Raw genomic sequence first — 144,179 nt, forward strand, 5'->3', positions numbered from 1 at the left:
GGCGTCCCGTTTAGGCGGCAACGCTAGTGGAGTGTAAAGCAGGCGAGTCATGTTCAAAGCTCGTCCCTATATTTTACTCCGCTGTTCGCTGTATTCGACTCTGTGTCTGTGTCGTGGGGACCTATAATGATAGTTGAGTCTACATAACTACTCTATTAACAGCCGAAAGAAAGTGGCTTTCAAATGGGAACCGAAAACATTTGTAGACAAGGCAACGTGTCAACCGAATCCTCCACCGGAAAACACGGCGTTAGTGAAAGTAAGTGTGTAATACAACAGAAATCTCTTCATCGACGCTCCTAACTTGTACGCCTGGTGTGTGAGTGAGGTACGCCTCCTTGCCCTATTTAGGTGTTAGTATTGTAAGTAGGCTGTTTAGTTTTTTATGATGGCAACGCCATGTAGCGCTCTATATGAAAATCACTGACTGTGCTGTGTGCTGCCTGTGGCTGGTTGGCATTGTTGTAATATTTGCTATTGTAGTGTTGGGCCGTTAGAGGTTAACAGCGCGTAGCGTTGTGCAGTTGGAGGTGAGCCGCCAGCAGTGGTGGATGTGGGGAGTAAGATGGCGGAGTTTTGAGAGCGGATGATCAGGACGTGTTTCCATCAGAGAGAGTAAATTTGTAAGACTGGATGTCATGAACTTATATATATATATATATATATATATATATATATATATATATATATATATATATATATATAATGACTTTTGAACACTATTAAGGTAAGTACATTGTTTGTTCTCTATCAAAATCTTTCATTTGCTAACTATGCCTATCAGTAGCTAGTGACTTCAGTAGTTAGAATCATTTATTTAGCTGGGAATATTGGCGCTCGCTGTATTGTAGTAGTTCGAGAAACGAAGATTTTTGTGAGGTAAGTGATTCATGAAAGTCAGTCAGGGCAATTCTTTTGTAGGGATTATTAAACGTCAGATTGCGTTGCGCTAAAAATATTGTGTGTCAATTTAGTGATGATCAGAATAAGTAAAGAGCGAAATGTCTGAGTACGTTCAATTCTGCTCAGCTGTTAGAAAATCAAATAATGGAAGAGATTTACCAGCACAGTAATTCAATAATTTTTCCAAGGGGACGTTTCAGTATGAATTTTAATGCGTTCTCTCCCAAGGAAGTTATGAAAACATTGTAGTTTGTCACATGAGCTGCACCAAACGAACGCAACGGTTTCACAATCACACAGTTTTCCCTGTGCCTATCAAAGGAAATGTTTTCAACGTTTTTGAAGTTGCCTCTCGCATTGGACGTTTTACCTGTTGAATTCCTTTGTTGTAACATAGTTCCGGAATAGTCCCCCATTCGGATCTCCGGGAGTGGACTGCCAAGGGGGAGGTCATCATGAGAAAAAGATTGAATAATCAACGAAAGGATAACGTTCTACGAGTCGGGGCGTGGAATTTCAGAAGCTTGAACGTGGTAGGGAAACTAGAAAATCTGGAAAGGAAATGCAAAGACTCAATCTAGATATAGTAGGGGTCAGTGAAGTGAAGTGGAAGGAAGGCAAGGATTTCTGGTCAGATGAGTATCGGGTAATATCAACAGCAGCAGAAAATGGTATAACAGGTGTAGGATTCGTTATGAATAGGAAGGTAGGGCAGAGGGTGTGTTACCGTGAACAGTTCAGTGACCGGGTTGTTCTAATCAGAATCGACAGCAGACCAACACCGACAACGATAGTTCAGGTATACATGCCGACGTCGCAAGCTGAAGATGAACAGATGGAGAAAGTGTATGAGGATATTGAAAGGCTAATGCAGTATGTAAAGGGGGACGAAAATCTAATAGTCTTGGGCGACTGGAATGCAGTTGTAGGGGAAGGAGTAGAAGAAAAGGTTACAGGAGAATATGGGCTTGGGACTAGGAATGAAAGAGGAGAAAGACTAATTGAATTCTGTAACAAGTTTCAGCTAGTAGTAGCGAATACCCTGTTCAAGAATCACAAGAGGAGGAGGTATACTTGGAAAAGGCCGGGAGATACGGGAAGATTTCAATTAGATTACATCATGGTCAGACAGAGATTCCGAAATCAGATACTGGATTGTAAGGCGTACCCAGGAGCAGATATAGACTCAGATCACAATATAGTAGTGATGAAGAGTAGGCTGAAGTTCAAGACATTAGTCAGGAAGAATCAATACGCAAAGAAGTGGGATACTGAAGTACTAAGGAATGACGAGATATTTTCAATAAAATTCTTCTGGGTATCAGACCGCATCGTCATAATTTAAAAAGCGCCAACGTTTCGGCCAGCGTTGCAGCTAGCCTTCATCAGGGCCTTACGTTAAACGCAAGGCCCTGATGAAGGCTAGCTGCAACGCTGGCCGAAACGTTGGCGCATTTTAAATTATGACGATGCGGTCTGATACCCTGAAGAATTTTATTGAAGATGACAACGGCCGCGGAAGCCTACGCTTATAAATGACGAGATATGTTTGAAGTTCTCTAACGCTATAGATACAGCAATAAGGAATAGCGCAGTAGGCAGTACAGTTGAAGAGGAATGGACATCTCTAAAAAGGGCCATCACAGAAGTTGGGAAGGAAAACATAGGTACAAAGAAGGTAGCTGCGAAGAAACCATAGGTAACAGAATAAATACTTCAGTTGATTGATGAAAGGAGGAAGTACAAACATGTTCCGGGAAAATCAGGAATACAGAAATACAAGTCGCTGAGAAATGAAATAAATAGGAAGTGCAGGGAAGCTAAGAAAAATGGCTGCAGGAAAAATGTGAAGACATTGAAAAAGATATGACTGTTGGAAGGACAGACTCAGCATACAGGAAAGTCAAAACAACCTTTGGTGACATTAAAAGCAACGGTGGTAACATTAAGAGTGCAACGGGACTTCCACTGTTAAATGCAGAGGAGAGAGCAGGTAGGTGGAAAGAATACATTGAAAGCCTCTATGAGGGTGAAGGTTTGTCTGATGTGATAGAAGAAGAAACAGGAGTCGATTTAGAAGAGATAGGGGATCCAGTATTAGAATCGGAATTTAAAAGAGCTTCGGAGGAGTTACGGTCAAGTAAGGCAGAAGGGATAGATAACATTCCATCAGAATTTCTAAAATCATTGGGGGAAGTGGCAACAAAACGACTATTCACGTTGGCGTGTAGAATATATGAGTCTGGCGATATACCATCTGACTTTCGGAAAAGCATCATCCACACAATTCCGAAGACGGCAAGAGCTGACAAGTGCGAGAATTATCGCACAATCAGCTTAACAGCTCATGCATTGAAGCTGCTTACAAGAATAATATACAGAAGAATGGAAAAGAAAATTGAGAATGCGCTAGGTGACGATCAGTTTGGCTTTAGGAAAGTAAAGGAACGAGAGAGGCAATTCTGACTTTACGGCTAATAATGGAAGCAAGGCTAAAGAAAAATCAAGACACTTTCATAGGATTTGTCGACCTGGAAAAAGCGTTCGACAATATAAAATGGTGCAAGCTGTTCGAGATTCTGAAAAAAGTAGGGGTAAGCTATAGGGAGAGACGGGTCATATACAATATGTACAGCAACCCCCAAGAGGGAATAATAAGAGTGGACGATCAAGAACGAAGTGCTCGTATTAAGAAGGGTATAAGACAAGGCTGTAGCCTTTCGCCCCTACTCTTCAATCTGTACATCGAGGAAGCAATGATGGAAATAAAAGAAAGGTTCAGGAGTGAAATTAAAATACAAGGCGAAAGGATATCAATGATACGATTCGCTGATGACATTGCTATTCTGAGTGAAAGTAAAGAAGAATTAAATGATCTGCTGAACGGAATGAACAGTCTAATGAGTACACAGTATGGTTTGAGAGTAAATCGGAGAAAGACGAAGGTAATGAGAAGTAGTAGAAATGAGAACAGCGAGAAACTTAACATCAGGATTGATGGTCACGAAGTCAATGAAGTTAAGGAATTCTGCTACCTAGGCAGTAAAATAACCAATGACGGACGGAGCAAGGAGGACATCAAAAGCAGACTAGCAAAGGCAAAAAGGGCATTCCTCCCCAAGAGAATTCTACTAATCTCAAATTTCGGCCTTAATTTGAGGAAGACATTTCTGAGAATGTACGTCTGGAGTACAGCACTGTATGGTAGAGGAAGATGGACTGTGGGAAAACCTGAAAAGAAGAAAATCAAATCATTTGAGATGTGGTGCTACAAACAAATGTTGAAAATTAGCTGGAATGGTAAGGAATGAGGACGTTCTGCGCAGAATCGGAGAGGATAGGAATACGTGGAAAACACTGATAAGGAGAAGGGACAGGATGAGAGGACATCTGCTAAGACATGAGGGAATGACTTCCATGGTACTAGAGGGAGCTGTAGAGGGCAGAAACTGTAGAGGAAGACAGAGATTGGAATACGTCAAGCAAATAATTGAGGACGTAGGTTCCAAGTGCTACTCTGAGATGAAGGTGTTAGCACAGGAAAGGAATTCGTGGCGGGCCGCATCAAACCAGTCAGTAGACTGATGACCAAAAAAATACATCACATTTACTTGGGACGGTAATGTATTCTTACCACATGACTCTTATTCTATAGCCTATATATAGTATGACAACTGCCAAGACTACAGAAAGAGAACAAACGTTTCAATTAACGGACGGACAGTTCATATTTTTGAGAAAATAAAAGTTGTAAGTGGCGCGAAGACGTTTTGAAGGCGAGTCGTCCGCGTAGCAATCGCAAACCGTGGAGACTTCACGACGACGCCACAGCCATACCAGTGCGCAAGATGTTGTACTTATTAACCTTGGACCGTTCACTATTGCTGTTTGTATCACACTTTAGTACACCTCCTTTCTGTTTTCATGCTTGATGTGTGTTCAAGTCTATCGCTGACCCATTCACTAAGCTTCATAATAACGGAGGGCAGCAAACCCTCTGACCCAACACTGTGAGCAACCGTGCCGGCTACTTGTTACGTAATCCGTGAAGTTGTATGAAGTCTGTGTGTCGACGTGGCGTAAATGGTGAACGCACAGTTTAGTAAGCGGAAGACTTGAGTTCGAATCCCAGCTTTGGCATAAATTTCCGTTGGTCGTCAGTGCATTCCTTCACTGTCATAATGCGACAGAAATTTGAATTTCTCCTTCGTGAACATCTTACCGCTAATTTTAGAGTTTTTATCATAAATCTTTTTATTGTCATGTGTTGTGTCGCGTTGATTTTTAGGCATTTTCGCCGGAACACCATTGTTGACATGTCCCCTCTTGCAATGCACATTACGTAGACAGCGTTCGTTTATACACTTTGTGGACTGTACGTGACGCTTTCGTCCATAAGAACACAGTCCGTCACTTCCATATAACGTAGTCAAAAATACACAGTTCATATAATTGTTCTTTTACGTGACGCACACTGTAAACAATGTCCACTCTGTTCTCGCCGTTCCAACTTCTGTAACGTCATTGAAAGTCAGATATACAGCACAGCTCATTAAATTCTCCACTTTCACAGCTTAATAATAAGCGAAAGACAACAGTTCCACCACCCGAATATCAGTGCCAGCAAAACTCATTCGTATGTTCGTGTCGGTCTCAACAAAGTCTCAGTATCACTGTCCATACAATTCCAGGTGCCTTTCATAAAAACACAGTATCACTTTCCCGCGCACGCTTCACAGACGCATCCTCCACCATACCTCCTACTGCACATCCTCTGTTCGACTATCGATATCTCCCTTGTCTAAAGATGTTATATTATTACCATAAATAATATAAATGTTTATAAATGTTCCTGTCTGCTGTTTGCACAATAAATAAAAAACCAAGAAAGGAATTTACAAACTTTTCCATAGTTACAAAGCAAGATGCATATTTATCCAATGGCAAACGAGATAATCACAATTACATCTTTACACTTAAAAACCACAGTATTACGTTACATCATGATAACTACATTTGCCGGTAGGAACAAAAGAAAAAAACGAATGAAAATCATGGCAAAAAATTTTATATGCGTAATTAGCAATGCCTTCACAAACAGTCTCCTGAAAAAGCACATTTTAAAATCTTATACACTACCTGGCCAGAAGTATCCGGCCACGAATAAGTAGTGCGGAAGTGACCACAAGTACGAGAGGAAGAGGGGACCTTAGTGTTATCACTAGAGAAGCAACAACAGTGGAATTGGTCGGTCAGGGGACCGCCGGAACTGCAACATCAATCACAGTAATCACTGAACATCACTGGAGCACCGAATCTCTCAGGAAAATACCAATCCTTTTAGAAGTGCCTAGGTCGACATTGGTGATGTGACTGCGAAGTGTAAACGTAAAGGAGAAACCACAGCTAATGCGTGTTGAAAGATTTGGAGGTCAGTACATACATGCAACATCATGCTTCTCTACACCATAACACTTGGACCACCAAAACGATCATATTTGACAATTCTGGACGTAAATTCACACGCCGACAGGTGGAAACACGTAATGCACCCTCGAAAGTTGTCGAAATTGATAGTTTTTGTGGTCCAGGTGATATGGTTCGGTGAGGCATAATGTTTCAAACCATTGAACACGGTAGAATCACTGGTCAACGTCAATGTGACACGGTACTCCTACTCCATGTTCGTCTTTTCAGGGGTGCATTCGGCTCTGACTTCAAATTGTGGATGAATAAGCCTAGAACAGAGCAGGTGGAGGTAATTTGTAACGAGCGGATATTCGCGAACGGATTGGCCCTTCCCCTTTACTTAAGTACCACCGGGCACGTGTGGGGGTGGATCGCGAAGGCGTATTGCAGCACGTCTACGTGTACCAACGACCGTCTAGCAGTACCTGTCAACTGCGCTGGTGGGGGAATGAAAATCTATACCACAAGAACTGGTAACTAATCTTGTGGTTACCATAGGAGCAATTCTCAAATCATGCATTTTCGTCCGTGCTGGTGACACACCATAATGAACCATGTCCAGCCTTTTGTAATGTCCAGTGAACCATCTTGAATCACATCACTTCACTGTAACTATTGTCTTCGAATAAAAGCGTCGTTTATGTTCGTCTCGTTCCTCATTTCTTTGAGATATCTTCTGTACTGTGCTACAGCAGTTCTTTCTATGCGTGTCCAAGTTTCACTGATCTATGTAACTTGGCAGTGACACATCATGCGAAAGTTACTTTCCTCCTTAAGTTTTGCACACCAGTGTAATATTTCCCTCACAATGACTTCCTGCAGTGTAGCCATATGCGAAGTGAAACATGGACGATAAACAGTTTAGAACAAAATAGAACAGAAGGTTCAGAAATGTGGTGCTACAAAAGAATCTACATCTACATCCATACTCCGCAAGCCACCTGACGATGTGTGGCGGAGGGTACTTTGAGTATCTCTATCGGTTGTCCCTTCTATTCCAGTCTCGTATTGTTCGTGGAAAGAAAGATTGTTGGTGTGCTTCTGTGTGGGCTGTAATCTCTCTGATTTTACCGTCACGGTTTCTTCACGAGATGTACGTAGGAGGGAGCAATATACTGCTTGACTCCTCGGTGAAGGTATGTTCTCTAAACTTCAACAAAAGCCCGTACCGAGCTACTGAGCGTCTCTCCTGCAAAGTCTTCCACTGGAGTTTATCTATCATCTTCGTAACGCTTTCGCGATAACTAAATGATCCTGTAACGAAGCGCGCTTCTCTCCGTTGGATCTTCTCTATCTCTTCTATCAACCCTATCTGGTACAGATCCCACACTGGGGAGCAATATTCAAGCAGTGGGCGGATAAGTGTACTGTAACCTACTTCCTTTGTATTCGGATTGCACTTCCTTAGGATTCTTCCAATGAATCTCAGTCTGGCATCTGCTTTACCGACGATCAACTTTATATGATCAATCCATTTTAAATCACTCCTAATGCCTACTCGCAGATAATTTATGGAATTGACTGCTTCCAGTTGTTGACCTGCTATATTGCAGCTAAATGATAAACGATCTTTCTTTCTATGTACCCGCAGCACATTACACTTGTCTACATTGAGATTCAATTGCCATTTCCTTCACCATGCGTCAACTCGTTGCAGATCCTCCTGCATTTCAGTACAATCTTCCATTGTTACAACCTCTCGAAATACCACAGCATCATCCGCAAAAAGCCTCAGTGAACTTCCGATGTTATCCACAAGGTCATTTATGTATATTGTGAATGGTGAAGATTAGTTGTGTAGATCACGTAAATAATGAGGGGGGACTGAACATAACCAGGGACACAAAAGATTTGTGGCACAATTTGACTAAAACAAGGGATCGATTGCAAGGTCACATTCAGAGCAGTCAAGAGATCACCAATTTAGTACTGGAGGGAAGAGTAGGGGGGCAAAGGTCGTAGAGGGAGACCAAGAGACGAATACAGTAGGCTGGTTCAGAATGATGTAGGTTACAGTAGTTATCCAGAGATAAAGACGCTTGCACAGGATAGATTACGAAGTAGAATTGCATCAAACCAGTCTTCAGACCGAGGACGACAGCAACAATGACACTCCATGTAAGCGTAAAATCAGACAGACCTGTCAGAGACCGACCACAAGTTTCAATGCGTATTATAATTTTTGTCTGTCAACTCATGTTATGTCTATTTGGTAAAATCAACAAATCAACCTCCATTAGAAGACAAAAGCGACCATCCCTAAAAAAAGGACAACACAACTGGCAGAAAGTTGGAAGTCTATCGAACTCGGGATCTTAACTGAGCATAAACGCACACATATATTAATACTTGTTCCAGGAATCATAAATACAACATTTCGTAATGAAGTGGAACGTGTTACTCTAACGAAAATTTTCTTTAGACAAAATAATTTTTTTTACAGTTACTGCTTCATATCTAGAAGTTCATCTATTGAGCCGAAGGAGTTGTCATACATAATATTTTTAAACTGTTTTTAAATTATAGTTGGCTATCTGACAGACTTTTAATGCTATTTGGCAAATGACCAAACATTCTTTTAGGCATCATAATTCTCCCCTTTCTGTGCCAAAGTCAGATTTAACCAAGAATATTGAAGGTCATCCTTTCTTCTATTGTTGTAGCTATGCACTTTGCTGTTATTTTTGAATTGCTATGGGTTATTAATAACCAATTTCATGAGTGAATATGGGTATTGCGAAGGTACTGTGAATATCCCGCGTTCCTTACATAAACGTCTGCAAGGTGATCCTGGGTGGTGTCCAGCTATTATTGTGATTATGCTGTTTAGTGAATGAATAATTTTTTCTCTTAATGACGAATTACCACAAAATATGAGGCCATATGAAAGCAGTAAATGAAATTGGCAAGTAGGCTAATCTAGTAATATGTTTATCACAAAAATTTGCAATGACCCTAACCGCATAAGTAGCTGAACCTAATCATTTCAGCAGATTACCGCTGTGTTTCTTCCAATTAATTTTCTCTTCAGTGCACTCACCGAGAAATTTTGAACATTCTGCCTTAGCAACAGGCAGCTGTTCATATTCTGATCATACTCTACATTTTTCAATAGTGTTGTGCCGTTTACTATACAGAATTGTATATACTGGTTTTTCTGAAAATGTTGTGAATGTCCATTTGCAGATAACCACTTACTAATTCTCTGAAAAGACATTATTTACAAATTCCTCAGCTGTTTCTTGTTTGTTGGGTGTGGTAACTATATTTGGATCATCAGCAAAAAGAACTTACTTTCCATTTTCGTGAAAACACAGGGTGAGTCACTAACTATTGCCACCTAGAATAACTCCGAAAGTATGATAGTACGTAGCTGAAAAGTTTAAGGGACAAATGATGCCTGGGACAATGGGGGCCTTAATATGACGTTGATTTTTTGTTGCTAAGTGTGGTCGCGTCACAGATATGAAGATCAACTTTGTTACTATCGGGACGAATCCAGTGATGTTTAACAATAATGTCTTTGAAGGTTAAAAAGGCCAAAAACGCGGCATGAACGTCCATTTACAGAAGGTGTTCGAAGTGATGACCATTGGTATCAATGCAGTGCTGCAATCTTCTAAAAATGGGTTGAGTGGTATCACATCGGCACTTATCGAAGAACGTGTTCTGACAATTCTCTCTCGCATATGTTCAGGTGTAGTTGGAACGTCCGTATAAACAATGTCTTTAACGAATCCCCACAAGAAAATATCCAGAGGCGTCAAGTCCGGTAAACGTGCAAGCCACGACACATCTCCTCCGCGTCCAATCCAACGATTTGGGATTTGTTTCTGCAACTCATTTCTAGCCATCAGCGAAAAATGTGCCGGGCACCCATCGTGTTCATACCACATTTTGTTTCTTCTTCCTAAAGGTATTTCTTCCAGAAACATATCTAATTTTTCTTGCAGGAATGTGGTGTACTTTCTACCGTTAAGATTTCCTTCGATGAAATAGGGGCCTATAATTCTGTTCTCGATAATCGCAGACCATACATTCACCGACAACGGTTTTTGGTGTGCAACTTGCCGCAGCCAACACGGATTTTCAGTTGTCCAATAATGCATGTTATGCAAATTAAAATTTCCATGATTCGTGAATGTACCCTCGTCAGTAAACAAAATCAAATTAATAAATGTGCCATCACTCAGAATCTGAAGTTGAGCCCGTCGACAGAATTCGGTGCGACGCATACAATCTGTACCAGATAATTCTTGGTGGAGATTTATATGGTAAGGATGATATTTATGGCGATACAGAACACGAACAACACTACTCTGGTTCATGCCAGATTTCCTAGCGATTTGATGCGAACTAACACAAGGATCTCGAACCACCGTGGCAAAGGTATCTATTTCCGTTTCCTCGATAGTAACTTTCCTTTGTCGAATATGTTTCCGATGCGTTAAAGATACAGTTGTTCTCGAATTATCATACACATATTTAAATATACGACGTGTAGGGTGTACGTTGAGGATTCCTTTAAGCGTATAGGTCTCTAGCTCTCACTGAATTACGTTGGCATTCTCCGTAAATGAGAAGCATATCGACTTGTTCTTCGAGGGAATACATCATTCACATTGGCTTGATTCGACGATACTATTCTTACCGTTCCTATTAGTGTTGTATTTCGAAACCATCGAATGTTTTTTACATGCCAGTGGCACGTTAGATGGATACGCGAATATTTACTATCTGCACGATATACGAGAGAGAATTGTCAGAGCATGTGCTTCGATAAGTGCCGATGTGATAAGGAATATCACTCAATCCATAATAAGAATATTGCAGCACTGAATTGATACCAATGGTCATCACTTTGAACACCTTCTGTAAATGGACGTTCATGTCACCTTTTTGACCTGTTAGACCTTCAAACACCTTACTGTTAAACATTATTAGATTCGTCTCGATAGCCGCTATCAGAAAATAAGTACCAAACTATAGCACCCCATTTAAGAAAACAAAGTTGAACTTCATATTTACGACGCAACCCCAACTAGCAACAAGAAACCAACGTCGATTATGGCCCTCATCGTCCCATGCAACATTTGTCCCACAAACGTTTCACCTACTACCATACTTTCAGAGTTATTCTAGGTGGCAATAATTAGTGACTCACCCTGAACAGTGGCAAGTCATTAATATATATTAAGACCAATAAAGGGCCCAAGACTGAACCCTGTGGGACACCATTCTTGATACCTCCCCAGTTAGAGGGCTCTGTTGATTTTTGCAGATTATCTGTAGCATTAAATTCAACCTTCTACATTCTTCAGTTAAATATGAATTAAACCATTTGTGCACTGTCACACTCACGCCAAAATCTAGAAGGATTTCATAATTCACACAATCAAAAGCCTTTGAGAGATCACAAAATATCCCAATGGGTTTATTCAGTTATTCAGTGGATTCAATTTTTGATCAATGAAAGCATATATAGCATTTTCTGTTGAAAAGCCTTTCTGAAAACTAAACTGAAATTTTTTTAGTACTTCATTCTTACAAATATGTGATGATACTCTTCAATACATTATTTTTCAAAAATTATGGATAAATCTGTCAGAAGTGAGATAGCATGTGACATACCCCCCTTTTTATGCAATGGTTTGACAATAGTGTATTTCAGTGTATATGGATAAATGCCCTGTTTCAGTGAGGTACTACATATGTGTCTGAGAATCCTACTTATCTGTTCGAAATAAGCTTTTAGTACTCTGTTGGAAATGCCATCAATTCCATGTGAGGTTTTAATTTTAAGTGGATTTATTATTTTCCTAATTTCAGTAGGAGAGGTGGGATGAATTACAATTTTATCAAATTGCATAGGTATTGCATCTTCCATAGACTGCCTTGCATTTTTTAATGAATAGCTAGTTCCTATGTTCTCTACAACACTTAAAACGATTATAAAAACGTTTTCTGGTGCTAACTTTTTGTTAACAAACTTTTCATTGATTCTGATAGTAATACAGGCTTCTGTACTTTCGCTTGCCCTATTCCCTTTTAACAATATTCCAGATTGTTTTGATTTTATCACCAGATGTGCCAATCTCAGACATAATGCACATACTTATGGATTTTTAATAACTTTTCTTATTAAAAAGCAGTTGTTTTTATAATACTACAGTGTTTCTGGATCATTACGGCTCCTAGTTATAAGATAAATTTCCCTTTTCTGTTTACAAGATATTTTTATCCCTCTAGTAAGCCATGTCTTTTTAGGTAGTTTCTTACAATTATATTTCACTATTTTCTTAAGGAAACTGTTTTCAGATATACTCACAAAGGTATCATAAAATAGGTTTCATTTTAAATTAGCATCATGTTCCCTGTACACCTCATCCCAGTCCAACTGTTGCAAGCTTTCTCTAAAATTTTCATTTGTTAAATCATTAAATGCACACACTACTCTGGAATCTGTTTTGCATTATTGTATGAAGCTATGTCCTATACTGTCATTAGCTGTGCATCATCATCAGACAGACCATTCTTAATAAGAAAAGTTTTTATTTGGTTAAGTTTATCTTGATCTGTAAAAACATTATGTATCAGTGTGTTTCTTTCCTGTACCACCAGAGTAGGAAAATCAATAACTGACATCAAATTGAAAGAACCAAGTAATACTTCAAGGTCAAGTTTTCTATCTGACTGTTTCAGAAAATCTCCATTGAAATCCCCACAAACATAATTTGCTTCCCTTTCTCTGACAGATAGCACGACAAAGAACCTATTCTTTTCCAAAGCAGCTGAAAATTTCCCAGTGGGGTCCTACATATGGCTACAATTATAAAAATTCAATTATTTAGTTTAGGCTCACAAGCACATGCTTCCATATGTTGCTCTACACACAATATTTTAGTTTCGAAATTTTTCGCACTATGACAGATTAAAACATAAATGGCAACTGTTCCTCTCTCCATAGTGTCTCTACTTACATGTGCTGAAAGCTTATATCTACTTACATTTACCATTTCCATACCTGTGACTATAAGATATTCAGACAGCATAGTGCATCTATTCCATCCTCAGTTCCTAAATTTTTTACAAACATCTACTTTGCTTTTTAATCACCTGGTATTCTGATGCAATATACTAATACACTCCTGGAAATGGAAAAAAGAACACATTGACACCAGTGTGTCAGACCCACCATACTTGCTCCGGACACTGCGAGAGGGCTGTACAAGCAATGATCACACGGACGGCACAGCGGACACACCAGGAACCGCGGTGTTGGCCGTCGAATGGCGCTAGCTGCGCAGCATTTGTGCACCGCCGCCGTCAGTGTCAGCCAGTTTGCAGTGGCATACGGAGCTCCATCGCAGTCTTTAACACTGGTAGCATGCCGCGACAGCGTGGACGTGAACCGTATGTGCAGTTGACGGACTTTGAGCGAGGGCGTATAGTGGGCATGCGGGAGGCCGGGTGGACGTACCGCCGAATTGCTCAACACGTGGGGCGTGAGGTCTCCACAGTACATCGATGTTGTCACCAGTGGTCGGCGGAAGGTGCACGTGCCCGTCGACCTGGGACCGGACCGCAGCGACGCACGGATGCACGCCAAGACCGTAGGATCCTACGCAGTGCCGTAGGGGACCGCACCGCCACTTCCCAGCAAATTAGGGACACTGTTGCTCCTGGGGTATCGGCGAGGACCATTCGCAACCGTCTCCATGAAGCTGGGCTACGGTCCCGCACACCGTTAGGCCGTCTTCCGCTCACGCCCCAACATCGTGCAGCCCGCCTCCAGTGGTGTCGGGACAGGCGTGAATGGAGGGACGAATGGAGACGTGTCGTCTTCAGCGATGAGAGTCGCTTCTGCCTTGGTGCCAATGATGGTCGTATGCGTGTTTGGCGCCGTGCAGGTGAGCGCCACAATCAGGACTGCATACGACCGAGGCACACAGGGCCAACACCTGGCATCATGGTGTGGGGAGCGATCTCCTACACTGGCCGTACACCACTGGTGATCGTCGAGGGGACACTGAATAGTGCACGGTACATCCAAACCGTCATCGAACCCATCGTTCTACCATTCCTAGACCGGCAAGGGAACTTGCTGTTCCAACAGGACAATGCACGTCCGCATGTATCCCGTGCCACCCAACGTGCTCTAGAAGGTGTAAGTCAACTACCCTGGCCGGCAAGATCTCCGGATCTGTCCCCCATTGAGCATGTTTGGGACTGGATGAAGCGTCGTCTCACGCGGTCTGCACGTCCAGCACGAACGCTGGTCCAACTGAGGCGCCAGGTGGAAATGGCATGGCAAGCCGTTCCACAGGACTACATCCAGCATCTCTACGATCGTCTCCATTGGAGAATAGCAGCCTGCATTGCGGCGAAAGGTGGATATACACTGTACTAGTGCCGACATTGTGCATGCTCTGTTGCCTGTGTCTATGTGCCTGTGGTTCTGTCAGTGTGATCATGTGATGTATCTGACCCCAGGAATGTGTCAATAAAGTTTCCCCTTCCTGGGACAATGAATTCACGGTGTTCTTATTTCAATATCCAGGAGTGTATTATTTTCCACTGTACCTTAATGAGAATCTTGTGACATACGAACATTAGTTTTCACTATACTGTTATGAGTGTCTTGTGATATCTTAACATCCCTAGTACCTAACTGTCTGAGCTTCTCATTAAGCTTAATTTCAGTCAATGTTGGATGACTGGACACTTATCTTATTCAAAATAAGAGGCACTGCCATGAGTTTCAGTGCCTGCCTTAAAGATTTTGCTATCATCCCCACCAGTTTACTCTTCCCTTTCCGACTGAGATGCAGGTCATGTCTTGTGATGTCCCAACTACCAATACTACCAACAGGAGCCAAACGTATGCTTGACAAAGTACGTATGCCTGACAAAGTAGCTGATTTATCTCCACTTTGACCCTAGTGACAGAGCTGTTGCAGGTCACACTCAGTATTGTAGCTTGGTCCCTATCAAAACTGTTTCCCGCTCCACCCACTACCACAACATGGTCCTGCTTTGTAAAACCCATGAACAATGATCCTACATCCTCTATCACTTGGCTAAGACGTGCACTGGACTTGAAAATACTTGTGACCTGGTACCTGTCACCTAATTTTTCCTTCAAGATCTAGCCCACACCTCTTCCATGGCTACTACCTGTCAACAGAACTTTCCTCCTACTTTCTTCTTTCTTTGAAACAGTTGATTTCGTAGAGAAAGTCTATTGAGTGCTGACTACACTTACATCTACTTGAGCCTATTCGTTATTTGACTGAGGTAGCATGGCAAATCTATCGCTTGTGCCAATGATGAAACTGTCAGATACTGTTCTCTTTTTGTGGACCCTGTTCCTTGCTACCATTTCCCACCTGTCTTCACCCTTGTCCCCCATTAACCTTATCAGTTTCTCCGTAACACTATCCAGTTCACCCTTAAAGGCTCTAATCTTCCCCTCCTGTTCAGCTATTTTCCTATCCTTTGAACATATTCTGCAATACCATGGAAGAGATCTATTTACTTCTCCAATTCCCATGCCACTACATTTCCCCCAACAGCTGCGCAGAACCCCAGAACTAACTCTCCTATGGCAGCTCAAACTCTTTTGTCTCATAGTTGTTTACAATATTCTTACAAAATTTATCTAGGTAATAACAGTAGTATTCTATTAACTACAGATCAAAAGGTTCACTAATGTCACGTGGAACACTAATATACGTGTATACTATTAATATAGTACGTAATGCACTTAAACTAATATTAAAAATCAAAACTTGTGTACCCGAAAAATAGGCCTAAGATGGCTATGCGCAATATGTACTTTACACGTTTTGAAAGGGAATGAAAGTTAGAACCTAAAACCTTTAATTCCCAGAGTAGATCCGGCACTATTAAATATGTATATAATGTAAACAGCCTAAATAATTCCCTTAATACGTATGCAAAAGTCTTAAATTTGTTTGTAAATCTACGTCTAAAGTGCGCGGAAGATCACTTTCCAAGGTCTGCGTCTGAGCCGTCTGTTGGGGCCAATTCTACTGCTACTTTCTTCTTTATTTAGAGGATGTAGCCGTGACTAAAATCCAGATAATATAATTAGAACTGCAAAACACTTGTCTTTATAAGCTCGGAAATGATAGGTTACAACAGCGCCACAAGTTCAGACATTAGGTCGTAGGAGCAGAATGAAGAAGTACAGCTTGCATTAGCAGCCAAAGTTTTAACAGTATTCAGTGAATATGGTCAAGCGACGAGGAAGAAGTAAATTTTCGTTTATCTGAGGAAAAATAAAATTCTAAAAATCCCATTGCTTCTACGGATAAAAGTATTTCATATCAGTAAGTGTGTGTGTGTGTGTGTGTGTGTGTGTGTGTGTGTTTGAGGTTTACGAGCGCTAAACAGCGTGGTCATCAGCGCCCAAACGCATAAAAACAGGAACACATGCAGTGAAGGGACTAAGACGGACAGCGAACAAGGAGAACGGCTAAAAGACACAGACCTGACGCAGTTCCAAATCCTCACATACAGAGGCAAAACAAGAGGAGAAGAAACGCACTAAAGAGGAAAGGAAACACAAGGAAAGGAGAACAGAAACCGAAGGGAAACAAGGAGGTATTCGTGACTGGCGGACCTCTTACCTAAAACCTGGGTGAGCCAGTCACCCAGCAGTACATTAAAACCCTCTCCCTAAAATCCGAGGCAACAAATTGGACAGGACACAAAACCGTAAGACCTTAACCACAGTCGTTGCGTCGTCTTGCAAAATAGAGGGCAAATCCGGTGGCAAAGAAACCACCGCCCTCTGGTCAGAGAATAAAAGACAGTCAAGTAAAATGTGGCGGACAGTAATCTGGACGCCACAAGCACTGCAGATTGGGGGGTCTTACCGCCGGAGTAAAAAACCATGTAAGGGATTGTGCCCGATGCGGAGGCGAGTGAGGAGAACCTCATCCCGCCTGCATGACTGGTAGGACGTACGCCATGGCCGCATGGTGGCCTTGACCAGACGCAGCTTATTTTCACCGACTGCCAGCCACTCCTCTTCCCATGGACGCATAACACGAAAACGCGGGAGGGAGATAACAGCATGGAGGGGGACGGCACATTCAACAACGTGAGCGAGGGAACATGCATCTTTGGCAGCCACATCCGCCAGTTCGTTTCCCCTAATACCCACGTGCCCCAGCACCCAGCAGAAGGAAACCTCCTTCCCCTGACGTTGCAGGTGGAGTAGGGCATCATGGATGTTCTGGACGACCGTATCCGCTGGGTACAAGTGTTGCATGGTCTGAAGGGCACTCAGAGAGTCAGAAAAGATGAGAAACTTAAGACCGGGAACACATCTCATCTGCTCCAGTGCCCGCAAGATCGCAAACAATTCGGCATCAAAGATGGTAAACGCCGCAGGAAGTCGTAACTTGACAACTCGATCAGGGAGAACAACAGCACAACCAACAGAGTCCCCGTGTTTAGGGCCATCCGTAAATACTGGTACATGGTCGGGATACAGGTATAAAACATCGGAAAATAAGGAGGTAAAAACAAACGCAGGAGTGCAGCTCCTCCGGTACTCCGCTGGGCCTCTGGAGCAACCTGGGAGGCAGGCGGGTAAAACCTTGGCGTTGGGGGGCCACACGCTCCACACCAAGGGACTCAAGCAAATGCTTGGCACGAATCCCAAATGGTCTCGTTGCCTGGGACGACTGGAAGAGAGACGTTCCATAGGCGGCCCGGCAACGGTAGGGTACGCAGGGGAGGTAGAACAAGCAAGGAATTGACACACCCGTCGCACCATGAGGAGTTTCCGCCGGATGGCGAGCGGCGGTTCCCCTGCCTCAGCACACAGGCTGGGGATGGGACTGGTACGGAAGGCACCAGTGGCCAGCCTGATACCCTCATGGTTTACTGCGTCAAGAATCTTCAGATACGAAGGCCTTGCTGACCCATACAAGGTGCAACTATAGTCAAGACGCGATCGGACGAAAGCCCTATAAAACTGCAGCAGACGCGCCCGATCTGCTCCCCAGGACCGATGGCTCAGACACTTCAAAATATTCAGTGCCTTCAGGGCCCACACCTTGAGGTCTTTAAGGTGAGGCAACCACGACAACTTGGAATCAAAAGTGAGGCCCAGGAACCTCACATTGTCTCTAAAAGGAAGAATGGTGTCCCTCAGACGCAATTCAGGGGAGGTAAAAAGACGTCGAGAACAACTAAAATGAACACACACACATTTGTCTGCAGAAAAGGTAAAACCCGTATTCGCAGTCAATGCCTCTAATCGCTTTATCGTAAGCTGTAACTGCCGACTAGCAGTGACAAGACTGGAGGAAGAACAGAAAACAGCAAAATCGTCCACAAACAAGGAGCAGTGAGCAGGACTCCGGATAGTGGACGTGATACTGTTAATGGCGACGGCAAAGAGGGTGACATTAAAACGCTTTCCTGAGGAACACCATTCTCCTGCACGTACAAATTAGATAGCACATTACCAACCCGATATCGAAAGAGGCGGTGGGAAAGAAAGGACCGAATGAAGATGGGGAGACGGCCACGAAAGCCCCACTGATGAAGTTGATTGAGGATAAGGCGGCACCAAGTAGTGTCATACGCCTTATTAATGTCAAAGAATACACCTAGACAATGCTGGTTACGTAGGAAGGCCTGCTGAATGGCCACCTCAAGCAGGGTCAAGTTGTCTATAGTTGAACGACATCTCCGAAAGCCACACTGAGAGGGGCTAAGGAGCTGCCTGGTCTCGAGCAGCCAAACCAGGCGACGATTGACCATGCGTTCCAACGTCTTCCCGACACAGCTCGTCAAAGCAATACTTCGATAACTACTGGGATGCGTTCGGTCGTTCCCCGGTTTGAGGAGGGGAATCAAAATCGCCTCCCTCCACGAGTCAGTGAACGTGCCGGATAACCATATCATTTTAAAACAATTCAGGAGAACTACCTTGGATGGCAGCAACAAGTGCTGCAGCATGCTGTACCGGATTTGATCATGACCAGGCGCAGTATCATGATCCACATACAGCGCCGAATCCAGTTCCCACATTGTGAAGGGGCAGTTGTAGGGTTCAGAATTTGGAGACCAGAAGTCCAAGTGACCCCTCTCGATGGCAGTGGGGTAGCGGCAGAAATCTGGATCACAGTTAATAGTGGCGGTTGATTCCGCAAAATGCATGGCCAGTGTCTGGGCAATGTCTCTCGGCGCCGTGAGGAGACATCCCTGATGCCGTGACAGGTAGTTGGCTGAGTTTCCCGGAAATCCTCCTGATGGCTTCCCATACTTTCGTACAACTAGTGGAGCGGAAGATGGAGTTCAAGAACGATTGCCACGACCTTCGTTTGCTCTCTTTAATCACTCGCCGCGCCTTGGCCCTTTCCACCCGAAAGGCCGCAATATTGTCAGCTGAGGGATGGCACTTGGAGCGGCGCAGAGCTTCACGGCGGGCTCGGATGGCTGAGCGGCACTCAGTGGTCCACCAAGGGAGAGGACGCCTCTTGGGATGACCTGAGGACCGTGGGATCGACAATTCAGCAGCGTGGGAGATCACAGCTGTAACATGGTCGACCCATTCGTTGACACTGGCACGGTGTTCCAAAACAACCACCTGGGTGGCACTTTTGATGCCACAGCCTCATCCAGGGGGCGAATCCAAAGGGGGAAGTGGTCACTAGAATGGATGTCACCAGCAGCCTCCCACAGAGTAGAATCCGCGAGTGCTGGAGAGAAAAAGGAAAGGTCAATAGCTGACGACGACCCAGAAGCAGTACAGAAATGAGTGGGAGCACCAGAGTTGAGGATGCACAGTTCTTCAGACGTCATGAGACTTTCCAGTACGCGACCCCTGGGGCAAGTAGTCGTAGAGCCCCATAAGACATTATGAGCATTGAAGTCCCCCAGAAGAAGAAATGGGCGGGGGAGTTGGCTAATAAGGTCTGGGAGAGCTTCAGAGTCTATTGCATCCTGAGGTGGTAAGTAAACTGAAGAGACTGTGAGCCTCCGACCCACAAGAAGGTCAACTGCAACTGCTTGCAAGTCTGTAACGAGAGGGAGCTCAGATGAGAGGTGCATGTCACGGACAAAAACCGCAACACCACCCTTTGCCTTTTCCCCCGTCAGATCATCTTTTCGATATACGGTATAGCCCCGTAAAGAAGGAGCATCAGTGGCCCGAAAATGTGTCTCTTGGAGACATAAGCACAAACGGCACTCTCGTACAGGGAGTTGCAATTCGGCCACATGTGTCCTGAACCCATTCAGGTTCCACTGTAATATGGGAGCCAGTGATCAGGGTGGCTGAACTTTCACCCTGCCTCTGTGCTTTGGAGGAGAGCCTGTACTGGCCGGAGATTTATTCCTGGGGCGAGAAGATCGCCCACGGTCGACATCAATGTCCATCAGCTCCGATGACGAGCCAAGGGAGATGTCAGACAGTACGATGGCCTCGTCATCAGACCGGCGCTGACTAGTCTCCTGAGGTGGCAAAACCTTCACCTTCGGCGTCTTTGTCTTGGGGGGCTTAGAATGCAGAGCCTTGTCAACAGTTGGAGTTTTACTCGCCTGGGCAGAAGGCGCCATATGGGGAGAGGCAGGAAGTATCCCAGTGTCAGCAACCACGGCCTTGTCCGACGTTGCGGGGAGAGCTGCAGGTTGCAAAGCAACTGCAGCAGTACAAGTGCACTGGCAAACGCAGGTATTAGTGCTAACACTAGCAACCTCCGTTTGCGTAGCAACAGTGGCCATTTGTACCAGTTTTTTTAGAGCGGAAGCGAAAGATGTTGAAAACACAGGAGGTTGCATGATCTTAAAGAGCTTCTTGGCCTCAACATAGGGGATGCGCTTAGATGTTTTGATCTCCTGTATCTTCCGTTCTTCGAGACAGATGGGACAGACCCGGCTCCAGACAGGGTGACTCCCAGAGCAATTCACGTACTTCCCAGGCGATGAACAATCGGCTCCTTCATGGACAGGCTGACCACATTTACCACAAGTGGCTATCCCATTGCACCCCAACGTAGTATGCCCAAAGCGCTGACATTTAAAACAGCGCATTGGGTTGGGGAAATATGGCCGTACTGGCAAACGTACGAACCCCGCTTTAACATGCTCTGGGAGTCTCGGGAAACTGAGCGTGAGAATAAACGAGTCGGATTTGACGAGGTCCCCATCGACTCGTTTCATAATATGCTGCACGTCAACAATACCTTCGTCAGCCCACTCAGATTTTAACTCGTCTGTGGGGATAACCACCAAGTCCCTACATGTCACAACACCCTTACTGTAATTCAAAGTGGAGTGGAGCTCGGTCACGATAGCGTACTCTCCGAGACAGGTTGCTTTCCGAAGAGAAGCGACTTGACAGGAACTAGAAGTCTCAACTAACAGAGTTCCATTGCGCAGTCGCTTCACAGATTTCAGTGTTCCTGCAATTCCCTCAAGACCCTTGTGGATGTAAAAGGGAGAAACCCTCTCAAAGCTACCCTCCTTCCGTTTAATAATCAAAAACACATTCTGATTATCAGCATGTGCTCTGTTACGACAGTCTGATAAATCTCTAGCAACACCAGGCGCTGGAGGACTCGTAGCACGAAGTCGCTTTTTCGATGAGGTGTATTTTAGTACCAGTGGCCCACCCAATCCACTGGTAGGGGGGAATGTAGAGGTCGAAGGGTCCATTGGGGTCCCACGAGCAGCTAGGGAACTAAAGGTCCGCTCAGACAGAGCCCCGCGTGCCTGAGTAAGCCTTATACAACTGGGGTGCGTCAGGTGCCCCAGAGGTTGCCCGCTTGCGACTGTTCCACCTCAACAGCCATGCGTCTTATAGGCGAGGAGCACACCGTAAGATTGAGTGGTTTCTCTAGAGGTTGGCCTTCCTCGCAATCCAGGCGGTCAAGCCAAGATTACCATTCCCCGCAGCATACAACATTCCACCGCCGCCCCATACGGTGGTCGCTGAAGCATGTCCGGGGGTTACGGTGACAGGAGACTGGCGGCGCTGACCAGTCCGCAGCTCAGGACCCCGGGGTCGCCAAGCCCGTACTCAGCAAATGAATGCTGAGTCCCTGGGGGCTTCATATCACTAAGTGGAGTTATTAAAGAATATATGGAACATTAGAAGTAAAGGGCAGCGACACACTGATATGTATATGGAAAGGAGTAGGTGATGTGGAAATATACTGTGAAATGGCAGCTGCTGAACAATTTTACATTTACAGGACTGTGAGCATATAAGCCTATTTGTTATTCATTACTAAAGAATCCTTTTTTTAACGTAATACAGCATGAAATTTTTTGCGAATGATATGTGAAAGCACGATATTGACAGTGGATGGAAACCATCAACGTATACTGCATATTTTAATTGCTTGGATTGACTGCAGACGAACATATTTGTCAATTGCTTCATATGAGATCCAATATGTAATTAAACAAATATTGACCATTGATAGAGCTGGATGTATTTAATTAAATTCCTGCCAGGGAGAAAACAATGGGGTAAGGCTTACAGTTCCGCAGCGGAATCAGTTTTGTCTGTACGGAATACGAAGATTATTTGTGTACCTTTCCAGAACTCACTGGCATCGCAAACCGGATATTAAAACTAGTAATCTTCCGTTCTATCAATCTGGATTCCAATTTAAGATAATGAAGAGCTGCTGAGCCTTTTACATCAAAACTTATTCTGCCTTTCATTTACATTATAAAATTCTTTTTTTAGAGGATGTAGCACTTTGCGTAGTGGTAAATCAACTATCTAAACAGAGAATACCTACTTCATACAAGATTATTTCGACGATCGTCACCCGTACGAGAATGTGTGAGAATCTAGCAAGGTGAACCAAATTCACAGATATTATTTTTTTCATGTTTAGTTTTATCGTTACGTTTCTGATACGTGGGGTGATATGTAAATCAGGGCTGCGAAAGCAGGAAACGGAAATGTTCGTTCGAGATTAATTTTTTCTTTGTTAACCAGAGGAGCAGCCATCAAATGTTATTCATCTATGTCACCCAGCGGAAAGGCTGTCAAAATCTCCAGATGTGTAACAACACGATATTAGCGAAGTAATTTTCGTTAAACTTTAGAGATTTACAAGGCGCAATGCTTCCTTTTAAGAGATTACTATTCCACGCAACTGTCAAACATTTATCATTAAGTAGGAATGAATGACTATCCCGAAATTTCCCATGTGACGTCAACTGCTATCGCCTGAATCACCAGGTAGCTGTTGTCACATTCTCGTGATTATTGTTTTCAGTGATCAATGAGTCCACAAACTGGTGGAATTATGTGAAGTCAAAGGCTATTGCCTGAATCACCAGGTAGCTATTGTAACATTCTTGCCAGTAAGCAATAAGTGTAAAAATAACAAGCGCGATATGAAGATGAGGTAACTTATTTAATGTGAAATGGATTTTGAGAACTGTCGTTAATGAGACTTAGTGCCAAAATTGTATATTAAATACCAACCACATCATTAGTTTTTCTTCCCATACATGATACGACATAATAATGTAGTACATGTTCGTATCTATAAAAACCAATACATCACCAATGTTCGGCCATAGCGTGTCCCCAGCATTGAGTAAGAAGCTGCATTAAAGCTCAGTCCTCGTTAAATTAAAATGGGCAATGACAAAATAGATATAGTTCTAAATAAATTTTCTGTGGATGAATTAGAGATGTGTCGGAGGTAATCAGGCGGAAAATCAAACAAAGCACGAAGAGCAAAAACTTTTGTGTAGGAACGTACACTAGTGTGCAATACTTAAGGATGAAATTGACTTTCACGTGATGTTTCACTATCACGTAACGTAGCTCGATGAAACTTGAACCATACATAGAAAGAACTGCTACAGTATAGTAGAGAAGGTAGCTGAAAGATATACCCAATGAAACGAACAGAAAGAGACGAACAGAAATGACACTTTTGTGCAAAGACAATACACTCTGAAATTCGTGATTTAATATGGTTTCCTGGACATTACGAAAGGCGGGATATGGTTCTTAATATCGTAGATGACCACTACCAACGGCATTGTGTGCCACTAGTCGGCAAGGAGGTCTTGCGGTGCGGCGTTCCATTACTCCACCAGCGCTAGTAAAAACTACGCGAGGACACTGATGCATGTGGAACATCTTACAATACATTCCGCCAACGCATCTCACATTTACGCCATGGAATTTGGGTCAAGTGATAGGCAGGCCAGTCCATTCGCCGAATATCCGCTCGTTACAGGAGCTCATCCATCTCCTCTGTTCGATGCGATTGCGCATTGTCATCCATAAAAATGAAGTCAGCTTTAAATGCATCCCTGAAAGAACGCACATGAAGGAGTATAATAACACAGTAACGTTGACCAGTGGTTGTAACGTGTTCAGTAATTTGTGACTCCCCACACCATAAAACCTGCACCCCCCCCCCCCCCCCCCGCAAATAAAAACCATCATGTTCCACAATGTTGCATGGGTGAACTAAGTGTTCTTGCTTCTCGTAATACGACAGTATGAGGGTACGTCCAGGATAACTAGTCAGGCTGAAGCAGCTGTCATCCGAGACGAATCCGCGACCTAAGCTTTTGATACCATCGCGTCCGGTGCCCCGGTGTGTGGGAGAAACGAAACACAACATACTAGTCGTCGGACAAAGAGATCACGCCCATCCGGTCACCCTGCCACTGTGGAGCATGAGGCTGTATGCTTCGCAGTACTATTGAATGACTGCAAATGCCTGCACCAGCTGTTTGTCGTAGGTCCCTTTATGCCTGATGTACACTGTAGCGCTTAATTGCTGCTGTTGCTGGCAGTGGTCGGTTACCTCCTCTCCTACGTGCAGCTATGACTGTGGCTCTAAATGTTCCCAATACACTTTAAGCAATGATGTGAGCAACACCAAACTCCTGTGTTACTTTCGTCACACTTTGTCATTCATTCAGATTCCAGATGATTCTTCCTCGTATGAAGCCATCCAGATGTTGTCTCCGGGCCACGTTGTAGTCAAGAACTTAATACCAATGCACTGTAATGTCCCTGATTTAAATAATGTATATTTCAGGACCACTGAGTTATACATTGGCTACCACAAAAATAAAGTTCTTAATACTCCGCCGGCCAATGTGGCCGTGCGGTTCTAGGCGTTTCAGTCCGGAACCGCGCTGCTGCTTCGGTCACAGGTTCGAATCCTGTCTCGGGCATGGATGTGTGTGATGTCCGTAGGTTAGCAAGGTTTAAGTAGCTCTAACTCTAGGGGACTGATGACCTCAGATGTTAAGTCCCATAGTGCTGGGAGCCATTTCAACCATTTCTTTCTTAATACTCCCCCCCCCCCCCCCCCCACACACACACCCAACCACAAACAGGGGACCACCGACTACATAAGCTTTAATTCGAGGAAATGTGAGGTAACTGAATATTTTCTTCCACTTTTAAATGCAATGCATATGTTTCTGCGGCATTTGTAAGCAGCAGACGTTAGCCAAACAGGAACCGTTGATTGCACACAGCAGGGCGCAAGACTATTGGCAGATAGGAAGCAAGTCGAAAACATAGCGCCTATTATATATAATGCGCCCATAGTCATTCTTTCTGAACTCGTTTTGCAAATATAAAGTTCAGTCCTCAGAAAACGAAAGAGGAAAGTATTGAACAATAGCGTGATGTTTCACATACTGCGATGCTGTCATTCAGCTGTGCTATATGTAGTAAAATCTACAGGGCCTTACGAAGACGAGTCCTAATACTAATTCTAAACCACAAAAGTAGATAAAGAAGACGCTGTTCCCGATCGTGATAAATTTTAGTTTCAGAGTCCCTGAGATTTATAATTCTTCGACAGTGTTGAACCAACTACAACGGACACTCCATCCATTCTTAGTACTACCACTGTGAAGAGCAGTGGACCGTTAAAAGGAACTGCACGTTGGATATCTGCAGTCGCTGAATTCAGCTTCACTGAGAAAAACCGAAAAGCATTTCTTGGAACGAAAACCTTGTTCCGCACCTTTATAACTTCGGATTCTGTTTCTAAAGGAGCTGTAGACATTCGGATGTACGATAACAGTCTTAACCTGAGCGGCGGCTATAATATTGGCGGTGCGTGAAAACTAACTCACGTTACTGGGAAGATTCAAAGGAATTCAGCGTGTTGTTTACGTACGTACAAGAGCAGTGGCGCCACCTGTTTAGAAGCTGACATCATCTCTGGCAGCAGGACGTAATGATAACGTTTGCCAACAAATTACAGGCCTTCTATCCTTTTTGTAGAACATCAACTAAATTTAATTGACAAAAGAGAAAATGCAGAAGAGATAGAAAATGAAGCAAGCAAAAGGCAATAAAGATATCTAAAAAACAGAAATTTACACAACTTACAGGAAGTGCTGAATGGCAAAGCAAGAATGGCTAACGAAAAAATACGAGGCTCTAGACGTATGTTTATCAAATGTGACAATTGTGAGTCCCACACAGGTTACGGCAGACGTCATTCAGACCTAGCTTGCCAAAACTTTATAACGAATTTGTTGCTTTTCTTTAGCGCTCTGTGAAATAGTAGTTATCGTTGAAACCTAATTGCATGTGACGTCTGTCCCGATTAACTTGAAGCTTCATATGTCTTTACAATAGCTCTTTAATTAGCAGGAAACGAATTTGTCGTCATACAGAGTGTATTCTAAACCGAAATGTCAAAACTGTTGTGAATGGCCTCTTTTTTGGTTTACATCGGGTGCTCAATAACAGCACCCTATATACCCACGTAAGGCCATATCTAAGAATGGATAGGGTGCAGTGAGGGTTGGCTCACGTGACTGGCAGCATAGGGGAGTTACGTAGGAATTTTACGAAGGAGCATCAAGTATGGGTAGTGGGTGGAGCAGGGAACAATCTTGATAGCGACGGAGAATATGCTGTAGGTGGTGACCTGGTAAAGATAGCTACTCAGACTGGTGGCACTAATGTGTATTTCGTGTAAATGTTTCAGCGTCATGATCGCCCTCACCTTAATGCGGCTGTTAGGCACGTTAACGTGGGGCTGGGGAGTACGCTGATGGCAGAAGGCATGGGTCAAATCTCAGTGGTGCCAGTTGGGTCTATTAGCAGATCGGGTTTCACTAGGCATTGCCTGCACCTCAATAGGTATGGGAAAGAGAGGCTGGCTAAGCTTATAGGTGACAGTGTATTGGGTGGTGGTGGTGGTGGTGGTGGGTCACTCATGGAAGAATTCCTGTAGTAGCCGGTGTTAGAGCTACACCTGTTTTAGACTGAAGTTAGCTTATAGATATACCTGCTTAAAGGAAGTCCCTCTAACTAAGGGCCCACCTTCCGGGGATGTAAAATTTCCAAGTCGAGAAGGAATTAGCATATTTCATCAGAATATAAGAGGTGTTAGAGATAAAGTTAGTGAACTGCTTATAGATGTTAACTCTGAAATTACTGGTGTATCAGAGTACCACTTAAATAGTTTGACAATTCAGAGGCATCCTTTACCGGGATACAGATTAGCTGGCTGTTTCTCAAAGAGTTCTTTGCGGCGTGGGGGAGCGTTTATGTACGTAAGAAACAGTATTCCATTGGGCCATAGACGTATCACGACACAGCACTGAACAGATATTTGAATGTAGTGCAGGGACAATTGAATTTAGTGAAACTAAACTTCAAATTGTTGTTGTTTATAGGTCCCTTAACTCCGACTTCAGAGCATTTCTGCTCAAGCTAGAGAGGGTTCTTGATTCACTTTGTAGGAAGTACCAGAAATTAGTTATATGTGGTGACTTCAATATCAATTTTGTATATGATGGTTCAAGGAAAAGGATGTTTGTAGATCTCCTAAATTCATATGATCTAATGCAGACTGCGTTTTTTCGAACTTGGATGCAGGGGAACAGTAGCACAGCCATAGACAATATATTTATTCAGTCTTCATTACTAATTGGGCATTCTGTTAGTAAAAGCGTGAATGGCCTTTCAGACCATGATGCACGAAATTTTAACACTAAAAGGCTTTTGTACTCAAACCAATATTATATTTAAATACAAACAATGTTGGAAAGTTAATCCAACAGCAAGAGAAAGTTTTTTAAACCTTGTCAAGGAACAAGAGTGGCAGGATATTTATAGTGCCGATAACATCAGCAGTTCAGTATATACTGAAAACATATTACGATGTAATAAGTGTCGTACTCGTCGGATCTTGTGGGACTCTCACAGTCAAAAGGCTGCATTTTGACGACATGTACTCATGTCAGTATATATATTCTAATAGAATGTAAGTAATGTACATTTATCTCCAATTGTTATAATTGAGCTACTTTCTTAACGACATGTTTGCTGAATTATGTATTTTTGTGTTTAGGCGACTTTGCAGTGTTACTTGAAAATGGCCATAAGCCCGAATTTGCAGTAGTACAATAAATATTTTAAACAGTCAACGGCGACTATGATGTCTTTTAGAAATATTATATGACTGTGAATCCCAACCGTGAGAAGTTAATCAAATTTGTATCAATTATACTTACGGAGCTTGAATCGTTTAAAGTTTAAGGGTAGATGCTACATGTTGTACGTAACTCATTGTGTTGAGATAGATGTCCTAGCGATGGATGTCCTAGTATCATAACTTTAATTTATATCAGGTGCTCAAACGAGTGCCCAATTTTCTCAATGCACAACTCAATGTGCCCCCTAAACAAAGTATGGACGTGATGTAAAGTTGGTGGCGTAACGGAGCCATAAGCTTCCTCGATGCACAGTTTGGAGTCATGGTAGCTTAGGTGGAAGAATGTTTCCTTACACTGCCGTGTACAAGGCAGGTGAAAATGTACAGTTTAAAGAAACAAGTTTCGTTCTTCCACAGACTTTGAAGTCGATAAACTCGAAATACACATCTAACGCGTTCTTTGACATGTTGCTGCTTCTCGGCGAAATAAGAGACAATCAGAATGAAGTATGCAAGGCTGCTGGAAGAGCTCCGTTCTCCATAACGTTTTTACGTACAGTTTGAGAAGACACGGCGGTAACAGACGACCAGCAGGATGCAGGGATATGGAAGTGTTTGCCTTAGCTACCGCATACCGCGATCATCATATCAGTTGTTGCCTTCACTGGAATTAATCAAGAACAGCTGCGAAGATAAGAATCGCAGAAGTAGATGCCCTCTGTGTAGCAAAGGATTTTAAATCACTTAATAATGGCAGGGCCTCCGGTCCAGATTGTATACCAGTCAGGTTCCTTTCAGGGTATGCTGATACAATAGCTACATATTTAGCAGTTATATACAACCGCTCGCTCACAGAAAGTTCCGTAACTAAAGACTGGATAATTGCTCAAGTCACATCAATACCCAGAATTGGAAATAGGAGTAATCCACTGCATAAGAGGCATATCTCACTAACGTCGATATACAGTTAAGTTTTGGAACATATACTGTGTTCAAACATTATGAATTACCTCGAAGAAAACGATTTATTGACACATAGTCAGCACGGATTCAGAAAACATCTTTCTTGTGAAACACAACTAGCTCTTTATACTCATGAAGTAATGAGTGCTATCGACAAGGGATGTCAAATCGATTCCTTATTTTTAGATTTCCTGAAGGCTTTCGACACTGTTCCACACAAGCGTCTTCCAACCAAACTGCGTGCCTATGGAATAGCGCCTCAGTTTTGCGACTGGATTCGTGATATCCTGTGAGAAAGGTCACAGTTCGTAGTAATAGACGGAAAGTCATCGAGTAAAATAGAAGTAATATCCGGCGTCCCCAAAGGAAGTGTTATAGGCCCTCTATTCTCCCTGATCTATATTAACGATATAGGAGACAATCTGAGTAGCCCTATTAGATTGTTTGCATATGATTCTGTCACTTACCGTCTTGTAAAGTCATCAGATGACCCAAACGAATTGCAAAAGGATGTAGATAAGATATCTGATGGCACGAAAAGTGGCAGTTGTCCTGAATAAAGAAAAGTGTGAAGTTATTCAAATAAGCACCTAAAGAGATCCGCTAAATTTTGCTTACGCGATAAGTCGAACAAATCTTAAAGCTGTAAATTCAACTAAATACAAAGGGATTACAATTATAAATAACCTAAATTGGTACGACCACATAGATAAAGTTGTGGGTAGAGCAAACCAGAGACTGCTATTCTTTGGCTGAACACTTAGAATGTGCAACAGGTCTACTGAAGAGTCTACTTACACCACGCTTGTCCACTCTATTCTGGAGTATTGCTATGCATTGTGGGATCCGCATCAGGTGGGACTGATGGATGATATCGAAAATGTTTAAAGAAAGGCCCCTCGTTTTGTATTATAGTGAAATAGGGGAGATAGTGCCACAGGCATGATACGTAAATTGGAGTCGCAATCATTAAAATAAAGGCGTTTTTCGTTGCGACGGGACCTTCTCATGAAATTTCAATCACCAGTTTTCCACTCCGATTGCGAAAACATTCTTTTGGCACCCACCTACATAGGGAGGAATGATTATGACGATAAAATAAGAGAAATCAGGGCCCCCACAGAAAAATGTAAGTGCTCGTTTTTCCCGCACGCCATTCGAGAGTGGAACGGTATACACACAGCTTGAAGGAGGTTCATTGAACCCTCTGCCAGGCACTTTATTGTAAATAACAGAGTAACCACGTAGATGCAGGTGTAGGTATGCATCTATGTGGTGAGTAGCATTCTGTCGCAAGTTTCCCCCGTACCACCTACCGCGGAAACAGGAGCTGAAGGGGAACGATTTCAATCTGAAAACAAGTAGTTTCACTCGGACATCCACAAACTATGGCACAGTGAACCTTCATAATATTCAGCAATGGGCCCCAGAAAATACTAGATGGGTGCCTAATGTCGACTTTCAAAATTGATAGTCCATTACAGATTTGTGTGCAATTGTAGGAGATGAAATCGTCAGTCCGTACTACTATGCGGATACTCTCACAGGTGAATTGTACCAAGCCTTTATCGTCGACTCTTTTATTGGCCTCCTTGAAAATGTCAATCTAGACATTAGGGATCTGCCGTGGATGCAGCACTACGGTCACCCAAGCTGTTCTGCACATTATGTTGTGCAAGACTTCAACAGGTTATCTGGAAGATCGTTAGAACTCAGCGATCCTCAAGAATGGCTCCCAAGGCACCAGCACCAGTGGATTCCTTCTTGTTCGGTACTTAAGGAATCGTGTTTATACCACCGTGACCACAGTGTATAGAGTAATATGTCGCTGCGTAACACCAGCTTGTCGTGCAGATGACGCACTGAGTTGTGTACTCAGGAGAATGTGGACTCGCTCGAACACTTCGATTAAATGAGCGTTCCACCTCCATAAAATTCATGTGTGTACAGATAAATATGTAAAATATTATAACTAGTGCATGTTACTCTTCGAGAACTAATAAACGTGGTACACACCTGCCTAAATGAATAATTTTTCACTTAGAATCCTGTAAATGACAGAGAAACACATTTTCCGAAACAGCGTGCAACACATGGAAATATTATAGATGTAGAAATACACACACGAATGAAATTACCGTGTAGTCTCTGACTACAAAGAAACATAGTAGATTCCGATTACGAGTTTCGACCATTTCAGCAAGGTACATATTAGGAACTGAAGGGACTCTCTTTATTTCATTTCACTTGTAAACAACAGCACAGGAAATTTCTTACAAGCTACCTGCCTCTCTTCAATTTCATAGCAGCTCTTGCTTTTGGTTTATGCTCTCAGTTACTGCGAAGTGTTCCAGTCAAGTAGGCTTTATAAATAATTTTAACAAGGCGTCACAATTATAAAACTTGTAATAGTAAAACATATACCTTTTCTTCAAGCAGGTTTAAAACAACTCCAGATGCATGAATTTTCTTCTGGCATGCTGCAGTTGATTTTTATTTTGAGAATCGTAACTATATATTCTCAGATTTTTTAAAGATTCACAACATTTTCGAGTTTCAGCGGCTGTCTGGTAAAGAGATGTTCACACCACAATACTATAGACCTGTCAGTGCAGTGATTCCTCTCCAGGACGTATTTATAACTCGTGAAGCTATGGAAATGGTGCACAATTGGTTTAATTTTGTTGAGACTGCAATTGTATTACAATGAGATCCAGTACATGCCAATGCGGAGATTATAAAAAGTAACATTACATGTGCTACAACGGTTCCAGAAAAATTAAATTCAATAAAATCTCGAGAGAAAAGCTGATGCCCTCCTACAACGTTCATAAGTTTTTTGTCCCGAACATACATAATTTGTCCCACTATTAATGTATGGAACAAACCAAAAGAAAGCAACTAATTAACAAGTGAACTGATGACAGAATTTTACGAGACTGCTTCAAGCGCAGCTACTCGTTGAGCAGAAACAACACTGTACCTCGATTAACTTCCACGCATCAGTGTTGTTTGTAGTGCCTTCTATCTGACGACTGCAATCACTGTAGTGTGAGTCCTCCTGAAGGTCGTTCGTAGACATTATGCCATCTGAGAAGTCGTCCGTAAAATTATCCCATTGTGATTCGTTCATATTAGCTAGATATGGAAGCCCTGGATCACTCAACTTTGTCTTGTTATCAGTCATCTTAGGTGAATTGACCACAGCTAACTCAAAAACATCGCAATCCACAAAGAAGTCTTGATATATGCTGATGAAATTACATCGAAGGCGTGAACTATTTTATCGAATACGGTTAGAAATACGGAAATTTGGAAATAATAGCGATACTGACCTATTACGCGGGGCGTTCAGGACGTAATGCAGTACTTGTTTCTGAAGTCAGGTTGGTTTTATTCAGGATTTTAATACACCATATCATTCATTGTACTCTTGGCTATTTTCGAAATATAATTTACGGTCAAAGCGATAGCCTTACGCCAACTTAGTGGGAGGTTCCGTATGCCCGCAGAGTACGACTGTACTGGTCGACGTCGGAGCCAACGTTTTGCTCCATCAATAACGTCCCTTTCATCCACGTACTGCTTTCCTCGGAGTGATCCTTCATTTGGCCAAACAGAGGAAGTCGGAAGGTGCGAGATACGGTCTGTAGCATGGATAAGGGAGAAGAGTCCAATGAAGTTTTGTGAGCTCTTCTCGGATGCGTAGACTTGTGTGAGGCCTTGCGTTGTCGTGGAGAAGGTTGAATTCGTTTGCATTTTCGTGGCGCGAAACACACTGAAATCACTTCTTCAGTTTCCTGAGGGTGGCGCGATACACACCCGATTTTGGCGTTGCACCCGACAGACGACATCTAAAAGAACAACTCCTTCAGGGTCCTAGAACACTATCATCATTACATTTGTCTGCTTAGGGTGCGGGTCTGAAATTTTTATTCGGAGGAGAGGTGGTGTGGTGCCATTCCAAGGACTGTCGTTTTGTTTCCGGCTCGAAGTGATAAACTCACATATCATCACCTGTGACGTCGTTGGAAAATAATGGTGACGAATAGCCTCGTAACGCGCCAACAATTCCGCACAGATGGCCCTTCGCTACTCTTTATGGTAATCTGCTAGGTTCCGAGGAACCCAGCAGACATACACCTATGTGTATGCCAACTCATGGACGAGTATGTCAGCACTACTAACACAGACATCCAGTTGTACATGACGTGTGTGATTGTGATCCATAGATCACCTTGAATGAGAGTGTCCGCACGTTCCAGCATTGCAGGAGACACAGCGATATGCGGCCGGACGGCACGCGAAAAAATTCGGACAAGTTGGCGCGACCTTGTTGCTATGATAACAAACGCCTCTCCCTACTATTTACCGTGCTTTTGTTCACCGCCGGGTCTCCGTAGAAAATCTGCTGACGTCTATGAAGAATATTGCTCTGGTTTTCCGCCAAATGAATCTCAATGAGTGTTCTCTGCTTGGAAAGCACCTTCATTTCCGACGCCATTGGAACGTTACGTATAGCACCGCCAGCTATCGGAATTTTATAAAACTGTAGGAGGTCAAGCGGGAATACTCCACTGTATCCCACACAGAATTCAGCATGTTTTCAACCGTAACTGGCCGAGAAAAAATGTGTTCTATTACTTACTGAACGCCTCTCATACCAATGAAATAACAAATCAGATCTTATGAACTATTGAGCTGGGCTTTCGAAGGCAGCCTGCACGTCTCGGCCGCTCCAGCCAATGTGCTACGGAAACTCGTTCTCTCCCAGTTTAGTAACGGAATGACTGGAACTGGGGACCTAGTAGCGACAGACAGACTTCGTCGTCGCCATTGCCCTCAGTGGTTGACAACCCCACAACAGGCTACAGCAGTACACTCAGCCCACTGCCACCCCACACCGAACCCAGGGTTAGTGGGCGGTTCGGTCCCAGTGCCCTTCCCCCCGCCCGCCGGGAACGTCTCACACCAGCCGAGTGTAACCCCAATGTCTCCGTGGTAGAGTAATTATGGTGTACCCGTACGTGGAGAAAGTGTTTGCGCAGTAATCGCCGACATAGTGTAACTGAGGCGGAATAAGGGGAACCAGCCCGCATTCGCCGAGGCAGATGGAAAAGCGCCTTAAAAACCATCCACATGCCGGCACACCGAACCTCGACACTAAACCGCCAGGCGGATTCGTGCCGGGGATCGACACGCCTTCCCGCCCGGAATGTAGTTCCTTAGACAACACGGTAAATTGGGTAGGCTTGGAGGGACAGTAACTCCGTATTATACACTCCTGGAAATTGGATTAAGAACACCGTGAATTCATTGTCCCAGGAAGGGGAAACTTTATTGACACATTCCTGGGGTCAGATACATCACATGATCACACTGACAGAACCACAGGCACATAGACACAGGCAACAGAGCATGCACAATGTCGGCACTAGTATAGTGTATATCCACCTTTCGCAGCAATGCAGGCTGCTATTCTCCCATGGAGACGATCGTAGAGATGCTGGATGTAGTCCTGTGGAACGGCTTGCCATGCCATTTCCACCTGGCGCCTAAGTTGGACCAGCGTTCGTGCTGGACGTGCAGACCGCGTGAGACAACGCTTCATCCAGTCCCAAACATGCTCAATGGGGGACAGATCCGGAGATCTTGCTGGCCAGGGTAGTTGACTTACACCTTCTAGAGCACGTTGGGTGGCACGGGATACATGCGGACGTGCATTGTCCTGTTGGAACAGCAAGTTCCCTTGCCGGTCTAGGAATGGTAGAACGATGGGTTCGATGACGGTTTGGATGTACCGTGCACTATTCAGTGTCCCCTCGACGATCACCAGTGGTGTACGGCCAGTGTAGGAGATCGCTCCCCACACCATGATGCCGGGTGTTGGCCCTGTGTGCCTCGGTCGTATGCAGTCCTGATTGTGGCGCTCACCTGCACGGCGCCAAACACGCATACGACCATCATTGGCACCAAGGCAGAAGCGACTCTCATCGCTGAAGACGACACGTCTCCATTCGTCCCTCCATTCACGCCTGTCGCGACACCACTGGAGGCGGGCTGCACGATGTTGGGGCGTGAGCGGAAGACGGCCTAACGGTGTGCGGGACCGTAGCCCAGCTTCATGGAGACGGTTGCGAATGGTCCTCGCCGATACCCCAGGAGCAACAGTGTCCCTAATTTGCGGGGAAGTGGCGGTGCGGTCCCCTACGGCACTGCGTAGGATCCTACGGTCTTGGCGTGCATCCGTGCGTCGCTGCGGTCCGGTCCCAGGTCGACGGGCACGTGCACCTTCCGCCGACCACTGGCGACAACATCGATGTACTGTGGAGACCTCACGCCCCACGTGTTGAGCAATTCGGCGGTACGTCCACCCGGCCTCCCGCATGCCCACTATACGCCCTCGCTCAAAGTCCGTCAACTGCACATACGGTTCACGTCCACGCTGTCGCGGCATGCTACCAGTGTTAAAGACTGCGATGGAGCTCCGTATGCCACGGCAAACTGGCTGACACTGACGGCGGCGGTGCACAAATGCTGCGCAGCTAGCGCCATTCGACGGCCAACACCGCGGTTCCTGGTGTGTCCGCTGTGCCGTGCGTGTGATCATTGCTTGTACAGCCCTCTCGCAGTGTCCGGAGCAAGTATGGTGGGTCTGACACACCGGTGTCAATGTGTTCTTTTTTCCATTTCCAGGAGTGTAAATCTGCAATGACACATATCAAGTCGTCATGTTGAGACTGCCCGTAGTTAAGCTGAAACGATGACATCCGCTCGTAATATTAATCGTTCAACAAAACAAATGAGTATTACTTAATACGTAGACTACATGTGTTCCTTGTTTCTGTCTAGTAATAACTGCCCACTGACGAATCAGAAGCACGTTGTGACGTTGCTGTGTTGCAGAAGGTGGTGCGCGAGATGAACCGCCTGGGCATGATGGTGGACCTGTCGCACGCGAGCGTCGCCACCATGAAGGACGCGCTGGAAGCGAGCCAGGCGCCCGTCATCTTCTCACACTCCGCCGTCTACGCGCTCTGCAACAGCTCCAGCAACGTGCCCGACGACGTACTGAGGTCCTTGGTATGTATGTTCAAGAAGTTATTCTTCGTATGTCCAACGGAAGTCTGATGCAGAGTTAAAAATGTCAACAAGAATGTCACACAAGTCCAATGCCGCGTTCGCAGTTTGGTGTTCAGTTTCGTTAAGCTCTAAGGGGAAAAATACCGACGCACCACGAAGCAATTATCCGAGTAGGACGGAAATCGGTAGAAGAGACATACACATACACACAAACAAATAATTACTATTTCAGATAAACTGAATAATTTCTTCCAGAGAAAGAGCTCCACAAATGAAGTAAATAAATTACGCGTTGAACTGCCTCTGGCCCTTATGCAAGTAGTTATTCGGCTTGGCGTTGAGTTACAGAATTGTTGGATGTCCTCCTGAGGAATATCGTGCCTAATTTTGTCGAACTGGGGCCTTAAATGGGCAAAATCCCGTGCTGATTTGAGAGCCCTGCCCATAATGCTCCGTAGATTCTCAATTTGGAAGACATCGCGCGACATTGCTGACCAGGGTAGGATTTCGCAAGCACGAGGACAAGGAACAGAAAATCTCACTGTGTGTGTGTGGATGGGCGTTAATTTGCTGAAATGTAAGGCTAGGATGGCTTGCCTTGTAAGGCAAGAAAATAGGTTGTAGAACATCGTCAACGTACCATTGCGCTGTGAGGGTGTCGTGGAAGACGAGCAAATAGGTCTTGCGATGAAAAGGAAAGGAACCCTGGACCATCACTTCTGGCGGGTGACTGTTTGGTATACCGCCGCAGTCTTGCGTGTCTCCCAACAGGTTTTCGCCGGTCATCGGCAGTTCACTTCGTAGCCAGACTCATCATTGAAGAGAATTGTACTTCAGTCAACGGGATTGCAGGCCGAAGACATTCTGAAGACGCCCCAGACAGTGGTGAGGTACCAACCTGACTGTCATACGCCATATGACCCGACCACAATTAGCGATTGTCTTGGGGTGTCATTTCTTTCCATCTCAGGATCCCCTTGGTTGTCATACACGGCAACATAACAGCACAATGCAACGTCGAGGTTATTCTACACCCCGTTCTCTTGCCTTTCATGGCAAGCTATCCTGAAATTACATTCCAGCAAGAAAATGCGTGCTTTCGTGCATCGCAAACCCTGCCTTGTCCAGAAAAACCGCCGAATCTCCCCCAAAACGTGCACGTTTGGAGCATTAACTGCAGGGCCATCCAACTGCTTCAGGAGTTTGGCAATATAACGCGTCATTTGGACAAAATTTGCCATGCCCGATGTGTACCATCCAGAAATTCTGTCAATCAGTACAAAACCTAGTAACAGCTTGCCGAGGGGCCAGACCTCGACCAACGCGTGTTTGAATTGTTCAATTTGTGAAGCTTTTCCTCTACCATATATCATAATTTTTTTCTGAAATTGTTATCATTTCTATGAACGTGAACATGACAACCGATTTACGTCCAATTCAGATAATTCCTTCATTGTGTGTCCTTTTTTGTATTAGGGCGTATCTGCATCTAAATGGATAGTAATTGTGACCCTCACTATGGTGTGGAACGACTCAGCTTTACAATTACAGTTCACACTTTCAGTACAAAATATGGCTAACAGGCTGACAATTAAATAATCACTCAGACACATTCACACACACAAACACACACACACACTCACACAGATTGTAGTGTTACACATTTTGAATTTTTTTTTTCATAGGAAGAAGTTGTCACTTCTACTTTTTTCTGTTAACAAATTTTTGTACGACAGAGTGTATGGTCAAAGCTTTTCATGGCGTTCGTAATTACACTCCTGGAAATGGAAAAAAGAACACATTGACACCGGTGTGTCAGACCCACCATACTTGCTCCGGACACTGCGAGAGGGCTGTACAAGCAATGATCACACGCACGGCACAGCGGACACACCAGGAACCGCGGTGTTGGCCGTCGAATGGCGCTAGCTGCGCAGCATTTGTGCACCGCCGCCGTCAGTGTCAGCCAGTTTGCCGTGGCATTCGGAGCACCATCGCAGTCTTCAACACTGGTAGCATGCCGCGACAGCGTGGACGTGAACCGTATGTGCAGTTGACGGACTTTGAGCGAGGGCGTATAGTGGGCATGCGGGAGGCCGGGTGGACGTACCGCCGAATTGCTCAACACGTGGGGCGTGAGGTCTCCACAGTACATCGATGTTGTCGCCAGTGGTCGGCGGAAGGTGCACGTGCCCGTCGACCTGGGACCGGACCGCAGCGACGCACGGATGCACGCCAAGACCGTAGGATCCTACGCAGTGCCGTAGGGGACCGCACCGCCACTTCCCAGCAAATTAGGGACACTGTTGCTCCTGGGGTATCGGCGAGGACCATTCGCAACCGTCTCCATGAAGCTGGGCTACGGTCCCGCACACCGTTAGGCCGTCTTCCGCTCACGTCCCAACATCGTGCAGCCCGCCTCCAGTGGTGTCGCGACAGGCGTGAATGGAGGGACGAATGGAGACGTGTCGTCTTCAGCGATGAGAGTCGCTTCTGCCTTGGTGCCAATGATGGTCGTATGCGTGTTTGGCGCCGTGCAGGTGAGCGCCACAATCAGGACTGCATACGACCGAGGCACACAGGGCCAACACCCGGCATCATGGTGTGGGGAGCGATCTCCTACACTGGCCGTACACCACTGGTGATCGTCGAGGGGACACTGAATAGTGCACGGTACATCCAAACCGTCATCGAACCCATCGTTCTACCATTCCTAGACCGGCAAGGGAACTTGCTGTTCCAACAGGACAATGCACGTCCGCATGTATCCCGTGCCACCCAACGTGCTCTAGAAGGTGTAAGTCAACTACCCTGGCCAGCATGATCTCCGGATCTGTCCCCCATTGAGCATGTTTGGGACTGGATGAAGCGTCGTCTCACGCGGTCTGCACGTCCAGCACAAACGCTGGTCCAACTGAGGCGCCAGGTGGAAATGGCATGGCAAGCCGTTCCACAGGACTACATCCAGCATCTCTACGATCGTCTCCATGGGAGAATAGCAGCCTGCATTGCTGCGAAAGGTGGATATACACTGTACTAGTGCCGACATTGTGCATGCTCTGTTGCCTGTGTCTATGTGCCTGTGGTTCTGTCAGTGTGATCATGTGATGTATCTGACCCCAGGAATGTGTCAATAAAGTTTCCCCTTCCGGGGACAATGAATTCACGTTGTTCTTATTTCAATTTCCAGGAGTGTAGTTTGGTACCCGAAAAGCAGCACCATCTATGTTTTACGATACCTCTCATAAGTGTAGACTACTTATGTTAACATCTACTGTTTTTTTTCTTCAGAAACCATAGTAACCATTTAGAAAATAGGGTTGTTCTGGGATGATGATTTAAACTTTAGGACTCATGGACCACGGTAATATAACTGATTGAGAAAACAAACCCTTTTGCGGAAACTGCTTAGTCGAAAGTTACGAAGACAAATCGTAGTGGTATTGGCTTAGCAGTGAAATAGGAGACAAGTAATTGTGTGCACAATGTCGTAAAACGGCATATTATTAGCGTAATTGTTGAAACTGTAGGGACGGCGGAAACAACCAGAAAGGAGGCACTCTTCAAGAAGGGTGGCAACAGCAAAGCTACAGTCTCACTGTAGGTATTTGTACGCTGACGTAGTCCTGACGTCAAGTACTGCTGTGCTGCACACTTCACTTTACTGCTCGTCTACCTCTGTCGGGTGCGTGACAGACAGAGGTGGTGCAATGGTTAACACACTGGACTGGCTTTCGGGAGGACGACGGTTCAAAACCGCGTCCGGCCATCCTGATTTAGGCTTTCCGTAATTACCCTAAATCGCTTCAGGCAAATGACGGGATGGTTTCTTTGAACGGCACGGCCGAATTCATTCCCCATCCTTGCAATCAGATGGAACCGATGACCTCGCTGTTGGTGTCCTCCTCCAAATCAACCAACCAACCAGTCGAGTGAGTGCCTACTTCTGTTGGTGAAGGACGTTCACCAGACGCTGAATGCTCAATAGTCGTGTAAGGGGCCGTGAGGATTCCTATATTCCAGTTATAAAGGAATATCAACATAGTTTGGTTTAAACAGTTTTATATTAAGCATATTGGTCAAAGTGGGCCCTCCCCTTCACTCCTTTCCCACTCTAATTCCATGTAGCACCACCTTTAGCTTTGATACCTACCTCAGGTCGGCGAGGAAGAGAGTAAACAAGTTTCCTTATGTTTTTCATGTATAGATGCAGCAACTCATTGGTAATTTGTTCCTCAAAGCTACCCAACTGCGGTGGTGTTGATTCCTACATGTCACCCACTGCTCCAAACAAACTCTGACATTCTTTGTGGGAGTAAGATCACGTGATTTAGCGGGCCACGTGATAGATGACATTTGGTGCCCTAGTGTGCGTCAAAGCAAGAACACACGCAGCCCAATTTTGTAACGAGTGGCCCTCGGCCATGTAATTTATGAAGATTCTCGCGTTGGTCGATTGAGACATGTAAAATGAAGAAAAAGTTACGTGTGACTTGTTGCGGCTCTACAATTTTAATTTCTAAGGGTCACTGTACAAATGCAGGCAAATGCGTGCGCTCGCTGACTTGTTGACTTGACGTGATGTGCATTATTATCGAATTTGTTATGTGAGGATTACTAATAAAGAGTCCGGTATAGAAAACTTTCTAGCTCAAGGCATGATAAGGCGGTGCACCTTTAGAGGAAAAACTGCAATTATGATACGCGACCCAAGGTGTCTCGAAAGAAGGCTTATATTTCAAGAGCTCTCTGCGAAAGCGCAGCACATCGGAGCAGAGTGAGGAATACGTCGTTGCTTGCTTGGCCTCAGGAATTCAGTCTATATGCAGCGCCTCTCGGAAGCGGACCACGCATTGTGTGTGCCCGAGTTTCACAAACACGTTGATTCGGCGACTGTAGCACGGAGGATATTTTGTAGTGATTGTAGACTGCAGGTCTGCACAATGTAAATGGTGCTCCAAGTGTTCCCCTTATCCGGAAATGGATCGAAACGTTTGAAGAGACCCGTTAAACACTGGCCATACGGAAATACGGGTGACCAGGGTCATCAAGAGCGGACGAATCCGTGGAAAGAGTAAATCGCTCTGTTCGTAGCAATCCAACCTCTCCATTCGTAAGCGTGCAAATTCCTTAAATGTGCATATATCATCACTGCACCGCACAGTTAAAAATTCCAACTGGTGAAAGAATTAAAGCCTCAAGATGTGAGGCATAGTCCGCAGTTCGTTTGTGATGTGACTGATTGCCCTTCATTTAACAACATTTTGTTTTCTGATGAGTCTCAGTTTTATCTGAACGTTCACGTCAACTACAGTGCACCTAACAATAAACAGAAGCATGAGAAACCGCTTCATTCGCCAAAAGTTATTGTGTGGGTAGCGATATCGGCGCATGGAGTAACAGGCCCGTAGTTTTTCGAGGACGAGAATGGCCGTGCAGTTACAGTGATATTGGAAGGTTATGTGACGATGGTACATGACTTTTTGGTTCCTGAGTTGCAAAACATTTCTGATTATAATCAAAGAAGATGTGTACGAACTTTCAGCACGCTGGAGTAACTTGCGGCAGCAAGTTCTGTTGCTCAGTACAACGGAAAACCAGTTCAAGTTGCAAACATTTCATTTTTCATTCGATGATCAGTTTCGGGCCTAGACATATTTTCAAGTCAACTCACAGGGCAGAAAACTAAATTTACACTCATGCACAACATAGTTATTATCAAGTTCTTAAGCACATGTCAAAGATACAGAGCATATCGTTTTAAACTTACGTAACAAAGTCGAAAATGGCATTTCGCAACACGTCGAAAAATGTGTAATGTACATTGTAATGCGTACAGGTAACGGGCAGTTTACTCCTTCCTCTGTCGTAAGAAAACCTCGGGATTTCGTAATACATGCCGTTTGTGGCGATGCTGTGTACTATTGGTCAGTGATTTTAAGTATTTGACTATTTTTGGTAAAGATTTTAAAAAGTATTTATTTGATAGAGTACTTGTACGGCTGTTGTGTGGATTGTTGTATTCTTGATGACTGTAGAACGTTTTAATAAATAAAAAGGTTTCCTATAACCTGATATTGCGCCCCCTTCCCGGTGCTTCCTTACGACAGGTGAAGGAGTGAACTGCGAGTTATATGTATGCATTGTAATGTGCATCACCCTTTTTTCGACATCTTCGGAAATGACATTTCAGACTTTATTATGTACGTTTAAAACGATATGTTCTGTATGTGTGGTATATGCTTAAGAATTTGGTTCAAATGGTTCAAATGGCTCTGAGTACTATGGGATTCAACATCTTAGGTCATAAGTCCCCTATAACTTAGAACTACTTAAACCTAACTAACCTAAGGACATCACACACACCCATGCCCGAGGCAGGATTCGAACCTGCGACCGTAGCAGTCCCGCGGTTCCGGACTGCAGCGCCAGAACCGCTAGACCACCGCGGCCGGCAAGAATTTGGTAATAGTGTATCATGCGTGAATGTAAATTTGGCTTACCGCCCTGTAGGTTGATTTGAAAATGGGTCTCGGCCCGAAACTAGTCATCGAATGAAAAACAAAATATTTGCAACTTGGACTGGTTTTTCTTTCTATTAAAGAAGAAGTTTTCAGTAAGATGGAGCCACAGCACGCACATACAATGCGTCTATGCTGCAAGTACGTGAAAGGTTTTCCTGGTAGATCGTACTCTAGGAGCGACGAATATAAACTGGCTCCCACGCAGTCGAAATTTGAGGCCCGTGGATTTTTTTCTTGTGAGGATGTGTCAGATGTAAAGCGTTTGTCAATAATCCGACATCTCTTGAGCAACTGAAAGCAAATATCAGTAGCCAGGACTCCGTCTTCAGGCCGCAAGTGGCCCATCGGGACCATCCGACCGCCTTGTCATCCTCAGATGAGGATGTGGATAGGAGGGGCGTGTGGTCAGGTCACCGCACGCCAGGTCGTTATGTCGGTTTTCTTTGACCGGAGCCGCTACTATTCGGTCGAGTAGCTCCTCAGTTGGCATCACGAGGCCGAGTGCACCCCGAAAAATGGCAACAGCGCATGGCGGCCTGACTGGTCACCTATCCAAGTGCCGCCACGCCCGACAGCGCTTAACTTCGGTGACCTGATGGGAACCGGTGTATCCACTGCGCCAAGGCCGTTGCCAAATATCAGTAGCCAAATGGCAGCGATCTCTGTGTCTACAATCCGAGCCGTCATGCAAAATTTTGGGCATGGTCTAAATGAGTGCAGTAGGCACGCTGAGTTGCATTTAAATGGCGTTATCTTTCAAGAAGTAAATTCCTGAACTTTAAAGTAAACTTTCCTTTGTGACACCCAGTGGAGTATTACATACTGCATTCTGCCACGGTCGGTCCCCGCACAGAAATAAACTGCGCCCGCATAAAAGACGCAGGCAGACTGAGTCTGAATTCAAACAAAATCAGCATCTTGGACGTCGGAGTAATTCGATGAGACTGCGAAGCAGGGGGGGAAGCAATAGCTTTTAGCTTTAATCAAAGACCACTGAGGTATTCAGACTGAGTGATGCTGGAAACCGGTGGGCTGCAGAGACAGGACGAGCCAGTGAGAGACGGAAGGGCGGAGCGGTTCCGTCGCTGAAAGGCGCAGCGCCGGGCGGCTACGGTCTTTGCGCCGGGGAGACGAGACCCTGCCCGCCGCCCCGGCGTCGGCTCTATACGAGCACGGCGCCTCGGCGCTGCTCCGGGTAAGAGGGACGCCGGAGGAAGGAAAGACTGCGCGCGTTCCAAGCGCTGTTCGTTTTGTTTGCGGTAAGGTCTCCCGCAAATAGTCCGGGAAGTCGCTCTGTCCCCCGGGAAATCTATGACACAGCGCTGGCCGAGAGGCGATACGTATACGTGGCAGCGAGTCCGCGTGTTTATGTGTGTGCGCGACCGTGTGCCTGTGTGAAGCACTGAGTGCCGCATACGAGACAGCGTCCTCTCACCACAATTTCCATTTTCCATCTTTACAGAATTACGCCAACGGAGCAGGGATATCTTTCAGCGTCTACTTGCAAATTCTTTCGAAGCGGAGAACGTTCCGAACGATGGGTCTTCCCGTAGGGGTTCTTCGTATTCTTTTCTGGGGTAACAGACACTTAGGGCAGAGTTTTATCATTAACTTAATACATGCGAAAAATGAATACAGTTAATGAGAAACACGATATATAAAATCTGAACGCAATTGCAAGTAGCGGGTACGTAGTTGAATTCGCTATGTTATCCATTTTGTAGTGGGAATTAGTCCACCAGACAGCTACAATTCCTTTTCCGAATATTGTTTGTAGGCTTAAATTACTCAAAAAATGTCAGTTCATCAACTTGACCAGCAACATTCCTCAATTCCTCTTTCGAACAGGATATCTTAATCCATTCCTGTACCGAGCGAGGTGGCGCAGTGGTTAGACACTGGACTCGCATTCGGGAGGACGACGGTTCAATCCTGCGTCCGGTCATCCTGATTTAGGTTTTCCGTGATTTCCCTAAATCGCTCCAGGTATATGCCGGGATGGTTCCTTTCAAAGGGCACGGCCGACTTCCTTCCCCGTCCTTCACTAATCCGATGAGACCGATGACCTCGCTGTCTGGTCTCCTTCCCCGAACAACCCAACCCCCAACCCAAACCCCATTCCTGTAACAAAGTTAATACATATCTTCAGTTTCACGCGTTCATCCTTTGCGATAATATTAACCAAGTCCAATACCTTCAAAATGCATGTAATTACGATAAATTTAACAGATGTGCCTGACTGTGCTTGTTGACAGTGGTAGAATGTCATAGTACGATACCGTAACGATGTTCCACAAGCTGTACCACAGATTCAGGCATCGTCTACAATGTGAAACATACGTCTTTACACAGTTCTCTCTTTGGCGGTTTAAATGTTATTTGACTTTCTTCTCAATATTTGAATGTATTAACTGTGATGAACTGAAAATTTAAATCATGGTGTTCCACTGGAACACATGACATTGCGTAACACGATACCCATATGCTTCATTTTATAATATAAGAAAAATCTTGCGACTGCATAAAGAAGTTACGCAGCGTCAGTGGATTTTGTGATTCGGTGATAAAAGAAGCGGTAGAGATAAGTCTGCACGAAAATTTAACTAAGCGAGACAGTGGTTACCATCCCAGGACAGCTTGGGATCCGGCAATAGGGGAAAATTCGGCAAGAATGCTGCGATCTGAAGGGGACCGCAGCCGGCGCTGATATGAACAGACACCGGGAATCGACGCCCGCACTCTCGTGCCGCCCCCCCCCCCCCTCCCACCCCAAACCACCGGTGGCGCCAAGCACCCGGTACGATTCCGCTGGCACGTGATTGGTCGCCAGCCGAAATCTGATGGCAGTCCAGCGGCTACAAAGGCGCGCGGCAGGCAACATCCCGACACTTCGCCTGAAGATGATGGATACGCAATCCATTGAAACGTTGCAACTAGAAGACGACGCCACTCGGCTGATAACCCGTGATGATTTCATAGCTAAGAAAATCTTGTTAAAATTATTTTTATGTACATGTTACAGCTTCTAGCAGTTTTCTTATACTTTTTACAGCATTTAGAATTGAAACAAGCTTTCTATAACCGTCAGTTTCCCACATATAGGAGCCGCTATTTCTCACTGAAGTAGCTCCTCTGCTGTCACAACGAGGCTGAGTATACTCCTTTACAGTCGTCCCACCAAGAAAAAATTCTCTGGCAGTACTCGGAATTGAATCCGTGTCCTCCACATGGTCGTCCCACATGCTCGTCACTTAGTTACGGACTCACACACATATACCTTCATCGCAGTGTTGCACACACTTGTTTAAGCAGGTGACGAGGTGCCGCTCCTGTCTAAAGTGTTTTCGTTGTGCACCCTACTGTCGGCGGGCCATTCTCTGTTGCCACGTCATACTGTAACGCAGCAACAGTCGTCCAAAAACAGTCACACTGTCCGTGTGTGTACTGGCCTTGCTGCTAAATAGTTCATTTCCCGATAAAGGTACGTCAATAGCTTTATGACTTTAACGACCCAGCAAACTCAGTATGTGTGTCCTCTCGGCGCTAGTAACGTGTTGCTGTTCAGATCCTGCCTGGCGTTGAGTATGGCCGTCCTAAGCCCATCGATACTGTATTCACGTGGCAGTCCAGCGATCCCGAACAATGCAAGTAAGAATATCGCAGAATGATACTCTCAGTCTGGATCTCGAAATCCAACACGTGGTGGTAGACATTAATTCCTTCTCTCACGAGGCATAACACGACCTTCCCACAAATCACCCATATTTAGGTACGATTGCTTAAAGAGAGACATTGTATGTTATTTTAAGTTATGCGCAAAATGTAGATCGCGCTCCTCTTGCTGGACTGTGCGACTGCGCTGAGCTGCTAGTCATTTCCATATCCAGACGTTTACTCACTTTATGTCAAGCTGAAGTTGCAGTTTTAATGACCGGCAGGCTATTTACAGTTTCCAATAGCTTTGCGAGTTACAGAGATGTGTACGAGAAAGCGCAAATCAACGTGCGTGTTTTACTTTTTCCATTCGTCTACTTCTCTGCCCAGATTTCCAACGTCCCCTGTTACGTTCTTTGCTTGCAATATGCCACGCACAGACTCTTATTTTCTTTTTTGTATGCTCCAGTGCATAAATACAAAGCCGAAATGTCTGGTCTGTTTTACTGGTTTGAATCGTTTTTCTTCTTGACATCACAATTCACTGCACGTGGTATGGTCTATACATACGCATGTTCCCATAAAATGTTTAATAACTGATATAGCTTAGGATTTCAGCAGGGACGGCATTAGAATATATTTGAACTATGTCGGTTTATCATGTCCTAGCACTTTTGGCGAAACATGGTGACATTTTCACACATGAGACCCGTGTTTCTGTCATCGAGAACTACTGTTGTTCTGCTACAGGAAAAAATTAGTTGATATCTCTGTTGAAAAAGTTACTTAGTTGACTTCTGTGTTTCTGGTGTTAACAAGGGCAACACAATTCGTAGTTTTGGTTTCATGAGCTTTTGTGAAAATTCATATAGGTGAAATTCAATTAGCAAGCATTTGAATGGGTGCGACTGGTTTTTCACTGTGTAAATTAGTTTAATTTTGCACTGGGATACTTTTGCGCTAGAAACCGTAATTTTCATGTTATTCAAGAAAAGGCTAAAAAGTTGCTTTTAAATGCATCCCCACCCCAACAATCGTCCCTCAACAGTCATTATTTCTAACATATTGTTGTTGGCATTGCATCCTACCCTGTACAATACTGTGCAACGAGACAAATTATTTCCCGTATTCTTCCGCATGCTTAGCTGAGTGGTAACGTGCTTGCCTACAATGCAGCAGGCCCTGGTTGGAGTCCCTTCGAGGCTAGAGATTTTCTCCGCCTGTAGATAGGGTGTCGCCTTGTTCTCATCACCATCTCATCATGACCGACGCGCAAGTCACCCATTCTGGTGACACGTGAAATAAGACTTGCACCCGGCGTCCGAACTTCCTCGGGCACGACTTCTCGATCATCAATGCCACACGATCGCTTCATTCCATTTCCCATATTCGTCATTTTTTCTGCATTGACTGGGCTATTACACCACCAACTTTGTCATGCACTTTAAAATTGTAAAATGGACTTATGTAAAATTATGCTTCCGCGACCATTGTCATATTCAATATTTTTTTCTGATTTTGTGACCGCATTGTCAACATGTAGAACTAACGACGTTTCGGTTCCTCTTGCAAGTGACCTCTTCAGAGAGTTTTTGTTTACTGCTGAATGAGGAAGTTTCGCTTCTTACATACCTGCAGCCGTGACTGTTATGTAATGATATGCTATTAAGGACGATCTGGAGGAGTGTTAGAAGTCTTTATTGGTGTTTTTATAATTTCCTTTAATTGGTGGAAACCCTACGTTTTGATCGCTGTTTGCATTAATGCATGTGATGGGTGGAAATCGGCAAATGGGAATCCAGGCGGCAGCTGTGACATGGCGTTGTTTTCCTGCTTTCTGGCGCCGGCTCCGGCGCGCCAGTACTTTATGTACTTGCGGCCGCTGCGATCTCCCGCGCGCTTTTGGTGTATTGCTTCACGTGAGCTGCCGTTTAGTAACGCTGTTATTACTGGCATCCAAGGCGTTGGAATTCGGTATCCTTCTTTTCTGTTCATATTGGCGGGACGCTTACCTATTTTCATTGCCTCTCTAATCTTCCTTCTGAATGTAAGAGCCTGTTTCGTCAGTACGCGAGCCTCCACAAAACACCAGGATGAATGCGGCTAACACATTCAGTTGGCTGAAGCTCGTTACTGGCGAAACAGCATCTTACTTTCAGAAGCAGTGAACACCAAGAAGCGTCGATTGTGGAAGGTAAATCACGTAGTCGCTCATTTTGTACAGCGGTATGTGGGAAGGCTGTGAACTACATACATTTGTCAAACAACTTTTTTTTAATAATTCAAAAAACGCAACCTCTAGCGAAAACGTATCCCAGTACAAAATTAAACTGCATCAACTTTCCTACAAGAAAGGTCCTATTCCTTTTTTTTTCTCTAGTACTAATAATTTACGTGAAAAGAGTGAGAGAATAATGACAATATCACTTGGTGTGTATTCATCTCATCTCAGAGAGTCTTTTAACCAAACTGAGGTAGTTTCCCAACATGATAGATGACAGGTGGAATATATCAAATTATTCGTCTCGAGTTCATCTACATTGCTGCGGTATGTAGCAATAGTTACCATTTGCCCCCTGTATTTCATCTTCCGATTTGAAAAGAAAATCTAAAATTCAAAAGCCCAATGAATGTTTACATTGTATTAACATGCTTTTGCACTCAGAATATATTCTTGATGATGATGTGAGTCACACAACCAGCTGTCTTCAGTCATCACTTGCAAAAATGGGATTACAAAGCGACAGTTCCCTAAGTCTCAGCAGCTGATCCCACGTGATGCGCGATCCCGATCGCCAGCCAATCCCATTTCTCATGCATTCCTGACCACCAGCCAATACCACATGAAGTGTGATCCCCACCGCCAGCTGATCCTGCATGCCAAGCAATCCCAATCGCCAGCTGATCTCACGCACAGCATAGATCCCAATCACTGGCCGATCCCACACTTCGGCCAATCCCAACCGCTGGCCAGTCACAAAGTGTGGATTACAAACCAACTCTGGAGTCAGTCTGATCTGCGTGCTCTTGGTTCAGCCACTGATATGGCTTGCAGTCCTCTTCCTTTCTCAGTGCCTCTGCGTATGAGTTTGGCTTCACTGGCTGTTGTTGTTGTTGTTGGTGTGGTCTTCCGTCCACAGACTGGCTTGATGCTACTCTGTCCTGTGCAAGACTCTTCATCTCTGAGTAACTACTGCAACCTACATCCTTCTGAATCTGCTTAGTGTATTCATGTCTTGTTTCGCTCTACAATTTTTACCCGTCATGCTTCCCTCCAACATTAAATTGTTGATCCCTTAATGCCTCAGAATGTGTCCTACCAACCAATCCCTTCTTCTAGTCAAGTTCTGCCACAGTTTTCTCTTCTCCCAAATGCTATTCAGTACCTTCTCATTAGTAATGTGATCTACCCGTCTAATCTTCAGCATTCTTGTGTAGCACAACATTTCGAAAGCTTCTACTTTCTTCATGTCTAAACTATTTATCGTCCTCGTTTCACTTCCATAAATGGCTGCACTCCAAATAAATACTCAGGAAAGATTTAAATCCACAGGGTGTTACAAAAAGGTACGGTCAAACTTTCAGGAAACATTCCTCACACACAAAGAAAGAAAATATGTTATGTGGACATGTGTCCGGAAACGCTTACTCTCCATGTTAGAGCTCATTTTTAATTACTTCTCTTCAAATCCCATTAGTTATGGAATGGAATCACACAGCAGCAGAACGTACCAGCGTGACTTCAAACACATTGTTACAGGAAATGTTCAAAATGTCCTCCGTTAGCGAGGGTACATGCATCCACCCTCCGTCGCATGCAATCCCTGATGCGCTAATGCATCCCTGGAGAATGGCGTATTGTATCACAGCCGTCCACAATACGAGCACTAAGAGTCTCTACATTTGGTACCGGGGTTGCGTAGACAAGAGCTTTCGAATGCCCCCATAAATGGAAGTCAAGAGGGTTGAGGTCAGGAGAACGTGGAGGTCATGCAATTGGTCCGCCTCTACCAATCCATCGGTCACCGAATCTGTTGTTGAGAAGCGTACGAACACTTCGACTGAAATGTGCAGGAGCTCCATCGTGCATGAACCACATGTTGTGTCGTACTGGTAAAGGCACATATTCTAGCAGCACAGGTAGAGTATCCCGTATGAAATCATGATAACGTGCTCCATTGAGCGTAGGTGGAAGAACATGGGGCCCAATCAAGACATCACCAACAATGCCTGCCCAAACGTTCACAGAAAGTCTGTGTTGATGACGTGATTGCACAATTGCGTGCGGATTCTCGTCAGCCCACACATGTGGCGGTGAATCGAGGAAGTACAGTACATACTGACGAAACTAAAATGAGTTCTAACACGGAAATTAAGAGTTTCCGGACACATGTCCACATAACATCTTTTCTTTATATGTGTGTGAGGAATGTTTCCGGAAAGTTTGGCCGTACCTTTTTGTAACACCCTGTATACTCGATATTAACAAATTTCTCTTCTTCAGAAACGTACTTCTAGCTGTAACCAGTCTACATTTTTTATCATCTCTTCTTGGACCATCATCAGTTATTTTGCTAGTCAAATAGCAAAACACGTCTACCACTTTAAGTGCCTCAGTTCCTAGTCTAATTCTCTCACCACCATCTGATTTAATTCGACTGCTTCCGTTATCCTCGTTTCGATTTTGTTGGTGTTCATTTCATATCCTCCTTTCAAGACACTGTCCACTCTGTTCCACTACTCTTCCAGGTCCTTTGCTGTCTCTGACATAATTGCAATGTCGTTGGCAAACCTCAATGTTTTCATTTCTGCACCATAGATATTAGTTCTTACTACAAATTATTCTTTTGTTTCCATTACTGCTTGCTAATACACAGATTGAATAACATCGGGGATAGGCTACAACCCAGTCTCACACCATTCTCAACCACAGCTTTCCTTCCACGCCCTTCGTCTCTTATAACTGCCATCTGGTTTCTGTACTAGTTATAAGCAGGCTTCCGCTCCCTGTATTTTACCCCGCTACCATCAGAATTTAAAAAAAAGTATTCCAGCCAACATTGTGAAAAGCTTGCTCTAGGTCTACGAATTATAGAAACGTAGGTTTGCCTTTCCTGAATCTATCTCCTAAGATATGTCGTCGGGTCAGTATTGCCTAGCGTGTTCCAGCATTTCTATGGAATCCTAACTGATCTTCCCTGAGGTCAGCTTCTTCCAGTTTTTCCATTCGTCTGCAAAGAATTCGTGTTAGTATTTTGCAGCTGTGACTAGTTAAACTGATAGGTCATTTTCACATCTGTCAAAACCTGCTTTCTTTGAGATAGAAATTGCTATATTATTCTCGTAATATGACGGTATTTCGCCTGCCTGTCTCGTACATCTTGCTCACCAGATGGTGGAGTTTTGTCATGTCTGGCGATCCCACGGCTATCAGTAGTTCTAATGGAACTTTGTGTACTCCTGGGGCCTTGTTCCGACTTAGGTCTTTCAGTGCTCCGTAAAATCCTGCACGCAATATTATGTCTTCCATTTCACCTTCATCTACTTCCTCTTCCATTTCCATAATATTTCCCTCAAGTACATCGTCCCTGTATAGACTCTCCATATACTCCTTCCACATTAGTGCTTTCCCTTCTTGGCTTAGAATTGGGTTTCCATCAGAGCTCTTGATATTCATACAAGTGCTTCTCTTTTCGCCGAAGGTCTCTTTAATTTTCCTGTAGGCAGTATCCATCTTACCCCTAGTGATATATGCCTCTAAATCCTTACATTTGTCCTCTTGCCTTTCTTTCTTAGCTATTTTGCACTTCCTGACGATTCCGTTTTTGAGATGTTTGTACTCCTTTTCGCTTGCTTCATTTACTGCATTTTTATATTTTCTCCTTTCATCTATTAAATTCAGTATCTCTTCTGTTCCCAGAGGATTTTTACTGGCTGCCGTCTTTTTATCAACTTGATCCTCTGCTGCCTTCACTATTTCATGTCTCAAAGCTACTCATTCTTCTCCTATTGTATTTCTTTGCGCTGTTCTTGTGAATCGTTCGCTAATGCTCTCTCTGAAACTCTCTGCAACCTCTGGTTTTTTTCAGTTTATCCAGTTCCCATATCCTGGGATTCCTATTCTTCAGTTTTAATTTACAGTTCATAATCAATAAATTCTCGTCAGAGTCCATATCTGCCTCTGGAAACACAATTTAAAATCTGGTTCTGAAATCGGTCTTAACATTATATAATGTATCTGAAACATTTCTAGCGTCTCCAGGCCTCTTCCACATGTACAACCTTCTTTCATCATTCTTAAACCAAGTGTTAGCTATGATTAAGCTATGCTCTGTGCAGAATTCTACCAGGCGGCTTCCTCTTTCTTTCTTACCACCAGTCCATATTCACCTACTGCATTTCGTTCTCTTCCTTTTCCTGCTATCGAATTCCTGTCCCCCACGACTAATAAATTTTCGTCTCCCTTACCTATCTCAATAATTTCCTTTATCGCATCATAAATTCCTTCAATCTCTTCATCATAAAGTCGTACCACTGTGTTACGCGTGGCCTTTGTGTCAGTCTTGGCTATAATAATGCGATGACTGTGCTGTTAGTAGTTGCTTATCCGCGCTCGTATTTTGTTATTCATTATTAAAACTACTCCTGCATTACCCTCATTTGATTTTTTATTAATAACACTGTATTCACCTGACGAGAAGTCTTGTTCCTCCTGCCACCGATCTTCACTAATTCCCACTATGTTTAAATTTAATCGATGCATTTTCGGTTTTAAATTTTCTAATCTACCTGCCCGATTAAGGGATCTGACATTCCACGCTCCGATCCGTAGAACGCCAGTTATCTTTCTCCTGATAACGAAGTCGTCCTGAGTAGTCCCCACCTGGAGATCCGAACCAGGGAAGGGACGTCCGTCTAAAAGTGGGCCGGTAGAACACAGTAAGGTAGTTTTAGAAACGATAGGCATTGTAGTTGTAAGTTGTCGTAGCTGTGTTGGGAAAGAGCCAGCGCTCCAAGCCCTAATAGAAAGCACTGAAGCTCAGAGAGCTGGTTAAAGCAGGAAATAAGTCCAGCCGAAATTTTTTCAAACGATCTAACAGTGTTCAGAAAGGATAGATTAAATACAGTTGGTGGTGGAGTATTTATTGCTGTCAGAGGTAGTTTGCCTTGTAGAGAAATTGAAGTAGATAGTTCGTGTGAAATAGTATTGGTAGAGTTTATAGCTGACAATCGGACTAAACTATTAATTGGATCGTTTTACCGACCCGCAGACTCAGAAGATATAGTTGCTGAAGAGTTCAAAGAAAACTTGAGTCTCATTTCAAATTATTACCCCGCTCATACAATTATAGTCGGTGGTGACTTTAATTTACCCTCGATATACTGGAAAAATGATACGTTTAAAGCCGGCGGCAGGCACAAAATGTCATCCGAAATTATACTGAATGTTTTATCAGAGAATTATTTTAAACAATTAGTTCATGAACCCACTAGAAGCGTAAATGTTTGCGAAAGCATACTTGAGCTTTTAGCAACAAATAATTCAAGACAAATAGTGAGTATTGTGACGAATACAGGGATTAGCGACCACAAGACAATTGCTGCTAGGCTGAATACCGTAACACCAACAACCATCAGAAAGAAATAAAGTATATCTATTTAAAAATATGATAAAAATACTCTTAACGCCTTTTAAGAGACAGTCTTCACTCCTTCCGATCTGATCATGTAAGTGTAGAAAGGTTGTGGAATATTTTCAGAGAGACAGTATCTACAGCAATTGAGAGATATATACCACATAAATTAATAAGTGATGGTACTGGTCCCCCATGGTACACAAAACGGGTCAGATCGTTGTTGCAGAAGCAACGAAAAAGCATGCCAAATTTAGAAGAACGCAAAATCCCCAAGATTGGCAAAGTTTTACAGAAGTTCTAAATATGGCGCGTACTTCAATCCGAGATGCTTTTATTAATATCCACAACGAAATTTTGTCTCGAGATCTGGCAGAAAACCCAAAGAGATTCTAGTCATACATAAAGCACCCCAGTGGCAAGACGCAATCAATACCTTCAATGCGCGATACCAACGGTGAAGTCACTGATGACAGTGCCACTAAAGCAGAGTTTTAAACACGGTTTCCGAAACTCGTTCACCAAAGAAGACGAAGTAAATATTCCTGAATTCCAGTCAAGAACAACTGCCAAGATGAGAAACATAGAAGAAGATATCCTCGGAGTAATGAGGCAGCCTAAATCACTTAATAACGGCAAGGCCTCCGGTCCAGATTGTATACCAGTCAGGTTCATCTCAGAGTATGCTGATAATAATAGCTACATATTTAGCAATTATATACAACCACTCGCTCACAGAGAGATCGGTACCTAAAGTTTGGAAAATTGCTCAAGTCACACCAAAACCCAAAAAGGGAAGTAGGAGTAATCCGCTGACTTACAAGCCTATATCACTAACGTCGATTTGCAATAGGATTTTGGAACGTATAGTATATTCGAACATTATGAAGTACCTCGAAGAAAACGATTTATTGACACATAGTCAGCACCGTTTCAGAAATTACCGTTCTTGTGGAACAAAACTAGCTCTTCATACTCATGAAGTAACACGTGCTATCGACAGGGGATGCCAAATTGATTCCATATTTTTAGATGTCCAAAAGGCTTTCGACACCGTACCTCGCAAGCATCTTGTAACCAAACTTCGTGCCTAAGGAATATCGCCTGAGTTGTGCGACTGGATTCGTGATTTCCTGTCAGAAAGTTCAAATGGTTCAAATGGCTCTGAGCACTATGGGACATAACATCTATGGTCATCAGTCCCATAGAACTTAGAACTACTTAAACATAACTAACCTAAGGACATCACACAACGCCCAGTCATCACGAGGCAGAGAAAATCCCTGACCCCGCCGGGAATCGAACCCGGGAACCCGGGCGCGGGAAGCGAGAACGCTACCGTACGACTACGAGCTGCAGACCCTGTCAGAAAGGTCACAGTTCGTAGTAACAGACGGAAAGTCATCGAGTAAAACATAAGTAATATCCAGCGTTCCCCAAGGAAGTGTTATAGACCCTCTATTGTTCTTGATCTATATTATCGACATGGATACAATCTGAGTAGCCGTTTTCGATTGTTTGCAGATGATGCTGTCATTTACCGTCTTGTAAAGTCATCAAATGATCAAAACGATTTGCAAAATGATTTAGATAAGACAGCTGTATGATGCGAAAAGTCGGCAATTGACCCTGAATAAGGAAAAATGTGAAAATATTCACATGAGTACTAAAAGAAATCAGCTAAATTTCGATTACGCGATAACTCACACAAATCTGAAGGCTGTAAATTCAACTAAATACTTAGGGATTACAATTACTAGTAACCTAAATTGGAACGATCTCATAGATAATATTGTGGGTAGAGCTAACAAACGACTGCGATTCATTGGCAGAACACTTAGAAGGTGCAACAGATCTACTAAAGAGACTGCTTACACTAAGCTTGTCCGCCCTATTCTGGAGTATTGCTGTGCGATGTGGGTTCCGCATCAAGTGGGACTGACGGATGACATCGAAAAAGTACAAAGAAGGGCAGCTCGTTTTGTATTATAGCGAAATAGGGGAGATAGTGTCATAGACATAATACGTGAATTGGAGTGGCAATCACTAAAGCAAAGGTGTTTTTCGTTGCGACGGGATCTTTTCATGGAATTTCAATCACTAGTTTTCTCCTCTGATTGCGAAAACATTCTGTTGGCACCATCCTACGTAGGGAGAAATGATCATCACGATAAAATAAGAGAAATCAGCTCTCGCACAGTAAAATTTAAGTGCTCGTTTTTCCCGTGTGCCGTTCGAGAGTGGAACGGTAGAGAGACAGCTAGAAGAAGGTTCATTGAACTCTCTGCTAGGCACTTTATTGTGAATAGCAGAGTAATCACGTAGATGTAGATGAATGGGGGACTATTTTACCACAGGAATAGTTTAACCAAGACGACGCCATCATCATTTAACCATACAGTAAAGCAGCATGCCCTTGGGAAAATTTACGGCTGTAGTTCCCCCTTGCTTTTAGACGTTTGCAGTACCAGCACAGCAAGGTCGTTTTGGTTAACGTTACAATGTCAGATCTGTCAATCATCCATCATGCAACTACGGGAAAGGCTGTTACCCCTCTTCAGAAATCACATGTTTGTCTGGCCTCTCAACAGATACCCCTCCATTTTGGCTGCACCTACGGTACGGCTATCTGATCACTGAGACACACAAGCCTCCCCACCAACGACCAGGTCCATGGTTCATGGGGGTGGGTGTTTCTATTTATCATAATAAGAGAATGTATTCACATTATTTTTTTTACATATATGACAATGCACACCAACCAACCCACCCACCCACCCTCCCACACACACACACACAAACACACACACACACATACACACGCACACACACACACAGACACACACACACACACACACACACACACACAAACACATGCATTATATATAGATTTTACAGTTATGAGATGTCTTTACCTTTCATCTGTATATATTAATAATTAGCCTGTTACATCCTCTTGGTTGTAATTATTAATCTTTCACCATTTCCTCCATCTTCCTCAAGGCCTTAAGCCCAGCAGGTAATAATTCATCAATAATTCACTTATTCTGCCATTTTCCATTCTTTTCGTGTAGTCCATTTAGTAGTTCGTGTATTCCTTAATCTCCTGATTCAAGTTTTTTCACTCTCTGTTCTCTGATATCAGCACACATGCTCCTGTCAGAGACTGTATATTCAGATATTATTCTTAGGAGTCACGTCTCCAATGCTTGAATTCTTTATTTACTACTTCTTTTTTGTTTTCGTACTGCCACAGTACTATTTCAAATGTCATAATTGGTTCTGACATCATTTTGTAGAACTTGGGTAAATTATCGTTTCATACTTTAGTTCGGAAGGCTCTACACATTTTTGTGTTAATATAGTTCAACCTTTCTACATTTTCGCATGTCCTATTCTGTCATGACTGAAATAGCACTTCCTATGAGACTGAACGTGTTTATGCTTCCTGTTTTATAATCATTTATAATTATTTTTATGGGAACTGGCCTCTGGCCTTTGAAAGACATAACTTGTGTTGTACTTGAAAGTACAAACAGACTACATTCCTTTGAGATTGTGGATGAAATATTACCAGCTGTCCTGTGGGTTTTCCCTTTTCCAAGGTTGTAGTGATGGTCGAACTAGACAGATATTTATCTGAGTCATATTTGAATAGAAACAGCGATTACTTAAACCGGTGGGAAACCAAAACAATTGCCCTCCCAATGTTACAGCAACTGGTTCAGAATGTATTATGTAACCCAGCTATGTCTATGCGCTATGATGTATCTATTCAAATGCACCACAGTGTGTACCAAGAGAGGAAACTCACTCACTTCAAGTCAAAGGACCAAATTTTATTTATAAATCATAATATTGGGTCATTTTTCCTTTTAGGCACATATTGCGTCGTACCGACTGAAGGTATCTAGATTAATTAAAGTTATGCTACTGTTCTTAAATTGTATTTTGTCTCCAATAAAAGCATGAAAACGTAACAAGAATTAGCCCTACTTTTAAAATTTTGCCTCTTGATGAAAAGCATTTAGGATTTTGTTGTAATTATTTAAAGTTTTGCAGCAGATGAAATTCAGATCATTTAAATCTCGAAACTACTAGGATATTAACATAACCTTAATACTTCTCTTTCTATAATATTTCAAAACAGGACTACGTCAGATACAAATACAGGTATAGCTCCCTGAATTAGAATGACAAAATGAATTCCTTCCTAATATTTATGTGAGTGAATGTTGAGTGGTGAGTCACGAAAAGGACCTAGGTTTTTCCATTGAGTGGACAACTGTAACCGAATCTCTGGAAAGAACAGTTTCAACCTCTCCCTATACAAGACAGGTCATTGCTGCCTACTGAGAGTGTCGACATTAAAGAACAAGAAGCCAGATTCGCAAATCTTCCATACACGGGCGCTAATTCCGGAAGATCTGGCGAATGTATGGAAAACTTTCCAAGGTACACTGATACCTCGAATGAATTTAAAATTTCTATTATGACAGTCCCCCCCCTCCCCCCCTCCCCCATGAACCATGGACCTTGCCGTTGGTGGGGAGGCTTGCGCGTCTCAGCGATACAGATAGCCGTACCTTAGGTGCAACCACAACAGAGGGGTATCTGTTGAGAGGCCAGACAAACATGTGGTTCCTGTAGAGGGGCAGCAGCCTTTTTAGTAGTTACAGGGGCAATAGTCTGGATGATTGACTGATCTGGCCTTGTAACACTAACCAAAACGGCCTTGCTGTGCTGGTACTGCGAACGGTTGAAAGCAAGGGGAAACTACGGCCGTAATTTTTCCGAGGGCATGCCGCTTTACTGTATGATTAAATGATGATGGCGTCCTCTTGGGTAAAATATTCCAAAGGTAAAATAGTCCCCCATTCGGACCTCTGGGCGGGGACTACTCAGAAGGACGTTGTTATCAGGAGAAAGAAAACTGGCGTTCTACGGATCAGAGCGTGGAATGTCAGATCCCTTAATCGGGCAGGTAGGTTAGAACATTTAGAGAGGGAAATGGATAGGTTAAAGTTAGATATAGTAGTAATTACTGAATTTCGGTGGCAGGAGGAGCAAGACTTCTGTCCAAGTGAATACAGAGTTATAAATACAAAATCAAATAGGAGTAATGCAGGAGTAGGTTTAACAATCATTAGGTAAATAGGAATGCGGGTAAGCTACTACAAACAGCATAGTGAACGCATTATTGTGGCCGAGATAGATACGAAGCCCACGGCTATCACAGTAGTACAAGTTTACATGCCAACTAGCTCCGCAGATGATGAAGAAATTGATGAAACGTATGATGAGATAAACGAAATTATTCCGATAGTGAAGGGAGACGAAATCTTAATAGTCATGGGTGACTGGAACTCGACAGTAGGAAAAGGAAGAGAAGGAATCGTAGTAGGTGAATATGGAATGGCAGTAAGGAATGGAAGAGGAAGCAACCTCGTAGAATTTTGCATAGAGCATAACTTAATCATAGCTAACATATAAGAAGGTCGTATACATGGAAGAAGCCTCGAGATACTGGAATGTTTCAGATAGATTATATAATAGAGATTCAGGAACCAGGTTCTAAATTGTAAGACATTTCCAGGGAAAGATGTGGACTCTGATCACAATCTATTGGTTATGAACTGTAGATAAAAACTGAAGAAACTGCGAAAAGGTAGGAAATTGAGGAGGTGGGACCTGGATAAACTGAAAGAACCAGAGGTTGCAGAGAGCTTCAGGGAGAGCATTAGCTAACTATTCACAAGAATGGGGGAAAGATATACGGTAGAAGAAGAATGGGTAGCTTTGAGAGAAGGTAGCAGAGGATCAAGTAGGTAAAAAGACGAGGGTTAGTAGAAATCCTTGGGTAACAGAAGAGATATGGAATTTAATTGATGAAAGGAGAAAATACAAAAATGCAGCAAATGAAGCTGGCAAAAAGGAATACAATCATCTCAAAATTAGATAGACAGGAAATGCAAAATGGCTAAGGAGGCATGGCTAGAGGACAAATGTAAGGATGTAGAGGCGCATGTCACTGGGGGTAAGATAGATATAGCCTACAGGAAAATTGAAGAGACCTTTGGAGAAAAGAGAACAACTTGAATGAATTTTAAGAGCTCAGATGGGAACCCAGTACTAAGCAAAGAAGCGAAAGCAGAAAGGTGGAAGGAGTAAATAGACCTATACAAGGGCTATGTTCTTGAGTACAATATTAAAGAAATGGAAGAGAATGTAGATGAAGATGAAATGGGAGATATGATACTGCGTGAAGAGTTTGACATAGCACTGAAAAATCTAACTCGAAACAAGGCCCCGGGAGTTGAAAAAATCGCATTAGAACTAATGATAGCCTTGGGAGAGCCAGGCCTAATAAAACTCTATCATATAGTGAGCAAGATGTACGAGATAGGCGAAATACCCTCAGACGTCGATAAAAACATAATAATTCCTATCCCAAAGAAAGCAGGTGTTGACAGATGCGAAAATTACCGAACTACCAGTTTAATAAGCCACGGCTGCAAAGTACTAACACGATTTCTTTACAGACGAATGGAGATGCTGGTAGAAGCCGACTTCGGAAAGATCAGTTTGGAATCCGTAGAAATATTGGAACCCGTGAGGCAATACTGACCCTACGACTTATATTAGAAAATAGATTAAGGAAAGACAAACCTACGTTTCTAACATCTGTAGACTTAGAGAAAGCTTTTGGCAATGGTGCCTGGAATACTCTCTTTCAAATTCTGAGGGTGGCAGGAGTAAAATACAGGGAGCGAAAGTCTATTTACAATTTGGACAGAAACCAGATGTCAGTTATAAGAGTCGAGGGGCATGTAAGCGAAGCAGTGGTTGGGTAGGGTGTGTGACAGGATTGTAGCCTATCCCCGATGTCATTCAATCTGTATATTGAGCAAGCAGTAAAGGAAACAAAAGAATAATTCGGAGAAGGAATTAAAATCCATGGAGAAGAAATAGAAACTTTGAGGTTTGCCGGCGATATTGTAATTCTGTCAGAGACAGTAAAGGACCTGGAAGAGCAGTTGAACGGAATGGACATTGTCTTGAAAGGAGGATATAAAATGAAGATCAACAAAAGTAAACCGACGATAATTGAATGTAGTCGAATTAAATTGGGTTATGCTGCCGTAATTAGATTAGGAAATGAGACACTTAAAGTAGTAAAAGTGTTTTGCTATTTGGGGAGCAAAATAACTGATGATGGTTGAAGTAGAGAGGATATAAAATGTAGACTAGCAATGGCAAGGAAAGCGTTCCTGAAGAAGAGAAATTTGTTAAAGTCGAGTATAGATTTAAATGTCAGGAACTCGTTTCTGAAAGTATTTGTATGGAGTGTAGCCATGTATGGAAGTGAAACGTGGACGATAAATAGTTTAGACAAGAAGAGAATAGAAGCTTTCCAAATGTGGTGCTACAGAAGAATGCTGAAGATTGGATGGGTAGATCACGTAAATAATGAGGAGGTATTGAATAGAATTGGAGAGAAGAGAAATTTGTGGCACAACTTGACTAGAAGAAGCGATCGGCTGGTAGGGCATATTCTGAGGCATCAAGGGATCAATAATTTAGTATTGGAGGGCAGCGTGTAGCGTAAAAATCGTAGAGGGAGACCAGGAGCTGAATACACTAAACAGATTCAGAAGCACGTAGGTTGCAGTAGGTACTGGGAGATAAAGAAGCTTGCACAGGATAGAGTAGCATGGAGAGGTGCATCAAACCAGTCTCTCGACTGAAGACCACAACAACATTATGACAGTGAAAGATAATCTTGGACCCCGCAAGTAGTATACTTTACAGGCTATATAAACTGTTAAAACGATGGTGTAACGAAAATAGATGCTACACTTAACTGAAACCAGCCAACAATTTCGGCCTTCGTCGAATACTGTCCCATCTGAGACCATGAAATGAAACTGGACATTATCAGGTTCGTGGTACACACGCCGTATCAATGGGACGGGGAAATAGGTAATCCTTTAAATAATGAAAGAGACGTTGCGTTCAATGTACACAAATCACGTTCGAAAAGACTCAGTGCTCTCTTTGTACTTATTTCAGCCTGTCATAGTGTAGTTTGGTGAAGGTTATTGTCTTGGGATGTTCTACTTGCAACTTTTTTACGGTACTGTATCGCCTCCCCACTGTTGTCAAACTTCTGTGACAGTTTTATTCTTTGACGTCGCTGGTAAATGATCGCAATGGCCGCGCATAGAGTGTGTGCACTGCACAGTTTGGTTCGAGTCGAAACAAAGAGATACGAGATCATCTCCAGAAGCGTGACGAAGATGACTCGGAATAATATCATAAAATCTTGGAAGGAATAAGACATCATTAACGCAGCAGCAAACCTAGAAACAGGCGAACCAAGTTACTGCTAAGACAGACAGGTAGCATGCTTGATATTAGATTTAACCATAATATTCGAGCAGCACCAAGGACTAGCTTACACTTAGTCACAAACTATTATCGCATCAGTCAACAGTAAACTTTCTCGAAAACCTCACCTCATTTCTTTTTAATTCTTATTTTACTTTTTGGATTGAGTATCAGACCTACAGCAAGGTTATTGAATTCAAAGCTTAAGGACAGCTATTTACTATTAAATGAAGTGTCGTTCAAGCATGTAGTCAAGGACATGCAGCGTGATCCGCTCTTCGCTCACCATTGTACTGTGGCTAATAAGATAGAAGTAGTTCGATCAAAAACGTAGTCGGGTACCTCCTTAGACTACGTTTGCTTCCATTCACACTGGCGACCTCCGCACATTGTGGAGACATAACGCGTAACACCGGAATTCCATTAGGTCGTGACATTTCGACTTTTACGAGACGTAGTCCTCTCTCTGTGTCATAAATATAAATAAAATCGTTTTTACGGTGACATTTATGTGACCCCTGCGTAAAAATTTCCAGTATTGCGCCTGCTAATGTATGGTAATGAAAGACGACACATTTATGTGATTAATAATAAACTTTCATACAAGAAAGAAGTGTACTATACTAAGATTTATGAAAAACTACAAAAATATATTTCAATCAATACAAAAATAATTATAACCCTCTATTGCAAAAAAAAATACGCTTTCTGCAAATGTCAACCTTTCTAAGGAAATGACATGGCCAAAAGTCTGTCTTCATTTTGGCAACAGAAGTGTTCGAAAAGTGACGATAATCTCTACACGTTCACTTGAGCAACTAAAGGTTTACAAAGCCAGACGTGACCAAATGAACAGTGTCCGCAATTTATTATAAGGTACACGTGTCTGTAATATTGCTAGTATTGTACTGACACATATAAGCCTTGCAAACGTTAAAACCGATTACACCTTAATTTCCTGCGAAGGATATCTTCCCTACTTACTTTGGAAATACAACCAAAAACCGTTCATTGAACCCCTTTAATTTCCTGAATGAATTATAATGTTGTATAATCCATTTAGTGATGGTGTTACATATTTTCCGTAGTTTCATATTTTGCTTACCCGGGACAGCTACCAGAAAGTTGTCACAGGGAAGCACTAACCACGACGTTAAGGATGAAACTGCAAACAGTCAGTGATGTCTCTATTCAAAATAAATTCAGCACCGGATGCGACCGCAGGTTAGTGGCTAGTAAAATTATCACAAACCCCAAACACCAAATGTTGAAACTGTTTGAAAGAAAGAAATCTGAGTACTGAACAGTGACGTGAGATAAATCAGCAGCCTGAATCAGTAGTACCAAAAAGACTCAACCAGACAAGTGATGATGAAATATCGAACTTGCGGAAATAACTGGTACAGAAGGAATCACAGATCATAACGAATGTGGAGCAGTAATACTAAAGCCCTACTGAAAAAGCGATGACAATTCAAAACTGAAACGATTTAAGTAAAATGGAAGATGGAAATAAATTCAACGAAAATCTATAAATAAAACTTTAGTAAAGCAGAATATCTGGCAACAAAAGTTAAATAGACGTTAAAGGTAGGTAGGATATAATCAGCAGCAATGTAAAACAACAGACGAATAATGGAGAGAGGAAACATTTTACCGTACATCTGCAACATCTACCGCAGCCTAAACACAACTTTCGTAGAACTACAGCAGATGTACCTATTATACCAAGAGATTTTTCAGTCAAAGATAGAAAGGCTATTGAGCAGGTGAGGAACGACAGAGCAGAATGGCATGTCATCGTATTTCAGCTATTGGAACTATGGGAAACGAAACAGTCGTTTGTTAGCATTTTCGCAAAAGGCTGCAGGATGGCAACATATCATCAGTTTGGAAAACAGCCATATTAGGCTGGATTATATATGACGTACGGAACTTACATCTAATTAGCTTTTTATCTGCTATGCACAAGATTTTCACAAAGATTCTAAAGAAGAACATTACAGGTGTCATGGCTAGAGCACAGCTAGTAAAATATGTATCGTTCCACAGTGGATTCAACACGATAGGCCGCTTCCATTCAGCCGATCCAATGAGCGTGGAACGCTACTTTACTCGTCCTATTCGAATGCAAAATGGTATTTGATTCAGTCAACTACGCAGGAGTTTTAAAAACCCTAACAGAGTTAGGGATAGAACAAACACACATTAAAATGATACACATGGACATAACAGGAAAACGTGGTGCCAAAGCTGTAACACCTGGACTATGGGCCAGGGGAAAAAAGTCATTTGATTGCGTGAATCTTATTCCATACCCTGTCCAGGTTCGGCCGAGTTTACTACCCGAGTGAAATATGGCAGGGTTTGAGTTGGTGACTTCGTCAGTCATGTCGGCGTAGTCCATGGGTCCCATGGTTACTGTGAAAGGTCGCATTACAGTCAAGGATTACACTATCAGTTTTGTTGAACAGCTCCATCCCATGGTACTATGTTTGTTCTCCAGTGAAGATGCTACGTTCCAAAACGACAGAGCCCATCTTCACGTAAATCGCATCGTCCAGAAATTGTTTTGTGAGCATGAGCATGAAATTTCTCATCTACCCTGGCCGCCACAGTCACCAGATCTCAATATTATTGAAGCTTTGTCGTCTACTTTGGAGACAAGGTTGTGCGACCGCTATCCACCACCATCACCTTCACTTGAAGTTTTGCTGGTAGAAAAGTATGAGATGCAAGATGTCCGTCAGAACCATACAGGACCTGTATTAATACCTTCTGAGGCGGATGCAATTAAAGGTCATCCAGTGCAGATGCACTCTTTGTCTGACGCCAGCCGGTGTGACCGAGCGGTTCTAGGCGCTTCAGTGTGCCGTCGCGCGGCCGCTACAATCGCAGGTTCGAATCCTGCCTCGGGCATGGATGTGTGTGATGTCCTTAGGTTAGTTAGTTTAAGTAATTCTAAGTTCTAGGGGACTGATGACCGCAGATGTTAAGTCCCATAGTGCTCACAGCCATTTGAACCATCTTTGTCTGATGGGAAACTATCGTGATTCTGTGAGCAATGAGAGTCACGGACAGGGGACATTATGAATGTAGTGAGCGATAAGTTGGGAATTTGGGTTGGAAGGGAAGCAGTCTCGGATAGCCGAAGCTGTTAATGGGACAGTTGTCACAAAGCGGGCAAGCGGCCAAGCGGTTCTAGGCGCTACAGTCTGGAACCGCACGACCGCTGCGGTTGCAGGTTCGAATCTGCCTCTGGCATGGATGTGTGTGTTGTCCTTAGGTTAGCTAGGTTTAAGTAGTTCTAAGTTCTAGGAGGCTGATGACCTCAGTAGTTAAGTCCCATAGTGCTCAGAGCCATTTGAACCATTTGAACCACTTGAACTTTTTGCCATTGAATTTATTTCAGTGCCCATTGCGACTAATGTGGCAATTTTAATTTCGGTCATGTGTATATACGACTGCAGGATAGAAAATAAACGGTGTCAGTCTTTCCGGTCATGTCCAAAAGAACAATATGTGTAGTCCGCAGATTGCTGAGTAGGTCACTGAGGAAAAGATCATTGCCTGGATGCAAGCTGACTTCATTATTCCAATATCACCGTGGCGGACACTGCCAACATCAGATATTTTTGAATGTCATGTTGTACCTAGACATGAAGATATTTGTTGGAGTAGTAACAATCGTAAGCAGACAATTGTATCTACAAGCAAAATCAAGGTCCGGGGTATCTGAATATGACAGTGCCCAAAACGCGTATAGCTGGAACAATAAAGTGAACTAGCATCCAGTGAATGATTTTTGCTCAGCAACGCATCCAGTGAATGACTTTTGCTCAGCGACCTATTCATCGTTTTTCTGACTGCACTTTATTGTCCAACATAGTCACATACTTCCTTCGTGACATCGTGTCGTAGCTACTTTCAGAATGAACAGACACCACACACGAAACCGATCTTTATTTTTGACATCACATCCGAAAATATTGTACTGGCCAGACATACGTGTGGTTCCTGAACAGGGGCAGCAGCCTTTTCAATAGTTGCAGGGGCAACAGTGTGGCTGATTGACTAATCTGGCCTTGTAACAATAATCAAAACGGCCTCGCTGTGCTGGTACTGCGAACGGCTGAAAGCAAGGGGAAACTACGGCCGTAATTTTTCCCGAGAGCATGCTGCTTTGCTGTATGATTAAATGATGATGGCGTCCTCTTGGGTAAAATATTCCGGAGGCAAAATAGTCCCCCATTCGGATCTCCCGACGGGGACTGCTCAACAGGACGTCGTTATCAGGAGAAAGAAAACTGGCGTTCTACGGATCGGAGCGTGGAATGTCTGATCTCTTAATCGGGCAGGTAGGTTAAAAAGGTTAAAAAGGGAAATGGCTAGGTTAAAGTTAGATATAGTGGGAATTAGTGAAGTTCGGTGGCAGGAGGAACAAGACAATTGGTCAGGTGATTACAGGGTTCTAAATACAAAATCAAATAGGGGTAATGCAGGAGTAGGTTTAATAATGAATAAAAACATAGCAGTACGAGTAAGCTACTACAAACAGCATAGTGAACGCATTATTATGGCCAAGATAGACACGAAGACCATGCCTACTACAGTAGTACAAGTTTAAATGCCAACTATCTCTGCAGATGATGAAGAAATTGATGAAATGTATGATGACATAAAAGAAATTATTCTGATAGTGAAGGGAGACGAAAATTTTAATAGTCATGGGTGACAAGAATTCGAGAATAGGAAAAGGGAGAGAAGGAAACATAGTAGGTGAATATGGATTGGGGCTAATAAATGAAAGAGGAAGCAACCTGGTAGAATTTTGCGCAGAGAATAACTTAATCATGGGTAACACTTGGTTCAAGAATCAAGAAAGAAGGTTGTATACATGGAAGAACCCTGGAGATACTAGAAGATATCAGATAGATTATATAATAATAAGACAGAGATTCAGGAAACAGGTTTTAAACTGTAAGACATTTCCAGGGGCAGATGTGGACTCTGACCACAATCTTTTGGCTATGAACTGTAGATTTAAACTGAAGAAACTGCAAAAAGGTGGGAATTTAAGGAGATGGGACCTGCATAAACTGAAAGAAGCAGAGATTGTTCAGGGTTTCAGGGAGAGCATGAGGGAACAATTGACAGGAATGGGGGAAAGAAATACAGTAGAAGAAGAATGGGTAGCTTTGAGGGATGAAATAGTGAAGGCAGCAGAGGATCTAATAGGTAAGAAGACGAGGGCAAGTACAAACCCTTGGGTAACAGAAGAAATATTGAATTAAATTGATGAAAGGAGAAAATATAAAAATGCAGTAAATGAAGAAGGCAAAAAGGAATACAAACGTCTCAAAAATGAGATCGACAGGAAGTGCAAAACGGCTAAACAGGGATGGCAAGAGGACAAATGTAAGGATGTAGAGGCTTATCTCACTAGGGGTAACACAGATACTGCCTACAGGAAAATTAAAGAGACCTCTGGAGAAAGGAGAACCACTTGCATGAATATCAAGAGCTCAGATGGAAACCCAGTTCTAAGCAAAGAAGGGAAAGCAGAAAGGTGGAAAGAGTATATAGAGGGTCTATTCAAGGGCGATGTAATTGAGGACAATATTATGGAAATGGAAGAGGATGTAAATGAAGATAAAATGGGAGATATGATACTGCGTGAAAAGTTTGACAGAGCACTGAAGGACCTGAGTCGAAACAAGGCCCCGGAGTAGACAACATTCCATTAGAACTACTGACAGCCTTGGGAGAGCCAGTCCTGAGGAAACTCTACCATCTGGTGAGCAAGATGTATGAGACAGGCGAAATACCCTCAGACTTCAAGAAGAATATAATAATTCCAATCCCAAAGAAAGCAGGTGTTGACAGATGTGAAAATTACGGAACTATGAGTTTAATAAATCACGGTTTCAAAATATTAACGAATTCTTTACAGACTTATGGAAAAACTGGTAGAAGCCGACCTCGGGGATGATCAGTTTGGATTCCGTAGAAATGATAGAACACGTTAGGCAATACTGACCGTACAACTTATCTTAGAAGTTAGATTAAGGAAAGGCAAACCTACGTTTCTAACATTTGTAGACTTAGAGACAGCTTTCAACAATGTTGATTGGAATACTCTCTTTCAAATTCTGATGGTGGCAGGGGTAAATTACAGGGAGCGAAAGGATATTTACAATTTGGACAGAAACCAGATGGCAGTTATAAGAGTCGAGGGGTACGAAAGGGAAGCAGTGGTTGGGAAGGGAGTGAGACAGGATTGTAGCCTATCCCCGACATTATTCAATCTGTACATTGAGCAAGCAGTAAAGGAAACAAAAGAAAAGTTCGGAGTAGATATTAAAATCCATGGAGAAGAATTAAAAATTTTGAGGTTCGCCGATGACATTGTAATTGTGTCAGAGACAGCAAAGGAATTGGAAGAGCAGTTGAACGGAATGGACAGTGTCTTGAAAGGAGGATATAAAATGGACATCAACAGAAGCAAAACGAGGATAATGGATTGTAGTCGAATTAAGTCGAGTGATGCTGAGGGAATTAGATTAGGAAATGAGACACTTAAAGTAGAAAAGGAGTTTTGCTATTCGGGGAATAAAATAACTGATGATGGTCGAAGTAGAGAGGATATAAAATGTAGACTGACAATGGCAAGGAAAGCGTTTCTGAAGAGGAAAAATTTGTTAACATCGAGTATAGATTTAAATGTCAGGAAGCCGTTTCTGAAAGTATTTGTATGGAGTGTAGCCATGCATGGAAGTGAAACGTGGACGATAAATAGTTTAGACAAGAAGAGAATAGAAGCTTTCGAAATGTGGTGCTACAGAAGAATGCTGAAGATTAGATGGATGGATCACATAACTAATGCGGAGATGTGGAATACAATTGGGGAGAAGAGGAGCTTGTGGCAGAACTTGACTAGAAGAAGGGTGGGTTGGTAAGACATGTTCTGAGGCATCGAGGGATCACCAGTTTAGTATTGGAGGGCAGCATGGACGGTAAAAATCGTAGAGGGAGACCAAGAGATGAATACATTAAGCAGGTTCAGAAGGATGTAGTCTGCACTAGGTACTGGAAGATGAAGAAGCTTGCACAGGATAGAGTAGCATTGAGAGCTGCATCAAACCAGTGTCGGGACTGAAGACCACAACAACAACAACAACATTGTACTATTGCAAGTTTCATATCGAAAACTTAGGAATAAATGTCATGGAATGTGCCAAACGAAAGCATAATTCATCATGGTATTCCTTGATTGATTCCGCTATCGTCCATAGTCATTTTTTCCACTTTGTCCAACGATTTCATGGGCTGATGGCGTCTTCGAACGGACAGATCTCTCATTGTAATCAAACTCTACAGCCTCCTCCTAAAATTCTATACTATTCGTAACCTCTTTCTTTACTCATTGCAGGATCACCAGAGACTACATTTAATGTTTCTAAAATTTCGATGTTGTTGTTGTTGTGGTCTTCAGTCCTGAGACTGGTTTGATGTAGCTCTCCATGCTACTCTATCCTGTGCAAGCTTCTTCATCTCCCAGTACGTACTGCAACCTTGTATAGACCCTCTATATCCTCCTTCCACCTTTCTGCTTTCCCTTCCTTGCTTAGAACTGGGTTTCCATCTGAGCTCTTGATGTTCATACAAGTGGTTAGTGGTTGTCTTATCTCCAAAGGTCTTCTTTAATTTTCCTGTAGGCAGTATCTATCTTACCCCTCGTGAGATAAGCCTCTACATCCTTCCATTTGTCCTCTAGCCATCACTGCTTAGCCATTTTGTACTTCCTGTCGATCTCATTTTTGAGACGTTTGTATTCCTTTTTGCCTGCTTCATTTACTGCATTTTTATATTTTCTCCTTTCATCAATTTAATTCAATATTTCTTCTGTTACCCAAGGATTTCTACTAGCCCTCGTCTTTTTACCTACTTTATCCTCTGCTGCCTTCACTACTTCATCCCTCAAAGCTACCCATTCTTCTTCTACTGTATTTCTTTCCCCCATTCCTGTCAATTGTTCCCCTATGCTCCCCCTGAAACTCTGTACAACCTCTGGTTGTTTCAGTTAATCCAGGTCCCATCTCCTTAAGTTCCCACCCTTTTGCAGTTTCTTCAGTTTTAATCTACAGGTCATAACCAACTGATTGTGGTCAGAGTCCACATCTGCCCCTCGAAATGTCTTATAATTTAAAACCTGGTTCCTAAATCTCTGTCTTACCATTATATAATCTATCTGATACCTTTTAGTATCTCCAGGGTTCTTCCATGTATACAATCTTCTATCATGATTCGTAAACCAAGTGCTAGCTATGATTAAGTTGTGCTCTGTGCAAAATTCTACCAGGCGGCTTCCTCTTTCATTTCTTAGCCCCAATCCATATTCACCTACTACGTTTCCTTCTCTCCCTTTTCCTACACTCGAATTCCAGTCACCCATGACTATTAAATTTTCGTCACCCTTCTCTATCTGAATAATTTCTTTTATGTCATCATACATTTCTTCAATTTCTTCGTCATCTGCAGAGCTAGTTGGCATATAAACTTGTACTACTGTAGTAGGTGTGGGCTTCTTATCTATCTTGGCCACAATAATGCGTTCACTATGCTGTTTGTAGTAGCTTACTCGAGTTCCTATTTTCCTATTCATTATTAATCCTACTCCTGCATTACCCCTATTTGACTTTGTGTTTATAACCCTGTAGTCACCTGACCAGAAGTCTTGTTCCTCCTGCCACCGAACTTCACTAATACCCACTTTATCTAACTTTAACCTACCCATTTCCCTTTTCAAATTTTCTAACCTTCCTGCCCGATTAAGGGATCTGACATTCCACCCTCCGATCCGTAGACCGCCAGTTTTCTTTCTCCTGATAACGACATCCTCTTGAGTAGTCCCCGCCCGGAGATCCGAATGGGGGACTATTTTACCTCCGGAATATTTTACCCAAGAGGACGCCATCATCATTTAATCATACAGTAAAGCTGCATGCCCTCGGGAAAAATTACGGCCGTAGTTTCCCCTTGCTTTCAGCCGTTCGCAGTACCAGCACAGCGAGGCCGTTTTGATTATTGTTACAAGGCCAGATCAGTCAATCATCCCGACTGTTGCCCTTGCAACTACTGAACAGGCTGCTGCCCCTCTTCAGGAACCACACGTTTGTCTGGCCTCTCAACAGATACCCCTCCGTTGTGGTTCTACCTACGGTACGGCTATCTGTATTGCTGAGGCACGCAAGCCTCTCCACCAACGGCAAGGTCCATGGTTAATGGGGGGGGGGGGGATGTACTTAATGGTATTTCTAGTGCTAAATTTAGTGCAAACTGTCTAATTTACTTGTGTATAAAATAGATAGTTGCCGATACCGTCAAAAAACATGCGAAAGCTGTTTATAGAATACTATACAAGTGCATGTACTGAGAACTGTTTGTTTCTGCCCCGGCAGGCGACGAACGGCGGAGTGGTAATGCTGAGCCTGTACCCGTATTTCATCACCTGCAGCGCGGCCGCCAACATCACTGACGTCATTGGTGAGAAATGAGTTTATCACGCTGGGGCTCATCCCAGCCAATACTGCTAATGAATTTTGTCCCTTCACTCTTCATTAGTCGGCCTTCAAAACTGCCATCCAAATTTTTCTGTTGAGGCAGCTTTTCAATGATGGATACTGGTCGAGCAGTTCTCTAATAAGATCGTAATTAGAGACACGTATGAGGTACACGGTACAAAAGATCATACGTAATCTGGTCTTAAGGAAGACTGACAGAAGTAGATGGCGAAAGAGTACAGTAATTATGAAATTTATTCGTGAGAGTTTTACTTCCACATTTACAGCATGAAGAAACATTGTCACGCGCTGGCTCTACAACGTGATTCCTTGCACACTAGCAATACAAAAATATCTGAATCAGAATTTCAACCTGTGCGTATTTTTATTGTAAACTGGATGTTAGAAATGTCTGTTTGGCAGCACTTCAAGCACATTTATGGCAAGTACCTTAATTCAAGATTATCGGTCTCTTGATTAGCATGTAACAGATGAAGCAGCAGTGGAACAGAACTGATAGAGCATGTGACTATGTGGTGCTTACAGTTGACACGGCCTACCTAGGATGATTCCGAAATGATTATTAAAAGAAAGGGTCACGTGTAGCAGAACAAAAACGAGATAAAAAGAATTAGTTTTGGGGCAAAGGTGAGAAATGTTGAAAGTTGAGTGTAAAGAATTAGGAAGATGAGGTGTGTCTTGGGAAAAGTGTGAAGACTTAAAGGCTAAATACGCCCTTGAAAACGGAATAACAAAAACATCTTACTTTAAAGTATTAATATTCACTAATCAGACGTATTTCGTACAAGATATGCTATAATAGCTATATAATGTTTAAGATGCCGTACACCACATAATGAAGGCGAAAACTAGAAATTAATAAAAAAGTACTCGTACGTTCCAGGATCATAATCCCCTGCTTACTCTAACACCAGCCTCAAGACACTGAAATGACTGGGTAACGCTGTTTTATAATGTCGGAATTGAACATAAGTACCTAAAACGTGATAACAGTCTTGCCAGACAGCGACTCTTATACGTCCGGTTTCTACAGAAAATACACAAAAGATGTAACTGTCTAACAGACTTTTTTCTGTTATTTGTGTGCAAGAAACCGCGTGTGGTGTCAGAGTCTGCGAATATAGATGTGTTGCGACTGCGAATATAGTCAGAGTCTGCGAGTATAGTTTTTATTTCCCAAGTCGCAACACATCTAACCCGGAAATGACCCATTTCAGCAAATTCCTGATTTGGGGTTCTAACAAGAAATAGAATAATTATGCCCGAAATACCTCCGTACTGGCAGTGGAGGAATAAAACCAAGAACTTACTATCTAATACGTATGAGTATGTTCTAGACCTAAAAGAGGGCTATAAAATATGAAGGGCTTATTTCAATAGTGGTACAAGTCCATTATCTCCACTTTTCTGCCTATAATGCTTATGAAGTTAATGATCCAAACAAACAGAAAGAAAGGTTCATCTCTAGCAAGAAGCCATATGCTTGAATATTTCTGGTATCTCAACTGCAAATTTTTCAGCCCTCATTTAACTTCAGGACTCTGTATCTGAATATGAACAAAAATGGTCTTGTACCACTACTGAAATAAGCCCTTCATATAAAATGTGAATTAACTAAAAAAACTTGTTTCATGTTTTATCGTTTATTTTTGCGTAACGCTGTTCATAAGTATACATGGTGCGTCTGTAAAGGTCAGTGAATGGTCTCAGAAAATAAAATACCTTTACTGGCACTTAAACTAGTCACCATGAGATATACTTCCGACATCGGCTGTGAACCTTTAGAAAGCTGTTAGCAAACGCATCTTGTGCAATTGCTCAACCACCGTCGTCATGTGTTGTTGGACACCCGCATCATTACAAGAGATGAGATACGGTGCTACCAATGGGATCAGGGGGCCAAGCGATAGTCAGTGTTTTCATCGTCTTCCCCGCCTCCCTTGGGTTGAAATTCATGAGACAGCAAGCGTTTGCGGTCGAGAAAGACGATCGACATCGTCTTGATCTTTGATTTTGTCGGCTGACTTTTCTTGGGACGCGGGTAAGACGATGAGCACCACGCCACTGACGGCCACTAGGTCTCCGCATCGTATTGGTGACATCATGTCTAGTCTCTTCTAATGATGCGGATGTCCAACAACGCATGACCACGGTACTTCGAGCGATTCCCCAAAAAGGGTTTGTTGACAGTTTGCAACATCTTAACGACCGACGTCACAAGTGTGTTGTAGTTAATTGTGATTAATTTGAAGGTGAGTAAAGGTGTTTTCTTCGTACCGCTTGTTTCTTTTATTTTCTAAGACCATTTACCGGTTACCCAGACGTGCCTTGTATTTACACGATATAATTCTCAATAGTAACATAATGTGCATTACTTATTTACATGTGCACTGTAATTTACATGTGAAGCTGTGGTTTTATGGAAGTGCCAGCAGAGTCTGAACTGTTTGTCAAGTCGTGCGAATTAATTTTGGATATTACCTTCTAGTTATCTCCTTGAATAATTATTTTGTGTTGCACATTACAAAAATAGTGCTGCATTGGAGCTAAAAACGTTGGTTCTAGAATTACGAGTTAAAACTCGAGAACTGCTGCGTTGTGTAGTTGGTAATGATCGCCGAGATGTAATCTTTAGTGAATAATGTAAAGACGTCGAAGGAAGCTCTGTTTCTACTGCTCTTTTGTGCTAAGAATGACGGAGGGTGATGCCGCTGATGTGCTTATGTGCACAAAAACTTTAGACTGTCCCATGATTTCTACCGACAGAGTTGTTATCACCTTACCACCAAGCGCTGTCATTTTGTTTCCCGATATGCTGATTGAGTATCCACGTGCTTTTTTTGCACACATGGACGACTAATTACATTTAATTTGTAGAATTTCATCGCACGTCCATGTTTTCCCCGAAGCTGGCAGTTTCCTTTCCGAGTGGTTATTAAAATCGAAAATAGTACTTACGCTGAAGAAGATTGTAGAATTCAGTTAATGAGAACTCGTCATGGGTTTGTGACCACGCTATTAAATTTTCATAATCCTTCTCTCCTTCTCCTTGGATATGCAATTATTTGGGTTTGATATAGTTTTGTAATAACACAGTAAGACATTGCTTTGATCGATAATGGAAGATATCACCATTTCCTCAAAGGGTTTCAAGAGAAATTGCGTTGATCGATAGTGGAAAATATCAACATTTCTTTAAAGCGTTTCTGGAGAAAGGAGTACGCAATCGTCCTTCAAAAAGTGTGGATAAATGTTGCAAACATCAGTTTGTAGAGACTGCTTACAGGTATGTGCCCTTCTGTTTCAGCGCACATAAACCACGTGCGTGACGTCGCTGGGGTGGACCACGTGGGCCTGGGTGCTGGTTTTGACGGCATCAGCCAGTGAGTATTGATGAAATGACTGTCGCCACTAGAATTTAAGGCAGCTCGCACGTTACATTTAGATAGTTTTAATGTAAAACAGAACGTCGTTGAGATCGAAAACAAACTGCTAAGTGCAAAAGCTAAGCGACAATTTCATTTTAAAAATTAGTTGCATGTTGCATTACTGGATACCTATATGACTATCAATTAATACCTGTTATGACTTTGCAGTGCTTCCCCTAAAGCAGTTGGCAAGGGAAATTTCTTTCATTATATATCCATTTATGAGGGCTTCGTACCTTGAAAATGTGCTAAAATATTGCACATAGTGTGTCACAAAAAGAGGACGAACAGTATCACACTAGAACAGTGGTTTCCAACCTTTCTGTGTCCGGTATCCCAAGTGCCGTCAGATATTAGCTAGTGCCCACCACCATCATCAGCATTAACGCGTAACTAAACTTTAGAAAGGAAAAGAATTTTCTTTGAACACTTTCATTTTTAAATGACTAAAGGTTAATTGAATTTGCTCTAGTAGGTGTTTCAACAGAACACAGTGCAACTAGCTAGTGAGCAAATTGGTACTGTATATTCCAAACAACCTTTTATTATATAATGAAGAAGCAATTTTCAATACATCGAGAATGCTAACTACAACTCCTTTTCGGAAACGAAAGTTTGCACCACTTGTCTCCCTAATGACACTTGACTCGCGTACATCCTCGTCCCATTTAAAATCAACCAAATTAAAATGTCTGCACTAGACTTAGGCCTAGTGTTTGTAAATCACTTGCTTGCATAGTCTCTACTTCTGAACTGGCATTAATTGGAAGAATTCAGACTGGCAGTGATTTGTGACCTATTACTGTCACTATTACGACTATTTCTAGTACTTTTACTACCAATAAAATCCGAACAGGCTTCGGAAGGCCCAACAGTAACGGCCTACCCTCGTTTCCTCCCAAGCCGATAGGCGTAACTGGATGCGGGTATGATGGTGGATGTGGTCAGCCTAGCGCTCCACGGCCGTTATCATTTTTCGTGACCGGAACCTCTATTTCACAGTGAAGTAGCTTCTAGTACCTTAGTTGACCTCACAAGTGCTGAGTATAGCCCGATTGCCAAAAGCGTTCGGCAGACCCAGACGGACACCCATGCAAGTGCTAAGCAAGCCCGACAGCGCTAAACTACGGTGATCTGACGAGAACCGGTTTTACCACTGCAGCAGGCTTCTGCGATATGTCGAAGAGGTTGCCTAATCCACAGGCGCTACAGTAGCAATGAGGCTGAATTTGCGTCGAAATTACTGACAGGTACATCGATAATGGGCTCATCAAAGGCGGGTGGTTGGCACTGAGGGTGTTGATGAACTGGGGTGCCTCATATGGACCCATTGGAGTTTATTCAAGCAGATATTAATGTTGCACTCCTGCGTTGTAACGTCTGAAGAGACTGCAGAAAAGGAGGCTTTAAAAAGCCAGAGCACCCTATCTTTCTCCGGATTACGTTCATATTTCGTCGACAGGTTTTGAACGGTCCCAAGGCTTGTTCACAAGACCAAAAATAGTGGTTGCGTTGCGCTCCGAAGTGATGCGATCAGTGAGGAAGCATCCCCACAACGTCCTTAGAGAAGGAGGGCTGAAATTACCGAGAGTGTTAGCAGTGGCGACAGTTGTCAAGAACTTCGTCCAGTTACTCACTGCACTACGAATTGTCGTTTCGGATCGTGAAATATATGGGAAAGGGTGATTTCATTGACACCCTCTATGCCACCTCCAGAGGCCTTTTCGTGTCGATTTTGAGAAGTGGCGTACCTGAAATGTTTCTCTCTGCCACCCGTAGCAGAAATGCGTGATTTCAACGCTGGATATCGCCTTTCTAACCTCGATGACAGATGACAAAAGAAGGGGAGAAATGTGGGTAAGACACAGTATGACGACTTCCTTATCGTGTGCCACTCCCACGATTGCGTTGGCAGAATTTTGGTGAAATTTGGTGCCAGTGTGATATCATTAACTCACCTTACAGCCCTCATGAACTGAGCTGTGGCCTTATTTTTTTTTTTTTTTTTTTTTTTTTTGCATGTGTCAATACCTGCCGTTAGAAGCGTCGCCGAGCCCGAGGGTGAAGTTGCATGGAACCATGCTTTTGCTCCGTTACAGAGGAAGTATGTAGGCACCTTTGAACAAAATTTCTCACTTATACGTCGCTTCGGGAGACAATTACGGGCTGTCGAAAAAGTCCTCCGCTACTTGTGTTGCGTATTGTAGGTGCCACCAGGTATTATCTCCAGTCATCAGGAATCTGTTAAATTAAACACGTGCAAAACTTACAATTTAAAGGATTCTCTATAATATTTGTGAAGTTCTATATCTATTCCATCCAAATCATATTCAAAAAACAATTTTCACTCCGTCATATCGACTTTATGTATCACAATGAGCGAAGACTTGAGTATAGCTTCAAAACTGATAATCATTTTGCTCTATATTTGTAACACAGCTCCTCCAACAAAAGCAAGAGGGACGTTTTAGTCTGACTGAGGTCATGTAAAGTAGGTTGTATCAAAAGGTTCTGTCTGCTCTATGTCCATTATTTTCCTTCTTAGGGTGTCCGAGATATGTTACGACAAATTTTTAGGGGTTGTAAAGAGTGCCTTGATGAACAAATCGAGATAGAAAACTGTGGTCGGAAACATCATCCAACGACGCTACAGAGCCTCAAAGTTATCGGCTGCGACGTCTGCTGCTAGACCAGCCCTTAGCCAGCAAACATGACTTTGTATACTGACGGACCATAGGTGGAATGTCTCGCAATGTTGTCTGTTCTTGAATGATCACAACTAGTCGCCACTGTCGCCAGGGGAGAAGATGCTGCTTAGAAAGGTGTTGTCTCCTATAAATATGTCGCTCTGTTTCCTCGGTGGACGATGGTTTCGGATATCTACCTACAATTTACTTTTCTCTTGGAATCTTCTAAAATGTCCAGTATTTTTCCGTGTACAGGAGGAAAATAAACTGCAGATAGAAACCTGTGTCCTAAAAAGTCATCCAGCAAGGCAACAGGTTGTTTCCTTCGTAGGAGACAGGGCCTGTTTCCGCAACAGCTAGCTTCATCTTCTCCACTGGTGGTCGTGGCAATCAGTGGCGATCACTGAATAACAAACAATATTGCAGGATGTTCCTTCTGTAGTCCGTCAGCGTACGAAGTCACGTTTTGTGCCGATGGAGTGACCTAGTAGTAGGTGCCGGCGCCTATAACTTCCTCTATCGTGTCCCTGGATGACATTTCCGGACTTGGGTTGCTATCCTCGATTAGTTCCTCAAGGCCGTTCTACAAACCCTCGAAGTCTGTCAGTTTGTCGCAAAATTTCTGGGACACCCTTCATAGCTATGATCTGCGACTAAAAATGACAAATGCTCCAACAATTGTCTCTTTGCAGATGACCATTTTTGTCGTGAAAGAGGTCGAATATATTATAAAATATCTAGCTAATAGGATAGTGATTGACATCTCTTCTCTGAAGAGAACAGATTAACGCCTAACTGCAAGAAAACGCAATTCATAGATTCTGACACAAAACTTACGTGAAAGCTAAATTTATTCCCTCTGTGGTCACGGAGTCAGTATAATCGAAATTATTGGGAGTGAAGTAAATGAAAAGCTTCCACGGAGGTCCTTTTCAGAAACTGAATGCTACTATCTACGCAGTGAGAATGATCGCCACTCTCTCCCTTACACTCAAAAGTGCGAATACGTCACTTACTTCCACTCTATATATACGTTTTGGGACAACTTGGAGCACTCACCAAAAATGGCCTATGTCCGGGAAAGAGCGGTTACAGTGCGCTACCATATCTGTTTGATCATTTCTTGTAGACTATTGTTATGGTGTCTATGATATGTAACTCTACCATCACTGTACATATATACGATCATGGAATTTGTGGTTGATAATATTGACCGATTCAGAAAAGGCCGCAATGTTAATTCTGAGAACACCAGATGATAATACGATTTGTGCATACAACAATTTCTGGATCTACAGCTACATGTTCATACACACTCCACAAGCCACCATACGATACATGGCGGAGGGTACCCTAACCACTATAAGTCACTTCCTTTCCTGTTCCATTAGCAAATACAACGAGGGAAAAAGGGCTATCTATATGCGTCCGTACGAGCCCTAATTTCTTTTATGTTCGTGGTCCTCAGGTGAAATATGTGTTGGCGTCAGTCGAATCGTTCTGCAGTCAGCTGGAAATCCCCGATCTCTAAATTTTGTTAATAGTCTTCCACGAAAAGAACGTCGTCTTTCGTCCAGAGATTACCAATTGAGCTATGGAAGCCTCTCTGTAGTACTTGCGTGTTGTTCGAAGCTACCGGTCAAAAACCTAGTAGCCCACCTCTGAATTGCATCGACGTCTTCTTTTAATCCGACCTAGTGCGCATCCCTCACCAGAACTCAAGATTGGGTCGCGCTAATATTCTATGTGCGGTCTCTTCTATAGACGAACTCAAGAATGGGTCGTGCTAATATCGTATATGCGGTCTCCTCTACAGACGAACTGCATTCTCCTAAAATTCTCCCAATAAACCGAAGTCTACTATTCGCCGTCCCTACCACAATCGTGCTCGATCCATTTCATATCGCTTTGAAATGTTACGCCAAGTTATTTAATAGGCATAACTGTAGCAAACGGGCACACAGCCATTGATTTATTCGAACTTTACGGGTTTCTTTTTGTTATCTGCATCAACTCATTTTTACTACATTTAGATCTAGCTACCAACAAGTAGAAATGTTGTCTCACTCATCTTGTATCTTTCGACAGTCAATCAACGATGTTACCTACCCGTACCCCACAGCATGATCAGGAAACAGCCGCAGATTGTTATTTAGCCTGTCAGCCCGATCATTTATGTACATAGCAAATAACAGCGGTCCAATTACACTTTCCTGGGTCACTCCTTTTTGGTTCTTTTGTTTGTAAAATTTTAAATCACCATCCGTATGGCTTAGTAAATGTCCGAGTTGCTTATACCTGCTTGCTATATGCAAATCACGGACGAGAGAGCAAAGTGGGTATGACAATAAAATATGTCAGTAAGTGCTCTGGAGAAGAAAAGTGTGTGACTGTGTGCTGTGTCCAGCAGCACGACGACGGGACTGGAGGACGTGTCGAGGTACCCGCAGCTTTTGGCCGCACTGCTGGAAGACCCGTCCTGGAGTGAAGATGACGTCAAGAGGCTAGCAGGACTCAACCTTCTCAGGGTCTTCCGCCAGGTCGAGCAGGTTAGTACGCGGTCTGCGCTCCTACTAGAACAACACCACACCCACCGATTGTGCAATCATGGTGCTAATCTAGCCATGTAGTGTGCTTGGCATTTCCTTTCTAATTAATTAACTAACTTTCGAACTTGCCGTCATTTCCTTTCTAAATCTCGAAATAGCTACGACATACAGCATCCTGGACAATGTTTAAGGTATACTTAGTGTTTTAAGTGCAATTTGTACGCGTTACTGTTCATTTAGGGACTGATGAAATTTATCATGTGTTTGATTTAGTTTCGACGAAATTCTGTTCAAAGAGACCTTGAGGTTCATTATACTTATTAAACCAACATTATTTAGGAAAAATATGATCTTCTCGTCGGAGAAGTTTAGTTACTTATTTCGCAGTAATTACATAATGGAGTACTAGTTTCGGCTAATTTTAATTGCCACCCGCAGATCACTTGAATACATCTAGTCACGTCCACATAGGAACTCAAATCGCTAGATCGGACACACCAGTGTAGCATCATACGTCAAGTAATAATAACATAATAGTGATAATGACTGAAATTGTTAGTGACTTGTTACCAGAATTATGTTTTATTACTTGATATATCCTCTACACAAAATTATGTTTTATTACTTGATATATCCTCTACACAAAATTATGTTTTTATTACTTTTGTTCAATCCAACGAGTAGAGCTCCTTTATGTATATGATTAGATGACAGTGCACTATGTAGGGCGGCATAATGTTTGATGTTTTTGGATGATCTGCAGATGACAATTAAATCTGCCGAAAATAATAGTCCATATAAATAATGACGTGATCTAGGCAAATAAAACTTCTCCTGCCAGTAGATTACAATTATTTAAACACGCTCTCCTTCTGGCAATGTCAAGTAACCACATTATTTAGTTCAACTAAACACCCATCTCTAAAAATAATCCAAATCTCATGTATAAAACAACCACATACTATTACGTATTTTTCAAATGAGTATATATATTAAATATTTACGTTAAGCAATTACGTGAGGTGAGTTTATAAAAGATTTGAGATTGGGAAAACAAGTTGTTGGAAGTCTTGGTAGGACGACCATGCACCATAGTAGTCATTCAAAACTACTAATTACGTTCCAAAAGTGAGTTTCGTTATTGTTTTTGGCATGGAAACTTTATTGCCAAACAGAAATACACCATTGCATCACCAACTATATATCTTATATTATTTTTCAATATAGTCGCCACAGATACTGAGGCATTGGTCGTAGCGTGCAATCAATTTTGAAGAAACCGCTGTGGTAAAACTCGGTTCCCTACAATCCAAAAATCTGTTACGGACCCTGCTTCATCCCACCATTGGTTTGAAAGTTACTTCCAGAGAGTGCGGTTTTCAATGGAGTGAACAGCTGAATGTCCGATTTGGTAAGATCGGGGTTGTTGTCTGGGTGATCCAGTCTCTCCCACCCGAAGCGGCAAATCTGATTCTGTATAAGCCTTGCTGTGTGTTGTTTTGTTTTGTCGTCCAAGAGCACATCTTCAGTCAGGATCACTGGTCTCTTTTGTTGAACGACGGAGTAGAATGTGGTAATGAAGTCGCAGCATCATGCAACATTGGCGGCTCCTTGCTGGAGGAAATCAAGGAGAATCACACCTTTCACATCTCAGCACACTGTAGCCATAACCTTTCTTGAGGAGGGTAACATTGAAGTTTCTCGTCACTAGTGGTCTGGGATGAGTTTTTCTTTGTTCTAAAACATGCAAAATTTACATTTCTACAAACATTATAGAACGTGTTTACATGTGTTCTGCTTGGTTCTAAATAACGTATTATGTCAATAGTTTTATAACACCTTGCTTACTTTTAAGTCACCGCATAGTTATTACATTTTATGCCGTTTTATGGAGTATTTTCTGCTGTGTGCTGTTGCAGGGCTTTTTATTCAGCATCTCATCTGCAGTTATATGAGCGGCCTTTTATTAACAAATATGAACTCACATACATCACACTTACACAGTTCAGAATTGCTTTAGTGTTGCGTATAGAGTTTTAGCGGGTATTAGGTTGTTACGTAATATGCTGACGATCGTCGCCGACTTTCATTCTCTTTAAAGCACAACAAATCACAAATTTTACACCTTGGCTGTAATTCGATAATATCCACAAGCTTGCTGTTCACACGGGTCGCAAGAGGTATTACGTACAGCCTGAAGATGAAGCTAATTATTAGATCCCGAATGGCTATTACACTGCGAGAATGTTGAGAAACGCCTGCCGCGGTGGTTGAGCGGTTCTAGGCGCTTCAGTCCGGAACCGCGCGATTGCTACGGTCGCAAGTTCGAGTCCTTAGGTTAGTTAGGTTTAAATAGTTCTACGTTATAGGGGAATGATGACTTCAGATTTTAAGTCCCATAGTGCTCAGAACCAATTGAACCATTTTTTTGTTTGTTGAGAAACACATTTCACTCGCTCCTGAAAATGGTCGCAGACACTTTCTATAGGTTACAAGCCTTTGAACTAGGTGATCAGCTGTGATGCGACATATGACTGACCCGTATTAATATTTAACTGTCTCTTACGACAAGAAGGCTATGAAATCTTTATTTTATTGGATTGCTGGAATATTTCGTGAGGATCAATTACAAATTCGTTGTAAAAGAGATAATATTAGCTATGTTAAAGAGTATCTCTGAATCAAGCGCTGAATTAATAGTGAAGACTGAACGTAGGAAATTCCTTTACTCTGATTTTTATGTAATTCCTTTTCCCTTAAGACAAATACATTTTGTTCTCAAGCCTAAGTTACTGAATAGCTTCGATTTGTATGACTGTGTTTGAAAAATCTGTTTACTGAAAATTACTCTAGACCACGTGACCTAATAAAATCATCAAACTTCAATGTAAGAATACAGTGTACAAGTTCTGACAAAAAGGTAGATATAAGAAAGTGCAAATACAAATCAAAAATAAGTTTACTGTATTACGCAAATCAACACTATCTTCCTCTAGAACAGTCACAATGGCCACATTTAACATTAGTTCTTCAGTATAATAAAAACATGGAAAACTATGTAAAGAAAATTAAACGGTTTTTTACAGTTCTTATTATTCCACTTAGAACAAGAAACTTACATTCACCAGTGCAGAAGCGCTTTCAGAAGCAATCTCAATCAGAACAAAGTAATGAACGTTTCATTGAAGTACTTAGAAATATAAAATGGAAAATGAAAAAAAAAAATAGGAGCGCTGTGTTGTTATTCTTAGACGAACATGGAATTGTATATAAATAAAGCCACTTACAGACACATTCATTAAAAAAACGGAAACGCTCTCTTAAAACGCTAAAAAGGGAAGCTCCCAAGCTCCCCAGATTTAGTGGTAAAATGGCTCAGTGGATAGCCAACCAAAAACTGAAATCAAATCAAGCATGAAAACAGGAAGAGGATGTACTGAACTGTGAAAAACTAAACAAAATCGAAACAGTAAACTATCCGAGGTCAAGATGTGCAACGTAGATTATATTGCAAGGCTAACGGCGTCGTAGCTGTGTGATCCCCGTGTTGGTCTGCGAAACGAGAGATCCGTGTTCAAATCTCACTCGCGCACAGTTTTTTTCTTCCACAAAACCATGAACATTACATTCGGTCATTGACGTGTTTGTTCTCTTTCCTTAGTTTTGTAAGTTGCTATACTACATATTGGTTATAGAATATGAGTAATTTGGTATGAATATATTTACCGATGCAAGTAAATGTGATGAGTAGTGACAGCAGGGGAAATGCCGCATAAACCTCTCACAGGAATGAACAAATAAACGGGTGTGAACTATGTTCCAACAAATTAACTGAAAGAGTCAGAACTTCCGAAACAGAACGTGTGTTACTTGTGTAGAACAAATAGGAGGTACGTATATCTGGAGGTCCCTTCCTCATCCTTCAGTATTGCAAAAATACCTTACACCACGAGACAGACACAAATTTCAAAAGAGTGAACAGACACGTCAATGTCTGGACGGACACTTTGTAAGGTTTTTTAGGGGATCTTCTACTTTCGCAGTCGAACACCTTAACCATAACCACAACGCCATGGCTACGCAAATATGTTCGATGCTGTACATATTGAGCTTGCAACGTTCAATATTTCGATTTTCCTTCTTTTTTCGCAGCGCAGTAAACGTTCTTGCTGTTTTCAAGCTTGATCTGTGTTCAGTTTTTGACGGGCTATCCACTGGGCCATTTTACCAATAAATCTGAGGGCACTGCGATGGGGAGTTTCCATTGTAAGTGGTTCATAAACAGGCGCCACTGATAGTGCTCCTGAGTGTTCGTCAGTCGAACTAGGTATGCGCACAGAGTTGTAAACATCACTGTTGTCGTCTTGTTAGACGGCACTGTTCATACCACACTCTGGCCTGAAGTACACTCTCCATACACTGCGAATGAAACTCCCCAATGTGTCGTTATTTTACTTTTGCATTTTTCGAAAAAGAGGCAAAATCGTTTCTCGTCGGACCACAGAACATACCTACTGTCAGCCACTGTTCTTTTCCTGTGTTGGTTGGCCAGCTAGAGATGAGCAGGTCTATGTGCTGCTATGATGGCCTTTAGTGAGGTACCCGATTCCAAACTTCCACTGCATGCAGTTTGCTTCGCATTAATCCCCCGGCTGTTGGTTGAATTAAACCTGCATTCACTGACAGCAGCTATTCCTGTAGGGTTTGAAATCGATTGTCACTGGCAAGGTGTGACACTCATCACAAATGTAATCTATTGCGAATACATAGAAAGAAGGATCTTTGTGTGAGAAATCTTATGGGACTTAACTGCTAAGATCATCAGTCCCTAGGCTTACGCACTACTTAACCTAAATTATCCTAAGGACAAACACAGACACCCATGCCCGAGGGAGGACTCGAACCTCCGCCGGGACCAGCCGCACAGTCCACGACTGCAGCACCTTAGACGGTGTGATGATGATGATGTTTGGTTTGTGGGGCGCTCAACTGCGTGGTTATCAGCGCCCGTACAATTACCCAATCTTTGCTCAGTCCAATTTCGCCACTTTCCTGGATGATGATGAAATGATGAGGACAACACAAACACCCAGTCATCTCGAGGCAGGTGAAAATCCCTGACCCCGCCGGGAATCGAACCCGGGACCCCGTGCTCGGGAAGCGAGAACGCTACCGCGAGACCACGAGCGGCGGACACCTTAGACGGGAAGGATCCTTTATTGTATGATTATATGATAGCGGAACAAACACTGGTAGCAGTTACTTCTGTAAAATATCTGGGAGTATGCAGACGGAACGATTTGAAGTGGAATGATCATATAAAATTAATTGTTGCTAAGGCGGGTGCCTGGCTGAGATTCACTGGGAGAGTCCTTAGAAAATGTAGTCCATCAACAAAGGAGGTGGCAACAAAATGCTCGCTCATCAGTGTGGAATCCGTAACAGGTCTGGTTAACAGAGGAGATAGAGATCCAAAGAAGAGCGGCGCGTTTCGTCACAGGGTTATTTGGTAAGCGTGACAGCGTTACAGAGATGTTTAGCGAACTCAAGTGGCAGACTGTGCAAGAGATGCGCTCAGCATCGCGGTGTAGCTTGCTGTCCAGGTTTCGAGCGGGTGCGTTTCTGGATGAGGTATCAAATATCTCACGAGGAGATCACGAATGTAAAATTAGAGAGATTAGATGGCGCACGGAGGCTTTCCGGCAGTAGTTCTTCCCGCGAACCATACGCTGTCTTAACACGACAGCTCCTTTTTGTCTTTCTGTCACGTCTCCACGTCGACCCACCTTACTGCGCTGGTTACAGGCAATCTTCACTGAGAACACTTACGGCAGCGGTACAGCGTCACTTACCCGTTTGATCTCAGCTCCACATCCACATCTCTACCTATCACGTACTCTGCAAACCACCTATGTGGCACAGGGTAGTTACGGCACCACTAACTTAGCTCTATCTACCTCTCCCACTAGCGAAAGGTGGGTGGGGAAAATGATTGCCGGTAAGCCAGTGTATTAGCTCTAAGATCTCGAATTTTCTCATTGTCCTCATTTCGCGAGATGTATGTGAGAGGAGGTAATACATTATACGTCTCTTGTATTTAATAGTAAACCTCTGTGATGTAAACGCCTCTCTAGTAACGCCTGCCACCAGAGTTTGTTGAACATCTTTGTGACGCTCTGGCGCCGACTAAACGATCTCTTGACAAATCGCGCCGCTCTTCACTCTTCGTTGGATCTTCAATATGTCTTCTATTAGTTTTACCTGGTAATATTCACGGATCAATGAACAATACTGCTTCTGGGATGGGTTAGATTTCCTCTTTTTCCTATGAAATTAAGTTTGGCATCAGTTTTCCTGCCATTTGTTTTATGTAGTCATTCCACATAAGGTCACTCCGGATAGTTAGTACTATGTTTTAAGGTAAATACTGTTTCTATCAGTTTTTCATCAGTAGTGTAGCTGTAAGGTAGAGGATTTCATTTCGCTCCAAAGAGACCGGTGTGTTCTTTCAAAGAGGTGACTGAAAATTTTTTGGTACGCTCGTTTAATTAACAGTAAAGGTTCGGAACACGAGTATGGAAACGCTTTTCAGTGTGAGAACGTGAGCATTTGGATGATATTCATCTCAGTAATGGATTTAATACGTCATTTTTTATAAAAATATTGAAAATGCTTGCAAGCACTATACGTCAGTACTAGAGACAACAGAAGTTTTCAGCTAAATGTCGGCAAATATAGTGAACTCGTTTTTGTTTAGTGTTGTATTCTGGCCCTGTTATAAAACGTGTTGCTCTAAACGTAAAAGTTTGTACAGTCATATATAAATGCAGCTGAGCTACTTAGGGAACGGTAATAAGACTATATAGGACAGAAGGATGATGTTGCTCACATGAATATGGAAAATTTCGACAACCAGAACTCTATGAAGCTGGAGCAACAATTATATAACCCCCGCGGTGTGTCTCGCGAGGACGTCGTAATAAGAAGTAAAAATGTATATAGGATATTTCCTAATACTTTTACAAACCTTGGGGACAGGCTCCTTATTCCAGAGGTCACATTAACACGCGTCCAAAAGCCCTTCGTTTTCGAGATTATAAACGAAAGTTTGCAGCTCCGTCGAATGGAACTCATCTACACATAAAGTCATAGTAAAAGTCTAAATGTCCAATTCTTGATCCTAAACACTTATGCATTCGTTGTATCAATGACTGTCACACCCTTTCAAATACTCCCTGACGGTTCCGTACAGTTTCACAGGCTTCCTTGACCGATCGATGTTAGGGATCGTACGAACGGATACAGACAGTAGATTCCCCTTGGCTCCAAATGCTGTTCATATACGAGACGTAGGCTCTCGTATTCAGTTTTAGTACTCTCTTGCACGCTTATGCGAAGTCACTTGTAGAGTGTTTATGTTGATACTATATACAGAAATTTATGAAGACATTATTATGAAGATCTTTTCGAAGAAGTTGCCATAAAACTATTAATTTTGGACTAGCAGACACAAATCCAAAAACAACCTACCCCTCTCTCCGCAGTTCTTTCTCAGATGTACCAATAAAATTAGTAGGCTCTTAAAAGTGTTAGGCTTAGTTAAGATTAGACGATTTAAATAGATTATTTCTTAGGATACTGTGTAGGTAGATGTAAATACATAAGGCAGGCTACATGGAATTTTTTGGTTGACATCCTATGATAATTTGTCTTCTTTTTTTATAAAGTACACATTGCTATTAGGAGTGTTCAGTTATTTATATTATTGAAAATGCGGACGCTATATTATTTGCTTTGCTTGTAGTTTTTGTGGATGTGGAAATACTGTGCATCACCTGTAATTTTGTCTCCCGGGACCTTCATTACGCTTCTTTACTCTTGAAATTCTTATCTCAAGAAAAAATACTCTTTAATGCTGACAGAGCATCTGACATTTGTAACAGGTTTTACAGAATAACTTGTTCTTATTTTGACTATGTACTCCCATAGGTCAGGTAGTATGATGACTTTTATTTAATATTCTCCAGAAACTCCTCTCATTTATAAAAGGACAAACTGACACTAAAAATTTATTTAACAGTATTTAAGAATTATTTAATTACGTTACTAAATCTTCTAGGGTAATTTTCTCTTCGTTGGCTTATAAAGGGACATAATGTCAAAGTGTATATTTATTTACTTACAATACTATATTTGCGGATGCATATTCATTAGTTTTTTTCTTTACAATCTTTTGATTAAATATTAGCTTGTAATTAAACATACATAACACCCCAGCGAGCGAGATAAAGCCTCTGATGGTCACAGACGTGGATTCTACATTCGAGAAGAACATGTATGGAGCGGAACATGCATTCGGGACTGTGTATGCGTGGAATTTAAATAATGCCGCGGCCCCTACGCCGCCGCTGTGTTTATACATCAGTCATGACAGGAAAACAAAGTTCCAGGGCAGAGCAAATGAATTAATTTTCCGCCACTCTTTTGTTCTCACAGTTAATCCTAAACAACCCTCGGCGCCTCGGCAAAGCAGGCGTTCTCTTTGTTGAAATATCGCTCGCCTGGCAGCTGAGAACTTTTATCCATGGGAGATGAGAGGAGCACGCATGGGTGTGTGTGTGTTTTTTTTTTTCGAGTGTTCGAGGATTTATCAGGAAGGATGGGGGTCTTATAAGTTCTGCAGACGAACGTAAGTAACGGGAGACTTCAGTTTTCCTGTTAACAGTCCTCGGACAGTTGTTATATCAACAACCAACACAAATACTATTTACATTTCTCGTACTACATCTACATATATACACTGAAACTATATATAATAGAGTGTATTTCATACCAATATAGACGATTTTCGGTCCTATTCCTATCACGTATTGAGAGACGGGAGAATGAGGGTGTGTATGTCTTGTACATGGCCTATTCTTTCTTATTCTTATGATCCTTAAGCGAGACGTACAATGCTGTCAGCACAATGGGTGACAGTTATCCTCGAATACATTCGAAAGATCCCGTTTAAGTTCGGCAAGCATCTTTGCTACACTCTTATATGAACCATATCGATCTGTTGTCCTAGCAGTTCATCTGTGAATTATTTCTACGTCTGTTGCCATGCCTACTTGATAAGGACTTGATAAGGTATCACTAAAGGTTGCTAATAACCAAAAGATTCATTTGCGACTGGTTTCTACTTTTCATCATCATCTGATTGGGTTCGTAGCACAAAAAAGTATATGCCAAAAATCCATGATTGATCTGACAGTTGATGAGGAAAAGTCGGATCTAGTAGCAAGTGAATAAAGTTTGATTTAACAATTTAACAGCAGCTTTTGTTTAGTATATGAAAAATAGATTGTATACAACATACTAAAGATGTGAAGCACATTTAAAGATTCTATAATTGGTTCTACTAATGTGTTGTATGTGATTTATTTTCTTGGCACACTGATCTTTCCGAGAATGCTTCCAACATACCTGCGAGTAAATCATAGATTAGCCTTCGATACTACTGGTTTTAAGAGTTCATCCCAATTTGTGTAGCTTGTTAATGTTACCGACTATTACTTACACAATCTGACGTCCTCAAGATGTTCACATCTAAATCTCGATATGATGGAACACGCATTTGTCCACAACTTTCAAATTAATGTGATAGTGTTAGTGACACTTCTAATTCTGCAAATAAAATACATGATCAGGAGGATTTTCTTTCTTGGTGGCAAATGCAGCACAAGAGTAATAGCTGTTTTTTGCAGAAACCAAGGTAAAAGATACATAATATGGAAACTGGTTCATAAAACTCAGTGCTTCTGGTAGGCATGGTGCTGACCAGCCAGTCCTAGTGGCATAGGCGTGAGCTTAGCATGAACATGTCGTAATTTTGTGTTGTGGGCGCACCTGCAGCCTCGACTGATGCTATGGCACAGGCACGGCAGGAGCCTAGAATGATGCTATGGCTTCAGCTTGGCTGCAGCATGACAGAACTTGGTTGCAGGGGTTTGGTTGGAGCACAGAGTGTACTGCAACGTGACTCACCAAAAGCCCAGTACGGTGTTGTGATATGGGAGCGACAGCACCACAGAGTGATGCTGTGTTGTGAGCTTGCCAGGGTACAGAATGATAGTGTACTGCAGGATCAGCGGGAGGCTATGTGATGCACAACCACCCGAAACCTATAGTGATGTTATGGCGCACGCTTGGCAGGAACTACCCAAGCGTGACTCTGTGACTCGGGCTCAGCTGCAGCATGGCGGGATTCAGTTCAGCAGGCTCTGCTTGAAGCACAATGTAGACCGCTGCTTACCTCTGCAGGAGCCTGGAGTGATTTGCGGCCTTGCAGACATGGGCTTGGCAGGAGCTCTGAGTGATGCTGGCCTCACCAGAAACTTGTAGCGATTTTGTAGTGCAGAGTCAGCAGGAGCCCAGTATGGTACTTCGCCACAGGCTCTGCATGAGTGCAGAGTGATGCTGGATGGGTCCAGTAGGAGGCCAAATTGTTACTGTGATGCAGGCTCCCTAGGAACCCATATGCTCCTCAGGGACACAGAGTGTTGCTGCAGGAGCCCACAGTGTTGCTGTCGCGTGGGCTCGACATTTGTCCAGAATGACGCTCTGGCGTGGGCTCAACATTTGCCCATAATGAGGCTCTGTCATGGGTTCAACAGTGCTGCTGCGCTGCGGGCGTCACGTAAGTACAGAGTGAAGCTGTGGTGCCACCTCGGCAGGAGCATGGCATGGAGCTGCAGAACCCCATCATGGTTCTATGGAGCATTCTCAGTTGGAGCACTGTGTGTGGTACCGACTCGACTGGAGCCCTACGTAGAGCAGCAGTATAAGCCCAGCAGGACGCTATATCACAGGCTTGATAGAAGCCTGGGAAGAGCCACTGTGTTGGCTCGACATGAGCCTGATGTGAGCTGCTATGTCGATTCTGCAGAAGCTGTGGTAAGTTGAAACCTATGACCAGGTGAAAGCTCAGTGGCACCGAACAACAGTGGATACTAGTAATACAACGGTACCAACAGACCAGCAATGTGTGGCTCAGGTTGATGGTCCATCGAATGCTGCATGTGTAAAGCCCAGAACAGGACACATCTGCCTGCTGGCAGTCATGCTGCGACCTATATTGCGACGTGGTAGGATATCAGCTGTGGCAGTATATGACTGCGGATGAGGAATAGTCCTATGACTGCAGTGCTACTGTTGGCAGTGCATGTACAGCTAGCCGAGAAGCTAACACCTCTCGTGGTGCGTCCACACCCATGTAGCTAGATTAGCCACACAAAAGAACAGTATAAAACAATTCACAGCATTCTCTACCATCTGCATTAGCAAGGCCACAATTTATTGTCGAATGGAATCATTCAAGCCCTATATTGCCCATAGTCTTACTGTATATCACATGGTTTACAGACAACGATCCATAAAGGATTTCGAACAGTGCAAGCTAATAACATGGTAAACGGAGTAGGAACAAGCGTTTGTTAGGACCTTACAAAAAAGGTTCAAATGGCTCTGAGCACTATGGGACTTAACATCTGTGGTCATCAGTCTCCTAGAACTTAGAACTACTTAAACCTAACTAACCTAAGGACATCACGCACATCCATGCCCGAGGCAGGATTCGAACCTGCGACCGTAGCGGTCACGCGGTTCCAGACTGAAGCGCCTAGAACCGCACGGCCACACCGGCCGGCCGGACCTTCAAAGGTCTTACTCTATCGCACATATCACCATCCCGACAGTCATATGCCTGCTGGGTGCTTACAACTTACTAATTAGTACTGGCTACATTCGTATAACACTACAGTGTTGCACGTGGCTGCCACTGTAAAGACGACAACATCGATCTGTGATAGCGCGCATTTTGCTGTGACTGGTGGTGAGAGGTAGTCTTTAGTAGAACTATCGTACGTTTCCATCCAGTACCTGTAATTTTGTTTACCTCTTTGTAAGCGCTTTTCGTCGTGAATCGGTGGTGTTTTGTCAGAATATTCCACTGCATAGACTATACTCGTTCATGAAATGGCAATTAAATCATGACCCTAAGCTGTCGACAGGCGTTAATATACCTCAACGGGTACATTTGAAAATGTGTGCCTCGACCGGGACTCTAACCCGGGATCTCCTGTTTACTCGGTAGACGCTCTATCCATCTGAGCCACCGAGGGCACAAAGGATAGTGGGACTGCAGGGATTTATCCCTTGCACGCTCCCCGTGAGACCCACATTCCCAACTTAATGTCCACACACTACATTGATAGTGCCGCTGCCCATTACACTCATTACTCTCGGCAGACAATCTTACCGAGTCCCGTCAGAGTTCAGGCAATGCGCGTGCATCCAGCACAGAAGAAGAAGGTCAATGGCCGGTTAGCCTTCACTATATGAAGATGGTATCTGTTCTTTTGGACATGTCCGAAAGAACAGATACCATCTTCATATGTACTCGTTCATGGCACATTACAAATCAAAACGTTGGTGGTGGAGTTCCATATTCGTCAATGTCCAATCAGAACACGACACTATTTATGCTAGCCACTCACCTTTCGGCGGTACGTATGTGGGAGTCACTCACTGTCCAAAGTGAAAAAGGTCGTGAAAATGTTAATTACGTAAGTACCAACATGAGTTTCCCGTAACAGCCACAAGCTCAGCAATACACTCGTTTATGATAGCGAAAACTCTTCTATCAAATAACCATTTGCACTGCATATTTAAAAACGGTTAGTTATGTGTGTGTGGCTGGAAATTATTCTTGATTGTTCGTTATTGGACGAGTGAGTTCAGAATACTTACACGACCCAGTACCGTAATAACGTTAGTAAATACTGGCATCACATAGTTCAGTCTAGTATTGTTGCTGAAGTTTCTCACAGACATGGTCAAGAATATCTCGGGAATAAATCATGACCGTGTGTACAGAAATATTGCAGGTGACAGCAATTTTACCTTATTATTTGATACGCTTCCACACAAATTCTTTCGTCCGATCCTTGACTTCATTCAGAGTCAACGGCCACATTAGCAAACGCATTACGACGTTCGGCATTGAGCGATTTTATTCCACGCGGTCACCAAACACTAGCAGCGTATAAGGTATTACTCCACTTAAAACATGTATTGCTCTACAGCCCTCGGCGTCCCGCAAGGAGAATGGCCAGCAATTAAGGTGTACCACCCATTTGTCAAACATGCTTTTGTTTCAGTACTTTAAAACTAATATAATAGGATATCATCTTCACTTCAAGCATTAAACTTTATTAGTTTTGCCTGTTACCATAGCCATAGCTTCCCTGATTATCTTTGGCACCTACCACCAACTGGCTTAAACTTATCTGGAAAAGTAATCTGTCTCTACTCATTCTTTCGAGATGTTTGTTCCCGTTACTTCTATTTTCTTGTGTTTTATTGAGGGTGGGAAATACGTTCAGTTCTTCCATAATTTCGCAATTTTTAAAATGTGTCCCCTCTCTTGCATTCCTTTACAGCTCTTAGAAATGCGATCTCTAGTGTCTGTATGCAACGTTCTAGACGATTGTGTATAGCCCACGATAACGCCATCAGACTTTCAGAGGATTCCCGTTCACATCCAGAAGAGAGGAAGGACAGGTAAACAGAGAGAAATGCGAGACCTGTCACATACGTAGCTTGAGAGCCCATGCAATAAAGTTGCTGACGACAATCATATCTATAAGAACAGGAAAGGAAATTAAAGATTTGTTAGAGGGGGATCACTTTACATGATGCAAAAGAGGTTGGTTTGATGTTACGCATGATAATGACTTACGAAAAATCAAGACTAGTCCATAGGATCTGTCAATCTGAAAAACGCGTTTTCCAATGTGAGGTGGTGCAAGGTGTCTAGAATTGTGTGTAAGTCATCCCGCTTTTGTGACTGACGTCACTGAAGATAAAATCATCTGGTTTTTAGACAGAATTATGTTCTGCTTCAGACTTCGCCAACAGTCGACGTTTGGCCTGGTCTTCTGCGCTCCGTTGTACGTTGTAATATGTGTCATTTTTAGTAATTGAAAGATTTAGTCCACATATCACTATCCAAATCACTTCTGTTACGTGGTTCTTCGCAAAACCTATAATGATTAGTCAACAGATAGCTCCTTCAAAAACAGTAGTTTTAAATATGCTAGGCAGAGGAATGGGGCACTGCATTCTCACTCTACAATACTAGCGTCCAATTCCACAAAATTCTGTAAAAACATGCCATAAAGCCCCTATGTTTCAGTCAATATAAAAAAAGACCTTCTCATAGCTAAATCGGAAGCGCCTTATAACATCATTGCGGGAGTCTACGTAAAACATGTGGCTGTGGCATAGTGTATTCAGGCGAAACTAGGAGGACAATAAAAGCATTAATGGCTGCGAACACTGCTCAAGTTTAAAAGAAAGCCTGAAATCTACAGTAGCGAAACATTAATCGGACTGCAGTCAGGATTTATAATTGTGAAAGGAAAGGCCAAGCAGCGATTGACAGCTCTAAGAATGAGAGAAATTTCAAGAGTGATAATGTCTATAGACTCCATCTTCGTGGTTTCCCACGATCAAGGACATCAATACCCTGTGATGGTGTCCGAGACATACAAACGACTACCGGCGACGAGCTCGGTGACATGACAACAGTGTTTTGGTAATTATTTCCCCTGTCTTTCACTACGTATTATCTACCTCCCCAATGACTATGGCCCACCAACAGTTACCTAAAGGATTTAACCCAAAACCTCCATCTCTGCTGTGAAACCACAGGGAAATACCCCTTTACAAGTGAACACGGCACTTTCTTCCTACAGCGTACAGGCAACTGGACACTTCAGAAGAGTCCTGAAAAAGACCCCAATAGAGAGAGTGAGATGGTGCAGGAGTCAGCACACTGGCACGCATTCCAGAGGACGAGGGGTCAAATCCGCGCCCGGTCATCCAGATTCGGGCTTTCCGTGATATCCTTAAATCGCTCCTGGAGAGTGCCGGGTTCGCTTCAGTGAAAGGCCACGGCCATCCTTGACACAATCCGAGCTTTTCTTCTGCCTCTAATGACCTCCACGTCGACGGGACGTTAAACCCAATCTTCCTTTTCTTCCCAATGGAAAGGTCGAAATATAGACGGGTGAAGAAGAATTTTCAAGAGCAACGGGACTCGAGCTAACGATCTGGAAAATCTTCAGTGTTTGAAATTCTCAGAAATATTGTTATATGATGTACGGAATGACGGATGTTTCGTGCAGAAAAACAAAGTGGAAATAATAGCAATGGAAGACCGAGGAAAATGCCCACATAAAAAGCAGCTTAAAGAAGAGGTGTAATATTTCGCCTATATTGTATATCCTATATATTGAAGAAATAGTAAAAATAGTAAATGTGAGGAAAGGTACATAAATGAGATAAAAGATCAGGTGAAAGAATATAAATGATTACGGATTAACCGCCAGCCCTTGTGGCCGAGCTGTTCTAGGCGCTTCAGCCCGGAACCGCGCTGCTGCTACGGTCGCCGATTCGAATCCTGCCTCGGGCATGGATGTGTGTGATGTTATTAGGTTAGTTAGGCTTACGTAGTTCTAAGTCTAGGAGGCTGATGACCTCAGATGTTAAGTTCCATAGTGCTTAGAGCCATTTGAGCCATTTTGAGGGATAAACCGATGGCATGAACTTGGAATCACATGATCGGTTGAATATGGAAATACCAGAAACGGATTTAGTGTAAAACTAAGATAAAAACTTGGAACTACCAAAGAAATGATGTAAATGAATTCTGTTACCGTGGAAGAATAGTAATGAGTGACGGACGAAGCAACACGTAACAGAGTAGCACACACAAGGAGCATTCCTCAGGAAATGCTATCTTCTGTTAAGAATCATGCACCTTAACTTAAGCCGCGGAGATTATAGGTCTGGAGCACTGATTCTGTGGGAGGGAATCGTGGATTATGGAAGAAAATTAAAAATAACAGAACTGGAGCGCTTAAGCCGTATTGACACAGCAGTGCGTTTGAAGTTAGTGGAATGATAGAAAATATTTCTCTCATAATCTACTATAAGAATGTGCAGGATGATATGGCGTGTATTAAGACACCAAGAAATAACATCTAAGTTCTACAGATGGCAAGAAATGAAATCGAGACACGTTGATAAAAGTAAGTAAACTGATTGCTATTTCAATAATAATCGCCATAACTGTTAGTACATTCATACCAATATGACACGAGACGAGCAGTGCCTTCATGGAAAATTGTTTGCGGTACGGATCCAAGATGATACCCAGGCTTGCACCTCTTGGCCTGAAGCAAACTGACGGCCACAGATGTCTTTCTACATGCTTCTAAAAATATGGAGGATGTGTTTGGCCATTTCAATGAAACTTCTGCAGGGTACTCGAAATAACCTTGGAAACACGTTGGTAACGCGAAGTCAGTCCAATTGTCCATGAATACGATCCTGCTGTGTCTCTACTGAGTTTCTTGTAAGCAGTCATCCTGTGACCTTTGTCTACTTTGGCTTAACGATTTGCTTGTGATTGTGTCGCAAGCTGGCTGATATTTCCATTCGATCGCTACAACTCTGCATAGATATACACATTGTGATCAAAAGTATCCGGACACCCCCAAAAATATACGTTTTTCATATTAGCTGCATTGTGCTGCCATGTACTGCCAGGTACTCCATATGAGCGACATAAGTGGTCATTAGACATCGTGAGAGCATATTGGGGTGCTCCTCGGAACTCATGGACTTCGAACGTAGTCAGCTGATTGGATGTCACTTGTGTCATTCGTTTGTACGCGTGATTTCCACACTCCTAAACATATCTAGGTCCACTGTTTCCGATGTGATAGTGGAGTGGAAACGTGAAGGGACACGTACAGCACAAAACCGTATAGTCCAGCCTCGTCTGTTGACTGATAGAGAGCGTCGACTCTTGAAGAGCGTTATAATCTTTAATAGGCAGAATTCTAACCAGACCATCACACAGAAATTCTAAACTGCATCAGAATCCACCACAAGTACTATGACAGTTAGGCGGGATGTGAGAATACTTGGATTTCATGATCCAGCGGCAGCTTCAAAATGGTTCAAATGGCTCGGAGCACTATGGGACTTAACTACTGAGATCATCAGTCCCCTAGAACTTAGAACTACTTAAACCTAACTAACCTAAGGACATCACACACATTCATGCCCGAGGCAGGATTCGAACCTTTGACCGTAGCGGTCACGCGGTTCCAAACTGACGCGCTTAGAACCGCACGGCCACACCGGCCGGCCCAGCGGCAGCTCATAAGCCACACATCGCACCGCTAAATGCCAAACGACACTTCACTTGGTATAAGGAGCGTAAACTTTGGACGATTGAACATGGATAAACGTTGTGTGGCGTGACGAATCACGGTACACAATGTGGCGATCCGCTGGCAGGGTCTGATATGGCGAATGCCCGGTGAACGTAATCTGCAAGGTTGTGTACTTCCAACAGTAAAATTCGGAGGTTGTGGTGTTATGGTATGGTCGTGTTTTTCATGGAGGGGGCTTGCACCTCTTGTTGATTTGCTTGAAACTATCACAGCACAGGCCGCTGGACCATGAAATCCCAGTTTTCTCCCCTCCAGCCTAACTGTCGTAGTACTTGTGGTGGATCCTATGTGATAGTTTAGATTGATATTTTAAGCACCTTCTTGCTTCCCATTGTTGAAGAGCGATTTGCGGATGCCGGTTGCATCTTTGAACACGATCGAGCAACTGCGCATAAAGCACGGCCTGTGGCGGAGTGGTTACACGACAATAACATCCCTGTAATTGGTTCAAATGGTTCAAATGGCTCTGAGCACTATGGGACTTAACATCTATGGTCATCAGTCCCCTAGAACTTAGAACTACTTAAACCTAACTAACCGAAGGACATCACACAACATCCAGTCATCACGAGGCTGAGAAAATCCCTGACCTCGCCGGGAATCGAACCCGGGAACCCGGGCGTGGGAAGCGAGAACGCTAACGCACGACCACGAGCTGCGGACTCTCTGTAATTGACTAGCGTGCGCAGAGTCCACACCTGAATCTTATAGAACACCTTTGGGATGTTTTGGAACGCTGTCTCCGTGCCAGGCCTCACCGACCGACATCGGTACCACTCCTCAGTGCAGCACTCCGTGAGTAATGGCTTGCCATTTCCAAAGAAACCTTCCAGAACCTGACAGAACGTATGCCTGCGAGAGTGGAAGCTGTAATCAAGGCTTAGGGTAAGCCAACACCATACTGAATTCCAGCATTAGCGATGGAGGGCGCCCCGAACTTGTAAGTCATTTTCACCCAGGAGTGCGGAAACTTTTGATCACATAGTGTATTTCGTGATCGTAGTCTTTATACATTTAACGAGTGCCCCACTGATACGGTATTAGTGAATAAGGACGAGAACCATATTCCTTTGAATACAACGTTGAGGAGAAGCAACCATTTGTTACCGCCACGATAAACGACAAATGAGTGGTACTGAGTGTTGAGAAAGATATAGCAGTCGCTGGTTAAATCGCGTTGTGTCGATCGCTCTCACTTTTACGCAGCAGCTATTGTACAGATACAACATGGAATGTACTGTTTCCTATAGCATATTTACTGTTGTTGAGCAATGGTCGTTATTAACTTACGTGACACGTTACTGGCGATCGGATTTTGATTACCATAACACATTACTGTCTCTCGATTAGAAATATTCCTGCCCCGTCATCGAAAAGCTGCTACACTGAAGGCACAATTTCTCAAGACTGAGAAATACACAGCTTGTAACAATAACGGGAACATCCGCAAAGTGGACGGTGGATGAATATCTGTCGCTTGTGTTCGATGCTAGAGACAGACTTACTTTTAAGTCAGCTGCAGAAATGGGCACGGACAATGGTGATCTATCTTTTGTTTCGGCTAACGACACTGACTAGTCACTGTCTCAAAAATGTCATTGATGTCTTCCCACACAGTCAACACATAAAAGTAATAAAAGTGATAGGAACACAAATCCCTCTAATCCTGTACATCCGTCACCCACAAGGTAATTTAAAGAAGATAAAAGTTCTTTACGAAATTAAATGCTTAGGCTGAAACTACAAAAGACTTTTCAGCACTACCAATGAGTATATAGGTTGTACCAGAATAACAAAAGATAACGTTAATGTGTGGTGCGAGAAGGCAAACTGACCGCTGTGAATTTTAAAATTTTCCCGGCGAACTGACTTTTTATGGAGGATTTTGAAGAGAGAGCGCTTGAATCAGCTGCCCTGAAGCCAACAGTTTTTTGGCGGTATGTGGATGACACTCTCATAGTGTGGCCTCATGGAGAAGATAAATTAATGGAGTTTCTACATCACCTCAACTCCATTCATAGCAACATCCTGTTCACCATGGAAATAGAGAAAGATGGTTGTTTGCCTTTCTTGGATGTCCTGGTTCGAAGGAAGAATGATGGTTCTCTAGGGCATTCAGTTTACCGGAAACCCACTCATACTGATTTGCACCTGCAAGCACCGAGTTGCCATCACCCATCGCAAACCATGAGTTTGCTTAAAACACTTGTTCATAGAGCTCATACTGTCTCAGATCTAGATAGCTTATCTCAAGAACTCGCCCATCTAAAGACAGTATTCAGCGAAAATGGGTATTCCATCCGGCAGATTAACAGGGCACTAACAGTTAAAACTAAGAAGCAGGATGCGAATAAAGAGGGGAACATGCCGGAACAATCTATAGCTTTTCTTCCTTTCGTTGGCAACACTTCGTTTAAAATAGCAAGAATCCTCCGAGAATTTCAGGTAAAAGTGGTTTTCCGCCCACCATCGAAGATTGCGGACCTTGTGGGATCAGTTAAGGACAATCTGTTACTATGAAAGGCCGGAATTTACAAGATACCGTGCCAATGTGGTATGGCTTACATAGGTCAAACCACACGCACCGTGAAAGAACGCTGCACTGAACATCAACGTTACACTCGCCTTTTGCAGCCAAGCAAGACCGCTATTGCTGAACATTGTATTTCTACTGGACATTCAATGGAGTATGAGAAAACAATGATTTTGTCCACAGCAACGTCTTTCTGGGATTCCATTATTAAAGAATCCGTAGAAATACGACTGGCGGAAAATCTGTTAAACCGTGACAGCGGCTACTAGCTGGACAGTGCATGGAATCCCGTCATCTCCACGATTTGCTCAAATCGAAGACGACAGAGTGCGTTGACGGCCGTGGCAAACAGCAACGCAGAGGGCGACTGAGTTCCGCTATTCCACCAGCGAGGGCGCTACCGGTTGGCAGTGTTAGTTCAACTATCAAGCTTTCGATGCATGCGCAGAATAGTTACAGTACGCTATATATTGCGGAGCGGAGGACGTTATCGCCAGTCTGCGACGGCTCACCTGAAGATGACTGGCAGGTGCCCAGTTGAAATATCGTGCGAAGTATTGAACGACGACCGGCTACAAGCCCGAAATTTGTTGAACAAACCGACCGCTTTTCGAAAAGGAGACCGTATCCAGAAACGCTCGGCTTGGACGGTGGAGAGCGTCGAAGTCTGAGAACGAAATGCTGTGACCAATCTTCCCGACTGGTCTTTGTGATTGAATACGGAAGGTATGCAACTCGTTACGCATCTGTGTACTGCGGATGGACGACCTGAGCCTAATAGCATTCCTGCATACGCGCTGCGTTCCTCCACGTAGCCCTCCTGCTCATTCTAGTGCAGACCTAGTGTGCTCTCTCAGTGAAGTAACGTTGTTGACAGCAGTGCTGCGGAAATGTCCGACATGGCGCTTGCATACGGCAAAGCGGACTGCAATGGGAGAGCCGCTGGAAGACTGCACGCGAAACCTTATCCAAACACATCTACTGCACATCGTTCCATGTTCGCGGCCGTCTAGAGACACCTCACAGAAGCCGGAAAGTTGAACGTAGATATTTTCTGCATGAAGTGTGTCCATTGTACAGTAAAGTGGTAACACTTTGTGGTTGGTACTTGCGAATGCTATCCCCTGTGTACTATTTGCTCTCTGGTAGGTGACGACGGAAACACGACGCGGATCACCCACGCTCGTCTCAATCACTACAAGTGGAGGAGGACGTGCTGACAATGATCGGAGTGCACCCAGCCACCAGCATTCGGCAGGTGTCACGGGTGCTCCAAATGGGTGAAAGTACTGTGTGGCGTGATGTCCATAAACACCAGCTCCATCTGCGGGAAGTCCAGGCATTACGTGAGAAGGAAACTCAGGACCGGTACAGCAAGCACATTGCTAATTACCGCAATGTATACTGCAGCCACAATTCGCAAGCTTGGTGCTATTTACAGATGAAAGCACGTTTATTAGCCACAGTATACTAAAGCCGCACATGGCGCATAGTTGGCCGGACGAAAATCTGCATGCGCAGGTGATTCAAAATCACCAACGCAACGTCAGTATTAACTTCTGTCCCAGGATAATTTGTGGCCATATCGCTGGACTGATTGACCTTCCATTTATTAGACATGTTGTGCCTACCTTATTGCATGTAGTGTCACTAAATGTTTGGATGGACATGTGGCTGAAACATGATGTCTCCAGCACGCTTTGATGTCGAGATGCGGCTTCACCTCAGCATCGCGCATCTTAGACGATGGATCGGTGTGAATGGATTAGGTCCACGGGCAGCACGGTCACCAGATATGACACCAGATATGAATTCGTGGACGCAGTATGAAGAGTAGTGTGTGGCACACCTGTAACTTCAGCGGAGGACTAAAACTGTTCGAGTCCGCGGAAAGTCCAAAGACAACCACAATTATTGGCTCATGTGCATGAGACTTAGTACGCTGATGTCGGTTCTGCATTACGTAGAAAGTACGAAGTCCGTTTGTAATGCAGACAGCCCGATGTGCTACTCAGTTGGGTTTATTGACTTAATGTGCAGCGCACATGCGTCTCATACTTCGCCGCTCTTCAGCGCCCAAGCCGTGCATTTCTGGACACAGGTTCCTTCTTGAAAACAGATCTGTGTGCCTTACCGCACAACATACTAAGGGTTTCCGTTGGTTTCTGGGACACCCTGTATACCTAGAGATGACAGTGAGATTATGTAAACCGGCAATATGTAAGTGGCGATAAAAACGTTTCCCTTTGAACGCCGTGCAGTCCAGAGACGGTATGCCAACAAGGCAAAACCCCCATGAGAATTGAGGCAATCAAGCCACCAAAGCAGTAGGTTGAAGGTACCTATTTGGTAAAACACCGTGTCTTGCTGAGTGAAGAAGTCTGAAACTGCCTGCTGCACATTCTCGTCAGACAGGAATCGTCGACTCCTCAATGCCTTTTTTAAGGGACCAAAGGTGTCATGATCACAAGGGGGTGTCTTGTGTCTTCCACTTGAATTTTGCGTAACTACGGTGTTACAAAATTTTCGTTATGGGGACTTGTGTTATCATACAACAGCAGCATACTCTGTCGCAGAAGCTTTTCGACACAAATGTTGCCCCATACACTTTCTTAATTCCGCTACGGATGTCTACCAGTGTTTGTCCTTTGGCAACCAAGAAAAGAATAATAGCACGTTGGTCCAGTCTGGACGCATTTGGTAATAACGTCATCACAATTCACGTTTCTACATTTACGGCACGCACGTTGAAGGAAAAAAATTTTGGTGATTATATACCAGCATCGGAGTCGCGCTTCGTTGCATACACACTGTGGCAACGCAGTCAAACGAAACCTTTTTGATCGCCCCTTCTACCACAAAGAACATTAACTCAAAAGTAATCGCTAACCTTGCAGCTCACCAATAGGCCAACCCTGCTATCTGTGTGATCTGCTGGATACGAGAATCGCTACATTACTTGAAGCAATTCCGATAAAAGAAACTGTCATTCGGCCGAAACGGAGCTGCACAGATCACGTTTTTGCCACTCAGCACCTACACTGAGGCACGATTTAAAAAAAATAAAAAAGAAAAAAAACCGCAGCTACTTCTGTTGACCTGTTATTGACCTAAGATACAGTGTTCAAGGAAAGAATGATACACAAGCTTCTCCGTTCAACTTCTACCAAAGGAATTGTTCGGCTAATAGAAAGATTGCTGAAACACTGATTGTGAGAAAAAGTCATCGCATCCAAAATGAGTTCCCTAAGGAAATTAAAGAACGGACTACCACTTTGGTCAGTTTTTGGTTCAAACTTTTTCGGCTTGTACATTGCTGAGACTCAAAGAAGTTTGGCTTCGCCAACGACTGGATACTTGCAAAGTGGTCTAGCTCAGTAATTGAACTGTCAGAAGAAATCCTAAAGGTGGGCCTAGACCTTGTGAGAAAGTGCTTTCGCAAATGGAGACTCCAACCTTGCGCCACTGGAATGGAAGTTTCCTGCATTTCCCTAAATAGCAAAGCAAAAAAATGGCTATTAGCACTATGGGACTTAACTTCTGAGGTCATCAGTTCCCTAGAGCTTAGAACTACTTAAACCTTACTAACCTCAGGACATCACACACATCCATGCCCGAGGCAGGATTCGAACCTGCGACCGTAGCGGTTGCGTGGTTCCAGACTGTAGCGCCTAGAACCGCTCGGCCACTCCAGTCGGCAAATAGAAAAGCAGCCGGAAAAAAAATTCAGAATGTAGTTTGGGAACCTAAGTGCCTGGGCCTAACCATAGAGATAACGTTATCTTTCAGAAAATACTTCACAATAACAGCCGAAAAACTGAAAACAAGAAACAGCTTCTGCCAAAAGCCACTTAGTATAACTTTGGAAGCATCAGTATCCACACAGCGTTTTTACACCACGTCTCTGTCTACGCAAACGCAGAATATTGTGATGCAGTTTTGTTCAGTAGCCCACATACACAAAAAATTAACGCCCACCTAAGTAATGCCATGAGAATAAAACTTCCTAGCAACCTGCGTTTTTTGCCTCTACGGACCGAGCTATCCAAGCACGAGACACGCCCTGGCCTCACAGCTTCGCTTCAACAAGCCGCTCTTCTCCTATTTCCTAAACTTCTCAAAGTATTCTGGCTTACCCTATGGGACTAGCACCATTGGGAGAGAGAATATTGCGGGGTAGATTGGTCAGCCACAGTGTAATGGATGCTTCCAAGAAACAGGAATTGCTGGTGTTATCAAATGAAGTAGCTACTATTATTACACCACCATCCACCTCCTTAACTGCTACTCAGAAACGAGTAAAAAAAGATCGTAAATAACGAAATCTCTCAATTCGTTAAGATACCAATGATGCTAACCATTAGACTCCTTTCTAGACAACCATCAATAAAAACAATAAGGTTCGCTTTAGACAATGAGTTCTACCTTATCAAGTCATGAATTCAAGAAAGGGCTCAACTGCAAAAATCATACGCTTTTTCATGTCACCAGTTTTCTGACTGGTTGTGATAATGCATGAATCCCTCTCTTGTGCTCTTTTTCTCAGTGGCATCTGCACTATTTGTCTTCACTTTAATTCTTTCCACATAGTGCTTCCTCTAGTGCCATGTAATTTGTTGCCCGCTGTCTCAACCATTGCCCTCCCACCTAGCCCCCTTTATTTGTCAAGAGTTTTCTACATGCTCCCCACTTTACCGATTCTGGGGAGTACCTCCTCATTTCTTATCTTATCTTTCTACAGCACCACGTCTCAAACGCTTTCTTATCTTCTCTCATGCAGTTTTTCCTCAGCCCATAAATCATTATCGCACAATTTGGTGTTCCAGACGTAAATTATCAGCTATTTCTTTCTTAGAAAAAAGCCGATGTTTGAGATTAACAACTAGGAATGCCCTCTTTTCCTGTGCTAATTTGTTTTTTGTATGCATCTTGCTTCATTTGGCACGTGTTATTTTGTTCCAAAAGTAGCAGAATTCCTCAGCTTCGTCTACCGTGAGATGCCAAGATCTGGTATTAAGTCTCTTGCCATTCTCATAACAGCTACGTCTCATTACTTTCGTTTTTCTTCACTTTACTTTCAGTCCACATTCTGCACTAATTGCATAGCTCATTCCATACTTCCGTCATTGCTTCTTCGTCGTATAGTAGGGGCGAAAGACTACATCCCTCTCTTACATCTTTTTTAATCCAAGGAATTCGTACTTGATCTTCCATTGTTATTGTTTCCTTTTGGTCCTTGTACGTATTGTACAATACCCGCCTTCCCCTATCATTTACTCCTATTTCTTTCAGAATTTGGAACATCTTAAGTATCGTGTTTCACACAAAAGTCACCAGGATTTAACCTGCGATGAAAAATGTGGTCAGTGAATTTAAATCCATTTTAAATCCAACACGGGAGATTTTATTCCAGTGTGCTGAGCTATCATTCCCTCTACCTGAATGCAGAGAAGAACAAACCATCAGACATTTGTCAGACCACGCCACAAGTTCATAGTGTGGTAGACTATAAGACTCCCTGCTAGCAACCGCAGACTCCAGAGACTATACAGAAAATTCTTTATTCTACTTATATTAAATCTACTTTCTATTATTACTTCAAAGCCAAATGGCAATTACGTACATAATTACTTGTTCTATTTATTCTAACGTGTCTTCCCCCACCATTTTTGCTTCATACGCCATAACTCAGGAGGAGCTGTCAAATAGAAACGAAACAAATGGGAAAGTTAAGTGTGTATTACTTCAGGAGTAATCACAGTAACTCTTGATATATTTATCCCACTGCAGGCAACACGGTCAGTTCTTTCATGGAAATATATTATTTATAGCCGACGGAAGCATGATTATACCCACACGCACTCCTCTTCGTGCAAAGCAAATCAACGGCCACCAAGGCTGCAAAAATTAGGAAATGTCATGCGGAGAGGTCGGGACTGTATTTGAGATATGTAACGCCACCCAAATGTTGCTAACGTTGTTTCGAGTACAGTGTAAAAGAGACCTGGAAACCCCTTACACATCCTTCATACAATCCTCATCCCTCCCCATTTGATTTTCATATCTTTGGAGCCCCGAAGGAAGACATTAGTGACCATGGATTTGCTTCTGAAAAACGGGTGCCAACAGCTTTCCAAGAGGGTATTGATCGTCTTCTCTTACAGTGGGATGGATGAATTAACAGCAATCGCGATTACTTTTAAAATAATTAACAGTTGACTTGTTTTCTTCCATCTGCTTTCTTTTCATTTTACTGCCCCTTGCATTAATCCAGTTACAAGTATGATGTGTATGTTTTCGGCATTGTTAGTCAGCAAGTTTTCCTAACTTTTCATAAGAATCGTTACATAAAAGGCCTATTGGCCTTGAGCTCGTGTTGATAATTCTGTGGTACGTAAGCTGAATATTGTACTTTGTGCACTAAGAACCCACCTATAGCCACTGCAGCTTTGCTGCGTGCTTTCGACCTTGGCGGTGCAATACGATCCACCTTGTGAAATATTCCCCACAGTCAAACACGTCTATGTCAATCTGTGCGTACAAAAATCTCAAATTCATAATTAACATTATTTAATTCGTAATTAATACTTACTAGAGAGCATCAGATTTCACATACCTCGGTGAAAGAGGACTCATCAATGCTTCCTGACGAAGACCGCATAGAATAACAGTTCGCATGCATAGCTGTACTAAAATAAATACAAATGTGTCACTACACATTCATCAATAATTCAAAAGAATGAATATTAAGTTATATTGTTCTCATTTACAAACATCAAAAAAAATTTTGCATCACCCAGGTTCCAAGAACTCCGGAAAATAGGCGTTTACTGTGGCACAGACACAGTCCCTTTGACTGTTCAGAGATGTCACTAAGCTCGCTCAAAGATGTAGACAATCATGAATGAGCAGCGCCTATTAGACGGAGGCGGTTCGACAGCCGATCAGTTCCATACATTCTACCAGGAAGGTGGTATACGGTTTGTGTTGTCTGTAGTACAACGATGCCTACAAGGTCAATACCGTGGTTCGATCGCGTCCGCGTTGTTACTTTCTGCCAGGAAGGGCTCTCAATAAGGGAAGTGTCCAGGCGTCTCGGAGTGAACCAAAGCCATGTTGTTTGGACATGGAAGAGATACATAGAGACAAGAACTGTCGATGAAATGCTTCGCCCAGGCCACCCAATGGCTGCAGTGGATGATCGCTACCTACGGATTACTGCTCGGAGGAAACCTAACAGCAACGCCACACCGTATTGAATAATGGTTTTCGTGCAGCAACAGGACGTCGTGTTACGACTCAAACTGTGCGCAGTAGGCTACATAATGCGCAACTTCACACCCAACGTCCATGGCAAGGTCCATCTTTGCAACTACGACACCATGCAGCGCGGTACAGATGGGGCCCACAACATGCCGAATCGACCGCTCATGATTGGCATCACTTTCTCTTCACTGATGTGTGTCGCATATGCCTTCAACCAGACAATCGTCGGAGACGTGACTGGAGGCAACCCGGACAGGCTGAACGCCTTAGGCATACTGTCAAGCGAATGCAGCAAGGTGGAGGTTTCATGCTGTTTTGGGATGGATGGCATTACGTGGGGCCGACGTACGCCGCTGCTGGTGATGGAAGGCGCCGTTACGGTTGTACGATACGTGAATGCCATCCTCCGACCCATAGTGCAACGATATCAGCAGCATATCGGCGGGGCGAGGCACTCACCTTCATGGACGACAATTCGCGCCCCCATCGGGCACATCTAGTGAATTGAATTCCTTCAGGATAACGACATCCCTCGACTAGAGTGTCCAGCATGTGCTACAGACATGAACCCTATCGACAATGCCTGCGATAGATTGAAAACGGCTGTTAATGGACACCGTGACCTACCAACCACTCTGAGGGATCTACGCTGAATCGCCGTTGAGGAATGGGATAGTCTGGACGAACAGTGCCTCGATGAACTTGTGGATAGTATGCCATGACGAATACAATCATACATCAACGCTTGAGGACGTGCTACTAGGTATTATAGGTACTGGTGTGTACAGAAAACTGGACCTCCACCTCTGAAGGTCTCGCTGTATGTTAGTACAACATGCAATGTCTGGTTTTCATGAGCAATAAAAAGGACGGAAATGATGTTGATGTTGATCTCTATTCCAATTTATTGTACAGGTTCCGGAACGAGTTGACGTACTACTATTTTTAATGTGTGTAAATACAAAAATAAGATACATAAATTGTCAAAAATGTGTCAAATGGCTCTGAGCACTATGGGACTTAACATCTTAGGTCATCAGTCCCCTAGAACTTAGAACTAATTAAACCTAACTAACCTAAGGACATCACACACATCCATGCCCGAAGCAGGATTCGAACCAGCGACCGTAGCAGTCGCGCGGTTGCGGACTGAGCGCCTAGAACCGCGAGACCACCGCGGCCGGCACATAAATTGTCAAAGCAAACTTTACTCTTAGTGACATATAGAATGCATTAATATTTTAATATTAGCGATTAATTATTGCCGTCAATATACGTAACACTTTTCTGTTGCTCGTCTTAAGATGAAACTAAAACCAGAGTAAGTGCACATTTGCAATTATCGTATTTACATTTTTCTCGTAACAAAGATTTCAACATACGCTACTTCATCAAAAGGCTCCAGTCACCCGTCACTTGACAAGGGGTGCACTCGACCCCGGCCTTTACAGGGTCTTCAATTCTGATGCGGTCACCTTTAATGACTTGTCTGAATATCTCTGGAGGAATAGCTGCCCATTCATTTTCAAGAGCCGAAACCAGAGGAGGTGGTAATGTCGTATGCTTGGGTATGGAGCGAGGTTGTTGTCTAAGTGATCCCGAAGTTGTTCAGTTTTGTTCAGATCGGGACCCTTGGCTAGCCAGTCCATTTTAGGTATGTTAATATTAATATACCATTGTCTCACAGATGCTGCTTTATTACAGGGTGCATTATCATGCTGATACAAACAATCATCCTCTCCGAAATTTTCCTCTGCTGTAGGCAGTACACAGTGCCGTGAAATGTGTTCATGTTTTTTTTTGTTTTTTTTTAAATTTTTATTTAGGGTTTTCCTAAGCGCAAATAGGGTCCTCACACCACCCACGAAAACTACACCCTTAACGTCACACCAACTCTTCCATATTTGACTTTTGTCATTAACCATAAATAGTGTTCTGCATTCATTGCCAAACCTAAACTCTTCCATCGGATTTTGCCAATGTGAGTCATCACTCGAAATGACTCGTTTCCATCCACCCAGTGACATCGCTCTTTTCCCCATCTCAAGCATCACTTAGCACCATATACAGATATGCGTGGCTTATGAACTGCGCGACTTAACTCTCTGCACAACAGCATTGTGATAGCTGGACTGTTGGTGGCAGTTTGGAACCCGCGAGTGATATGCCTTCCTCTGGCTTGACGTGATTTTGTAGAACCAGTCCTCGCAATGCTCGACGATCCTTTTCCGTCAGTACACGAGTTCTGCATGATCTTGTTTCAGCTGTGGTTGTTCTTTCTTGTCTCCACCTCACAATCCCATCACCAACAGTCAACTTAAGTCGCTTTAGAAAGGTCGATGGATTTGTTACTCGGGTGACCGACACATTCGACAGTTAACTGATTCTCTACTAACAACAAAACACTTTACTCCTCATTATGCTGGCGAATCCGCTCTCATGACATAAAGTGGTCAGTTGCGCATTACTAAGGGGTTTTGTTCAGAAAGTGTATCTTCAGTGAGTTATAGGTTGAATCGTTTGAAATTTCCGTTTACAGAGCATAATCAACGGTGCTTTAGTTGATGCCCTCTTATAAGGCGCAACGAATTTACCAATCAGAGTATCACATTTATATGTCACTCTACCATCTGGTGAGCAAGATGTATGACAAGCAAAATACCCTCGACTTCAAGAAGAATATAATAATTCCAAAGAAAGAAGGTGCTGACAGGTGATAAAGTTCCCGAACTACACTACTGGCCATTCAAATTGCTATACCAAGAAGAAATGCAGATGATAAGCGGGTATTCATTGGACAAATATATTATACTAGAACTTACATGTGATTACATTTTCACGAAATTTAGATGCATAGATCCTGAGAAATCAGTACCCAGAACAACCACCTCTGGCCGTAATAATGGCCTTGCTACGCCTGGCATTGAGTCACACAGAGCTTGGATGGCGTGTACAGGTACAGCTGCCCATGCAGCTTCAAAACGATACCGCAGTTCATTAGGAGTAGTGACTGGCGTATTGCGACGAGCCAGTTGCTCGGCCACCATTGACCAGACGTTTTCAATTGGTGAGAGATCTGTAAAATGTGCTGGCCAGGGCAGCAGTCGAACATTTTCGGTATCAGAAAGGCCCGTACAGGACCTGCAACATGCGGTCGTGCATTATCTTGCTGAAATGTAGGGTTCCACAGGGATCGAATGAAGGGTAAAGCCACGGGTCGTAACGGATCACAAATGTAACGTCCACTGTTCAAAGTTCCGTCATTGAGGCCAAGAGGTGACCGACACGTGAAACCAATGGCACCCCATAACATCACGCCGGGTGATATGCGAGTATGGCGATGACGAATACACGCTTCCAATGTGCTTTCACCGCGATGTCGCCAAACACGGATGCGACCATCATGATGCTGTAAACAGGACCTGGAGTCTTCCGAAAAATGACGTTTTACCATTCGTGCACCCAGGTTTGTCGTTGAGTACATCATCGTAGGCGCTCCTGGTTCAAAATGGTTCAAATGGCTCTGAGCACTATGGGACTTAACATCTATAGTCATCAGTCCCCTAGAACTTACAACTACTTAAACCTAACTAACCTAAGGACATCACACACATCCATGCCAGAGGCAGGATTCGAAACTGCGACCGTAGCAGTCGCGCGGCTCCGGACTGAGCGTCTAGAACCGCTAGACCACCGCGGCCGGCCAGCCGCTCCTGTCTATGATGCAGCGTCAAGGGTAACCGCAGCCACGGTCTCCGAGCTGATAGTCCATGCTGTTGCAAACGTCGTCGAACTGTTCGTGCCGATGATTGTTGTCTTGCAAACGTCCCTATCTGTTGACTCAGGGATCGAGACGTGACTGCAGGATACGTTACAGCCATGCGGATAAGATGCGTGTCATCTCGACTGCTAGTGATACGAGGCCGTTGGGATCCAGCACGGCGTTCCGTATTACCCTCCTGACCCCACCGATTCCATATTCTGCTAACAGTCATTGGATCTCGACCAACGCGAGCAGCAATGTCGCGATACGATAAACTGCAATCGCGGTAGTCTACAATGTGACCTTTATCAAAGTCGGAAACGTGTTGGTGCGCATTTCTCCTCCTTACACGAGGCATCACAACAATGTTGCACCAGGGAACGCTGGTCAACTGCTGTTTGTGTATGAGAAATCGGTTGGAAACTTTCCTCATGTTAGCACGTTGTAGGTGTCGCCACCGGCGCCAGCCTTGTGTGAATGCTCTGAAACGCTAATCATTTGCATATCACAGCATCGTCTTCTTGTCGGTTAAATTTCGCGTCTGTAGCATGTCCTCTTCGTGGTGAAGCAATTTTAATGGCCAGTAGTGTATCAGTTTAATAAATCACGGTTTCAAAATACTAACACGAATTCTTTATAGACTTATGGAAAAACTGGTTGAAGCCGACCTCGGGGATGATCAGTTTGGATTCCATAGAAATGATAGAACACGTGAGGCAATACTGACCCTACGACTTATCTTAGAAAATAGATTAAGGAAAGGCAAACCTACGTTTCTAATATTAGTTGACTTAGAGAAAGCTTTCAAAAATGTTGACTGGAATACTCTCTTTAAAATCCTGAAGGTGGTGGGCGTAAAATACAGGGAGCGAAAGGCTATTTACAATTTGTATAGAAACCAAATGGCAGTTATAAGAGTCGAGGAGCATGAAAGGGAAGCAGTGGGTGGGAAGGCAGTGAGACAGGGTTGTAGTCTCTCCCCGATGTTATTCAATCTGTATATTGAGCAAGCAGTAAAGGAAACAAAAGAAAAATTCGGAGTAGGTATTAAAATCCATGGAGAAGAAATAAAAACTTTGAAACAAAAGAAAAATTCGGAGTACGTATTAAAATCCATGGAGAAGTAATAAAAACTTTGAGGTTCGCCGATGACATTGTAATTCTGTCAGAGACAGCAAAGGACTTGGAAGAGCAGTTGAACGGAATAGACAGTGTCTTTAAAGGAGGATATAAGATGAACATCAACAAAAGCAAAACGAGGATAAAGGAATGTAGTCGAATTAAGTCGGGTGATGCTGAGGGAATTAGATTAGGAAATGAGACACGTAAAGTAGTAAAGGAGTTTTGCTGTTGGGGGAGCAAGATATCTGATGGTCGAAGTAGAGAGGATATAAAACGTAGACTGGCAATGGCAAGGAAAGCGTTTCTGAAGAAGAAAGATTTGTTAACATCGAGTATAGATTTGAATGTCAGGAAGTCGTTTCTGAAAGTATTTGTATGGAGTGTAGCCATGTATGGAAGTGAAACGTGGGCAATAAATAGTTTAGACAAGAAGAGAATAGAAGCTTTCGAAATGTGGTGCTACAGAAGAATGCTGAAGATTAGATGGGTAGATCACATAACTAATGAGGAGGTACTGAATAGAATTGGGGAGAAGAGGAGTTTGTGCCGCAACTTCCCTAGAAGAAGGGATGGGTTGGTAGGAAATGTTCTGAGGTATCGAGGGAACACCAATTTAGTATTGAAGGGTGGCGTGGAGGGTAAAAATCATAGAGGGAGCCCAAGAGATGAATACACTAAGCAGATTCAGAAAGATGTAGTTTGCAGTAGGTACTTGGAGATGAAGATAGCTTGCACAGGATAGAGTAGCATGGAGAGCTGCATCAAACCATCTTTGGAGTGAAGACCACAACATCTGGTGGTAACGTTCGCCAATAGATCTGACTTTTTCATAATATAAGATGTACTTAATGTTTGGAAAAATGTCCAAGTTGAAATTACAGATTCAGTGTCACTAAAGAATGTTAATGGCTCCATATCTATTGATTAACTGAATTCACCAGACAGAATTACACTGCATCACATACACTGCTATAAGATCAGCTAAGATCCCTAACATGGCTTTGTTTTTAATTACTGATAATCATGAATTATTTATTTTCCTTTAATGGTAATGACTTGGTTAGTAACAACGTTATATGCCGACACAGTTATGTTCACCCAAATATGGTATATTAATACATAAATGACACAATCACAGTGCCTTTTTCATATGTAGTTGCTGAACTGATGCGGAGGGAGAACGGGTCTTTTGATAAGTGATTACCATTTGTTATTAATTCATTGTTGTAGCGAATCGAAAAGAATAGTGGCATGAAACCGTAAATCTGTGCTTTTGCGCACATTGAGTAAACTGTGTTACTCAAATGTCAAAGCTATTTCTCACCACACTTGTTAGAATTGAGAACAGATAAATAGGTTTTCTTTTACAGCAGATTATTCTTCTTTCCAGTGTACATTTGCATGATTTGAAGACCTGAAAGTTACTACTGAAGTTTCAAAAATGTTTCAAGCATTGCTACGGCGGACATTTACTCAGTTCAGCTGGGGCAGTTTTACACACTATTTACCATTGCTGTCCTAACTATCCTAACTGATAGCCTAGTAGAGGAAACTTTAAGACAACAGCAAAAGAAAACGCAATGTAAAAAATGAAGGCACAGGAGAATAAAAGACAGAAATCTCTAAAAATGCTATTTGAATCTAATGAATCTCAAGGTGGAAGAATTAATTGTCTGAGGGCAAGGACTAAAGTGGGCGAGAAATTCCTAAAAGCTAGAACAAGATAGAATGTGGATACCAAAATATCTCTTGTTGGCAATGAATAAAAGTCAACGAATTAATCTGCTAAAAAACAATAACTTTTCTGAAAGTATACATCTCATATCATTAGTGTTCTGCCCAAAGGCAGATTTCCACATGGTAACTCTCCATTCTCCCCTGTCTTCTGCCGTCCGCTTCAGGCCTCATAATTTCCACTTGCCATTACATCTTGTAGGCCACAGTCTTGTCACAGTGGTTAACACCGGTTCCAGTCAGGTCACCGAAATAAAGCGCTTTCGTGCTTGCTAGCACTTGGATGGGTGACCGCCCTTGTAGCCGAGTGCTTTTGGCAAGCGTAGTGTACTCAGCCCGTGTGAGGCAAAGTGAGGAGCTACTTCACTGAGGAGTGGCTCCACTAACGAAAGCTGACAAAGGCAAGGAGAGCAGTGTGCTAACCATGTGTCCCTTCATAAATGCATCCAGTGACGCCTATCGGCTGAGGATGACAGGGCTGTCAGTGTGCACCGTTGGGCCTTCTGAAGTCTGCTCAGAAGAAGATTAGTTTATGTATATCGTCTCGTATCTTTTCCTTCCTCTCAATCGCCTCTCACAGACAAGTCCTTCCAAGGCGTTCGTCAGCAAGCACTCCTGTCTCAAGAAACGTCAAATCTAGTTATCCTTCCTTTCTCTTACAACCTTCAGCAGTTTGATGAAGAGGGTGATTATTGCCTTTGTATTTACTGCTCGAAACGATACAGGTAACCAAAAAGAAATCAAGAAAGGTTTCACTGAGCCCGCCACGCTGTCTAACGCGCTGCTTCCCGATCGGAAAGGTGTGCCGGTCCTCAGCATGAATCCACCTGGTCCAAGGCGCTCCAGTCATGGACTGTGCGGCTGGTCCCGGCGGAGGTTCGAGTCCTCCCTCAGGCGTGGGTGTGTGTATGTTTGTCCTTAGGATACTTTAGGTTAAGTAGTGTGTAAGCTTAGGGACTGATGACCTTAGCAGTTAAGTCTCATAAGATTTCACACACATTTGAACATTTGAATCCACATGGCCGATTAGCAGCGAGGTCCATTGTGCTGGCCAGCCTGTCGATGGCTTTTAAGGCGGTTTTCCATCTACCTAGCCGAATGTGGGCTGGTTCCTCTTATACCGCCTCAGTTACACTATGTCGGCAATTGCTGCACAAACACTGTCTCCACGTACGCATTCACCATAATTACTCTACCACACAAACATTGGGGTTACACTTGTCTCAAATGAGACGTTCCCAGGGGTGGGGTCCACTGGGGGCCGAACTGCACAATAACCCTGCGTTCAGTGTGGGGCGGGGGTGGTGTGGGATGACTGCTGTGGCCACTTGTGGAGTTGTGAACCACTGAGGGCTATGGCGGGACAAGGCCTCTCCGTCGTTTCTAGGTCCCCAGTTTAATTCACAATGCAGTCACAATGCGCTCTGTTTTTTTTTTAACTGGTTTGATGCGGCCCACTTCGAATTCCGATCCTGTGCCAACCTTCTCATTTCAAAGTACCACTTGCAACTTCGAACTTCAATTATTTGCTGGCTGTGTCCCAAACTGTGTCTTCCTCTACAATTTTTACCCTCTGCAACTCGATCTGGTACCAAGGAAGTTATTCCCAGATGTCTTAAAAGATGCCCAATCATCCTGTCCCTTCTTCGCGTCAGTGTTTTCCTTATGTTCCTTTCCTCGCTGATACTGTGGAGAACCTCCTCATTCCACACCTTATCAGTCCACATAATTTTCAACACTCATCTGTAGCACAACAACTCAAATGCTTCGATTCTCTTCTATTTCGCGAAGTCCATGTCTCACTACCATTCAGTGCTCTGTTCCTAACGTACATTCTTAGAAATTTCTTCCTCGAATTAAGACCTCTGGTGCTAGCAGACTTCTCTTGGCCAGGAATTCCCTTTTTGCCAGTGAAAGTCTGCTTTTCATGTCCTTCAGATTTCTATAATTACTGTATTACGCTAGCAGGTGGAAGTTCGTTAAAAAGTTATTGTTTTACAAAGTCGACTTGTGAGAGTAAAACCGTAATTTTATTTACTGCCAGAAAAACTTATTTTGAAAAGTTTGGTAGCGTGCTTTTATTGCTCGTTATTGTGTTGTATGATATTCGTAAACCTGTCCCATAATCGGGGCGCATTTTTGCTCTTGACTTCTATCTGTATAAAATTTTTTTGTACTCTTAAACATAATGTTGAGTTAGAAGTATGTGTTGTAAACCTTAACAACCTAAGCACGATGAATCCAATCAAAAATATTCTAGAAAATTGGAAATTAATTCAGTGTATATTACACTGCTTCTGTTTACAAGGCATTTTATTCTACATCTACATTCATAACCCGCAATCCACCCTACGGTGTGTGGCGCAGGGCACTTTACGTGCTACTGTCATTACCTACCTTTCCTGTTCCACTCGCGTATGGTTCGCGGGAAGAACGATTGCCGGTAAGCCTCCGTGAGCGCTCGCATCTCTCTAATTATACATTCGTGATGTCCTACGGAGGTATAAGTAGGGAGAAGCAATATATTCGATACCCCATCCAGAAACGTGTCCTCTCTAAACCTGGACAGCAAGCTACACCGCGGTGCCGAGCGCCTCTCATGAAGAGTCTGCCACTTGAGTTTGCTAAACATCTCCGTAACGCTATCACGCTTACCAAATAACCCTGTGACGAAACGCGCCGCTCTTCTTGGGATCTTCTCTATCTCTTCTGTCAACCCGACCTGGTACGGATCCCACACCGATGAGCAATAACAAGTATAGGTCGCACGAGTGTTTTGTAAGCCACCTCCATTGTTGATGGACTACATTTTCTAACGACTCTCCCAATGAATCTCAACCTGGCACCCGCCTTACCAACAATTAATTTTATATGATCATTCCACTTCAAATCGTTCCGCACGCGTACTCCCAGATATTTTACAGAAGTAACTGCTACCAGTGTTTGTTCCGCTATCATATAATCGTACAATAAAGGATCCTTCTTTCTATGTATTTGAAATACATTGCATTTGTCTATGTTAAGTGTCAGTTGCCACTCCCTGCACCAAGTGCCTATCCGCTGCAGATCTTCCTGCACTTCGCTGCAATATTCTAATGCTGAAACTTCTCTGTATACTACCGCATCATCCGCGAAAATCTGCATGGAACTTCCGACTCTATCTGCTAGGTCATATATATATTGTGAAAAGCAATGGTCCCATAACACTCCCCTGTGGCACGCCAGAGGTTACTTATACGTCTGTAGACGTCTCTCCATTGAGAACAACATGCTGTGTTCTGTTTGCTAAAAACTCTTCAATTAAGCCACACAGCTGTTTATCAGGCGACAGTGCGGAACTGTATTGAACGCCTTCCGGAAGTCAAGGAAAATGGCATCTACCTGGGAGCCTGTATCTAAAATTTTCTGGATCTCATGAACAAATAAAGGGAGTTGGGTCTCACACTATCGCTGTTTCAGAAATCCATGTTGATTCCTACAGAGTAGATTCTGGGTTTCCAGAAATGACATGATACGTGAACAAAAAATGTGTTCTAAGATTCTACAGCCGATCGATGTCAGAGATATAGGCCTATAGTTTTGCGCATCTGCTCGACGTCCCTTCTTGAAAACTGGGACTAGCTATGCTCTTTCCCAATCATTTGGAACCTTCCGTTCCTCTAGAGACTTGCGGTACACGGCTGTTAAAAGGGGGGCAAGTTCTTTCGCGTACTCTGTGTAGAATCGAATTTGTATCCCGTCAGGTCCAGTGAACTTCACTGTATTGAGTGATTTCAGTTGGTTTTCTATTCCTTGGACACTTATTTCGATGTCAGACATTATTTCGTTTGTGCGCGGATTTAGAGGAAGCAATGCAGTGCGGTCTTCCTCTGTGAAACAGCTTTGGAAAAAGGTGTTTAGTATTTCAGCTTTACGCTTGTCATCCTCTGTTTCAAATCCATCATCATCGCATAGTGTCTGGATATGCTGTCTCGATCCACTTACCATTCCTTGTCAGAGCAAAGTATGCAAGACGTAACAGTACGTTTTTGCAGAGACATGAGAGAATTTAGTTGGCGAACCTAACTCCTGAAGAGAAAGTAATCCCCATTTCCACGTATGAGGGCACGGCTAGCAGCTTAAACCGCCCATGTTGTTGCAGGTGCGAGATAAATGGCGGTTGGCAGCCGTGACGCCGGGAGAGGATTTCATCTCCAGTGCCAACCTGGAGGGCGCGGCCGGCAACTGCACTTACGTGGGCTCCTGACCGCGGGGCACTGCGACACTTCCCCGGCCGGCAGGCGCACGCCCATCCGACGGCTTCCTCTCTGCTCTTCTTCTCTTCGAGCTGTGGTTACGGCGTGGGACTCTGCTAGCTCCCAAGAAATACAAAACTTGGTGAAAGGAGACCTGCAAAAGTTGGCGAACGCAAGAGTCACCGATGGTACTGTAGAGCGAGCTGAGACACAAGCGACGTTTTTGGAAGAAGACGATTGTGATACTTAAGCCTAACAAGAAAAGAGAAAGCTTTACAGGTTTTCTTCACTGCTGTGATGCAGATAGTGCTGTTGCAGAGGAGCATTTGGTGGATTGTCGATGGTGCTTCAGGACGGCTTTGGCATTGCATGTAAATGTATTGTGATAACTCTCAGAGCCGGTGCTCTTGTTAATGCTTTGTTAAATAACTTACAGCGATATATTTTAAAGTAAAGTAAAATTCCCTACAGTTTCCTAAGGTTCAGGTCGACAGGCATTGTTAATTCGAAAAATTTCCCTATTAAAATTCCTTCAATTCCATACTCGCAGCAGGGCATCAAGTGTATTACTTCAGCGAACGCTTTAGCTTTGAGATCAGTAAACGTAAGCTGTCGGCGTAGTTAAAAAAGGAAATCCTCAATAAATCGACGGAGGTAAAAGTTAAAAGGTGTCAGGTAAATTTCTACAACGTGTTTAGTTTGAGGTATCTAATTACCTAGCAACCAAGGGCTCAGATAATCCAGAAGTTTTCAATGAAGTATGGTAGTATTACACCCTCTTCGTTATCCAACCGGTTTAAAATTTCTGTAGAAGACCTCTTGCAAAAGACATAACGAGTATCTATAATGTTTAGTTTTTGCACAATTATTCATCTGCGTTATGCAAGATGCAAATATTTACTCAGTTGGTGCCAAGTAGTCGAATATGAATATCAGTCCTACTCTGTCGAACCGTTATTGAAATCGTGTGAAAATTGCAAACGACCTATGAATTTCTTACGCATTCCTGGTCAGCTTGTCTGAACAAACCACTCTTGTCTCTCGATGGCGATAGTTCTATTGGACAGAATCGACTTTGCACAAGAAGTCGCAAAGCTCGATTATTCCTAGCAAAATTCAAAGGAAGCACATTGAGTGACAGCGAACGCTGTCATTCTGACACAATTGTCTCAGATGCAAACAGAATAAGGTCGATAATTGTGTCAGTAAACGGTCTGAAATGTGATTCGTAAAACAGACATCTGAACCGGCTCTGTGAGGTATCACAAAAACGTACAATCTGTTGCAAAGCAGTAACGTCCTTATTGAAGCAGGCTGTGTTGTTAAGGTATATTCAGTCGCAGTGGTTCTTTTGGAAACAGTTCAGGGCTCTTTCCCGCCTATCTCAGTCATATATGTCAATTATAGTAGTGGCTTGGCTATATAACATGGAATTTGCGTGTGGTTTCTTCACGTTAGTACATATTTTCTGCTTCTGCGTATAATTAGACATAGCAAAGTTAACACCCAAATGATGGTCTTCCATTCTTTGATGCTGCTTACTTTCCCGCCAGTTTTTCATGTATCAGTACATTGTACAAAGGCGTTACCTCATGACATCATATTATCTCTCTTGACAGTTAAAACCTAACAAATTTGATTCGTAAAGATAAATTATTTTTCACCATTAACAAATCATTGTATGAATCCAGCGTTTTTAAATTACAAGCTGACATTGTGTTGGCCGAATTTGTGTTGGCTGGATTTACCTTAAGTATACTCTTTTTCCGGCGTCTCGAAACGGGTTTCCGATTAATACAATCATTCACATATGATTATATGCAGGGAGTCCTGTCAAGAGATTGTGATGCTGATAAACTAAGGGAAGTGAAGATGCAAGGAGCACAGAAGTTTTCGAAGTATCTTAATTCGCCATATTGTAAAAAAGACACCAGTAGACGCAGAAGAAAGCCATTACAACTGTGGCTGAAACGTCGGTTCCTCCAGTGAAGTTTTTTACGTTATGATGCGCCACGATACGCAGAAAACTTTTTTATCAACTGACTCTGGGCGCGGAAGCCTACGCAGTTATAGTGCACTTTGGAGTTTCCATAATTAATACCACATTTCGTTTATTTAATGCTGCAATGACTATACCGAATGAGCATAGGCGGAAGTTCCACGCTAACACAGAAGTATAAATTGTTGTGGATTTCCGTAAAGAATGGTGACACATTATGTGACAACGTGAACTACGAGTCTAAGGTAATCGCTTTCAGTATGGTCCAGCAAGTAAACAGTGTACATGGACGAAGTTGACGTCATGGTCTACAAGATTTTTAGAGGTTTTTATGAACAGTGAAAATGACTGAATGTTAATGAGAACTGGAGTAGATTGAAAACTTAAATTTTATTGTACTCTTATATATATATCTATGGAATGTTGACTTCATGTATATCTTCAATTTATGTGGAATTAAACACTGTAGTTTTGTATAAACACTTTTTTACGTTTCATTAATATTGTAAGAAATATTCTTAAAAAGTATTTGAATGTATCCGTTTTTAAATTCAGGACTTATGTTAGACTTCTATGAACGTCCATGACTGTGGGTTTAACGGCCAATAGTGACTAAGGAAGGAGAGAAATGCTGTTTGCAGATGCGGTCTTATAGAAATTACCCATGAAAAACATGGAACCAGTCAATTACTATTTACTGGTACAACATATTTCTGCAGTTCATATGAGTACTTTCTATAAATTTCTCAGATAGCTGGTGTATACCAGAATTCACTGAGTTTTAGAAATAATGGATAATGGCTATGATAACTCACATTGTAGTAAGACGAGAAACGAGGGTGATGTGCTTCACATGGAATACGATACAAGACACTTCCACACAGCTGCCCGTGGTGATTTACGGTGCTAAGATTGTGGCAAATAATACAGAGGGTGCTGTAGTAAGAAATTTGCACGCTGTCTAAATATATAAAATAATACCACTGGAATGTGTGCACGAACGGCACTGTCACTCGGCATTTACCACTTCGAATGGAAGGAGACACTGTGGATCTACGAGTACGACAGGTAACGTATGCACAGAGTGTACTAAGCACACACATCGTTGTGCTGACCGAGAGCTTCCGGTAGTTTCTTGGAAACATTGTTTGCAAATTGTTCCGCAGAATTTTGCATGATTTTTCGTTGTTCGCGTCGCTGTCTACACTAGCAGCAAACATTTCACGACTTGTATTCGTTGGATTGGCAACAAACATTTCACATTGCGTATTCGCATCGAGGGCTACGCTACGACAAGCGAAGGGAAAGATTTAATAGTGTGTGGTGCTGCATTAACAATAATCTACGAAATAAACAGACGAAGGAAACGACGTAGTTGTCGCCGGTGGACAAAAACAAACTACAAAATACACTCCTGGAAATTGAAATAAGAACACCGTGAATTCATTGTCCCAGGAAGGGCAAACTTTATTGACACATTCCTGGGGTCAGATACATCACATGATCACACTGACAGAACCACAGGCACATAGACACAGGCAACAGAGCATGCACAATGTCGGCACTAGTACAGTGTATATCCACCTTTCGCAGCAATGCAGGCTGCTATTCTCCCATGGAGACGATCGTAGAGATGCTGAATGTAGTCCTGTGGAACGGCTTGCCATGCCATTTCCACCTGGCGCTTCAGTTGGACCAGCGTTCGTGCTGGACGTGCAGACCACGTGAGACGACGCTTCATCCAGTCCCAAACATGCTCAATGGGGGACAGATCCGGAGATCTTGCTGGCCAGGGTAGTTGACTTACACCTTCTAGAGCACGTTGTGTGGCACAGGATACATGCGGACGTGCATTGTCCTGTTGGAACAGCAAGTTCCCTTGCCGGTCTAGGAATGGTAGAACGATGGGTTCGATGACGGTTTGGATGTACCGTGCGCTATTCAGTGTCCCCTCGACGATCACCAGTGGTGTACGGCCAGTGTAGGAGATCGCTCCCCACACCATGATGCCGGGTGTTGGCCCTGTGTGCCTCGGTCGTATGCAGTCCTGATTGTGGCGCTCACCTGCACGGCGCCAAACACGCATACGACCATCATTGGCACCAAGGCAGAAGCGACTCTCATCGCTGAAGACGACACGTCTCCATTCGTCCCTCCATTCACGCCTGTTGCGACACCACTGGAGGCGGGCTGCACGATGTTGGGGCGTGAGCGGAAGACGTACTAACGGTGTGCGGGACCGTAGCCCAGCTTCATGGAGACGGTTGCGAATGGTCCTCGCCGATACCCCAGGTGCAACAGTGTCCCTAATTTGCTGGGAAGTGGCGGTGCGGTCCCCTACGGCACTGCGTAGGACCCTATGGTCTTGGCGTGCATCCGTGCGTCGCTGCGGTCCGGTCCCAGGTCGACGGGCACGTGCACCTTCCGCCGACCACTGGCGACAACATCGATGTACTGTGGAGACCTCACGCCCCACGTGTTGAGCAATTCGGCGGTACGTCCACCCGGCCTCCCGCATGCCCACTATACGCCCTCGCTCAAAGTCCGTCAACTGCACATACGGTTCACGTCCACGCTGTCGCGGCATGCTACCAGTGTTAAAGACTGCGATGGAGCTCCGTATGCCACGGCAAACTGGCTGACACTGACGGCGGCGGTGCACAAATGCTGCGCAGCTAGCGCCATTCGACGGCCAACACCGCGGTTCCTGGTGTGTCCGCTGTGCCGTGCGTGTGATCATTGCTTGTACAGCCCTCTCGCAGTGTCCGGAGCAAGTATGGTGGGTCTGACACACCGGTGTCAATGTGTTCTTTTTTCCATTTTCAGGAGTGTATGTAGCGGGAATGACATGCTGTGTGAGCTGAATTTGGGAATATTACAGAGCAGGTTGTTTCAAAGAAAGATACACATTTCAGAACAGGAATTCCTGTGAAGAAGCAAAGACTTGCTGCCACTCTTCGTTTTTTTTTTGTTTGTTTTTGTTTTGTTTTTGGCAACAGAAGATTCCTATCAAAGCCTTGCATCTTTAACGCATCTCAGACAGTTGCTGCAGTTTCTGAACGCTTGGCTGAGGGACTAAAGGTTTAAGTAAACGCAATTCAGTTATGTAAATTGAAGGTGGAGGTGGTGAGGGGGGAAGGTAAGGAAAGAAAAGAAAATGATGATGTCAGCCGCACCGGGATTTTATGTGGAACAGACAGCGACGAGAGAAAATGCGTGCCGGCCCTGAGCTCGAACTCAGGATCTCCTGCTTACTGGACGCTTGCATTAACTACAGCGCCATTGGACACGGTGTTCACCGTAAATGCACGAAATATCTCGGCGCGTTGCCTGGCTAACCCACATTCACACCCGCCCGCGGTCCCTGTCCTTATTCTCCATGCTCCCTAATTTGAGATTCTCGCCGGAGGTCGAACGATATTGTGCATCCGCTACGACGGTTGTCGTTTCATTACCCACCGAGGCGAATCAATCATATGAATGCATGGTATCTGGTTTTTAGGAAACGCCCGAGAGAACAGACATCACGCTGATGTCCGCCTAGTGAGCAGGAGGTCCTCGGTTCCAATCCCGGTCCGACTCATATTTTCGCTCGTCGCCGCCGATTCCGCATGAAGTCCCGATGCAGCTGATATCATCAGTGCCTTCCCTTTCGTTTCGTTTCTCCTCACTCCACATTCAGTATCACAGGTGCGGATTCCGTGTGACGTGTGTTCTTACGGACCTGTCCAAAAGAACAGACACCATACATTCATATAATTAAGTTATGTTAATAGCACGGAAATATGCTTTAAGCTGATCAAATATTCATTTTTATTTTGATACTAAAGTTATTCCAAATTATCACTTTTAACAAAGTAAACTTCATCATCTTCCATGCCAACGCGAGAGGGGAGTATGCTGGTGATGATACCCCTACGTTTACTACTGATTCCAGCCACCTACATACCCTTACTTCAGTCCCATTAAAAGGTCGCAATTCTGTTGTTGTTGTTCCAACCGCCCTTTCGAATGGCGGCAGCTCACGTAACATGCTGACGATAAATTCTTTCGCAGACAAATAATGAATTTTCTTGAAACTTCCTGGCAGATTAAAATCGTGTGCCGGACCGAGACTCGAACTCGGGACCTTTTCCTTTCGTGGGCAAGTGCTCTACCAACTGAGCTACCCAAGCACGACTCACAACCCGTCCTCACAGCTTTAATTCCGCCAGTACCTCGTCTCCTACCTACCAAACTTCACAGAAGCTCTCCTGCGAACCTTGCATAACTAGCACTCCTGGGAGAAAGGATATTGCGGAGACATGGCCTAGCCACAACCTAGGGGATGTTTCTAGAATGAAATTTTTACTCTTTAGCGGAGTGTGCGCTGATTCTAGAACTATCCCCTAGGTTGTGGCTAAGCCATGTCTCCGCAATATCCTTTCTTCCAGGTGTGCTAGTTATGCAAGGTTCGCAGGAGAAGTTCTTTGAAGTTTGGAAGGTAGGAGACGAGATACTGGCAGAATTAAAGCTGTGAGGACGGGTCGTGAGTCGTGCTTGGGTAGCCCAGTTGGCTCCTCAGGTTGTCAACATGCTAAGAAATATTGCAACAGGTATAAATGCGAAAATAGCAATCAATGACCAAACATCTAAACCCATACAGATAAGGCGAGGGGTTCCACAGGGCAGTCCCTTATCTATGTTTTTATTTTCCGTCTCTTTAGAGCCCTTTCTCAGCACTGTCCACGCAAGATTAACAGGCATAACATTGAGTGTTGAGGAAAGTGTCATACGAGCTTATGCTGATGACGTGGGTGTTGTAATAAGGAATAAGGTGGAGACAGTTACACTGGAAAGAAAAATCCAAAAGTATTGTCTAGCGTCGGGAGCGACAACAAATGAAAACAAAAGTAAAATATTGAATCTGAGGGGCCTAGATCACCTCCGACTGGCAGGGGCAAAACAAGACAACAAACATAAGACTTTGGGAATAACCTTAATGGCATGTCCGATGAGGATGGCTGGTTTTAACTGGACGGAAACTAGCAGGAAAGTTATGGTGCTGTAATGAAGAACATGCATCAAACTATGGACCAGGTGCAAAAAGTCAGATTCATCAACTCCTGCATTTTGTCTAAAGCATATTTCACTGCGCAAGTATTTCCAATCCCAAAACTAGTAGCGAAAGGCATCATGTCCACTGTTACCAATAATTTACGGCGAGGAGAGATATTCAGGGTTGGTGCGACTACTGTTATACTAGATGTCAGAAACGTGGGCCTCGGTTTGGTGGATATTCGAAATAAAGCGTCTGCTCTGTACCTCAAACGGACTTTCCATGTACTCAGAGAACTTTCACAATGTATAACCGCAAAGCTCTTTTAGGCTGTGACACCCCATAGCCTTCAAGCACCGATTGATGCGCGAATGATTAATGCCCGTCTGCAGTATGTGACGAAATTTTTCCTGGAAGGAAGTTATCTTAGTGACGAAATCAGAAGCAACACATGTATCACAGCGCGCGACATCATACTTGAAAGGAAGTTAAATGAGGGCAGAAACAAAATTGAAAAGAAATTCCCTAATTGTCACTGGAAAGCTGTATCGCGGAACATCAACTATGTCGGGCTATCTACAGACGCTATTTTCGCATGGTAGAAAACAGTTAACAATGTCATCAGCACCAACGAGAGACTGTTTGGGATCGGTATAAACCAGACACACCTTTGTGTAAAATGCAATCTGGTGGATACACTCATCCACACATTCACCTGTGGCGGCAATGTGAATAACTGGAATTGGATCAGGCAACAAATCGCCTTTCTCACCAGATTTTCGACGGAATATATAACGCCATCGCTCCTCCTGAGACCAAACATGACGTACTTTCCGGAATTATAAACCAACGCCATTAGCTGGTTACTGGGAAAATATGTTATTTATGTCATCAACAAACTTGGGTCGGACGACGAGACAGAATTCCACGTTTACATAAAGTGTGCATACGCAAAAATCAGCACGTATCGCAACCGCAAGAAGCACTACGGAAACATGCTGAAAATCATTTTTGAAAGAATGGGTGTCGGTTAAATATGTGGAATCACTACAACATCTTGAACGAGAACGTACAGAAGATAATTAGAACTCACTTGTGTTCTTATTATTATTTAGTATTACCTTGCTTCCAAAACTTCTGTGTTAAACGAAGAGTTTTTTCAAAACATTTTGTTCAGAATTACTCGTGTTCGACTACCAAAGTATTTGTGTGATTCAAGAAGAATTGTTGAGTATTATCAGTGTTCAGTTTCCACTCAGAGAAGAGGTTTCTTTGTCTTTGTGACATCGGAGAATGGGAGTTTTTTGTTAAGATTTCTGCACACTTAGTGCTATGACCCAACAGGGGACATGAAAAAAGGGGTGGGAGGGGTCTGGGCCTCGACGCAGTGGCAGTGCCGTGAAGAAACCCCACTGCTAGTGCGGCGTGCACCACGCACTGATCTTCCTAAAAGAAAGGACAACTACTGTATATGATTAAAGCGTTGTGTGATAGTGACAATTTTGTGAATAAAAAAAGAAAAAAGTGGTTAAAAAAGTGGCAGAAAAAATGGTGTAAGGCTTAGCACTCTGGACTCTGAATCCAGAAAAAAAGTGATTAAGGCGTTGGAAAAAAAAGTGGCTAGGATACCTGGCTTTCAACCAGGAGGCTCGGGTTCGATTCCAAGTACCGGAACGGAACAAAAAAAAAAGTTGGTAGAGCACTTGCCCACGAAAGGCAAAGGTCCCGAGGTCCCGAGTTCGAGTCTCGGTCCGGCACACAGTTTTAATCTGCCAGGAAGTTTTATATCAGCGCACACTCCGCTGTAGAGTGAAAATTTCATTCTATGAATTCTGTTGGCTGTAGCTGCGCTATTGAGACAGACACGATTTTTTTTTACCGTCGCCACTGCTGCTGGCGCCAAAAAACGCAGTAACAGTAGGTAGTCATTCTCCTCACAAATAAAGTGTTCCGGTCTATAATGCCATGGTCCAATGGATTTCACATTAAAACCAACTTTTCGTCCTCACCTGCGCAGGACATTTTCAAGGGGGATCGTAGCTACTTTGAATGTCCGATTCACATCCTAGGTCGCTACTGACTACACCAAACTCCGCTTCCGCGGCGTTCTTCAGCCCCGGAATCCAGGTATCATTCAGTTTCACCCCCTCCGCCTTCCTATTAGAATTCCTGTGGCGTTTTACAATCTCTATGGTCTCTCTGTAACCTGAAGATTTCAGAGGATCCGCTTGTAACTGCCAGGACTTGAGTAGTATCAAAATGAATGTGGTGGTCGCGTGGCTGTAAAGATGCTCCACAACACCTGATCTGTCACTATCTCCTCTTCTGAAATTGCCTTTGTGCTTTTCTAGTCTTTCTTGACCATAATTTTTGTAGTACCACGTACACCACCCCACAGTTATATAGAATCCTATAAATTCCTGCATTTTCCAGCGGCTGGTGAGCATCATTGGCAAATTTTTAGATGATCTTGTATTTCCGGGTGGGTTTGCATATTAAATAATTGTACACTGAATAACGTACAAAAGTGACTTTCTAATGGACCCCCAGCCCCACACTTACCCACCTTCGATCAAAATTTTAGTGTGGTGGTCATGGCTTTCCATCCTGCCACTGTATAAAACTTGTGACTACAAGAACCATTTCCGACCTTTTTTGGTCTTTGTTGTCTGGTCTATTACGCCACCGGTTCAGTCGACTACTTCGTCAACATCAGTAACATAAACTTTCCTGTGAGGGAATAGGGAAAAAAGTTTCATACACGTTACACAGAAACTAATTACGTTCATAATTCGATCTTTTTAATCACTAGAAGCACGGAAGTCTTGTAGTTAGAATACCAGACAAATAAAATGATTTAATCGTTCGTCTTACGCAGTTAAAGTTCACAAAACTTCTAGGTAAAATTTACACAAACGTCAATTCTATATTTAGTAACTATACAGCTAAGCCGGAGGCGTGATAATAGTCCGGAAAATGATGACCCCAAAGTTCGAATGTGATAACTAACTCGTGAAGCCAGAAATTATTTTGTGGGGGAAGGAGGAAGCTCTGTGAACAAGAGACCAGAGAGCCTAACCAGTGGAGGGTGAGTATGGGGGTGAAATGTGAAGGTAAATTTTGTAAGTATTTCTTGAATAATTCGACAAACGCGGCGAATAGCGGAAACGTATTTCAGTACAACACTAATCCACACAATTTCGCACTGAAAAAAAAAGACTGTACTCATGTTTTCACTAGGACCCATAATTTGCACGCAGAAAGCGAGAGACACCGAAAATCTCGCACAGCGCGCATGAGCTGCAGCTTAGGTGAATTTTGTGGGTTAATTTGTGATAGCTTGAAGACTTGATCTTCAAGTGTCCTGCAACAAATTGTTCGCCTCCTCTTCTTCTAAACAATTCTAGAACGTTAACATCCTGCATACAGTGGTATTTTCACAGATTAAAATTAAAGGGTTAGGAAATAAACTCCTAAGAGATACTCCGAATCCTATAGAATGATCTCGCTTATACGTACATTTGCGCTTTACTTCAACATCCGTCTGATACATAGCACTCAGTGGCTTGGGCATAAGCTTCTACGTCACAGCCTCTCATCCCCCCCCTTCCCCCCCATCCCAACCCCCCAACCTCCCCCCTCCACGAAGCGAACTGTAATACCTTCTTAAAGGGCATACTGAACTTCTGTTAAGATCAAATGCTACCAGGGAGTGATACAAATAGGTAAGCTTTCGTCTACAACTCGTTATGTACTTTATGAACGAATTTTCAACGTATTTCATTCAGAAGACGCTGGTAATTATAACCATTACATCTTTTGATCAACTTTAAATGTCCTGTAGTTTCATATTCTTTTTGTCTTTACCTGTTGTGTTGCATTTCTCACTAGCCCAGTATGACCTCAAGCTCGTTACACGACGTTACTTGGACGCTACGAGTTAAGTGAAGAAAAACTCATGAGATACAGATACTGTTGAAATATTGTTGTCCAAAGCACATGATAATGAGATTGTTCTTTGATACACAGGAAAAAAGAAATGTTTGCGTCAATGGAAACCTGCCAGAAGGGTGCCTAAAAATAAAGAAAAAAGTGAACTGGTTACTATACCCATATCAAATTTGTTTCCTTCTGTTATGTTATGTTTTATTAAGGACGGTCGGTAACTGTCTGAGAAGCTTGTAAAGGTATTACAGGGTGGGTTCTGCAGAAAAAAAATTCAATACTTTGCGCCTTTCCCGAGTTAATTAACATTGAAGTTAGCCAATCAGGACGCTGCGCTCTCAAATTTAAGCGCCCCGCTGAGACGATGTCACCAAACATGATCTTCGTTTGGTTTCCTAAAACCGAGCAAGAGATTAAGGAAATTGGACGTAGAAAGACAGTAAGGAATCCACGCTATGAGAACAACTTAAAGTAATTGTATCCGGCGGCCTCTCGAATTTACGCGGGCTGAGGCCTGATTGGCTAGCTTCAAAGCCATTTAACTCGGAACCTGTGGAACATAAAGAATGTATTTCTTAACGATTATGTCTCAGCACAACCCACCCTGCAACATCCTTATCAGCTTTTCAGACTGTTTCTAACATTCTGTATATGCTCACACAAAATCAACTACGGCATTTATTGTCTCTTTATTCACTTAGTAACTTGAAACAACAAATAGAAGCGTGAAAGCATATAGCATGAAAGTCAAAGTTCCGAGTTAGAGTCCCGGTTTGACACAGTTCTGATCTACTAATAAATTTAACAGACTTCTTCGTCATAGGTTACAGTGTATTTCCCGATAGTGCATCAGTATTCTGGGTTTTAAATTAAAAGGTGGACAGAATGTAGTCATTAGATTTATTAATAAAGAAAGAAATTTCCCGAATGAGTCTATGATCATTGTGGATACTTTGTGGATAAAGCCGTCTAGTTACAGGTCGCACCGGTAAGATACATGTTACATTGATACTGACACTTAAAATTATTTTACAAGTTACACGTTTTGATCTGATAAACGACATTTTAAATTAGAGATATGTTAAGCGAACTATACGGCATTATTCACACAAAAACAACATTGCAATATAATAGGTGCATGTCCAGAATTACTGGAACCTATACAGGGTGAGTCACCTAACTTTACCGCTGGATATATTTCGTAAACCACATCAAATACTGACGAATCGATTCCACAGACCGAACGTGAGGAGAGGGGCTAGTGTAATTGGTTAATACAAACCATAAAAAAATGCACGGAAGTATGATTTTTAACACAAACCTACGTTTCCTTAAATGGAACCCCGTTAGTTTTGTTAGCACATCTGAACATATAAACAAATACGTAATCAGTGCCGTTTTTTGCATTGTAAAATGTTAATTACATCCGGAGATATTGTAATGTAAAGTTGACGCTTGAGTACCACTCCTCCGCTGTTCGATCGTGTGTATCGGACAGCGCCGAATTACGTAGGGATCCAAAGGGAACGGTGATGGACCTTAGGTACAGAAGAGACTGGAACAGCATATTACGTCCACATGCTAACACCTTTTTATTGTCTTTTTCACTGACGCACATGTACATTACCATGAGGGGTGAGGTACACGTACACACGTGGTTTCCGTTTTCAATTAGGGAGTGGAATAGAGTGTGTCCCGACATGTCAGGTCAACAGATGTTCAATGTGGTGGCCATCATTTGCTGCACACAATTGCAATCTCTGGCGTAATGAATGTCGTACACGCCGCAGTACATCTGGTGTAATGTCGCCGCAGGCTGCCACAATACGTTGTTTCATATCCTCTGGGGTTGTAGGCACATCACGGTACACATTCTCCTTTAACGTACCCCACAGACAGAAGTCCAGAGGTGTAAGATCAGGAGAACGGGCTGGCCAGATTATGCGTCCTCCACGTCCTATGAAACGCCCGTCGAACGTGTACCTCACCCCTAATGGTAATGTACATGTGCGTCAGTGAAGAAGACCAATAAAAAGGTGTTAGCATGTGGACGTAATGTGCTGTTCCAGTCTCTTCTGTACCTAAGGTCCATCACCGTTCCCTTTGGATACCTACGTAATTCGGTGCTGTCCGATACACACGATCGAACAGCGGAGGAGTGGTACTCAAGCGTCAACTTTAGGTTACAATATCTCCGGATGTAATTAACATTTTACAAAGCAACAAACGGCACTGATTACGTATTTGCTTATACGTTCAGATGTGCTAACAAAACTAACGGGGTTCCATTTAAAAAAACGTAGGTTTGTGTTAAAAATCATACTTCCGTGCATTTTTTTATGGTTTGTATTAACCAATTACACTAGCCCCTCTCCTCACGTTCGGTCTGTGGAATCGATTCGTCAGTATTTGATGTGGTTTACGAAATATATCCAGCGGTAATGTTAGGTGACTCACCCTGTATAATCGGCTCACACAGGTAAAAGCCTATTGTGAACACCTGTTCATTGAGAACTGTCAGCAACATAATCCACTGCTCCTCTGGAGCGACTATATGTACGGCACTCTCGCAGGAAGTAAATCGTAGCTTCTGAATAATATAGTGTGTGTGGAACATTTTCTTGAAACGAATGTTTTGTTAAATGCATGTATTTGTTGACCTATAATTTTGCTCTTCTTCTCCGAACGGTCAAGTGAAACCGGCCCACGGTGTATGACCTTGACGTCATCAACTATATGTCCCAATTCGTTGATACGCTCAGTTTCCTGTATTAACATACGTTTGCAGAGTCCCTACCAGTCTCACACCATTCTCCCTTTTTGCTATCGGGAATCAAAACAAACACGCACTATCTCCAATTCGCTCTTAATTTCTCAAAAAAAGTTGTGTCTGACTTTAGTATATTTGGTGCATTGAAAGTTAACAATAATAATTTAATTCAAGGCGTGGATTTTTATCTTCAGGTAAATAATTCAGAAATTACGTATCGGATTAGAAAGAGAACAATTCGTGCTTACTAATTTTAACAATTCTGTCCGGCGCTTACCAGTCTTGGGCCCCCCTTTCCCGAAGTCCTCTGTTGCACAGCTCCTGCAGGTATGTCCTGATGGCTTTGCAATTGGAATGAAAACTTGTGTAGGCTCTGTCACAGTACTTTATGCGTGCTGGAATAGTTCAAACCAGTCTCTGCTGTAATTGTTCGATCAGCTTTCCTAGGATTTTGCTGAATAATTCTAGAATCTGTGGCAATATTTTCAGGAGATACTACAGTTTACCTGGTTCCGACATTTCCCACTGGATTATCAGCCACGCAGTCTGTCCGGTGGCATTTGGCGATGAGCCTGCGAATGGTTTTTGCATCGGGTTCTTTTGGAACGCTATATCGAGTGTGAAACACGTTACGGTGCCGCATGACTGTTAAAAAAAAAAAGAAAATGGTTCAAAAGGCTCTGAGCACTATGGGACTTAACAGCTATGGTCATCAGTCCCCTAGAACTTAGAACTACTTAAACCTAACTAACCTAAGGACATCACACAACACCCAGTCATCATGAGGCAGAGAAAATCCCTGACCCCGCCGGGAATCGAACCCGGGAACCCGGGCGCGGGAAGCGAAAACGCTACCGCACGGCCACGAGCTGCGGACCAGGACCGTTTTCTAACGTGTTGTATTCTATGGTATACATGATTTCAACCTCTTCTTTCTGTACACTAACCGCCTTCCACGTATCAACCGTCGATCTGACCGCTCTGAGCTGTAGCATATTGTTTATAGGCACTGTGCATTGCGATTACATCGCCATCTTCTAGCAGAATTTCGATCTACTCCGACATTTTTGTATAACCTTTATATAAACCTCTTACAGCTTCCGTAATAAACATACCATTTATCACATTCACCTACCGATCTTAGTTTTCGAGATATTAGATTTTGATATCAGTGACTCTTTCGCTGCCAGTGTAACGTGTATGGATGATTTTCTTGAAACGTGTGTAAGGACTCTGCCTCCACACATATTACAACCTATCCTTTCGTTATCTTATAATTTTGTTCCAGCTACCAATCCCACTATCCGAATACTCAAGCGAAACTGGCCCACAGTGTATGACCTTGACGTCATCCATTATATTTCTCTGTCCGCTGATATTCTCAGTTTCTCTAATTAACATACGTCTAAAGACTTCCCTCCACTCTCCCTCCACCCTCCCTCGATTTTGCTACCGAAAGTCAAAACAAACACACACAATTTACAGTTCGTTTTTGTTTCTTCAAAAAAACCTGACAAACCATTACTATGTTGATGACCAATATGCAGAGAATAACACTTCAAATGGTTCAAATGTCTCTGAGCACTATGGGACTTAACATCTGTGGTCATCAGTCCCCTAGAACTTAGAACTACTTAAACCTAACTAACCTAAGGACATCACACACATCCATGCCCGAGGCAGGATTCGAACCTGCGACCGTAACAGTCTCGCGGTTCCGGACTGAGCGCCTAGAACCGCTAGACCACCCCGGCCGGCGAATAACACTTAGTCTCATATTAACTCACGTAGCACCTGTTATAATGGCCGAAAGAGAAGGTATAGCGTCTGTGACATCTCGCACTCATCTCGCGATCCAGATCCAGTTTCTTTAGTGGTTCCCTAATTTAGTATCCTTCAGGATTCGTATTTCCCGTCCAGTCGCAGTATCGATACAAAGAGCACCTCAGAGATACTTGGTTCACATATTCCGGCCTCAGCTTGCTCCTGCACGAAACGCTGCCGATGCCGCAAGCGTGTCACGTGTCCTGATGACGCGAGGAAGCCGCAAATACTGCTAGCCAGTCTCTTGCTGAATTCTGAAATTTCACTTAGACGCAACTTAACGGCATAGTTTTGACGTTGCCTGTACTGCGTTTGTGGTTTGGATTGCTACCGAGACTGTTCTATACTCTTAAGACGACTTTTCTACTCAGCGGAGTTTTGTTTTTGGTTAGCCGTTCACTTCAAGAATCGCCTTTTTGTTCCACGAGTCGCCATGTTGCTGACACGCTAGATAGAAAATCTAGCTATTAGCTCATCGCAAAGAATAGGAAGCTCCGGCCCGAAAGTGTCACTGACGGTATATTATAAATTAATTCCCAATCGGATCCTGTATTACGTCTCTACACCTTCTCCCTCTTCTCGGTTCTTTGATTCAATTACATTTTCCACTAATACATCACCAGGAAAGTTAGAGCAACAGCGTCACATTGAAAGGATTTCAGCCTTCTGAATTGGTTAGTAATGAATGAAAGCACAAAATATGTGGACAATAGACTTATTTGTAGTCGGACACAGGTGAGCATTGTAATTAATAAATCACACAAGAAAGGAAACGGTATATAAAAGATCTGACTGACAAAATTCAATGGAATGTTACCCGTAGATTTAGGAAAAAGGAACTTTCAATCGAAACTATACGTACACTAGAGACCAATACCAAGAACAACCGTAAGCTCCTAGCGAGGTACTTCGAGAAACTTCTAAACGCAGAATCACCAACAGACAAGCTGGACACAGAGAAACCCACACCAAACACAGACATCGAACCGCCACTGATAGAAGAGGTAAGAGGAATCATCGAGAACCTCAAGAACCATAGAGCACCAGGAGAGGATGGAGTCATCGAGGAATTCTGGAAACTATAATATACTGATCTCACAGAACACATACACAACATCATGAACAGATACGGGAAACAGAAGAGATACCGAAAGAATGGCGCACAACACTGATACACCCTCTACACAAGAAAGGGGATACGTCTGACCCAAACCACTATAGGGGCATCTCACTGTTACCTGTCACATATAAGATACTTTCGAATGCGCTGCTAAATAGATTAGAGAAGCGAACAGACCACCTGATTGGCGATACCAGGCTGGGTTTCGTAGACACAGGTCCTGTACTGAACAGATATGGAACCTTAACATGATACTGCAACATAAACAGGACATAACCATCACCTTCACTGACTTCAAGAAGGCGTACGACTCAAGGTTCCTAATGAAGAGAGGAGTGCGGAACTAGAGAAGGCCTACAAACTATCTCACGAAATGCCAAGCTCTGACACTACGAGACGGTGGTACTACCAGAAGCACTATACGCAGCCGAGACCACAGTAGTACGAGGACAGACGCGAATCAGATAGAGAAGACGGAAAGAAAAATACTCAGGAAAATATTCGGGGCGACGCAAAAAGACGGGGTATGGATAAACAGGCCAGCTGAAGTACTATACGTTCACACAGTGAAATAATAGACCAAATCAGGAAACTAAGACTACAGTTTTACGGGCACCTCAGCAGAATTGCATTACATAGGATAACGAGACAGATCTTGGACTGTGTTAGTACAAGGAAAAACAACAAATAAATCAATGAAGTAAGAAATGACATTGAACGACTCAACGTCACCCAGGGAACAATACAAAAAAAAAACACTTCTTAGGAACCCAAGAGACACCACACAACAAACGAACACAATGGACCGAACAGAGACGACAATAACACATCCAGAGGATGAAGGAACACTGGACGAACAGCAAAAAAAAATGCCGAAGAAAACACAAGACCTAAAGTGGACCGAAGAACGGAAGCACAAACAGTACACGAATGAGGGAAGTTTGGCCGAACAAAGAGAAAGCAACAGGGAAATGGACATAAAATTTAGTCTAAATGCGCTCTTCAAGGGCATAACACAAATAATGATAATAATAATAATAATAATATACTACCATCATTAGATATCCATTATCAAAATTAAGTACGAACTAAATACTGTAATGTATTATTTAGTACACAATAAAAAATACAGGAACAATCGACTCAAAACTTTGTCCTATGAGCAACGTGATGGTTATTCATTCTCTCAATGAGGTCCGGTTGGTCTAGAACTCCATCTATCGCATGGTTGTCTTGATTTCAGGATGTTAACAGAATCGACGAGAAAACTCTTTCACACTAAGATTCGTATATAATATTTATAACATCATACTTAGAAGGATTAAACGGTAGTGGGGAGGAGGTGTAAGAAGAGTAATTTGACTTACGAGAAAGAATAATAGCAAAAAAGTATCGAACTTCCATTTAATAGTTCTAAGAAATATATACAGGGTGTTTCAAAAATGACCGGTATATTTGAAACGGCAATAAAAACTAAACGAGCAGCGATAGAAATACACCGTTTGTTGCAATATGCTTGGGACAACAGTACATTTTCAGGCAGACAAACTTTCGAAATTACAGTAGTTACAATTTTCAACAACAGATGGCGCTGCGGTCTGGGAAACTCTATAGTACGATATTTTCCACATATCCACCATGCGTAGCAACAATATGGCGTAGTCTCTGAATGAAATTACCCGAAACCTTTGACAACGTGTCTGGCGGAATGGCTTCACATGCAGATGAGATGTACTGCTTCAGCTGTTCAATTGTTTCTGGATTCTGGCGGTACACCTGGTCTTTCAAGTGTCCCGACAGAAAGAAGTCACAGGGGTTCATTTCTGGCGAATAGGGAGGCCAATCCACGGCTCCTCCTGTATGTTTCGGATAGCCCAAAGCAATCACACGATCATCGAAATATTCATTCAGGAAATTAAAGACGTCGGCCGTGCGGGGATGTGGCCGGGCACCATCTTGCATAAACCACGAGGTGTCCGCAGTGCCGTCTAAGGCAGTTTGTACCGCCACAAATTCACGTTGAATGTTCAGATAGCATGATGCAGTAATCGTTTCGGATCTGAAAAATGGGCCAATGATTCCTTTGGAAGAAATGGCGGCCCAGACCAGTACTTTTTGAGGATGCAGGGACGATGGGAATGCAACATGGGGCTTTTCGGTTCCCCATATGCGCCAGTTCTGTTTATTGACAAAGCCGTCCAGGTAAAAATAAGCTTCGTCAGTAAACCAAATGCTGCCCACATGCATATCGCCGTCATCAATCCTGTGCACTATATCGTTAGCGAATGTCTCTCGTGCAGCAATGGTAGCGGCGCTGAGGGATTGCCGCGTTTGAATTTTGTATGGATAGAGGTGTAAACTCTGGCGCATGAGACGATACGTGGACGTTGGCGTCATTTGGACCGCAGCTGCAACACGGCGAATGGAAACCCGAGGCCGCTGTTGGATCACCTGCTGCACTAGCTGCGCGTTGCCCTCTGTGGTTGCCGTACGCGGTCGCCCTACCTTTCCAGCACATTCATCCGTCACGTTCCCAGTCCGTTGAAATTTTTCAAACAGATCCTTTACTGTATCGCTTTTCGGTCCTTTGGTTACATTAAACCTCCGTTGAAAACTTCATCTTGTTGCAACAACACTGTGTTCTAGGCGGTGGAATTCCAACACCAGAAAAATCCTCTGTTCTAAGGAATAAACCATGTTGCCTACAGCACACTTGCACGTTGTGAACAGCACACGCTTACAGCAGAAAGACGACGTACAGAATGGCGCACCCACAGACTGCGTTGTCTTCTATATCTTTCACATCACTTGCAGCGCCATCTGTTGTTGAAAATTGTAACTACTGTAATTTCGAAAGTTTGTCCGCCTGAAAATGTACTGTTGTCCCAAGCATATTGCAACAAACGGTGTATTTCTATCGCTGCTCGTTTAGTTTTTATTGCCGTTTCAAATATACTGGTCATTTTTGAAACACCCTATACACTGCCTGAGAAAAAAGGGAATACTCTGAAGAAATGGTCGGACGTCATCGTAACTTCGTTCACGTCCACACCACTGACAGGTATGAAAATGGCAATTATAACGGCCACCAGAGTGCATGTGTGTTACACTTGTGTAGTGTAGCTACTAGGACTGGCAGGGTATATAAGGTGTGTGAATTGCATTAAATATTGCATTATCTCTGTGAAGGTCACGGGGATGCTGCGTACTTGTTCGAGAGACCCTTATTAGCAGATGGCCTCTTTGTGGGTCTCCTTTGGCCGGAAGGTCGAATCGTGCGTTATCCAGATTTGTGAAACATTTGGGTGTTACAGTGGCCCGATGTTATAATGCGTGGGAATTCGAGGGCCGGTGAACTAGTCCCCAACACTCAGATCGACCATCTGTGACCATCACAACGTGGGAATGCTGTAAGCTGTTGTGCACCAAGCACATCGTAACCTCTTGACATCCGCACCAGCCATCCGAGAATAAGTAATGGTCTCTCTGTAACATCCCGAGTCAATGTATAATTAGCACCAGCTTGCCTTTGAGGTATTTCTGACTTTGCAACTATATTCATTTCAGAGTTACTAAGTCGAAGATCTGCGCGAGCTGGAGGCGAGATTCTAAAAATTATGATAACATATTACTGTATTGGACAGCTTTCGTAGTTTAGGAGTGAGGGTGTCGCTACTACACGATCTGCATTCCTGCGATATCCGTGATGAAATTAGTCCCGAAGCAGGTGTGGTCTGAATTAACTGAATTTCACTCGGAACAGAATTCAATTATCAGAGTAGCGTTAAATCCATTCCGAGAGAGGCAAACAAATTTTCATAGCCTTTTCTTGCTCTCTGACGCTTATCGGTTGTACCGAAATACAGGTAAAATCCATCCGAGTCTTCACTAGAAATAACCGTATACGAATAAAATGGATACACTTATAGCAGATGGACTTTTTTTTAAATACAAGTGAGCTGCGCAATACAAAGCGTATGTGATAGATAACGGACCTAACTACATCTACAGGGTAAACCAATGTTCCGCACTCGTACTCCACAGCGCGATTCCTTGAGTACTAAAAGTAAAAGAAATGTCCATAACAAAATATTGTATCGTGCATGTTTTCGATACAAAAGAAAGGCCAAAGGATGGCAGTTTGGCAACGCTGTGATCACATGCTTGCTTAGTATATTCATTTAGTTCTCTATAAATGTTCCGTCCAGTTACTGCAATGCGTAGAGTTTTGATTTATTTATTTATTTTTTTTTTTGTTCTGGGTTTACCTGTCACTTCATTTAATTCTAAATGTTGGTCTGGGCGTATAATGCTATAGCATAAACAGTTTCTTAAACGATAAGTATCCTACAACAGTTTTTGACGTCGAAAATAACAATTACTTCTCAGACGTGTCAGAAATATCGTGAAGAGTAATACTGATAATCAGCTGAAAATAAATTACCTGTCATAGAAGAGAAATGAGTACAGAACTAATGATTATAATGATTTCCTTTATTACTTTACGACCGGTTTCGTTCGCAGAACATCTTTAAGTTCCTAACAGTTGCTAAATCATGATATAAATTGTCTGGCTTTCGTATGTAATGTGAGCATTGTGGCGGCGAAGTGGTCGCTGACCTCCAGCCCACAAAAGCATGAAGCGTGCTGCGGCTCCACTTTCTTTGCATCTCAGGGACGGTGACCCTTCTAATGACTACCACTGACCACCTTCTGCCAACAAAAAGGAACTTTTATGTAAATTCAAGGTTGAAGGAGTTGTAAGGAAAGGAAAGGGAAGGAATTGTTGATGTCAGTTGCAACTGGATTTTATGTGGAATCAGCGGTGACGAGTGAAAAAGAGTGCTGGACTGGGACTCGAATGTAGGATCTCCTCCTTACTAGGCAGTTGGGTTAACCTCTGCGCTATCCAGACACAGTGCTTAAGGCAAGTGCGTGGACTACTCGACACGCGTCCCGGCCGATGAACACTGCCACCGAGCGCAACCTATCCGCAAACCCCGTTCGTGTTCTCCATGCTCACTACATTGAAATTCCCTCAGGAGGTCGAATGTGTTTGTGAATCCGCACTGAAGGTGGTAGACTTGTGGCGCATTGAAGTGAATCAGTTATATGAATTCGGGTGTCGTCCTTTCGGACACGATGGACGCTGCAATATTCTTTTATTCTCCAATGAAATTTTGCCCTAGGAATATTAACAGTTCGTGACTCCACAATACACAACACATATTTAGGTCCGTTTGCCACTGGAGATGGAAGTGCATCTCTTATTTGCTTATGAAATTGAGATTACACGCACTTCTCAGCTTTTTTACTATATCAGGCCTCCCAGCATGATAAAAAATACCCAAGTATCAGACAGACGTCTGTTTTATGCGCTACATTCTACGTGGGTGGACTATAGGCCTTGAGGAGCCTATCAATAAAGCTCAGTCTAGTGTCGACTTTTCCTATTATTATCTGTATTTCATGGAAGTCACTCCTTCTAATGGCTGTTCGACGATAATGTAATCCAACAGTAACCGGTCTTTCCCCTCTGAGTGTTCTGGCGTTTTGCCTCAAATTTTCTAACGTTGCTACATCGCTGTATACAACGCCATCAGTCACAAACAGGCAAGCAGGTGAAGCTTCCGATACATTCATGTAAAGGGGAGTCTATCATACTGTAGAAATTAACAATTTGACTGCAAGAGTTTTGAACAGTATAAGTGCCTGAATAATGAACTTCGACATAAAACCTACGATAATTAGTTTTGCAAAACTGATCCCGGATCCCAGAAGTAAGGGGGTGACACAAGACAGAAAATCTAACTGTCTCCGAAAGAAATAAGTTTGCCCTGATTGAATTAAAAAAAATCCAAGTATTTAGTCGTTACCTCTATTCTGCGCAAATGTGGATAACGGGTCTGCTCTGTCTTGCGCGCCGCTATGTTAAAGCCGCAAATCACTATATCTACACAGAGACACTCGTGAGGCGCAATGAGTTCTCTGTTAGTTGCAAATCGAAGTATACTTTTCGAAAACCAAGATCAATTAAAAATTGTAAGAGAGAGGCAAGTAAAATATGAAATATGGGCATAAATGACTACACAATATTTTTTTCGCTTACTGTGAAAAACTGCTGAAGGCTCCTTTTAAATTTATTGAACGTCTTAACATCCAGACAATAGACGTGTCTATACTTCAAATCTCGCAGCTCTCAGTACAATAACCAAGTTTGTCCAATGGCGCAGCAACAATGAAAAACAAAAACTTCTATATAATATTGACCTCTGACATTCCACTTCTGGTATTCACTTAGTTGCATTAAACTTCCTCCTTCACAAATCAGTATCCGTTACAATCCTGATATAAACGTGTTCATTAAACACACTGATAGCCTGAGACCTCACATTTGAAACATAGCATTACCATTGCTTCCTTACTCTCACACAGCTTAACATTATCTGCCCTCTGCGCCCCCACGCACATCAAAATTAATATCCTACTTCCTGCGATACAGGTTTACAGCATCGCTGCTCGCTCACAATTGATTCGGACACCAAAATTATACATGACAGCTATCATTTCCCCGCGGCCCGGCGGACCAAAATTTCACAGGCGAGGTAATGTCAGTGACATTGCTGAGACTGGGAAATTTTACTTTACAAAAAAGAAAAAGAAACCTGACAGAAATATGTAGAAAGGTGACTTCAAAAGTTGAGTACACAGGTAATTATAAAAATATACATGACAGAAAACAACTAGAAATTATAGATGGGCGTAAACACATTGTTAGAACTATCGTATTTGCTAAAGATCAGGGTACACTCACAGTAGTGCACACTGAATTACATGTGTAGACTGTTAGTACAGAGATAAAAATAGAAGCGACAGAATACATAAATGTACTGCACACAGTAGTGTTCTAAGTACAAAGAGAGTGTTTATCACCACCATAGGTTGCAACATGCACGTGAACGAAATGGGACAAAAAGTGTCCCCAGAGCAGTGAAACTTGTAACTAAGCGCCAACCGTAAGTGTGTAGGTGAAGTATATGACACACTGATGGAAAATGTAGCAGCCCCACAATGAAAGTAAAAATACTATTAGAAAAGCAGAGTGAGACTATCTTGCAACTCCACTGGCTGTCATTAGAAATATTTGGTATAATAGGCCAGCGCAGGACAATCATGTAATCCCATTGCCACAGTCATCTGAAGTATTTGGTATCATTGACCAGCGCAGGAAAATCTTGCAGTCCAACTGGAACCAACATCAGAAAAGTTTGGTATAACTGACCAGCGCAAGACAGTCTTGCAGTCTCACTTGCACTGACATCAGAACAATTTGATATTGGTAGTAATGAGGAAGTAGTAATCTCAGAATGTGCTATAAAAAAATAGTCCATCCATACTGTAGCAAGAACCTAACCACTCATTATAAGTAAGTCTCCACAAGAACATCCACAGTATGTATAACCTTAAATGCAGAACCAGGCTAAGCACAAGCCAGGTTATAAGCGTCTACAGTCTCTGATCAAATAAAATATGAGAGCTAACAGTTGCTCCCACTGAAAATATTTCAAATAAAGTAGAATACTTCGTATAAAACAAGAGGGTATGTCCAGGCAATGAAATACAATGGTGAACAAGTATACATATTACATCGAGAAACAAAATGAGAAAGACATTATCTTAAGGAGCAAAAAATATCAGAATACAGCACATCTCAACACCAACGACATCACTTAAACTCAAGCAAAGAATCAGGGTACCAATATCAGCAAGAAAAGAGTACAAATAATGTCCTCATAGTACATACAAATGGCATGGGAACAACCACTTTCATTGAGTGTAATGTGCAAACTTACTTGCAATGTGACCAGAATCGTTGTATACAAAGTTATAGTGATGGGATGTGAAAAATAGCTATCAAGAGCAAAGTATGTCACATTCGGTAATATGAGTAACACAGTTCTATAAAATAGTTGTTGTATACATTCAGAGAAGTGTGCAAACAGTTATTTTATGATAAAACACTTTCCATATGATTGCAAGAACATCTTTATGTCACCATAAACATATTTATACTAATATCTAGGCCAGATATCCCTGCAGAGTAATCACCACAAGGGAAGCAGGAGCTCCTCTAACTACAGGAA

The 144,179-nt window shown here is 43.1% G+C and overlaps 1 protein-coding gene across 1 annotated transcript; it reads left to right on the forward strand.

Moving 5' to 3' along the window:
• The first annotated feature begins 36,766 nt into the window (after positions 1–36,766).
• LOC126176705 (dipeptidase 1-like) lies at positions 36,767–120,420 on the forward strand. The gene is made up of 5 exons (XM_049923873.1): positions 36,767–36,881; positions 72,546–72,630; positions 75,976–76,051; positions 81,194–81,332; positions 119,246–120,420. Exons 1-5 carry the CDS (start codon positions 36,771–36,773, stop codon positions 119,348–119,350), a joined length of 516 nt encoding a protein of 171 aa, XP_049779830.1. The 5' UTR covers positions 36,767–36,770; the 3' UTR covers positions 119,351–120,420.
• The last annotated feature ends 23,759 nt before the right edge of the window (positions 120,421–144,179 follow it).

Source organism: Schistocerca cancellata, chromosome 3, assembly GCF_023864275.1.
Source record: "Schistocerca cancellata isolate TAMUIC-IGC-003103 chromosome 3, iqSchCanc2.1, whole genome shotgun sequence".
Taxonomy (NCBI): domain Eukaryota; kingdom Metazoa; phylum Arthropoda; class Insecta; order Orthoptera; family Acrididae; genus Schistocerca; species Schistocerca cancellata.

Bases quoted from the DNA above. Each gene is read 5' to 3' on its own strand.
- LOC126176705 (XM_049923873.1), top strand. From the start codon at position 36,771: ATGAAGGACGCGCTGGAAGCGAGCCAGGCGCCCGTCATCTTCTCACAC. The intron at 36,882-72,545 runs GTATGTATGTTC...CTGCCCCGGCAG, and splicing joins ACGACGTACTGAGGTCCTTG to GCGACGAACGGCGGAGTGGT. The intron at 72,631-75,975 runs GTGAGAAATGAG...CTTCTGTTTCAG, and splicing joins CAACATCACTGACGTCATTG to CGCACATAAACCACGTGCGT.